This window comes from Nesoenas mayeri, assembly GCF_963082525.1.
Source record: "Nesoenas mayeri genome assembly, chromosome: 9".
Classification (NCBI taxonomy): Eukaryota; Metazoa; Chordata; class Aves; order Columbiformes; family Columbidae; genus Nesoenas; species Nesoenas mayeri.
In genome coordinates this window covers 7443479-7587657 of record NC_137557.1, presented here as the reverse complement: position 1 = coordinate 7587657, position 144179 = coordinate 7443479, and the positions used below count along the sequence as shown (strand labels likewise).

At 44.3% G+C, this 144179-nt stretch overlaps 1 protein-coding gene across 1 annotated transcript; it reads left to right on the top strand.

The window, feature by feature from the left end:
- Window positions 1–34380: 34380 nt before the first annotated feature.
- Window positions 34381–129695, top strand: FGF12 (fibroblast growth factor 12; the record flags this gene model as incomplete). The annotated part of the gene is made up of 5 exons (XM_080349773.1): window positions 34381–34579; window positions 55393–55503; window positions 63419–63522; window positions 122055–122253; window positions 129063–129695. The coding sequence occupies 5 exons, from the start codon at window positions 34381–34383 to the stop codon at window positions 129179–129181; spliced, it is 732 nt and encodes a 243-aa protein (XP_080205899.1). The 3' UTR covers window positions 129182–129695.
- Window positions 129696–144179: the final 14484 nt, after the last annotated feature.

Below are 144179 nucleotides of genomic sequence, written 5' to 3'. Positions count from 1 at the left end.
GTTGCCAGTTGAAAATCCCTGTTCCTTAAAGCAATTCCAACCCTACTGCTTTGTTTGTGAGAATGATCTACTTGTAGCTTACTAAACTTTGTCTTTAGATCAGTCCATTTCTCTCCACACAGCCCTTTCTGCTTCTTTCCAAAAGTAAACTGTTCCTTTTTTACCAAGCTGTTACTAGTTGTAAACATTTTAAGCCAGGCGGTGAAGATATCATCATCAGATGTCATATCTGAAAGCTACATGAGATTGCTTATGTGGTGGTAGCACACAAAACTTTCAATTGTATGAATAGATGTTTGCTTAAAAGGCCTTTAAATAGATTCTTCTCCTTGGAGAAAAAGAGATGTGTAATGTTTAATAATAAAAATAGCATTTCTTCCCATAGCCTGAAATGGCATGGAAGGAGGTAATCATGTTTTGTATGGCAAAGCATTTTTCTAAATGGCATGTTTATGCTTTTCTAGTATTGTGGCTGCGATTGGCTGCTGGGCCTATTTGCATGTGCTAAATTGCAGTCCTGGAGATCTGTGAAAACAACCTAGCAAAGCCAATCTCAGCTGGGAGCATGGAAGCTGCTGCTAATTTTGTGATCAGCCACCCACAGGCCCAGTGTGAGTCATTATCATTGTTTTGTTTTCCAGAATTCAGCACTGAATGCTTCCAGGATTTAAAGTGTGGATTATCTCTGGAATTGTATTTATTCCCTCATAGCTTTGTCTGTTTCAGATAAGAGGAAAGAATAGGAAAAAAAAAAGTTCTAAACCCCATGAAATAATTAATTGTTTGCTTGTTAGTGTTCTCTTCCTGCTTTAATGTGCATTCACAGCCATTTGTTCACTTGAAAACTCACTTGTACATAGCTCAGCAATCACCCTGCTCAGTCCTAATCAGCATCTTTGTGCCACTGAGAGGATGGGTGGGCAACAAACAGTAAGTACAGTGAGATGAAGCGACTTCGCATTGCTTGGCTCTGGTAGAGCTGAGATGGGGAGTTCCTGCTCTCTGTTCTTATATGTGTACTGCTAGTTTCTTGGCAGGTCTTTATAAAAAGTTACTGCTGTGCATAGGACTAGCTGGGCCATCCATTTGCTGTGGGTTAGGAGTCTTCTATCTGAGAAACACACTGGCTTTGTCCTCAGACCTGATACCCAGTTGCTGAGGTCACTGGTCCTCCTGAAGACAGAACAAGAAAACCCCCTGCCCTGTGCTGGAACTGTGACAAATGTAGTTGGTTTGGTCCCAGTTTTGAGCCCTTCCTCCAGGGTGGCTTCTCAAGCAGACTTCTTTGGTGTGCCAGTGACCATGCAAGTGTACCTGCAGGGAACGTGGACAGGAGGTAGAGGAAATGCTGGCTCCTTCAGGGGAAAGGTCCAGGACTGGGAATGTGTGTGTAGGCATAGAGAAGTATGGAGAAGTGTTTTAAGTGCAAAATTTGGACACACAGAAGGTAGAGAAGACATGGCCAGTGTGGAAGGGCTACATGAGCATGGGAGTGGAATAAGGAGCTGAGAGCATTGAGGAAGAGGAAAGGAGAAAGGGGGACTTTTAATGAAACCAGCTTTAAAAATTTAGTGACACGTGCTGTGCTTTCTTTGAGGATAAAAGTACCCAATAAAATGCTCCCTGCTTTATTTTAGTCTAGTGACTTTTCAGGGTTGAGAAGTCTGCCGGGAGGATCCAAGGTTTGCTAGGTGGGAGGGACTGGCCATAGTGGTCTTCTTGGGGTGGAGCTGGACATCCTTAGAGTATTTGGGATGCAAAAACACAAAGGTCTTTGCCACTCTCACAGTAGCAATATTTAAGCGTCTCTATGATATTGGTGTATCTACAGATGCCCCTGGAAAGGTATTGCCAGGTGCTCTGTGCTGCAAATTCCTTCTCAAGTTCTTGATTTAATCTTCTGTTGCAATGTGAAATTAAAACAAAACCAAATAATAGTGATTATACTCCTGGTGGGACTGGGCAGCCAACGTGCTGCCACTGTTTTTCTGAATTCCTGTGACTTACCGTTGCCATTGCTTATCCTCTTCCTTGGTGTTTTGTGGTGTGGTGTTTGTTGTTGTTTTTTGTGGGGTTTTTTGCCTTTGTTTTGGTTTGGGTTTTTGCTGGTTGGTTTTTGTTTGATGTTTTGTTGTTATTTTTGTTTTTGTGGTTGTTTGTTTGTTTGTTTATGTTTTTTTTTGGCTGGTGGAGACATCAGCTTTTTGTTTCATGTGTGGATAGCACTGATACAGCAGGCCCTAGTCTCCCACAGGAGTGTGCAGACCATGGGCATTTATAAACAAAACCAAGTAGCAGCCAGAGCATATTTGAGTGTGTCTGACCCTATGTGGAATCATAGCAGTGAAATTCAAGTGCAGAACCTGACAGTCTGGGGTCACATTACTCTGTCCCAGTGCATGGTGTTCCCCGTGTTCCCAGGTCCTTTGCTTCCCTGCTTCTTGAGATTAGAAACAGAGTATGGGTATTCCAAATGGTGTAATAGTGGGGCTGGAGGGACTCTTAGGTGTTGCTTTTGAAAGGCTGATTTCCCCAGGTATTTTATGTTCTGTGTAAACAAGTATATTCTTTGTAAATATTTGGCTGTTTGATCAGACAAATATGTATATAGATACTCACCTGTGGCTCAACATCTTGCAGCTGTGCTTGGGTGTTCCTCTCCAATAACTGGGATTTACCTTTTATGGAAGAGATAAAGAAATGTATTTGTTTTTTGATCTGTTTTTGCACTAGCTGGAGTTTCCCTGATGAATCCTTTACTGTTCTCACCTTTAACCTGAACTGGCACTTCTGGAGATATAATTCGTATCTCCCAGCCGCTTGCAAGCTGCTCAGCAAGTGAAATGTTCCTTCTCTGCCTCCACCTAGCCTGGTAAATGGCTGACACACATCTTACAACATCTTACTGGAGATCTGTTACTGCCCTGCAGCTCATTCATAGCACCTCAGCAAAGAAGGTGACATGACTTTGTTTTTTAGGGTTGGTTTTGTGGATTTTTTTGAGGTTAGAAAAAGTGAATTAGAAAAATCAAATGTCTTTAAGTGGTATGTCAAGTATGAATAAGGAGCATGGTTAAGTGGGAGTGTGTCCTTTACTGAGGGAAATACTTTTGTGAATGAGTTTTGAACTTGTTTGGCATTCCTGGGCAAAGCAGTGGGTCTTGCCAAGAGCACTCCTGTGAGAGCACCCGCCCTGGCCATCCACAGTCCATGCCCTTCGGGTCTTCTCTAACACACTGACTGGCAAGGTGAGTTCTCCCCTCAGCAAGGGATCCCCCAACCTTACAGAGAGGGTTGGGAAACACAATTTGTAGATGCTGGTCTGCTAAATATAGAAATACTGAAAAAAAGAGCCTTTTCTTTGTTGCTAGTAAAAAAAATGAAACTAAGCCAAAACACATACACACAACCCAAACAAACCAAACAAAAAAAATCCAAACTAAACCCAAACAAATAAATATCCCCAAAACAAACAAACAAACAAAAATGAAAGGGCAAACCAAAAAACAACAATATATCCAGCCAGGCTCACTGCTTTGCAGAGTAGCCAAGGCTGCCTATTGGGGACTGTGCTAGGGGTGCTATACAGGCACACAGTGGCCCCTACACCATGGGGAGAGCTCATCATCCACCTAATATTCACTGAAGAGAAGGGGTTTTAATAAGAAAGCCCTGCTTGGGCAAGACCTGAATCAGACATCAGGCCTGGAAGGGCACAGAAAGAGAAATGCAGAGTCATTGAAGTGTGCTGGAAAGGCAGGTATGGGTCTGACTCCCACCCAGAGCAGGAAGGAAGGGCTGGGGGCACCATCCTTGCTCAGCTTGGAGGTGTCACGTCTGTTTTTCTCCTGTCCCTCTGCTCACTCAGATGAGCTCCAAACCCAGTGCAAGTCTCAACCCCACCAACCTTTCCCCACTACTTCGTTGCTGCCAGGATGCACAAGGGGAGAACAGCACAGTGCTGGGGAGAAGGGCATCGTGTCTCTATTATTTGTAGGAATGTTCATTTGGTTGGTAAAACACTGCTGGGATTAAATTTTAGAGAGGGAAGTTGTGCTTGCTACCGAGTGATCACGTTGCCCTACTAAATGCTAAGGGACAGTCTTCTGTTACAGCACTTTCATAATTTCTCTTTAAGCCTTCAGACAAGGAGACAGGGTGTCTTACTCCCTGTTTCAGCCTCACTTTATCTACAGCACTGTTGTGTTACAGAGCCAGATCTCTACTGGGTTTGATATAGACTGGAGAGCATTATTTGGAAAAAGTAGTAATAAAAAAAGTAGTAATTACTACTGAAAGTAGTAATAAAAACAGACAAATGGAAGCAACATCAATTAACTGAAAAATATGAGAGCAATTAAAGTGGGCCAGAATAAGGTGTCCATCTAGCCCAGTATTCTTTCTCCATCCTCATAAAACAGATTAAAAAAAAAAGTAAGAAAACAGCAATATTATGTGTCCCCCCAAATGCTCTCCCAGATGCTAGCTATTTTCAGATTAGGAAATTTTCTGAGTCAGACGTGGTTCAATGTACTTAAAGATTCTCAATGGATTTCTCTTTTGTGTCAGACTCCCCTTGAGTTCACATACACTTTTAGCATCACAGTGTCCTGTGGAAAGGATTTCCCCAGACCTGTTGCGTGAAGAAGCTTCTCCTTTCCTTCGTTTTGAACTTGGTTCCTGTTAGCATGCGTCAAGACCTCATATAGATCAAAATGGTAAAGAACTGATCCTGTCCTCCTCTCCTGCCACTTTTGCCTTTGGGGACCTCCAGCTTACCTCTCTTAAGCTGTCTCTCTCACAATCTAAAGCCTTTGATCTTTGTTGCCTTTTTCTAAACCATTCCCACTTCTAGTAAGTGCTTGTTGCAATGAGAGGAGCACAACAACATGCACAAACTATAGCTTGAACATCGGAGGGGTAAATGGGAAAAATTAACTGAAGCCTCCTCTTATGCTTCTTTCTAATTTTTTTGCCCTTAAATGATTTTCTGATTCTTGTGCATGGAAGGAAAATACTCTTGGGTTTACTGGTGGCTCAGGTTTGCTCTTCATGTTCATCCCCACAATTTTTCCCCTCTGTGGCTGTCAGCTGCATGCCCAGCTCTCCAACAGAGGCTGAACTAGAGCTGAAGGGGCAACTGGTTGCACTGTCAAACAGCCCATCTCTGCATTACACTTCCATCAAAAAGCTCCAGTAGACATCTCACACAAACCAGTTTGCCAGGGAGGAGAATTGAATCCTAGATAAATCCAAGTTCCAACAATTGACAAAGTTCAGTGTGTTCTCCAGAATGAGAAGTCCCTTTTTGAAGAGCCAGGAGGACCTGAGCCAGACTGGCCTCCATAGCATGCCATGTGCAGTGGCAGTCCCCATCCTCACTTAGAAGTGTCTGCTGACAAAAGCAGTTTTTCCATTCATTTCTTGGGGCTGTAAGCAGACATCTCAGTCCTTAATTTCTTCTCTTGCCTCAAGTACCAAGAAAAAAAGGCAAGATATCTATTTGCTTTGCTTTCATTTATTAATACAATGCACAAGATGGGACCCTACTCCCATCCACAGGGGCTCACAAACAGTGGGGTCTGATCAGCTGGAGACGTGGTCATTCTCTTGTGGAGTGCAGAAAGGAGAGCAGGCTGGTGAATAGGCTATTACAGCCAAATGATGAGTTTCTGTATGTGTCAGTCCCTAAGAGCCTGTGATCTCAGTCAGCCATTTAGCCATGTCAGGAGATGAGGACTGCCATGCTGAAAGCTCTGTGTGTGATGAAGCGTGGGAGATCACCTTGAGGCATGGTTTCATCTTTTGGATGTTTGAACTCCATTCTTCCTGATGAGCTGCTATGGTAGTTTGCTGCCCATGGCCCAGACAAGAGCAGGGGAACTGGTTCCATGCTGATTCGAGGTGGTGGAGCAAGGGATGAAATGCTGCCCATCCTGTGCTGATCTCTGCAGCTGATCTGGGCTTGTCCTGCAGCTAGAGGAGAGGAACTAGAATATATGGAGTACAACTGGGCTGTTTTGTAGTACACATCAGCTGCATGGGGGGATGAGTTGCAGCTTAAACCGCATTAATTGTATTGACAGGATATCCACCGAGTGTAGGGGAATCTGGGGAGAGTTGCTCAGTCTGGCTGTGGGTGTCTGCATGTGTCTCCACCCTGGGTGCCACCACACCTCCTTCTGCCTCATTGCCCTGTCTGTAGCATGGAGGCAACACTACCTTCTTTGCAAGGTTAGCTGTGGGACTAACCCGGGATCTGCCCGGACCACTGAAGAACTGTAGGTTTCAAAGTAGTTTAATATTACTCTGTCTGAACACTGGGACTGGGGGAATGGGTTAGGATTTTAGGTATTTAGCAGAAGACGCACTGTGAGAATTTTAGAGGACAGTTGAGATTCCTCATTTGTGCCTTAAGAGGCATTTGAGACTCCCAGGCATTCAGTCAGCTCCCATTAAAAGCCCATGCATTACAAATTTCTCATGTAAAAGTATTTAAGGTTCAGTGGGAGTGCAACTTGCCAGGGAGAATATGTTGGCTGCTTGTTAAGAGAAACAGATGAAGGTAATTGCTTTCTAAGGGTTAAGTGTGACTGGTAAGCCAAGGCCTGCAGGGTTAGCAAGCGGCCAGCCAGCAGCTGGGACAGCACAGTGGTGGATGTGTGGATAACAAATGTCCTGTCCTTCTATCCCTCCAAAGAGAGCCTTGCTCACTGAAGGTTTCTAAAACGGAAGCAGCAGTGATTTTAAAGTGCTCAGAGTGATGACTTCTACACACTAGATGTTAATGGAGATGTCTCAGGAGGTCGATTTCAGAGAAAACAGGGTTTTCTCTGTTGTTTGAGGCTTGCTTATCCTTTCTGCATCACCTGCAGCAGCGTGCTAACACATAGGCAAAGTGGGCTGTGACCTCAATCAGCTAGTTAAATTAAGCCCATGCTTAAGTGATTTGCTAAAACTGTGCTTATTCAGAGAAGGAAAGCAGACTGTATTTTCACTGCTCAAGCTAGGTGAATTATAACATAAGTGATTTTAATGATGAAAGTGTAAATTACACTTTGAAACAATTATTTAGATTTCCATAAAGAATATTAGTAGCAGTCAAGATGTCAGATGGTAGTCATATTTGTACTTCGATAACAGCCCTTTCAAAGTTACTTTAAACACTGTTGTGCATTTACATTTTTTATCTCTGTGTTTTTGAGAGGAGCTCATTAAACCAAAGTATTTTTATGGCTTGTGTCAATAGAAAATGTTCTTTTAAATATTCAGAAAGAATTGGTTACAGAAGCACAGAAAAGATAGGAAAGAGATTGTTTTCCTTTCATGTTCATTATATTCTTCATCCTTTTGCTTTTTGATGACTAAACTGTTCTGTATTTGCAATTGAAAACTGTTGATTGGAAACTCTTGTGAGAGTAACACAAATGGGGCTTGATTTTGAAAAATGCATTCATGATTGTTTGCCTAATTTGTGTGTGCAATTAGCATGATTGCCACTGGAAATGGGCATCTGAGAACAGACTTTTGGAGATTTCTCTTTTTTTCTGACCTGTTTTCTCTCTTGTCTTCTTAAGGTGCCAGCTTCTATGATATCTAAATATTACCCCAGAAGCTTAATTTGGTAATGTGTTTATTGATCTCCTTTCATCTCTTAATTCTCCACTTTCAGATGTTAAAAGGCTGAGGATGCTTATTCCCTTCTGCTTCCTCTCAAGTCCACTTCACTCAATGTAAGAGAGGTTCTTTCATCTAAGTGGCTGATCTTGTAATTTAGACAGTCATATCCCATTCAGGTCTCGATAGATTCTTAAATGGCCATAGTAATATTTAAGTAGTTTCCAGGCACGCATGAAGGATTATAGCTCTCATCTGTCAAGTCTCTTACTCCCTCCTGAGGAGACTTGTGCATGCAGGGGACGTTTGTTGGCAACATAGTGGAATTTTTTTGTGTGTTTTGTTTTAAACATGATGAATTAAAAAGATAAGATAAATGAGTCTGCAGAGTATTCTCTTCAGAGGGCCTCAGAAACCTGGTTCAGAATAGGGATGTGCAAGGCATGTTCAATCTGACTTAAGGGTGATTATTATAGGGGGATGGTACTGAGGCTGCAGTTCCCCAGTGGCTTCGCTATTGTGTAAGAACAGAGAACAAGCCTGTGCTCCCATTACCTGTAGGCACAGACTCTCATTCCATCCCTAAGTTGATGCTAGTGCTGGGTTTATAAGTTAAAGCAGGAAACTAACTTTTTTTGTTGTTTTTTTAATGATTTGTCTGTGTTTGAAAGCGATGAGGTACTGCACCCCTCCTGGTGACATTTGCATCATGTTCACTGCTCCTGACGTTTTCTCCATCTTGAGATACAACTAAGTCAAATCTAAAGATTAGGTGGCCATCCCATTTTGGGATGTGACTCGGAGCTATAGTTGCAGAGATGGCAGAGCTACAGCAGTGCTGCAGAAGACAAATATCCCCTGGATCATTAATCACAGCATAGAGAGCACACTGGCTGATTGTTTATTGGCTGTGGTCTTTTCATTAAGAGTAAACTCAATTTTCCCAATATCGACAGCTGCCTGATGGAGGGGCCAGACGATGTGGCAGGTACTGAACGGCCAAAAACAAATGCCCAGATACAGCCATATGTCAAGAATGATACCACCAGTGTATTTCCTTCTTTTCCTCTGTGCTCCTTCTCTGTTTTGAGAAGAAACAATTTATAGGGATGAGATGTTAAATATGCCAATCCTGGCCTGTCTGCTAGCTAGGAAATGCTGGGACATCAATGTACTTCAAGTGGGGAACCTGATTCTTGTTTTTTCTTATTACTCCTGGCCTGGGTTGGAACTGATTTAATTATAGAAATGTAGTACCATTGCCAAAAAGTCTCCCAAGCAAAACAAAACTTTTATTTTCTTCCTGCCCAATCCTACTGATCATTTGCAAAGCATAAACACTTCTTGTGCTGTGAAGAAGAACGTGGGAAAGAAACAAGCAGAATGTGTTTTGCCAGGGATCATCAGTTTCTGCTGACCCCAGCAGTGCTTTTATCCCTGCCCTGTCCAACCAAGGGCCCTCTCCATCAGCGTAGCTTGCTTGAGCATCTTCCCTCCTTGTTCTGAGAGCTTCTCCAGCCCCTCCCAAATGTATAATTATAGATATGAAAAAAATAAACTTGTTCTTATTCAGCACCTGATAAAATGGTGACTCAGGCATTTTCATTTTGCATTGGAAATATGCAAGTTCTCGTGCATTCAGAGTGCTTACCAGCATGCCATTTGAATCTTAAAAGGAGCTGTGTCTGCCCACTGGCAAGGCAAAATGGTTAAAAATGCAAAAGGCCACATGGAGGCTTTCATAAGTAACTTCATTTGACCATGTGATGGAGAAAACCAAGGTCACTTACCTGTCTCTGCACTTACCCTTGCAATGCAGTTATCTCAGCAAGACTCTGACATGCACCTAGCAGTGGGCTGCAGAGATTTTAGCTTTATATATTTATCCATTCATGATAGTCTGGATAAATATCCTGCCCTTGATATCAGACAGCCTGCAGTGGGTTTTGCTAGGCAGACCCCTGCTAAGGGAATCTATATTCTGCCAGCTGTACAGGAGAGCAAAGCAACTCGGTGCGTACAGGGAAATGCTGAGACTCTCAGCTCCTTGCTTTACCCACTGGACAGCCCTTGTGCAGTACCATTGCCTTGGCAGGAGGGAGCACAGCCTGAGGCATGGGAGGTCTGAAGAACATCTTCAATCCTAGGTGGTCTTGTGGGCAGTTGCAGTCCTAACACTGCAACTTCATGCTTCAAAGAAAGGTGCCTTATAAAGCAGAAGAGCAGGAAGGAGAAGTCTTGGAGAAGGTAATTCCTGGCTTATCCCCACAGACAGCCGTATCCAGGGTTCTGAAGGATTTACTTAAGGCAAACCTGCATGCAAGTCATGAGGTTTTGCGTAGGACTGCCCATGAGCAGCTTTGTGGCCTTTTGATGCACTGGCAATCAGGTTAAACACACTGGAACAAATAAGAGGATTGAACTGGGCCAGCCTGGTGACTAGTTGCCCTCTGGTCCCTGGGGCTGCAGGTACAGCCCAGGATTTGAGACAAATACTGGAGCAAGGCACCTGATCAGGTTTAGGATGGCCCTTGTCAACAGAGTGATGACAGCCTGTTCCAAATATAAAGATGTTTCTGTGCTGTGTCAGGAGATTGCTGGTATACAGTCTGGAAGCAAGGGACTTGCTGAAAGGTAGAAATCTTTCTAACCAGCTTTAGTTGAGTTACTATTAAGCTCAGGGCAGTCAGCGCTATGAATCCCATTGCATCAGGGCTGGAGGAGTGGCAGCCGGCAAGACAGGCTCTGGAGCACGAGTCCTCTCTTCCCTCTGCCCACATGGCCTGTCCCATGCAAAGACAGTCCCCAGCCTATGACAAGAGTGACAGGGTAAAAAGGGCAGCGACTAAAGCAGCAGTGCCCTATCTCTGCCAGGCTTTGTCAAGCAGGGCTTGGAAGTTCTCCTGGTAAGCGAGGATAGGTACGGCATGCTGTTTGGTTTGGGTCTAGAATTAATTAATTAAATGGTGTTTTATTGTATGTGTTTACAGCAGCCAGAGTTGTAGGATAAGTATTTACATAGAACAGGTGCTGGGTTAATAGGCAGCAGATGTATAAATATATGGTTTTGCCCTTGTTTCTACCTGAAGGTCCCTGAGGATTTTGCTGGAATCATTTATTTCTTATACCCCTTCTAGACATGAGCTTTTTTTTTTCATATTTTCATATAATTCAGGAAGCAAATGCATCCATGAAACAAACCTCAAGTCCATACCTGCTTCTCTTCCATCTTGTGCCCAAACCCAGCACCTTCTGGCAGCTTTTCACAGGAATATACTGAACCAAACCCAAACTGGTGGGTAGTCACTCTTTCTCCAAGCATTTACACTGACATCAAATGCCGATGTAGCTGAGTAAACAGGACCCCTCATGGGAAGGACTGTAACGTCTTTGAACACGAGCCAAAATCCTTTAATCATAAAGAGATAATCCACTAAGTAATTTGAGCCCAGCAGTCTGCAGAGCATGGGGGATGCTTTCTGGCTTTGCTCCCAAAGATTCAAAAGTTCTCTAGAAATGGCTACCTAGTGAAGGAAGTAGAGAGGAGAGCCAGTAGAAAAAAGCCGTTTGAGTTCGGAGATTTGTTTTTTCCCATTATAACATAACTTGCTAAGTGGAGGAAAAAACAAACAAAATTGGCTTTGTTTGTTTGTTTTTGTTTGTTTTTTGGTTTTTTTATGGGCTTGTTTGGGTGGGGTTTTTTTGTTTGTTTTTCTTTTACTCTGTTGGGGAAAAGTTGACATTTCTTGTAGAAAGAAGGATCCATAGGCTATTTCCAGTTTCCATTTCCCCTCTGATGAAATGTGGAAATGTGGGTGCATTTTTACTGACGAAAAAGTCTTTCCCTAAACGTTCAAGGATGTGGAAGCAGCGGTGCTTTACGAATCACACTCTGTCCTGAAATATTTGGTGAGTGTGTACGTATATGTGCATGTGTTCCTGCTGCCTGCAGTGCCTGGGGTGAGCTCTCACCGGCTGTCTCGTAAGCCAAGTAGCATTAGTAGAAATGCCTCCTCAGCTTGGGCAGGGAGGGGAAATGTTTTGGAAGGGCAGGAGCCCAGGGTACCTGTCATGCAGTCCAGGCTAATGGCATTGCAGCTGATCCATTGCTTTGGCTCATGATACGGAGCTGTGATAGATCTGTTGCTTTGGCTCCAGTGATCAACCACAGTTTCCTCCTTGTTTCTGTGACATCCAATGGAGCTCACAGTGCATGACCCAGCAGCAGGTGGGAAATTTCTGGTCCCTCTGCAGACATCTCAGCTGGTCATATGAGCTTGTCCTACACAGCAGTTCAAAGGAGGTTTCTCCCTTTTGCGGGGCCTAGAAGGAAATTTGCAGCAGCCATGCAGGAAAACTACATAGCAGCAGGACTGACATGTCCTTGGAACAGTGTATGGGGGGAGGAGAGGTTTGTCAGTGACCCAGTAGCAGTATGTTTGCCAGACCTACAGGTCTTGGCAAGCATCTCGAGTCCCTTAAACTGCTGATAATGTTAGAAGGAATGAAGACTTGGGATGATACTGTGCTGGGGTAGGGTGTCTCTTGACCCTAAGCATTGCTGCAGTTTCGATAGCAGAGCAGGGCACGCTTGTCAGCAGGGACTTCAGGGCCACCTGGGAGGACTCCCGCTGCTTGGTTACAAGAGTCCTTGCTGTTCCCCTCTGACAGAGCGGTGGAGGCAGCTGTGGTGCTCATACCTCTCCCTGTTGAAGGCTTTTTGTGTTGTGCTGCTTTGGGTGATCCTAAGTCAGTAGTGACAGACCCCTTGGAATTTCTGTCCCTGAGACCAAACCAGCTCCTCATGGCGTGGAGCTGAGACCCCCAGCCTAGGTCTATGTGTCACCTCTGTCCCCTCCTTGGCTAAGTCACATTTGCGAGTAACGTCTCATGATGATGCTGTCTCCTGGCATGTCCATTAGCTGGACTCGTTCCTCTCCCTATCTTTCTTGTAGTAGTAGTAGTTGTCCTTTTTGTGTACGTGTGGTTTTTTTTCCCTTTAGGATGTTTGTACTGAATTTGGGGACATGCAGAGCAGAGATGTGTATAATTTGCTTTAATCTAGCTAGGTCCAGCAGCAATAGCAGTGTCGATGTATTCATCACATAAGCACATACTCAGAGCAGCTAGTGTGCCAGTGTAAGTTATGCTGCAGCTCAAGTATTTATTTTTTTTCTACTATTTTTATTATCTAGGATAAATAGATTATAGTTAGGTGTTCCTACCAATAGCTCAAATACACCTTCAGTTCAGTAACACTCCACCTCTGACCCATCCTTCATTGGAATTTCCAGTAAAATTTATATCCCATAAGAAGCACCGGGATTACTCTTGTCTTGGACCACAGATAGCATTCTTCCAGTTAATGTGATCATACCCAGAACAGAAAAAATGTGAACAATCAGCTGTTTTCAGCCAAGCTCCTGATGTGCCCAGCTTCTACCACTTGAAGGGAATGTCTGATGTTTTCAACTCCTTGACAGAAAGGAGTGGCCAGATTATTTTCTAAAAAAATAGTCTTAACTTTTTGGCTACTGTTTCTTCTGTACTGGATTTCAATTTCTGCTTATTCTTGAAACTAGCATGAGATACATATCCAAATCTGCTATATAGTTTTTCAAACTATCACCTAATTTAGATGCATGTATGTGCCTTTTGTTGTAATGATAACCATCAGCAAACTTGAAAATTAGTGGTATGGACTGGTAGCTACTCCTAAAGGCAGCCACAGCCTCAAAATATCAGCCCATGTTTCTGTCTTTTATTTACTTATTGTTTTTTGTCTGTACTGTAATATTCATAGAGCGCAGCAAAATACAGAACTGAAAAGAGCATTTTTATGTAATTTGTGATACCTGTTAAAAGTGCCTTGCATGCTTCCCTGAATGGATCAGTTGTGCAAAATTCTGAGCTCTTTCTGCCTTTTCTGACACTCTGCAAATATCTGCATTGTAGGGAACCAATGTAAGTAAAATGTGGGGAGCAGAGATGCAGATGGGGAATATCTGCTGCAAATTCCTGTGATGGTCAGGAAAGAGGAGCTCATCAAGCCAGTTTTGAAGAATGGCCTGTCAGAGCCAGCCTGAACTTGAATGTGTCCTGGTACATTTCCATAACGAAGCAAAAAAATCCCTCAGCGAGTCAGGCTGATGGAACGCTGCTGGCGGCTCACCCAGCCCGCACAGGGGCAGCCGCTGCACCTCCCGTCTGCAAACTGGGTCTGATCAGGGTGGGAGCAGCCACGGCTTTAAGACATTCCTTTCCATATGCTGTAGTACTACTTGTGCTCACCAACCTAACCTGCAGCTGTGCATGACACAAAATCCAAGTCCAAAAGGTGCATGCTGGGCAGAACATGGGATCCTTCTTCATCTGCTGCACAAAACATTCTCTGCACTTTTTGCTGCCATATTTTCCAGTTTTTCATCACCTGTAAGTCACTGGTGTTTTCTAAAAGCTGGAAAGAAAAGAAAACCCAAACCAAACAAACCCAAACCAAAACAAACCAAAAAATAAGCCATGAAAAAACCACCCTGCCTTCTCATTGCTGTCAGTGCTGTGGCTGCTGGCACTAGGCAGGCCTCCTGTGGGCATTAAGGCCAATGTCACCCACATCGTCACCCAGCTGGGAAGCAGCTGCTGGCAGGAGGAGCTGCTTTATGCTGGAGCAGGGAAGGGCTGGGGCTTCTCAGTGCACAGATGCTTTCCACGAACATACGCTTAATTAAGAGGCAAACTTGCTGTCTGCTTTGCAGCATGGATATCTAGGCTCCTTTCAGACAGGTATTTGCTTTGCCGGGTCCTTATGCTTTTTTAAAGGGTCAGAAAGCATTGGTGATTGTTTATGCAGCTGTACTTCAAACCCCCCACGTCAGGTGCTGTTAGCATGCAGAGCTGCCAGCTTCATTAAGGTAATTCTGCCCAAGGCCTTTCCTTCCTTCTCCTGGTTTAATGAGGAGCCAAAGCATCCCCTTGATGCCTCCCTGTGGCTGCTGGGCCACACAGCTTCAAGGAGCTGGAGTGGGTTCGCCCTCAGCCCCTGAGGATGGGGAGGGTGCCACTGCCATCACCTGCAAAACCCAGCACTGGGAAAGGGAAGGAGAGCTCCTAAGAGCACATTTTGCTGCTTAAACAAGTAACTTGGCTTCTAAAAATGCAAATGAATTTGTTGCTCCCTTTTGAACACTCACCCCTACTAGAAAGCTGTGCAGGTTTGGAACCCTCATCAGCCTTTTCCTAAGCCTGGGTACCTCGATCAGCGGCCAAATCCCCCACGGAGCTGGCAGCGCTGCGGCAGCCCCAGCAGGGATAAATGGGCCATGCACTGCGGTGCGTTGGTGGCACAGCAGCAGGGACAGATTAACCCTCTTTTGCAGAACCAGTGTAGCGACAGCAGCTGGCAGGTGGCTGAGAGCCCCCTGTTCCTCGGGGGGGGCAGCCTGGAAGTGGGCACATGGCTCAGGGAGCTCCAAACACCCACTCTTAGACAGAAGTCATTTAACGTATCTGCAAAGCCCAGCCTGTTTTCTTTCTCTCCATTGATCTCTCTGCACCTGTCACAGGACTGCCTTTTCCACAGGGAAATGCATTTTCTGTGCCCAGTTTGTGATGCATGTGACATCTTCAGTGAAATTAACATTACTCCTGCAGCATTTTCAGGTTTCTGAGTCCTGAGAGGAGATATTGAATGGGGATTTCAAGCCACAGCCCCAGGATCTCTCACTAGGGAGTTCAGGGAACACCTGCAGAAATGCACATCTGTGTCCTGATCATGGAGCCATGTTCTTTGTGTCCAGCAGGTTTCCAGACCTTTTATTCATTAAAGACATGATCTGGGATGGGGACAATTAATTATTCATTAAGAGTCATTTTGAATTTTCACTGGCTGCAAGAAGGCACCTGTGGGACCACAGGGAGACAAACCTGGCAGTGAGACACAGGCTTGCTCCGTGGCAGCACAGTGGGTCAGAGCCCTCTGAGAGCCTGCCAGAGCGGCAGCTCCTGCCAGGCCAGTGCCCTGCTCCCCAAGGGGCAGGCAGGTGCTGTCAGGGCTGAGGCACTGTCCCAGCTTGCCATGAGCTCACAGAGGCAATGACAACAGAGCATGAACCTTTCAGGGACTCCAGAAGCCTATTTGGGTTGCTGTGCTCTTGCAAAAATCAAAGCTGCCCTGGACCCACATTTTTCCAACTGTGCAGATACACAGAGGAGCCAGGGGCTTATTGTGCTGCAGGACACATTTTTCCCTTCCCTGAGACAGAAACCACCAGCTCAGGTACTGTAAGGTGAGAGAGGGAGAGGGAAGCTCACAGACAGCTTGTATTAAAGGATGTGATAAATGTATCACTGTGGTTTGTTCCTGAATGAGTTTTCAGGCAAGCTGGTTACTATCCGCAGTCCAGCTGCTGAGGGTGATACCGGCCCGCGAGGCTATGTGGAGCTGCAGGCTGCGTGCTGGGGTTGTTACTGGCACCCTGGTGCGGTAGCTCATGGCACTGTGTCTGCCTGCGCTGGACTCAACAGCATGAGAAACGTGAGCAGGGCTTGGCGTGCTCCTGGCAGACACTCTGTAAGTCCAGGGTGACTCCCAAGATTTCAGCATTTGTGCCTCCTTTGCTTTTGTTGGAGCATCAGGTGCCTGATCCGGGGTCCTGCTCAAACAAAAGTGGCTGCACTTACTGCTGTTCACATTGGTATAACAGGCATTGGCTGGGAAGTCTTTGTAATTACTTAGCACCAAGAAAACCGGAAGAATCTTATGAGTCTCATAGTAACCCTAAATACTTCCTCTAGGATAAAGTGAAGAAGGAAGAGCACTATCTATGTTCTTTTCAGGTCATTTTATTCCTAATGGAGTTAAACTCATACGTGTGCTGTACCCAGGGCTGTGCTGCAGGTACACAGGAGGCTGTTCTGGCTGTTACTGCACCTTGTTCAAAACAAAATCTATTGGAAAAATTGCTAAGAGGAGAGCTCAGTGCTGGCCCACTGAGACTTTGCAGCATCCTACATGTACTTATTATTTGCTGTGATCAATGACACTGCAAAGGCTGTGTCCCAAGGTAGGAAAAGCCTAATTGTATAAACAGGCTATACTGGGAAGGAAAATAGTACCCAGGAGAGAAAGCAGTGGTGCGTTAGAAATAATGGGCTCTATCAGTGTGATTTTGTTGGGCAAGGTAACCTCAAAGATTTATTTAAATAGGCCAGAGATGTGAGTGACTGCTACATTCTCACTTTGTAATACGTTTGCTAGTCAGAGAGCAGCTAGCAGTAAGGCCACTGCTTTTCATACCATAGGTTCATTTAAACCATAGCTCTGCAGTACTTGTTCTGTGGTCAGCTAAAGCAATACCCAACACATTTCTATGTATAGGAGTAATGAGTATTCGGACAGAAATAGCTGCATTTGTGGCTTTTTTTTCCCTGTTTATTTCTGCAAATTTTTAAGATCCCCTGAAGCACAAATATTGGATAGATCTGTTTCCCGATAAACCAAACTTAGAAGATTTACCCCTGTGATCTATTCTCGGTTCTTGCTGTGGAGCCAGGATGCGAGATCAAGAGGACTGTGGAAATTTCCTTTTCCCAGGCAAGCAACTAACCAATACAACACAAACCCACCTTATTGCGTTGAAATTGAATATACTGCTTGACATTAATGCTGCAGTGGAAAGCTGTATGCGGCCTCTTTCCTACATTAATTTCCGATTTTATAGGACAAATTACAAATGTTGGGCTTGCATGACTGGCAGAGCAAGAACTGCTCAAGGCAACATAAACAAATAGCTATGAATAACAGAGCGAAGGGGGATTTTAACAACTTGCAGACAAATGAACAAGTAATACAGCTAAGGCCAAACTAGTCAGCTAATGTTTTTCATTGTAATCTGTGCACCAGCATTACCCTGAAGGTTGTAATATCTGGAACTGATGTGGTTAGTACATCAATGTGAGTGGTGTCCTGTATTGCTTGCAGTATCCTGAGGAACTTAACAGATTTTACTGGGCATATATTCAGACAACTAAAGTGCAGAATCTAAACTTGCCAGCTCTTGCCATTTGTATAGGGTGACTGCTAAAATGAACGATAAAGGGGCAAAAAGCTGACTCCCTCTTGTAAATGTTATGTATGGAACAACTACACATCCAGATTTGGGTAGCTGCTTCCTGCTTCTGAGGGAATCCTGGCTTGCAGCGAACAGGACTGGGAAGGAGCATGTAAGGAACTGTTGCATACTCCTTATAGGGTAGAAAAAAAAAAAGCACTGAAACTCATATGATCTCTCTGAGCTGTAGAACAATGCCAAGGTGTTTAATGATACCTGCTCTGGTCAGCTCCTGACTTGCGGGTCTGTGGCTCGCTCAGAAATCTCTGTCTTCCTTTGCTGCGCTGTCCCCTGGCTGCTCTCGCAGGGACATTGCAGGGTGGTGCTCTGCACTGTTAAACAGGTGATTTGTTCCACCCTGTTGCTGGTTGCATTTTCAGCGGCGAGTGAAGGTGACCTTGGTATGTACTCAGTTTTCGGGAGTCTGTAAAGCAGTGCATCTGTGCAGGCGAGTAGGCATTTCCAATGTAAGTTACAGACCTTTGCATTTAGCAGCAGGCAAGTCTAGCTTAGAATTTACACGTGGATTCCCCGGGTGGGGAGCACAAGGGCTGTGGGCTGCAAAGGAGAGAGACAGTTGCTGGGAGAAAAACAGATCTGGGGTTTCAGGAAGTGCCAGAAAATGCTGGAGGGAAAGGATGAGATTTGAAACAGTCCAAAACTCCAATACAAAAACACACTCTGTTTCAAACTTGTTAAAAATACTTTGCATAGAAGAATAGGTGAACGTTCAGTTTGCAGAGAAAAACATTTTCCTTGCTTTCAGTTCTTTCAAGTTTTTTTTCAAACCAGCACTGTGAAATGGCTCAAATCAACCAAATATTCTGGTCCAACCATGTGCAGGTGTCTTTTTTTCAAACATGGAGGTGATGACACAGATCATTTTATTGATGTGTCACCTGAAGGGCAGGGCATCTGTGCATCTCTCACAAAGATGCCAAGAGCTCTAGGGCTAAAGAGCCACTTATTAGATGAGGTGAAAAGCCCTGCTAAGAACAGTGCAAAGCTGAAACGCTTGACCAGGAGCAAGTGGTGGCCCTGCATGGGCAGAAGAGCCATAATATTGCTGCAGAAAACTCTTGCTTTAGGAAAGGGCCTGGGATGGATGGGTTTACCTGGGCAAGGTCTTGGGGTGGTTGCATAGGGGTTGCTGGAGTGCTGCTGAGTGGTGCCAAGGGCGATGTCAGAGCACACACGTGTCGCTGTGAGCACCAGGTGGCAGTGCTGGCGCGGGGACAACGGGTCCCCGGTGTCCCCACACACCCGCAGGATGCTGGGATACAGGAGAATGTCCTGCTCGGAAACAGCCCGGCTTCCCGGGCAAATCCCTCAGCCCGTTCCTTTGAAGGTGTTGAGTATCTCTCTCCCCGTTCAATGATTTAGAGGACATGCGTATTTACAGGTTTTATCTGTGATGTGGTTAAGGTGATTTACTGCACACAGTGAACTGGGGCTGCAAATTCTGCCTGGTGGGAAGCTGGGTGGTGAGACGCCTCGGCTCTGCCCCGCCTGGCCCTGGGGCACTGGAGCGGAGCCCTCGTTTCCCTCCTTCCTCTTGAAAAGAGGATTTAGAGGAGGATTTCCTGGCTGCCAGCAGCCCCATTTCCCTCCAGCTGACCCTGCAGTAAGTCCTGCCCCCTAGTAAAATCTCCTGGGGCAGCTTTGTAGCCTGTGTGAGACCCAGGTCCCTGCTGCAGACCCAGTGGACAGCAAAGGGGTGAGAGAGGTCCCTGGGCGAAGGTGAACACTGTCAAGCTCCCAGCCTGGCTTGTGGGAGAGTTGGTGTACAGAAGTCCCACTTTAAATAATTAAAGGTCTTCCAGACAGCTATAGAAAAACCTTCCTCTGCATTTACACTCTAGGGTTTTTTTGGGGGGTGATGTGGAGTTTTTCCCTTCCCCTCCTCTTTCCCAGCCTTTTCCCACTCTTTTCCCCTCCCCTTTCCCTCCCTTACCCCTTCCTTTTCCCCCTCCCTTTTTCTCCCCCTTTTCTTCCCCCTTCCCTTTTTTATTTCCCCTTTTCCTTTTTTTCCCTTTTTATTATTTTTTTTCTTTGTCTTTTAGTTTTCCCTTATTTTTCCTTTTCCTTTTCCTTTTCCTTTTCCTTTTCCTTTTCCTTTTCCTTTTCCTTTTCCTTTTCTTCCCCCCGTCCCCCCTTTTCCCTTGAGTCGTGGGTACGCAGGCGGCTCCGCGATCCGGGTTGCTTCTCTTCGGCCCGCGGTGTGTGCGCGGCTGCAGAGCAGCAGCAGCGACGGCTGAACGGCCGCTGGGCGGCACTGCCGCTCCGCGACCGCCCGCAAATACCCGATTTGGACTATTCCATCTGGAAAAATAAAATTAAAAGAAAAAAAAATAAATAGGCTTGCTCTAACCAACAGACCATCGCAAACAAAACTGGGGAAGCTTCGGTTTAGATGCAGTGGTGACCAGGATGCCCCCAAACAAGACACGATATTGGATTTAGAGGCAAAATGAGATATTTTCCTAGTTTTAGAAAAAAATATTTTAAAAAGCATGACCTGGAGAGCTTTACATTGTTCTAAATCATTATCCAATTGCACTTCAAGTTTTTCCATGAGAGACAAATTGGGTGGGAGTAACGGGGCCCTGCTGCTTGCCCAGTGGCTGTTGGGGCACAGGGTCAAGTGTGCCCCAGCTTGCTGTGGCACCTCCCTCTTCCTGCTTCTGGGCTGCCAATGTATCGTGGTTCTGTGAGGCTAAAAAATGAAGTCCTGGTGAAGCAAAGTGGTAACCTTGTCATGTATAGCAGTTCCACAGAAATCCTGTGGGCTGTAAATATGCTGAAAGAGCTTGTGAGTGTGGGTTGTGGGGCCAGAGCTCCTCTGCAGCAGTGGTGCCAAGCCCTCTTCTTATGGTCTCGCGGGAAGAGGTGAGGTGTGACAAGGTCTCCACTCGTGGTGGGGAGGAGCTGAGCTGGACACCCTGGGGATGCTGTGGAAGGTGTATCAGTCCATCAGTCCTTTCAGAAACGGAGGCGCCTTTCCTGACAGCTCCATCTGTGTGAGGATGGGCAAAGTGGAGTCTCCTTTGTTGGCACCCCTTGGCTGCATTGCTTGAAAAATACTACTCTGAAATCCATCTGCCCCCCTCCATGGAAGTATCTTTGCAAGCTTTCCTACTGGCAGGGCTCACAAAAGCAGTATCATTGCCCTCATTTTACAGATGGGAGGAACGTGTAGCGGTGGGGACGAGGGTACACACCTGTGGGTCACTCTGCAGGTTGGTGGTGGATGTGGGAGTCAAAGTGAAGCCTGTGAACTTGGTTCTTTGCCCTTGGCATTGAGGATGATCTGCAATGTTTGTGTCTCAAATGCTTCAGTGCTGTGCTTGTGAATCAGACAGAAAGACTGCTTTAAAAACAGGCAGTCTAGTTTTAGAGCTGGCATAATCATAATTTCTACACCACTAGGAGCAGGGGGAGGAGCAGATAAAAATCAGAAAATTAGAATTTATTACAATAAAAGCCAAAGTGCTAGAAGCCAAAACTGTCATTGTAACGCAAGCTCTATTTTGATAGCGTCCTATTACATCGTGTAAGAGGTTAAACACGCGTAAGGATATCTTGGTTGGTAATTATCTGATTTGTGATATGTAGCTAATGTGTATTTGTTGTTCTGCTCTACATTATGCAGTAGCAATTCATTTCTAAACAACATTAACTGGCAATATAGCAGCTCAGTGCAGAAATTACAGGCATAAATGTAAGTTTTACTTAGGCCGAGTAGTAGCTAAATGGAAAAAACAGCAATCCTGGTCAGGGGAGATCTTCCAGGACCAAGAGGTGAGGGTACTTCTCTCCCTAACTCATCCTGCCAACAGAATACCCCCTCACTAGATAATACTGGTTATTCCCAATCTGGCAAGCAGAAAATACACATGCAGACAGATGTGGGTACCAGCTGTCTGGGGGGGCCCCACACGTGGGAGCTGACACCTTCCCTATTCAGGTATGAGTTTACGGAAAATGGCGGTTTTGCAGACTGCACCAATCAGCAGCAAAGATGTGTAGGAGTGGCTTTGAAATTAAATGAGTTTTGGCGCTGAAGTCTGAGTGTTAGTAGCAATATAAACACTTGACTGAATGCCCTCCTGTCATTGCATCCCTAACACCACTTACATAAGACTATTTGTATTTTATAGGATCTTATTTTCTTGAGCTTTATTTAATGATGCCACTAAATAAAAACACTCAATAATTGTTGTTGTTTACTTTAATTCATCAATTAAATGATCAAGGCTATTAGGACAGATATATTTTAAGAAGGAACAATTAGCAAAGGTTAAAGGGACAATGCTCATTAAAAAACTGAGTGTGCATCAAACGTCTCCCCATTCTCAGAGCATTAAAAAGGGATTTTTGTAAAGACTGAAAGTGTTGGTGCTACCAATGGGAGAAAGAGTCTCTTGTCTCATGTTATTACGGGCTATGTCACACCATCTTTTCACAAATATGTGCAAAAATCCTCCTTGGAAAGGAGAGAGCAAGATGAGAGCAGAGATGTGCCCACTGGTCATATTGGAAGTGTCTTACCCCTCTGATCTCTAGAAACCATGTCTAATTTCTAGTCTAAATTTATTCTTGGCCAGTTCCTACCCATTTGCTCTTGTGCCAGCATTGTCCTTCAGCTTATCTGTCCTCTGGCTGCTGTAATTTATGCCCTGTTTACATTTCTTTCTGCCTGGACAATGAAGATCTATGAAACATGTCCATTCTGCTTTAGTTTGTAGCCAGTTTCACTTTCTTAATTGCTCCAGTGCCAGGTTTTCAAGCAACACAAGGGAGCATCCTTTGTTTTAAAAAGAAAAGCTTTCATTCAAGCTGTACAATATTGTGGGCACATTTTCTGTTTGATTGAAGGCCTATGAATGCTCCATTTTTATTTTTTTTTCCCCCACAAAATTGAGAAGCCTGGCCAAATTCAAGCTGACAGAGTCCACATGAAATGGTTAAATAAATAACAACACAGAGAAGACTTTTCAGACCCTACATCGTGGTAGGGGTCAAGAAAGAAAAGTGAGAAGATTGCATTAGTTGCAGGAGCCACCTAAGTGCAAATATAATAAGGCTGGGAGTAACATGTAGCCTTTTCTAGAACGAATGCCTGGTGCCTGCCTCTTTATGTCAACTATTTTTTTGAAGGGGAACTATGCAGGAGTCTGTCTTGCATGTTTAATTGGGTTGAGGGCTGGTGCCCACTGCACAGGGATCTCTTGCACACCCCACATTGAGCATAGAGCCTTGGAGTGCAAGGGGCTGCAGCTGGAGCTGGCAGGGGGGCATACCTGGAGCATCGGTGAGATGGGGAAATCTGGTTCATTTATGTCCATTTTGATAATCGTGACCCATGTTTTTTGGCTCATTACAGTTAAGATTTGCTGATGAATAAGCAAGGACCTGAAAGTTGTTGAAGGTAATGAAGTGTCTATGAAATATGCCCCTTCACAAGGACATGTTTGTGTTGCATATGCTCCTTTTACTGCTACTGTCTTCAAGCTTCTTTACCTGCATCTTTAATGAGGAGGCAGACATTGCCCTAGTTGCTACAGAGCTTCACACTTAATTTCCTAAGTGCCTGAATTTGTCATGAGGAAGTTGCTGCAGACTTAAAAGTGGCTCTACTTCTCAGTCACTTCATTGTCAAATAAGTCTTTTCATATGAGGGCACCTTCTTGCACTCCACATTTTAAAGTATTTGAGGTGGGCTGGAGTGGGTATTAGAGGCACTGGTTTCTAGAAGTATTTGCTATAATTGACTAAAGGAATAATATATTTGCCTCGTAACACTGAGAAGGGAGAATTTATTGTTGTCATTCTTTAACAAACATATCTGCAAAGCCAAGGAAATTGGACACAAAGTTTGTGAGAAGCTTATGAAAACAAGTCAGGGAAGAGAGAGACAGAGCGCACACCCTTGGAGCTGGGTCACAATTGACCTGCCCATGTCACTGATGGGAAGCATAAGCCAACTCTCCTCCAGGCTGGAACTGCCCAGCACTTTTTGCTTCCTTTCCTTTGAGTGGGGAGGTTTTCCAAGAATCTGGGGCCTCTGGGGCTGTTGAAGACAGAGACACCAGCAGGACCCACCTCTGCTGAGGAACAGGGACCTCGGGAGCTAACTGGCTTAAAAAAATAATTTTGTGCATCCCTTTCGCTCGTGCAGAGGATCTGAGACTCTGAGAGTATCAGGATTTCAGCCCCTCTGTTGTCCTGGACCTCTTTCAACTCTGAAGGATGCACTTGGGGCAGGAAATCCCAACATGCAGCTAATGGATAGCTGGTCATCTCTGTGTGGAGTGCTGATGATCTCTGCTGCCGTGTTGCCACCTGTACTCAGCACAAAGCCATGTTCTCCTTAATTACTGACAAAAATATCTCTTCAGAAGCCTCCCAATAATTACTCAAGTACCCACTTAAGTGGCTTTTAATTTAGGCTGCTCACCCCCACACTCGTACATTTTCCAATTGCTGAGCACATCTTGTTTTATGTATAAGCTTCTGCCAAGAGAAAATGCAAATAACTTGCCCCCTGGTTTATAATACCTTGCATGAAGTTCTGTGAGCCCATAGCACCTCAGAAGATCATATTTCTAACAGGCTAGAGCAGGAACATTCAATCTTAATGAAAGATGAAAGCTCTTATTGTGAGTTTCCTTATATCTGACAACATTTGGCAATGCTACAGCACCATTTGTTGAAGTGCTTGGCTGCCTTGCCAGCTCCTCTCATTACTGGGGGCTGCCCCTTGCCTCTGCCCTGGGGTAGCACCACTGGACAGCAGACATCTACCCCAGGGAGTGCCCATGGGCACTGTAAATGCCATGGGGCAGGTGGCAAGGATGAGCCATGGCCATTGTGCTGGATGCTACACAAGGGGAAGCTGACACTGTCACTGGGGCAATGGGGATGGAGCATTCCCAACCTTGCAGCCTTCTTTGTGGGGGTAGAAAGGGAAACTCAGGGGATCTTGTCCAACTGCATTCAAAAAGGAAGGCTTTAGGGTGTGACTTTGATGGGCAAGCAGAGTCTGTTGCTTGTTTCTCCATGCCCGATAGAAGGCATTGCTCACTCTGCTTATTTCTGCTGTTTTACTGGGGTAGTCTCTGGACACCAAGTTCAACCAATGACTTGTTTGTAGCAGGCTCCAACAATCCTTAAATGGAATAAGACCAAAGAGATACTCTTTCCCTGAAGTGGGAAAATAAACATGCTTATGACGGGGGAGGACAAGCAAGCATGTCCAGAGAAAATGAAAGAAATCACACTGTACAGGAATTCCTTGCCTAAGACAGGAGCTGTAGAGAGGATCAAGGAATGCAAGATGCAAGGAATCAGGGTTACCCATGTCCAAAAGCTACTCTTGGAAAGCCCCAGAGGGCCCTAGAAAGTGGTTAGAGCAGCTATGGCAGCTTCTGCTTTAAGCACTTCTGAGTTCAGCAGTCTGAGGGCAGAAAAGGCCAAAACTGTAATTTGTCAGGGAGACACATATGAGTGATACAGGTTTGGGAGAGTATGATGGATGCCTGCAGGAGGAGCAGCCAAACAATTGGTAGCGGTGCTTTTTTCTGTTGAAAAATGCTATTTAATCAAAACTGTGGGAGGGAGAAAGGAAATAGTCATTTCAGAGGAGCCTGTTGCACAGGGATTTAAAAATCCAGTTTCACATGGCTTCTCTGCCTAGTGCAAAAGCAGAGACTTGAGTCTTGGTCTTGAAAGTGGTGTGAGACAACCAGTTCTACCACAGTAGTGTGCTTTCTTGCTCTTCTGGCATTTCATAGTGAGCTCCAAAAGGTCTCATTTTCTTTCCTCATGGAGAAGAAACATAGCTTTGAACCCAAGTTTTTCTGCAAAATGGATTTCTGTTCATAGTAGCTCTAATACTGACTCATACTGAGTGAGTCTCAGTAGTCAGGTGGAAGGGAGTATTTGTGGTTGCACAGTCTGGTCTTCTGCTTCACTCAAGTCAGGACTGCACAGAAAAAGCCCAGTAAGTCCTCAGTGGCAGACATATCAACAGGGCAAGAAGCTTCTGCATAAGTGGGACTTGGACTAGATGTTATGAAGAGCTTTTCTCAGCTGAGGATGCTACAAAGCCATATTCCCAAGGCAGCACTGGGATTTCCACTGCTGCAGGTCCCTAAGCAGTGATCAGACCAACCTTGTCAGTGATGATGAAGGTACTGCTGGCATAGTACAGGGGTGACCTCTCCAGGGTCCTTTGTACCTATACGCTATGATATCAGCTCATCTATTTTTGAAAGCGGTTGTCTCTTAGGGTGAAGTGATAGAGAATCCATCACAACTCTTGCCATATCATTCTCTTGATGAATTACCTTTGCTAGTAACAATAAACATGAGCCTAGCCTTGACTCATAGCCTCTAGATCTCATTCTGACTTTGCTGGATTGAAGGAGCCCCTCCTTTTCAAAATGTTCTTGCTGAGAAGTAAGAGCTTTATCAGTCAGGGCCAAATCTTCTCTGTCATTCTCTTGGATACAGAGGATCGCAACCATTTTTCTTCTGTGGCCAGATTTTCAGCAACAGCAAACTAGCAGTGGCTACAGTATTAACAGACTAAATACAGCTGACTACCAAGAGCATTTCCACAGGGTGGCCCCATGTGAATCACCTGTAGATGTGCTTATTACTGCAACAAAGAGATTGAACTGCTTGAGTTTCTCACTATACCCATATTTGTAGGCCTCAGACCCTCTTGAATCTTCTGATTCCTGCCACTTCTGAAGTATGGCAACCAGACTTTGTGACTTTTGTGATACTGTTGTTTGCTGTACTGGTGGGTACAAATGTGACAGAGCATTTCTGCTTCTGCTCCCTGTTCCTCCATGCACGTACCTCAGGGGGCTGGGCTTAGGCTATCCTAGCTGCGATTCTGTGGAAAAAGCTCCTTTTCAGCTCTATCTCTCTCATGGTTCTTAATTCTCAGAACTCTGCTTTCTGGGGACAAAACCAAAACAAAATAAAGTGGTGCCCAGTCTTGAAGTAATACAGACTGCACAATTTATCCCCAGGGATCTGATCTGGCTGCGTTAAAATGAAACTTGTTTCTGTAATATATGCTCAGTTTCCATGTCAGTTCAGTTTAGTCTCTTCACCAGACCTGCTGCGATCATCAATTACTGCTGCATTAGTCTTTGTATCCTTGGCAAACTTAGATTTGCTTCCAGGCTACTGATATCTTTATTGGTGTCTGGATTGCAGGAGCTGTGAGTGTGCAGGGAGAGAGGACATGGGATTTCATTTCACTGAGGAGATAGAAAAGTTGATTTATTGCTGGGGAAGGAAATAAATTACAATGCAAATAGCAAGAGGTGTGTTTGGAGGCCAGGGGTATGTGGGGGAAGCGGTGTATTCACTCAGATCCTTTTTACTCAGCACTTTAGATCAGCAGGGGATGAGGGAATTTTCAAACTTTGTCCTAGCTGTATGACAGCTGTTATCTCTTATTTACATTTAGTGTTGAGTATGCCCATGCAGTATGTGGGAGAAATAAGCAGGTTTGGTTAAATAAGATGCAATCTGGATGTATGTAACTTCAGAGGCATCCTGAGGGCAGGATTAATGTCCCAGCACTCCTGTTCTGCAGAGCTTGATGGCGGTGGGAGTACCAGGTTTTGTCAGAGTCACTGCATTTCCTGTGAGCTCTCTGAACTGCAAGGAGCCTTTGCAGAGTGACAGAGCAATGGGCTGCCTATTTGAAGCACTGCTCTTCTGACCCAGCAGGATTTGAGATATAACCTGGTTCAGGCTGCAAATGCTGGGCTTCTTATGGATTTAGAGGCTGGATGAAGGGACAAGCAAAGTTTGGGGTCAGGGAATCTACTACATGCAGATACAGAGATTTATGAGTTTGGAGGGAGTTTATTTCTCCTTGACAGCTTCTCTCCCTTCCACCTCTTCTGGCCTTTGCCAGTGTAACACATGTGCATTAGAAAGCTGATATTTTCAGTCTCCAAACCTTGACTTGCTGTGGAGCAGACCTGCTGGAGGAATGCGATAGGGGTTTCGTTATCCCTCCATTCTTTTTATCGTTCTCAATCACATCATCGGGCTGTTTTGCCTCAGCCAAGATCTAATCAGGAAGGATCTGTTTGACTTTCAGCAAAGTCAGCTTGGTGGAAACTTTAAATTGAAAGACTTTTCCTGACATGCTTAAAAACAGTTCTGTTTAGAATCAGTGTCTGGCTGTATGGTTAAAGCATAAGAAGGTTTCACAGCCCAAGCAGCTTTCCTTCCTCCCAGGGAGGGGGAAAAATCATGGGCAGCCCCTTAGACCTTCTGAGCACAGGTCTTTGGAGGCTCTGGGCCCGAAACTGTGCTGTGGGGTCACACTCTCCACCAGACCACATCACCTTCAGGCAGGTGGGATGTAAAGCCAGACACAACCAGTTCAGTGTCTGTGGGAACTGGCTGCATCTCACATTATTGAAAGCATAGGCAAAAATGGGCTTACAGGCAGTCATCAAACAAGATTAAAAGATGGGGATGGCTGACTTCTCCTAGGGAGGGGAAGGTTGTAGGAGTTGTCTTCAAAGTGCCGCTACCCTGAGATCAGAGGGCTAGGTCTCTGCTTCAGACAGAGAAAGGCATGATATGTGTTTAGTCAGTCTCAGGCTCACGGCTGGCGTTGTTTTGTGGTAGCTGTTTCACCTATTTCAGCCTCAAGGTCCTGCTCTGCATTAAAAGCACAAGGGATATGAACTCTTTTCTTGCATGCCATGAATGCAGATGTAAGACCTGGGAAGAGCAGCTCTGAGATGAGCCCATCTTGAACAAGCCCCAGGTCTTGCTCTGGCACGTGGGACAGGCACTGACTTGTCTGCAGTGAGGTCTCTCCTTGTACATGTCAATGATTTCGGATGCCCCTCCACTACTACTCCTTTTCAGGCTTTGTTTTGGGGTCACGAGCTTTGCAGCAAGATGTAGGAAGCAGAATTGACCCCAGATGATGTCCCTTCCTGATGTTTCCAGCAGGTGCTTCCAGAACCCAGGAGATAAAGTCTATTCAGCCATACAGGAGAAGACATGCATCATGACATTTTCATTCCTAGTCAGCTACAGTTGCCTTCAGTGAAGCGAAGCTTTCTTGTGTTCCCCTGCCTCCACCTGGTATAGGCAACAAGTCACTGAGAAGAAATAAAACCTTAAGTAGAAATCCTCCCTTAAAAAGGAAAAAACACTTAAGAACATATAAAATATGAGTGAAATTATATCTTTTTTCTGAGCTCCAGTTTGTTTTGTTGTCTTGGTGCTGCTTGTGGCCCTCTTTTTGCAGCAGTGGTTTCATTCTGCTATCTGTGTACCTGCTTACCTGCCACATGCTTTAAGACACAGACAAGCCTAACTTCTCACCAGGCTAAAGCTGTTTTTAAAGACACCGGGTAGGCTAATAAGTACACCTCATGATGAGCTGCAAATTTTGTTTTAATTGAATCTTTGAAGCAAAAAGTAAAAAAGGGGGGTGAGGGGCCCATTAAATAAATTATTTTAATATAGCAATCAGATGATGCAGGCTCTTCTGTGTATATTAAAATCCTAGTCAGCTCAGAGCTCAGCTGTGCGAGAAAAGCCCAGAAAGCCAGGCAGTTTTCATACTCTGCTGCTGTTTTAGGGCCAGATCTCTCTCCCTGAACAGCATATTTTTAAGTGGCCGAGTTCTTATTAGGCATCCAAACATAGATATAAAACCTTGCATTGTAAACAGAATTACCCTGTACATAAAATGAGCAAAATACTGTGAGGTCTTTTCTTTATCAGGTTACCCAGGCATGTTTTCCTTTTAAAAAAAGTCCACCCACGCAGAGAGACTGGGGAATGCCAAAGCTGCATGAATTTTAATTATGCTAGACATGCAACAAGGGGCTACCTTGTAAAGAATAAAGTTAATAAAACATGGATATGGGCTTAATACTGCTTAATAAGCAGCCTTGGCAATGCACATTTTAGATGTAATTTAGATGGCGTGGAAATTCAGTACAATTCTTAAGAGGTGTCTGCATGCAGACTTTCCAACTCAACGGTGCCTTCCTATTGGAAGAGATTTGTTGCTATGCTGCTGCAAAATGGTGAATTAGGCCATTCATAATTATTGGCCAGAGATGGGCGTCTTTCTTTTTCCCATTCAACCACAGCAATACACATACACATTTTAAAGTGGTATTAAATTTAAATCTGCTCCTTAACTTTCATGTGTTCATTTTCAGTAGCTATGCAGATAAAACAGCATAAAACCTGCATACACTTCTGTCTGTTGTTAGCTCTGTGTGTACAGAATTAGTAAAGCAAGATATGCCTAATGACTGAATCTAGCCCATGGCTTTTGAAGGCTCTATGAAAAATAAACAGGATATTCTGTAAGCAACCCTGCGGGAATTATTGCACTTCACTAAGGAAAGATGCCAATAACCTCCGTTTTGACCTAGATAGATTGTTCTGTTTAGGAAGATAAGGAAATGCAATTCTAGATCTCTTCTCTGTTCAAGCCATGAAAGCCCTGAAAGCCCTGAAATTCAGCCAGGCCTTCATTTTAAACTTCAGCAACTGAGGACGAAAGAGTTGAGAAATATATAAAGTGAACAAAACCTTAGAAATGACAGTGTCTTTTAACATTTATATTGGCCTCCTTCCATAGCGAGTACCTAATGCGTAGGCTTCTTGTATGCTTAGGGTGGGCTGAGGATATTTAATAAGCATTTTGAGTCTGATTCTCCAACAGCCATGGAGAGTCTGACCCTCTGCCTGCTCCCGTGTGCAGGACGGGGCGTTTCTCCACAAACTGTAGGAGGAGCATTCACATCTGTCTCCAGTGTGATCAAAACACTGTCTTGCTTGTTCATTTTATGAATCAGTTATATTCTTCCATCTTCATAGTGTGCACAGTGCAGCTTTCCAGATTGGGACTCAAGTTGAGGAGTGGTTGCCCAGGGGTGAAGAGGCAGTGGAGAAAAACTTGCTGTAATAATTCTATAATATAGAGATTATTCTATTAAATATAGATGGATAAATATGTAAAAAATGTGCCTTAAGGAGAAATGCCATATTTGCCCAGTTTGATCAAACAATTCAGCTTCCATTGGTGGCAACAGAATGCAGCCCCTGGATTCAGCAGGGACTAGCTGGGATGAAACAGCGTAAGCTGTACTAATCTCAAAGAGGAGTAGCTGATGCAGATGAAAATGGGAGGTGTTTTGAGCCCTCTTTACCAAAATGGAAGTGGAAGGAGAGAACTTCCAATGGCAGAGACCACAGCACATGAAAGCTTTTCTGTTTCACTTGGCAGCCCACCGAAGGTAATGTTTCACCTGCAAGACTGACAGTGCAGGAGCACGATGAGGTTGGTCTTCAGTTCTCCAGCTCAAGACAGCTCTAGGCTTGCTTAGTGTTTATAAAAGCCAAGGCTCTTCAGAAAACGATGTGAAATTGGGGCATGATCCAGAATGGTGCAGAGCAGATGCGCATGCCAGTAACATCATGACGGATGAGTTCATGGCGCTGTGCCTGTATTCGGAACCAAAGCCCATGGACTCCTTGGCCATCTATAAATAAAGACAGACCTGCGTGCTAGCAAATGCAACATTATATTCAGTTTCACAAACTCTGCTTTAATTTAATTCCATCATTGCAGAAGCAGAGAGACCTGGGAGAAGCATTTCTTCTTAGAGTTGCAGTAGCTTTTCTTTCAGATGCACAAATCATCAGAAAAAAAATTATACTGTGACCAACCTTATCACTGATTGGGATCACTTTAAAGCGCCAAGCTGCTGCTCCGAGTTTACAGCTACACAAGAAAACAAATTAATTGCATGTCAAAATAACTGAAACTTATCTAATATGAGGGGGAAATAAATCAGCATTCTTTCAACAGAGATTTGAAGACTACAGGCAAAAAAGTATCTTTATATATAGATGGAAAACCTCTTTCTTGGGAAGATACCAGATTTGCTCACATCCTTTGAAGATGAAGCTTTGGATAAATCACTGGCAGTTCAGACCGTGATTCTCTGATTGCAAACAGCTTTCTTTAGGCCATGCCTGTACCTTGTACTGCTACATTCTTTGATGTCAAGTGAAATAATCCGGCAGAGAAAATTAAAATATGAAGCATTTTAGTTACAGGAAAAGGAAGAAAAATCTTTATTGATCAGGACAGTGAAATCTGCTCAAAAAACTTGGCAACAGTTAAAAAGAGATCAACAGTCAAACATTTATATCTCCCAAATGTTTCTGAATATCTTCCTCCCCTTTTCTCTCTTGGAGAACCTGATTCCGCCTCGTATGGCATGCATAGGGATTAAGAGTGAAAATTAAGAGGCAAATGCCAGACTTTAGTTAATCTTTAAGGACTTAGTGGGTGGTTGTTCTAGTTGCCTTTTTTCCCCGATACATTACATCAGTTTAGAGCTGGAGTTCTTGTAATGAAGTAGTTAAAGGGATTATTTTGCTGAAGTTGGTAATTCCCAGGGTGTATCACCAGCTGGTTTAAAGTCCCCTCTTCAGCGAGGGATATGCTTCACCCCTGCACCTTCAGGACTGCATTAGTCTCATCGTGCCACTGGTACTCACCGAAGTGTAGCTGGGGCAGATGTCCTCCCTTCACCCTGACTACTACATGCTCCCCCAAGCATCTTGCTCATCACCTCCTGCATATACGCTTGTTAGCTCTTACTCGAACGTGAAACTGGGGAGCACTGTTCTTATGGAAGCTACAGCAGTTACTTCTCTGGATAACTGGAGATGTATTTCTGCTCCTTAAATTTTGTTTGGTGCAGTTCTGTGGCTGGAGATACGAGGGAGCCGGTCCAGCTCCTGCGGACTGGCCCGAGCAGAGCACCTGGTGGTCTGCCTGGGACCGTTCTAAAGCGGGGCAGTATGCTGGTGCTCGCCACTGCAGCCGGCTTGCACGGTCCCCAGCCGAGGCACCGACCTCCCCGCCCCACGGCAGCGCAGCCCTTAGGGTGCCAGGGGCTGTCCCCCGCGCTCTCCTTGCACGGAGAAGCAGGGAAAGCGATGAAGATGCTCGGCTGCTCAGGCTGGGCACTCGAACACCTGCAGCAATGGCCGGGGAGGTGGCCGGGGTGGCTGCTGCAGGCGGCTCTCTCGGAGGGGACGGGCGGGGCTGCGGCTCCGGGGAAGCCCGGCTCCCCGCGGGGGCGGCGGGCTGGCCTGGGGGCTGCCCGGGCGGAGGGGCAGAGCCGCCGCGGAGCTGCAGTCGCCTCGCTCTGCCTGCGCGATTTTTCTCATCCAAACCTCGATCACGTAGGATTGCGTAGAGGAGGGCGAGCGGGAGCAGCTGCAATTCTCCCGGCGCCCAGCTCCTGGCCGGCACCGACCAACCCACCCGGCCGCCGCGGTGCTGCGAGGCTCCCCGCCGCTTTGGCAGCAACTCCGTGCCGCGTGGGCGTCCGGGGGGGCTTCCCCGGCCACTCCCTCCCCTCTCCCCGCCTCGCTCCCCCCAGCTCCCGGGGCCGGGCCGGAGGATGCGGGCGGGCAGCGGGCGCGGCTTGGCTCCTCCTCGCCCCGCCACCGTTGGGCGGCACCGCGGAGCATCCTGAGCCCCGCACGGAGCAGCAGCAGCGGCAGCTGCACCCCCCGCCCTCCACCTCCTTCTCGCATCGCCCCTCCCGCCACCGTTCCCGCCGCGGCAGCCGGGCTCGGGGCCGCCCCGGTGCCGAGCGCTCCGCGGCCTCCCGCCGGGCCGGACGATGTGGGTTGCTGCTGTCGGGGAGAGCCGCTGCCGGGGCAGAAACGGCGAGCAGGGCTGGGAGAGCTGCGCCAGCCATGGCGCTATGAGCCCGGGCCGCCGAGCTGCGGCGATGTGAGCTCGCACCCGCGACCGGGGCGCTTTTTTTTTTTTTTTTTTTTAAATTTGATTTAATTTAATCGCCTCTTTTTGTTTGTTTGCTGGCCTGGTGCTTTTCCCCGTGGCTGCTTGTTCCTTCCCCTCCTGCCCTCTCTGAGAGCGGAGTGGGGAGGGGGGGAAAAGAGGAGGAGTGCGAACAGAAATGCTGCGCGGCTCGCCCTGAGCCCGGCCGTGGGAGCGGAGCGGAGCCGCGTCCATGTGCGCGCATTGCCGCGCCGCGCCTCGGAGCCACCGGGCTGGGGTCCGGGCTCGCCGCGGGCTGGGGGGTCTCTGACTCATCCCACGGCCCCTCGCCGGAACGCGGCCGGCGGGAGGAAGCGCCGCCGCCTGCGGCCGGGCGGAGCAGAGCGGCACCGCGCCGCAGGGACCCGCGGATCCTCCGCGCCCCCACCCTTTGGACATAGCTGCCGCCGGCGGACCTTTGCAAGCGGGGCAGCCGCCTCTCGGATTTACAAGGCGCGGGGCCGCTGCCAGGCCGGCCGGCGGTCTCGCCGACGGGCGCCCGCGCCGGGATTGGCGCTCACCGGGGACAGACCGATGGGCGGCGGGGTCCAGCGGCCAGCCATGGTTGTTAGCCCGGGTGCCCTGCTCCGCCTGGCCGGCTGAGCCCTCCCCGGCGCTGGGACACGGGGCTGCAGCGCATTAAGCGGGGTGTCCCCGGCCCCGTCCCCGCGGGGCGCGGCGGCGGCTCGGCCTCAGCGCGCCCGGGCGGCGCCCCCCGGAGCGACGCGGAGCGGCGTGGGGGGCCCATGAGCGGCGATGGCAGCGGCTATCGCCAGCTCGTTGATCCGGCAGAAGCGGCAGGCGAGGGAGTCCAACAGCGACCGGGTGTCCGCCTCCAAGCGCCGCTCCAGCCCTAGCAAGGACGGGCGCTCCCTCTGTGAGAGGCACGTCCTGGGCGTCTTCAGCAAAGTGCGCTTCTGCAGCGGCAGGAAAAGGCCGGTGAGGAGGAGACCGGGTGAGTACGGCGGGCCGAGACCGTGGGGACCCGCTCCGCGGGGTGGGGCAGCCCTGGACCCGCCGGGATGGCTGCTCCGGAGGGGCTGGCTGGCCTCGGGGTTCTCCTGGCACCGCCGGCTGGGGACAGGCTTGCTCCACGCTGAACTTTCGCCTGGTTCCCGTCGGATCTTCTCCGGGCTGGTGGGATGGGTGGGCACAGACCAGCTGCCAGCATCCCTCTGCTCCTATCTGAAGCGGGAGCAAAGTGGGTCTTTCGGCAGGAGACACCCGACGACTTAATCTGTGCTAGCTTAACCCAGAATTGTATTTTTCCATCTCCCTGTAGGTTCACTTTTTAAACAGTTTTCTCTTATTTTCTGCATGGTGACAAGGAAATCGATAAACTAAGGCTCAATTAGAATTGTGGCCATTTGATAACTAGATCCATCAAGTGCTACTTCATGAGCACAGGGAATTTTGTTAGCTCAAAAAGCTTTCCAGATGGCAGCTGCACAACTGTTACACCTAACAGTGAGCTTGCAAGAACCTAGAAATGCGTTTCAGGATAGTCTTTTTTCCTTTTTATATCTTTGTGTGCTTATGTGTAATCTTGGTTCCTAGTGGAAACTTAAGTCCTAGTGTACATGTTGCTCAGATTTCCGTGATGAAGTCCCACCACCCACAGTTCCAGTTATGTCAGGTGCTTTGATTTCTCACCCATCCTTGGTAGGTGTGAGAGTTCAGTACCTGGCAAGAGTAGGCCCTCTGTGATTTCTTGGTGGAATTTGTATTTATTTCTATATTTTTTTACTGGTGTAAATCACCACTAAGGTAAGAAAGCCACTGTGAATGTGCTTTTCTCAGATGTCTGTCAGTATCATGGTTAAAAACCAGACACACTCATTCACTCAGTTCTTAGGATTGTGCCATTGATCTGTGTAATCCTTTGTTTCCCATATATATTGATACTTTGTTGATTAGTCTCTTCATGAAGCCCCTTCTCCACATCTGAAGTCTGTCAGTCATGACTCTACAGCAAGGTAGCTGAGGGCTGCTGTTTTGGTCTTTAGGTTGGGGTACATAACCTGTACTTAAGTGAGGAACAGAAAGAAATAGGGGGAAAGCTGCTCACCGTAGGAGACGGCTTACTTTTACTGCTGTCAACAAAGGGGAAGGAATAATTACTCTGGATTGCTGTCAGCACCCCTGATTCACAGGCTGTGGGGCAGGGACTATATGTAGCTAGCAAAATGCTTTAAGACTTGAAATGCATGGGGTTAGGCTGTGAAAAGTAGGCACTTTAACGATCTGTTTTAGAGCAGTTACCAAAAGAGGATGCAAAATACCTGAAATATAGCATGACTTGAAATATTCAAAAAGAAAAAAAAAATACTTCTTTTGTTTGTCTTACGAAGTTTTGATGAGTGATAGCTTGCTGGACCATCCTATACATTAGTTGTCCTGTGAATGCAGACCAAAATATGGCTTTTGTCAAAAAAGTGTGGTCATTGACTCTTGGTAGGATCAAGAGTAGGACCTGGGAGTCTCACTGCTGAAATCTTTTCCCTTTCCTTTTGCCCCTCCATCTGCTATTGAATGAGGTCCCTCAATGACTAAAAGTGCTTGGGAAGTCTGGACCTGTTCCTAGATTTCAAGATGCTCTGTCTCATTAAAGTTTGAGTGACTTTCACAGTAGGGTGTAGTTGGTGAGGCTTTTTGTTTTGGTCCTGCTACAGTACTCCCAGCTTCACAGGTCCAATTCTGCTTCCTTTGGACTCACTAAATACCTGTGAAGAATTGATGAGTTCTAAGAATCCCCTCAACTTGCATGGACTTTCAGGCTGAGGAATGTGATTGATGACTTACAGACCAGAGTGATTTAAGGAAGACTTTTTATGGGCTTAGAAGAAGGATTGATGCTACTCAGTGTTGTAAAAATAGAGCTGTTCAGTCTTTAGAGCTGTCAGTCAATCACTTGTAACCAGTACAGTATTCATTTTATAAAATTAAAGAAGCTGAGGAATTAAGTTGCTTTGAAAAAATTCAAGCGTCCTTTCCTAGGCTGTGGACTGTGTCTGCTTTAGTTCCCTATATCGATATTTTAAATTGTATCCTATTCCTGGACTCAGGTGTGCTGCTCAGAAAGCAGCGTGCTGCTCGGTTTGCCACTATTCACATTGTTTATTCAGGGAGTGTATTGTGCCCAGATAACTTATTCATTGCAGAGTCGCTCTTCTGCATAGGAAATGACATGCAAATGGATTGAAACTGGTTTAAAGAAAAATGCATACATTGTGCAGTGACCCTCAACCCTGGTGATTATGTGTGCTTAATGATCTGCTGGCTCAGTACTTTGCAAGCCAGTGGGAGGAACGTGAGAAACATCCTTTTTCAAAAGGGGTATAGTCCCATTTGGAAACGGTACAGTAGTAGGGGAACATGACCTCGTTTTATGGCTAAGGGGACTAACCGTCAAAATACTTCACATTTACAGAGTGATTTTCTTCTGTAGTATTCAACAAGCTCTATCGAATGGAAAGGATTCTCCTCATTTTACAGATGACCAAGACATGGAGCATCACCTGAAACAGAGATCTAATTCCTGATGCTCGTTCCAGCACAACGCACTTTGGGCCCCTCACTGCCAGTGAGCTTACAAAGAGGCAATGGTGGAGCTGTAACATCTCGCACCATTACAGAAATATAACTCTGATTGTGGTCTATGTTCCCTTCGCTTTTGTAAAAGTAAGCTTACATCAATTAAGTGTTTTTATATGCGACTCAGTGCTGTAACTAAAATATTCAGTAAAGATGTGCGTGAGTGGAGTTACATTTTACACTGGTTGGCACCTTGTGCTTCATTTCAAAGCTTGTGTGAAGCAAGAGCAAAATACTCCTGCTCTTATTTGGGAAGGGAGAATTCACACCCGTTAGAAGTTCAGGCTCACTCATGAGAAGTTGCAGGTTTTGGCAAGCGATGGGGAACCAGATCCACAAAGGGACATCTTGTATAATCAAAGCTATCAGCTCTTAGGGAAAACAGAGCAAACAGACTGCAGAAACATTGCAACAACAGTTGCAATAAGCACCATGTTGTGAAATGGGCACTTGTTCCATCTCCCTTTTCGATGGGCAAAGGCAGCTCTTGCATATGCACGCTCTATGTTCTTTCATATCTCTTGCATGTGTTTGGCTCCACGATATGATTTAACTGTTTAACACAGGCCAAATAAAGATGCTGAGTATTGTGGACCAAGCTGAAAATTTGGACACATGGGCTCAATCCCATTATTGTGAATTAATGCAGGTCATTGACCGCAGTTGTGAAGGTGCCAAGCAAAATATGTGCATGTACAACAGCACCTGTACAATTATATGTATAAAGTGCAGCTGGAAAAGATTAAATTATATATTTTGCTGTGACTATATTAACTTGATAGAGGATTCAAAATAAATTGCTGTATGGCATGGCTTTTGGGTGCAGGTTCAAGACATAGATCATCCATCAGAGAATGATGAATCCAAGAGGGGAATGCAGAAGACTAGACAAAGCAGCTCTCTCTACATGACTTCTCTGCCAACAAATGGTTGAACCAAGTAGTTGTGTCCCCTTTGCAGCTTCTTCATCCCTTCCTTGGCTGTTTCGTAACAGGCTGGATCCAGCATGTTTGTGAAAGCTGCGGCCATTGCTTCACCACCTGTTCTCAGGCAGAGCTCACTCTGGAAAGCTGGGGTGGAGCTGGTTTTCCATCATCCATGGCCATCGAACAGCAAAGCTGGGGAGTTTGGGGCCATGCACAAAGTGAAAAAGGCTGGAGCATCAGGCACGGCATCTGTGAGGGTCGGTGGGGATGTTTTCTGAGTGAAGCTTGCCGAAAGGGTATTGTTACTTGGGGAAATAATATTTGTATTTAGGCAGCTTTGGGTCAGGTGGTGCCAGGCATTGTGTAGCATCATCTCCGTCCTTTCAGGTGTTGTGTCTGTAGATGAGTTTCTAGCTTAGAATGCAGAGCTCAGTCTCAAACAGGCTTTTTACCCCAGGGAAAAGAAAATAATTCTGCCGTTTTGTTTTGTTTTGTTTTTTGTTCCCCTGTCTGATATATATTTTGCGCTCCTCTAGGTAAAGGATGCTTTTCATTAAGGAAGATTTAAAGGCTTCTTCCAAAGTGAAGGAAATGGCTCGCACATAGAAAAAAAGCAGTAACTTAAAACATGTTTTCCTTTTGTGGTATTTCTTGTTTTGAATAATAAATGGAGAATTGGCATTTAAATATACCTATGTTGGTATTTTTACAGCAGTATAAGTAAAATATAAGAGCAACTTTAGTTGAAGGACACAGAAGGACTTTGTTCATTCAGGGATCCATTTAAAACATTTGAAAAGTCTGTCATCTCTGCAAGCTGTTAAATTCCTCGAATTAAATCCTGAAGTCCTTTCTGATTTCTTGCAGGATGAAAATGATGATTGAAACTCATGGAAAAAAACCACCATTTTAGCTCCCCGTTAAATTTGTCATAATCCTTGCCTGCTTTTATGGAGTAGTTCATCTCAGAACAGCTGCAATATCTGCCTAACCTGTGGAATTTGGCCCCTCCATTGCTATTGTGTCCCGATGCTGGCTTCGTTGTTTCAGCATGTAGCTGCTGTTGGCAGCAGGATTCCTGCTGGATCCCAGTGCTTTTCCATAACGTGTGTATGCCTGTCTGGGTGTGCACCCAGCCAAGGGAGGTCCGTCGCATTCTTCTGCCTGTTCCTCTGCAGAATTTGGTGCTGTGCCCCATCTGAGTGGCTTTGGCGAATAAAAATGCCTGGAAATCCTGGCATCACTTTGCCAGCAGAACCTGTTGGAAGTACTAGCTGAGATGAGGGCATGTATGCCAAGTGGCCAGCCAAACCAGCCTAGATAATGTCAAGGGGACGGGGCACAGCCTTGAGGGCATGTGTCCTCCTTGTTTGGGGCAGTCTGTCCTCGGAGAGGTCTGCCGTTGGTGCTGTGAGCTCCTTCTGCATCCGCCAGTGCTAATGAATGCCAAAATAATCAGGAGCGGGGGAAAAGGTTCCCTCCTGCTCATGACAGCTCCACAGATGGGTTTCATTTTGTCAAATTGATCCCCGGGGGTGGTATCGCACACATTCGTGACTTGCAGATGTGGTGACTATCACGGTGTGTGTCTGTGCGCGGTTACTGGGCGGGTTGAGCATATAGCAACCCCGAGCTCTCTGGCTCCAAAATCTGTGGGACGACAGCAGGCTCCTGGCTCACTCCAGAGCACGGAGAACTCAGCAGCCAGCCTGCTTTGCAACACAGCTTGTGGGTGAGCATGTCAGTCAGTAAGTCACTTCATACTGTTCCTGGACTGGTTAATGCCAAGAAAATCAGTGGAAGTCATCCAAGCTCCGAGAGGGATGGATATCTTCTCTCCCCATGGCCTCAGGGGTAGCTGTGCTTGTGGGAGCACTGGAAATCATTAGCCAGCAGAGGAGGTTCACCATTAGAGCAATACAAATGATTGATTCCTCTGTCACCAGCCACATGGAAAAGTCAGGGTGAAAAGAGGTTCATGAGTGATTATTTTCCCTCCCCATAAACCAAAAGATCCATATAAATCAATTTATCATTGACTGATATAACTGGGTTTTTTGGGGGGGAAAAAAGGTGCAATTTAATTTGGAGGATTTTTATATGTGTTTTTTTCTTTAACTTTCAGCTATACTTCTAAATGAAATGTTGCTTTGAAATACTAAACCAAAAGCTTGAGTTCCAAAAATACTGAAACGAAGACAAGATTTTCTTCCTTCCTTCCTTGCTTTGCTGAATTCAGCATGCATTTAGAATAGTTTCAGTAGACCACATACCACATAATTTAACAGATATCTATTACCAAAAAAACTTCGACTGTTTGACTCGATCAGTGTGGAGAGCAGGGCTGCACAGGAGCTGAAGAGGTTGTATGAATCTCACTCCTTTGAGGGACAATCACGATCCTGAGTCTCACTATGTTGAGGAGCAAGTGCAAATTCACTTGGGCTTATCTGCTTTCTTTCCCCTCCCCAAGTGGGCACACCATTAACTGCCAGATAGCACATTGGCCAGGTGGGCATTTATTCTGTTCCTCTGGCATTCGTTTCATTTGATCCATCCCTCTGAAAAGTCATGTGCATATTATTCCTGGGAATTTCCTACTCCTGCACAGTTGAAGCCAAGCTGTGATTTATTATTATTAAAATCAAAGTAGGAATTTTAACAGGCAAAATATGTAAGAGATTGAGGTCCCTTTTGTATTTGCAAGCTCCATGGCTTGGCAGAAAGTGAACAAGAGTACTGAAGAGAGCGGGTCAGGGAAAGCAACTCCAAGGAACTAATATTTAAACATACATACATTTCCATATGTTCTGTGCGCTATTGTAGCATCATTGCCATGGCTGCATTATTATTGTGCCTTGCTGTTGGAAGTCTCTTGTGAAGTGACTTGTACTAAAATCATCTACCCAGTACTCAGGCTGTTTGCACTGCATTCTATCAGGGAAATGGTATCTTTATACTCTGTTCTCTTGTTTAATACATGGATTATCTCTATTCCCTAAATAACACAATCTTCTTCATATTAATACATTATCCTTTCTGAGCATAAAGCAAACTGCTACACCTATTGTTTTACATTTACCCTGTTCTGACAAGTAGCAGAATCCTGAAATAACTTACCCTTTCCGGAGGCTGGTTTTATTTTGCATCCCTATTAAAAGCTGTAATAGAACCATGGACACACTTTGTGCCCCTCACCCAGCGAACACTGCTACCATAGGCTCCTGGAATAAAATACTTTTAAAGGGAAGGTTTATGCTTTGAGGGGAGTCAATGTGGATGCTGAGGTTTTGCAGCACGGTAGCAGGGCTACAGCTTCCTGACAGTACTGGCTCTGAAAATAGCAGCTACAACACATTTTTTAAATGGTAAACCAGAAAGCAGCTTTCAAGAGAGCTGTGGAACACGTCTGTGGTATTTACCATTCAGGCAGACCACGCTGGCTTTTCCAGCCCCCGTGCTGCAGCACAGATAAGTATCTGTGTGCTTATTCCAAGTACTGAACTGGGGCTCTCTGAAATCCTGATGGAGCTGCCACAGCTGCTGAGAAAATTCAGCTGGATATCCCCTGACACCTGTCAGACACCTCTGCTGTCCTCTGTGCATTCCAAGATATCCTGGCTAAAGGTGACAGAGGGACAAAGCCTCAGGCTTGGAGGCAGGGTGGTGGCCTGAGCCCTTCTTGTCCTCAGGGCTGAGCTGCTGGCTGGTTGCTGGTGTGGTGGGGAAGGCTGGCTATGAGCAGTGAGTCTGGGCATTTCTGCTCTCTGCTCTTTTCCCATGGAGTGTGTTGGGCTGCGAGATAAGGGCTATTGCTGGAAACAGTGTCATTGTGGAATGGGGCTTCGCAGCTCTGTTCCTGCATCTGCTCCATGGCTTTGGGTTTGTCCCTTTCCCCCAGTGACTGTGCCGCTGTTCCTGGGGTCCTGCTAAGGAGATGCTGTACGGGGTTGTGCTGCTCCTGGCAGAGCTCTGATTTTGGAGGAGTATTGAGCTCTTGTGCAGACCCCTTTTGCAGACCTTGGCTCAGGTCAAGGGGGAAGGTTAGCAGCTCCTCTCTCTGCTCAGCAGCATGTGCATCTGTTGTACGTGAAGTTGTATGTGGGAGGAAGGGGGGATTTTGTCCCAGGGCCACCTCCTTCAGATTCTGCTTTGCATCAGTGCTCCCTTCTCCTTCAGTGTTACTGTGCACAAGGATGAACTCTATTTTGAATGGTCCTTGGCACCATCATGTTCCCAAAGAGCTGGGGACCTGTGGCATTTCTCTGGCCAGAAGATGGGCAGCTGTGGTGAAAGGGGAGCGGTGATGCTGTGCCTGCCTGCGCTCCCCATCTTTCTTTCTGGGGCCTTTTCAGTGTGATATTTCACATTTGGAGTGCTTGACTCCATTCATGGATGTCAGAAAAGGGGAGATATGAAATGGCTGATTGCTTCCAATGGCAGGGGCTGGATTTGAGGATGAAGATCCAGGGCTAGATACAGCAGCTACAATGACCGAGAGCACAGAGATGCTCCCGCATCCCATTGCAGCACCTATGGAGTGCACTGTGCAGAGCTCTCTCCCCGTGGCTCTCCTGTCTCGCCTTCCCTCCAGCAGCGTGCTCTGTTCAGGGGATGTATTATATCCAGTGGACAGCTGCATGCTGTGAACTGGCAAAATATCCACAGAGAGGCAATCTAATTCTCTTACTTGTTCTACTTTCCCAGCTGAAAGCTGATTGCGATCATGCTGAAGATTAGAAAAGCCTGAAATGTTCCTTTCTTGAAATATTTAAGCATTTTGAATCAAAACAAAGGAAGAAAAGAGCCAGGTCTTGAGGTTAATAGAACATGCTCACTTAATTGATATTTATCTAGAACAGCATAGTTTGCAGTCCCCTCCCTTTGCTGGCTGCACAGTTTCTTTGCTTAGCAGTTGCCACCCATATTGCCTTAACTGCCAAATAAATATATTCCTTCATTCCCCAAAGCAAAACTGTTTGCAAAAGGTCAAGCATTATGGGACTGCTGCAAGTTAAGCCAGTACACATCTTCCAGAAAATTAAAAAGCAGTACAAATTAGCAAAATAACAGGGTGGTTTTGGCTTCCAGAGGCCAGCTCGGAGTTGGGAAGCACCTGCTATTCCTGAGGGTGCTCCTTGGGGACCTGGGAGCTGTGGGGCTGCAGGAGATGGAGGGATCACATGCTGGCCACCTGCTCCGGAGCTGGTCCTTTCCCTGGCACAGCTCCTGTAACCATATCAGGTCTGAGCTGCTGGCTGCCTGCACCCACCGCCTCCAGTATCGATCTGCAGCCCTTCGTGCAGGCATCCTCTGGTGACCGACATCATGCTCTTGTGGGGATTTTCTGTGACGGTGGCTAAAAGGGCTGTCAGAGTGTGTGGAGTAACTACCAGTGCTCTACTGGCTTTTTATAATTTGTTTTTATGCTCTTCAGTATAGGATCTGCCTGCTGCCTAACACACAGTATCGTTATTTAAAAATTTATAAACATTTGGTTTCGCTTTTATTTTATTTCCTTCTGTGCCACTCCTACCTTCTCCACTTCCCTGAATGTTTCTTCTACTGTTTTGCTTTCTGTTTCTTCAAAAACACAGCTTTTATTTCCATTAAATAAATGTCAGGTTTTAGAGCTAGAGCCTAATAGCAGCTCCTGAATGATTAGGAACCACGAGGTGAGGTTTGAGAGCTCCTTCACCCTGAACCCCCAGGCAGTGAGTGGCTCCTGGGCAGCTGCGGGAGCTGGAGCTGCATTTGGAGACCTATTGGAAAGGCAGATTTTCTGGTTTTGCTCCATCTGCTCTGTGTCATCCTGAGCACACGCATCCCTGGGGAGGGAGCTCGCTGTTTACAGCTCTGAGAGAGCAACGGAGCGGCCAGTGAACCTTCCTGTCTCCCTGGAGTTCTGAGGGTCACCCAGCATCAGGAACAAGGTGTTTGTAGTGAGATATGAAACATGAAACACCATCCTGGTTTAAAACAGAGCTTAGCTGGAATGAGGAAAATGATGAATTTCTCACACTGTGTTTTCATTAGGTTCAAGGAAACTTCTGGGTCAGATGGGAAATTAAAATCTGCAGGTTAAAAAAAAAAATAAGGTGTATTTTCACAAATCAAAAGGAAAGAACTTTGAGTCACATGGTGGGTTTTGGCCCTTTTTAGCATGATCTTGGTATTTGAACTGTAATGTTGTTTCAAACCTGAGTGGCACATGCTACACATTTTCTTTATGCATTTAGGTGTTGCATAAGATTTGTTGAAATTCAGTAACATCATAATTTTGGGTCAAAAAATGCTTGTAAACTTCTACAGGCAGGCTGAAGCTACATTGGTGCAAAAAGCAAAAAGTTCTTACAATACAGGCTTGACTGACTCAAGCTTTAATTTTTCCACATCACAGGCTGATTATCTGTTAAATAAAGTTCCACACCTCTCATCCCTTTGGAAAAATGCTGAGGGAGTGCATGAGAAAGCCCAAAAGGGGACATTATTGCATTATTGCCTGATGTTATTGAATGCTTGCAGAGTGACACTGAGACCCAAATTTTACCTGGTGATTTCCTAGGGCTCTTCTATGGGCTGTTGTTGGTAGCACCAGGTAACCTGCCCAAGACCGATAGCATCTTAAGTGATTAATTTCTGCTCAGTGCTTGTTGATAAGATGTTCTCTCCATTTTCTATTTTAATTAATTTATTTTCCCAGGCATGTGGAACAGGGTGCAAGAACGATATAGCTGTTTCCATGGAGTGTTTTGTTTATGTGATGGGCTTCTCAGTGTTTCTGTGGTATTTCAGGTGTGTTGGATTGGTGGGGGGAAGCAGAGAGATGTAGCATCTGAGAACAGCACAAATCACAGGGCTGTGGCAGGCGTGAACAGCACAGGCATCGTCTGCTCTGCCTGTGCGAGGACTGTTAGTGATCTGGTGCCTTGTGTGGGGCACCTTCAAGGTGAGGGGAGCTGGGGACGGTGTCGTGGAGCCTTTCAACAAACCTGGGGTGCAGAGGTGTGGAAATGTCACCGAGTTGTAGTCTCCTAGACTAACTGCTAAGGTTGACTAGTCCAACCACATCCCTGCACTGACACCAGACGTACTGACACCAGACATACATTCCGCAGACAGGCTTTTCTTTAATCTGTTTTTTACACCCTCCCATGGAGCAATTCTAAGTAGAAGGAATTTCCCAGTATCTAACCTAAATCTTTGTAGAAAAATGGGAAGAAATCTGATTAATTCACAGTGAAAAAGTTTTATGTTGCACACTGGAGTCATCAAAACGTAACACAACCTTCCTAACCATACAAGCAGCAAAGGGCTGCCACAAGGTTGCCCAGGATTTCTGACCCATCAGACAACCCCTGGGGTTGCAGCTGGGTGACATGTGGCCCTATAGGAAACCCTCTCCTCCTCCATCTGTTTGTAGGGTGAGAGGTGCTGCAGGTGTGGGGAGAGGGCAGGGCTCCTTTTCCATTTCTCCCTCCTGCCAGCTCCAGGCAGAAAAGCCCCACAAGCAGCATCTCTGGGCATCATTCTCCAAGCCTGCCTTCCCACTGCCCTTGGGGACAGCAGAGCTGGGTCACTTTCTTTGCCAGTGTGAGCTCTGGGCTCAATCATCCCTGAACCCAAATGCTCTGCAGGACAGGGATAACCATTTGCTAAATCTTCCTGTAGCACTCAAACTGGCATGGAGAAAATGTGGATTTTACTCCTGATGTTTCCCCTTTGTGGATGCCCACTTGGGAGCTGGTGCGGCCCATGGGAGCCAGGGAGAAGCTGCCATGAACCGCGTGGTTGGTTCATGTGGTCACGTTTGCACCCAAGTGAAATGCGCTCTGTGATTGTGGGCTCACACATAATATTTATGCTATCCTCTGTTTCGCTCTGGGTGAATATGCTGTAATCTTGGCTAATTACACAATATGTCAGGAATAATTGCAGGGTGTTCCTCAAAATAAATAATATATTTTGCATGCTCTGCTATCCATACTTATGAGTATGCTTTAACCTTCAGTAGCCAAGGCATTGACTGTGCTAGAAAATGACAGCTTAGGAGCTGTAGCTATGACGTCTTTCCCATTAAACTTCTCACTTTTTTAATTCCCTTACCTGAAAAAGCTCACCCTGCATAAATTCTGGAACAGCCCTATATCTCTCCTTCATGATTTTCATTTCTGTCAGGCTTTAGTTCTGTCCTCATTGGAGCTCAAGTCAATACAGGTATAGAAGACTGCTCTTTAAAGTGAAATGTTTTGAAATTTTGGCTGTGGGTAAAACACAGTGGATCAACAGAGCAACACAAACCATGTCCTGGAGGAGGCAAAGACAAACCCAGGAGTGTGGCTGTATGAATAATTGATTTTTTAGCTCTCTGGTCAAATAAAAGAAGTTTCTGGGGAGGAGGGGATTCAGATCCAATGCAATATTTCATTCTACTCAAAATTAAACTTTGGCCTTCATGTTCAACTCTTTTAACATCTCTTTTTTTCATTAGATTTCCAAACAAAACATTGTCTCAAAAGAAAAAATCAACACTTGTGCTCTTTTCAGATCTCCTTTTTTTTTTTTTCCCTGTTAATGAGATGAAGTTTTTGTATAGCTTCCCCTGCTCATACTCCGCAGGGTGACTTCTCCAAGTCCTAACATCCATAGGCTCCTAGGAAGAGGATGGTCTGTGAGACACATGTAGCAGTGGTCTCAAGTTCTGTCTCATATTTTCATTGCTTTGTATGACTCCTGTCTCTACTCTTTACCTCAGACTTTTATTAATATCTGTGTACAGCTGATTCACTGGATACGGGAGGGCCTGCATAAATGCCAGTGCCATGCAACCCCATCCTTTTCACCTACTCTACAACTGAGAAATAAGACTTCCCTGGAGGGACTCCTCTTTGTAAGAGCAAAGCAGTTGTAGTGCAGAGCTTCACATGTCTGTTTCTTGGTGGAGGGTGCAGGCAGCTGTGCTCAGTGTTGGAGGGCTAATTACTATTCCTCCTTACAGGCATCAGCACAGGAAAGGAAATAACTTCTCTGGATGCTCTTTTTGCCTACAAAGTGCCATTCTGCTCTAGTGACTCACTGACAGTGACAGGAGGCAATTGCTTTGATGGGTGCTGTCATCAGCTTGAGCCTGTCATCGCTCTGAGTTAGGGAAATGTCATTTTCGGAAGCTTCTCCTTCAAATGCAGAGGCCATCCCTGTCAGCACAGCCTGTTATTTCATGTAATGCATCCTGGAAACACCAGTTGTCTCTCTGTAGTTAGTAGCCCTGGGTGGAAATTTGCACTTGAGATGAGTAAATACACGAGTGTGCTATGCAGCCCTATTGTCTGAGAGTCATTTTCTTCTCAAAATAAATTCCCTGTAATTGGAGGGTGACACTAACCCTGTAATCATGTTGAACTGGAGCTGGGCATGGCCTTTATTCTGCATCATCGGTAAAGGAGCTGGGATCAACTGTTTGGTACACACAGAGTCACAGACCTTGGGAATAAATCTTAGCATCATCAGTCTGTTTACATCTCTCCATCCTACTCACAGGCTGGGTGATGTGCCCGTGTGTTAGGCTGAATGGTTGTATCTAAACTGGAGTGGTTTGTGGCAGCTTTGCAAGGCAAGGCTGGATGCTGAGCTTTGCTAGTGGGCCCCTCCTAATGCTTGGGCAGCTGCCCTTGCCCACCGTGATGCGGCCTCTGTGCAGGCAGCCTGAGGAAGCATCCAAATGCCAGTGCCCCCTAAGCTGCTCACCTCTCTCGGCTCTGCAGTCCATTTGCCCTGTCCCTGCCTCTTCCTGGAGATGCTACAGCCTGCATTGCCCAGTCTGTCCAGGCCACCTGCTTGTAGGCTTCCTCAAGGCAGAGCATGTCCTTCTGCTCCAATTTTGCTGAGTTTTGCTACAGAAGCTGTGGCAAACATTTTGTGGGGCTGGGAAATGTCCTCCTTGCCTCCGCCTGTGTGCTTTTCTGCACTCACTGACTCCTGTAGGAGCAGAGAATGCTCAGCACTTTGCGGCAGGATTTCCTGCGTCCGCACCTGAGCGATGCAGCTGGAGCATCCTCCAGGATCCCCTTGTGTGGCTCAGGAGGCTTTGACCCACTCCGTGCATGAGTCACTGCAAGTGCAGTCACAGACACCCGTGCACAGCGTTTGCTAAAGCCTCACGCTCCACCGTGTCACAGCTTGGAAGAGTTGGGCGCAGCGTTCAGCCAGGGGAAACACACCCTTGACCTTCAAGGGCAGCAGCTCCTGGTGCAGCTGCAAATACTCTTATTCCTGAGCTTCCCAGTTTGGGTGGGTTCAGTGAATCGTTGTAGTGAGTTGAGCTATTAAACTTATGCTGACAGTAATGCATTTAATTGGAGACAGCCACCTCATTGTAACTCCGAACACCCTGGGGAATTTAGCAGTTCCTGGCTGGGAAAAATCCCCAACAATTTTCTCCCTCAGCTTTTCATCTTTTCTTTTTCCCTGAGTTCTGTGGCAGTGCCTGTCACCATAGTAATCTGCATGGAGCTCACTGATGCATTTTCGTGCCAAGTTAATAGACGCCTTCATTAATACTGTACTTCCAGAGGAGGGATTTCATTGCCCTTCTCTGTCTGCATGTGTTTGGTGTATTTGGCTTACCGAGTATTCTGGAACCCATCATTTTCAGGGGAGGAACTGTGGTTTCTGCAGTGGTACTTTAAACGCGGAGTTAATCTAAGTAAATTAGGAGCAGTTTACGCTCTGACTTGAATGCTGGTTTTGGTGCGTTAAGGATTTGAGTGCTGGTTGGGTGAGTCATAAATCAGCCTCCCATTATGACAGCTGCAGCCTGAATGGGGGAAAATAAGAATAATGAAATGTGTAAATTCCAGGCTAAAATGTTTAATTGCAATAAACAAATGTTTAAAGAACATTTATGCGAAATATGCTCCTGAGAGGTATTCCAGGTCCCATATTTGCAGTCACATCCTCAGCAAAACTGTTGCACAGACACAGAAGAGAGTCAGCAGTGTGCCCAGCCATGGCTCAGATCAGGGCTGGAGACTCTTCCCTTACCAGACCAATGTTATTAGCAGGAACCAGAAGGGCTGTTTGGGGATCCTGCCTCTGGCATCTCTGACAGCCTTGCTGTGCTAAGCCCAGGCTGAGGTGTTGTCAGACTGTGTCCTGCTGCAGAAAGAGAGAGCAAACTAACGAGCGAGTCTGCTGTCAAAATCACGCAGCAGGTACCTTCTACCTTGTTGCAGGTTGCTGAATATAAAATGGCTGCTTGCTGTCTAAGCTAGCAGAGTCCTCTGTTTTTTGACAGTCTGTTGTGCAGAGAACAATAACCCCAAGAGCTTCAGAGTTTATGCTATAACCAACACAGAGCACCTCTGGCACCCAGCACAGTAACTTCTGGAATGGATTTAAAAGCAGTTCTGCACCAACAACCTCAAGTGAAGGCTTGCCTGCTGACCAGAGCATTGCTATGAGAATCCTTGGAGCCAGTGGCTCTAATCCCTGAAAGGTCACTAAGCTCTTCATCTTTTCAAGATATCATTGAAAACCCTATCTGAGATCCCTGCCATTAACTTGGAGAGTTCAGATTAAGGTGACTTCTGTTAGTAGGGTCTTGTTGAGTCCTGTTAGATTTCCCAGCTCAAGGCAAAGCAGGGTCTGGCTTGCTGCCGACTCAGGTCATTGTATTGCTGTAATAAGTGGTGTTCTGTGAATTGCAAGAAATGAGGCCACGGCAGACTACCTTCCACAATAGAGTCTCAGCCTGAAATCAGTGTTGTGCCTTATTCCTTGGTCCTCCAGAGCCCAAGGTTTGGATTGAATTGAGCTACCCTACAGTGCTTGATAGAGCGTAGGGTTCTGTGCCCAGGGGTTTAGGCTGCTGCACGTGGCCACATTGTGTTTGTGCTGCTGCTGTGCTGATGGGAATAAATGAGAGTTAGTGCCCTCAATGAGGCTTTGCTAAATGCAGCATTGGTGCATAACTTCAGGGATCCTCTCCACCTTAAGGGGAGTTATTCTGCTTGTATGTTCTCCATTTTCCAGTTAATGAGGTGAGTTCCATATTCACCTTAAATAGCAGAACTAAAATAAAAGATCACTAAAGAGCCATCAGTACTTCTGATAGGAAGCGTTTTTGCCAGAGCTCTTGCTCTTTTCCCCATAGCACGCAGCAAATACCTTCAGCAAGGCCTCTGATTTGAGGGTGAGGGATGTGACTCTGTAGAGCAGCTGATTTGTATCTGATCCCCTGGCCTTCTGTGAGCATATCCCTAGAGATCAAGCAAAGTGTGTGTGAGCACCCTGCAACTATCATGTCCTTGGCAAGCCCCAGGAGAGAGAAAATCACTGTATAGCTGTACAATAAGGCAGGACACACAGCAGCTGATGCTGAACTGAGATGACTTTAAGATTCAGCAACAGAACAGCTGAAATGAATAATGACAGCATCACATTACGATTTAAGCAGAGACAAGGAGATTAGCAATCAGATCATGATTTAGTTGGCCTCAGCTGTGTCAAAGGGCTCAGAAACTTAAAAGCAGGGCAGGCAGAGCAGCTGATTTTGTCCTGTTGAAGGGAGAGCAAGCAGGATGTCCTTCAGGGGATGTGCAGTGAGTTGGTTGCTGGATGACTGTTCTGAGAAGGGTTATCATCTGAGAACTATGTCTTCACCCTAGGAAGAGCCTGTAGTCTGGCAGATGCTGCAGATCAGGAACAGAGCTGTGGCTTAGCTTTTACTCCCTGTTACTCTTATTGGTCTGCTCTCCACTGGGGATGCTTCCTGGGCATGATCTTTTCCTGCATCTCCTGGGAGCGCCACATATGAAGGATTTCAGCTTGTTGCATCTGCATACAGAGAGAGAGTCCACTGAGCTTTCTGCAACAGCCCTGAGCCCTGGACAGCTGTGTGTGAGCAACCAGAACAGGATCTTTAACGTAAGCATCCTAAAGTATAACAGCCTTGCTTATAAAATAAGGGTAGAATTATCCTTTTGTATATTGTATGGGGATCCTAATAGCATGGGGTCTGTGCTGGGAATGCATACTGTGTGGAAATCTCTTGTGCTTAGCTGGTACTTTGGGATCAAGGCAGTTATAACTTCTTTCTTAAATCCATTCTGAAGTGTTTGACTTTAGGGAGACGGTAAATTGGTGCTGAAATCTTGTCCATATTAGTGGAGTTCCATTTTTTTTCAGGGAAATCTGCTCCTCCAGCAAAATAGAGTGTATGGAGGAGCCTGAGTGGGAGGAATAGGTTTATCCCAGGTGTGTTGTGCAGTATTGCTCTTTTAAGAGCAACAAGATTTAAGTTCCCCTTGCTATGCACAGATGAGGTTAGAAAGTAGGATTGAGTTTGATTCCTGGTAAATTTTGTGAATTATAGAAAGAAAGTGCTCATGGCAGGGCTTATGCTTACCTGTGCTGCATTTTTGTCTTCTGTTTTAAATGGTTTGCCTCTTTCTCTTATTGATTATAGCCTGGAACAGTATCATTGAGGGAACTTTAAACAAAAGTATCAAGGTTGTAGGGTTCTATTTTATTTATTTTTTTTTTCCTCAGTGCTCCAATAAGCACTGTGACTATTGCCTGTTGGGAGTATTGCCTGCTGGGAATGGTTGTTTTTTTAATTGCAAAACTAGGAAAAGTTCTCAGTCTGTCTTTCTGCCTTCTGTTCAGACTTATAAGCATCTTCCACCATCCTTAATTGACAAGCTGACCTGCTGGTTTTGAGATTTTTCTACAAACTGAGGTTTTCAGCACGATTGCTGCAGCATAATGGATAGCAATGCTGGAAGATGGATAAAATTTCTCTGGAGGTGGAAAGTAGTGTTGTTAAAATATATGATATGACATGTCCCTTAAAAGTTGTGTGTTAAATTTTGCCTCTGGGCTAGCAGGAAAAATCCTGTCCTGTGATTATACAGTTCCATCTTCAGGTAATAACTTTATAGTGAGCTTGGGGAGGAAAAGATGGGTAGATCTTTGTTCTCTGTTAGAAACTGCCTTCACCTAAAATTTTGTCTGTAGGCCTCCCAGCCACACCACTTGCTGTAGAAATGACAAATCTCAATGTCCTGCTTTGTGCCCAGACATGAGACAGGAGGTTCCCTGGTGGGAAGCAGCTACTCTGCTGGCTGTTGTCACCAGCGTAGCTGCTTCTGTTCAAGCTGATTCCTTTGCAATCAGTAGAGAGATGCAGGTGGTTTCAGGACCCTATGGACCTGGCCTGGCTTGTCTGTTGATTTTTGGGGTGCAAAGGGAGCCCAGTTCAGGTGTAGAGACACCTGTACTATGTGAGACAAATCACCTACTGCCCAAGAAACTCCCCAAGCCTCCTGGGCTGTGCCCTGTGCTAGAGGAGAGAACTCAGTGTTGGCTGTGCATGTCTCTGACCAGCTTTTGTATTCAGTTCAGGTAGGTACCTAAAGGTGCAGCTGCTCACCAGTGCTTCTTAGAGAGAGACCCAAGAAAATGTGGAAACCAGGGAAAGAGAGATCTGTATGTTTCCAAAGTGCTTTCTGACTCTTTGATGTCTGGAAAAGGCATTTGTTTGCTGATGCTGTTTCTAATTGAGTCTGCGGAGCAGGGATGCTCCTGCAGCAGAGGATCTGTGCAGTAAGGAGAGACAGGAATACTGCTGCTGTCAGGCTGTGTTAGGGCCAGGAGGAATGTGGTGGTTTTGTGTGTGGCTGAGAGCTCTCCATTCCCTTTGAGTTTGGGCATGAGCCTCAAACTTCATTAAGATGAGGTCAAGTCAAAAAAAAAAAAGTACATGTAAGATAAGATTTCTCCTCCAGCCTGACCCTAGGCAGGCATTGACTCGGAAAAGCCTGGGATTATAAGGAGGGCAGTTGTTAAAGCTCGAATCAGACTTGGCCATGTGTCTATGTCAGATCAGTTACAAAAAGTGACCCTGGGGCTTTATCTTGTTTTACTCTGGTGACAGTGAGCCTTCTGGTGCAATGGCGTTTGCATCTATAGCAAAGATGTGGTGGGACCTTCAGGGGATTTTGGCTGCTGTTCTGATAAACTCTAAAAATGCTCACCATTAGGAGCTTCATATCAGATTTGTACTATACTTGATAGCCTATGTAGTGAAAGTGGGAGAAGTTTTCATGTTAATCCAAAATGATTTGCATGATTGAAGTGTAGTCTGCACCCCAAAGGAAATGGGCTTTCTATTCTGTAGCAGCTAAATCATCTTTCCAAGAAAGGGGAAAAGGTCAGAATTATTTTGTATCTGCCCTCTTCTTATTCCTGAGAGGCTTTAAGACAAGATCTCCCCCCTTCCCCAGTACACAGCATCAGGCTGCAGGAACATCTTCTAAATCTCTACTGCTCTTCCATTTTATGTGAAGTACTTAAACATTAGAATTTAAGTAGAGAGTAAAAATGAGGCTAAGACTCTTTTAGGGACTCAGTCATAGGTCTCCTATCAGATAGTGCCTTAAGTATTGTGCTGTTAGATAAGAGAGGAAGGGTACTGGCTTGAGGAGGGTGGTGCAGTCATCTGTGCCTGAGAATACAGCTTTTCATTTACTCCAGTTTTGATGTGCTTGTTAGAAAACAAGTTAAGATCCTACATTCAACAAAATAGATATTTAATTTTGCTAAGAAAGCAAAATACTTGGCTCAGTCTAAGTCTCAATTTGATATATATCGGCTTGACCAATGCTAGCTCTTAGTAGATTGCCAGTACAATTGTACGTATTTACCAGAAGGTCCCAGCACTGAGTCTTGCTGGGAGAAAGCCTGCCTGCAGTCTACAGCACTGTTGTTGCTATGAATTGCTTTTTTAAGGCAACATAGAAACCAGCTGATACTGATTTATTCAGTGGCTTTTGTGGCTACATAATAGTACCTGACTCTCCTCCAGCCAGCGGAGGGGTTGCTGAAGCTGAAACTCTTGCACCTGCATCCAGGACCCCTTTTTGCTGTAGAGGGTTTTGCCTGTGTGGATGCTCGGGATGGGAGCTGTGCAGGGTGGTGCAGAAGCATTAGAGATGGGATTCCTGATGGAAACACTTAACACGCAACGTGACCAGAGTTACATAAGGACTATGGCTTATTAAACAGCCTCACTAGAGGCATGGAAGACAGGAGGCTGACGAGGTTTTGGTATGCTGTGTGGGATTTTTTTCCTGTCTATTGAGCCAGCAATAACTAGGTCTGTCTTATTTACTTTTGGTGGGTGGTCACATAAAACTACAAACTCCTGTCACACAAGGAGGGTTTCTGCCATTCAGGTAGGGTGTCTGCTCATGTGCAGCCAGCTAGCTTGCCTTCCAGAAGCAGTGCCTGTGACAGACTGTAAGACTCACATGATTAAAAGTGAATTTATTTTTGACCACTTAATTTGTGTTTGATCAGTTGGACGTCAGGGAGACAGGCAGTAATGCTGCAGACCTCGGTCATGTGAGCTCAAATTGTTTCTGCATTTTTTTTTTTGTGATTTACTTTTCTTCTTCAGCACAGGTACAAATGTTGCAGAGGCAATAGGTAACCCCTGGGCTGGCTCATGATGTACATGGTCTGGGAAGGGACCCTGGTAGAAGCAAAGAGTGAGTCTCGTGTACCAAAGTATGTGATGTGTTTTAGCAGGAAGGAACATGCAGGATTTTGAAACAGATGTTTTAAGGTGCTCGTAAATGCTTCAGATGTCATTTTTGGAGGTGTCTTGCATCTGTTCATTTCAGGATTTTGTTCCCCAAGTCCCACATGGTTGGGCTAATGCAGCCTGATTCAGCACTCAGTTACTTTGGTTTTACACCACTATAATACTATTGATTTAACTAGAATTTCATTGGCATAAAACTGGAACTGCACAATAGTGAATCAACCATACAAAAAGCAAACTAGTTGGCTTCACAGGCAGCATAAGAAACAATAAGCAAATTCTTTGCAACACTGCTGGCAAATAGTCTTCTGAACAAGTGGCATCTTTAGAATACATAAGGTGTCTAAAGACTTTCATTTGGTAGGTAACTTTCAGCAAAACGATGTTCCATAAAACTGTTACTTTCTGCTGTACCAGCTATGGATTGCATTTTGCCTGCTCACCTGGTCTCCATTTTATTTGCCTGTGTCTATGTTTATATGAATATTTTACAACCACACTTGAAAGGAATCTCAGAAAGCTGTCTTATCTGCCAAGCACTTCTACGTTTACTTAGAACTTAATGGGGGCCAAGCAAATTGTCTCTTGCTACTTGCTGCATATTCGGTATATCTAATAATAATTATTATTATTTTTTTACAGAACCCCAGCTGAAAGGAATTGTGACAAGGTTATTCAGCCAGCAGGAATACTTCCTGCAGATGCACCCAGATGGTACAATTGATGGGACCAAGGATGAAAACAGTGACTACAGTAAGAAAAAATAGCCTGTTTTGCAGCCTAGTTACAGTCAAATACATCACCTAGTGGATCTCACTTATGCAGCTTTATTTTTGAAAAGGTCAAATTAGGAAGAAGCCAGCTGTTTTCTGCACATTTTTCCTATCTATCCTTCCCCTTTAAATCTTGCCTGTATTTCATGTTTCCTCTCCGATCTTCTTCCCTCCCGCCCCGATTCTGTAACTGCCATCTGGGTGGGGTGGAGAATAAAACCCATGATTTGAATTGCTGCCAGAAGAGAAAGGGGATTATATTTATACACATACCACATGGGTAAAGGATACAGGGAATTCTCTCTCCAAGGAGAAGGGGAGGAAATAATTTTCACTGTTTTATCCTGAAAAATTAAGCCAACATCGGGAATTTCCAGGCTGGAGAAAAACAACTGTTCACTAAAGTCCAGTGCTTTGAGGCTCGTGTCAAGGTTGAAGGTATCAAATCAAAGGATTTGGGTTCATGTTGTTCAACAAAGGATAGTGAAGTGCAGCAAGCCATATAGGTTTAAAATTGATGCTCATGTGCAGGGGCCATATTGGTTTAAACAAATGTGAAGCAGTAGCCAATATTTCTCTTGCAAAATAAGTTGTTTTGTCAATACCAAAGCTCCTCAAAAGGTTAAAGGTGTAGAATATTTTCTACACCACTCTTCATTTCATAATCAGATTGATGTTTCTGAGAGGGCAGTAATAAGCTCAGATACTTGGCGCCACAAACTGCATCAACAGAGTAAGACTTAAGTCTCAATTTGGGTCATTCTGAGTTGGTTTGAAGCTCCCTGTGCTGCTGCTGAAGGGACATAATATCTAGCCTGTCCTGCATGAAAGGTGTCTTTCTAGTCCTTACTAGAGATGAACACAAGTTAATCTGTGTGGTAGGGCTGATTCAAACAAACTTCATGTAATTTGTGAAAGGTGGAACCTGCTTAATTTGGGGACAAATTATGTTCTAACTCAAAGAAGCGCTAAGCTGGATTGAAGGCATCGTTCTTTCAGGAAGGCAGGGGCTGGGCTGCGGGTGAGAGGTCTCTGCAGTGATGCAGCACACATCGCAGGGCATGGGTGTTGTCCTGTGAAGGTGTGCTTGGACAAGGGTGCAAGGTGGCTGCAGACCCACATCCATGGTGCTTGCCCCATCCCCAAGAAGTTGCCAGGGTGCTTTGGTGGGACTGTTGCACTGCAGCCAGCTCAGGGCTGGGGTCTGTGTGCAGAGCAGCTTGTGAAAAAGTAGCTTTGAGAAGATGGCGACTAAAGTTACAGGATTCTGGCAAAGGCCTTGTGAAATGACCCAAAAGGCTTAATTCATCAGAAACTTGGCCTGTAGCAGATGTGTCAGGCTTTAGTCCCCTTTTTTTCATATGCTGGTGTTGAACAAATGAAGTACCACAAATTGTAATGACACAACTTTTAATCTACATGGGAGCAGGAGAACCTGTGGCCCTCCACACACACACTTTTACTTCATGAGAGACTGAGCAGATATCTTCCTAAAAGGAGAGTCTGGCATTGTAATTTTTCTCAGGCAGACACCAATATATGTGATTAGTTCAATGGGCTTTAGTGAGTGAGTAATGACCCAGTGTTAGGTCGTATTAGCTGTTTTTTCTTAAAGAAAGAAGACATAGGGTGTTCTCAATCTGCAGAAAATCCCATTGGAGCCCTATTTGTCAATGACATGGGAAGAACGACTAGAGATGACAGGGATTCATTACCCTCATCTATCAGTGAGAACTGAACAACAAAGTAATGGGCTTAAATGGAAGCAGAGACGAATTTAGGTAGACAGCAGAGGAGAATAAAATGTAAGAACAGTTCTGCAGTATTTCAGGCTGGTGGGGGATGAGAGAAGCTGCATCTGGTGGGCCCCAGTTGCCCGAACATCTCTTATTTATGTATCCTGGTAGAAATGTTAGAGGTGAGTTTGGCAAGGTGCTGAGTACTTGTGAGCCACTTCTACCCAGTCATCTCCATTGGAAATAGATGGGCTGAAGGACACTTCTAGAGCGTAAATTTATCTGATGAGATGGCAGCCTTGCCTTGGCAGCTTGGTGGGACAGGAGGCATCTAGGTTAAGTGTGCCAAGCCACTTGCTCAAATTCATGGGCTGTGTTGAAAATTTTAGTGAAGTTTTTGAGTGAAGATTGAGGCCAAAGGATTCCCCATCCTGTGATCTCACAGATATCAAAAGGGGGGAAAAAATCCAACCTGATATTTGGCTTCTGAAAATGAATTTAAGAATGTGCTTTCTTACCACACACTCTTTTGTAAATCTTCAGTTTGAGCCAACATTTTATATTATATGAAGCTTCCAGTTACAGCTTCAAATCAAAATCATATCTTTCACTTTGGAAATGCCAAATTAAAGCACACTATCTTTCTTCTTTTTCTATTCCTCCAAGCATCTCAATTTCTGACTAGAGAAAACTCAAAACTCACTTGTCTAAGTGAACAGCTTATAGATTTACTTCGCTGATATTTTCTGTTTTAAAATATGGCTCCAGAAGATTCCCGGCCAGCCACTGTGCTCTATCTCTGTGCAAGGGCAAAACCGATCAAAGACTAGATGAGCAGTATTTCCCTGTCCCTGGAGAGGGGTTGGTTAACTCTTGTCCACTGACAGAGAAGAACAATCTTGATGGCCACAGCAGCATACTTCGCACCCTGGATGATCATCTATTCTCCATGCAGAAGTCATCATAGCATAGTTAAAATATGTGTTGAGCACCATGTTCCATACATTGCTCTGCATTCTATAGCCACACACTGATTATTCAAATTACCATTATGAAAGGAAACTTAATTTTTGTGTAATACATTAGGTTGGTTTACTCTGGCAAAATAAATGTTTAAAGTGAGACACGACATGTCCCTCAGATATGTCTGATGCAATTAAAAGTTCTAATAAAAATCCAGTTATTTATGTAAGAGGAACTGCTAATATTTAAGCAATTTTAAAATTAATTATCTGGTGCCCATTTTATGTATGTTCTTGAGAGGCTGGTGGCATTTATTTTCCACCTCCTCTCACTTAAAGAAAAAAACCCAGAAGCCAAGTTCTAATGGCATTTGAATGGGCATCCAGCCAGCTTCCCGCTAAACAGCGCTTGGGACATCTGTTCCTTATACCATGCAGCTAAAGGCATGCCATCTTAATGTAAGCAAGAAGACAGATTCTCTGCCTACTTGCACTGGTATATTTGAATAATTTTATTTTAATCAGAGTGCAGTTTCATGGTGTATGATGCTCTTGCTTGTGTTCTTAATGTTATATATGATCCTGAATTTAAGGCAATATTTTTTCTTTCCAGCTCTGTTGATCTCCAATGGTCTTTCACGACTGACTGCTGCTTTCAGTGCTTGCACCATTATTGCTCTTTCCTGGGCTGAACAGGGTAGCTCCTGTTCTTTGTGAGAGCAAATGCACTTGTTAATTTGCCAACATAATCCTCCTGAATGTCTGAAAAGCCTCAGCAAGTGGACAGTATCTAAAGGACAGGTCAGCTATGCTGACCAGGTGGAAACAGCCCTGCATATTTAGGATGTTGTTTGGGGCTTTCCACCCAGAAACACAGAAAGGTTAAGATTGGGGAAACCTCTGGAAGTCTTTAGTCCAACATTCCTACCCAGAGCTGGGTTATCTTCAGCTGCACAAAAGCCTTGTCTAGTTATTTCAAATGTCTCCAGGAATGAGCTATTTCATGGTTTCATAACCTCTCTGGTTCCAGTGCTGCATTATTCTCATTGTAGAGAATTTTATTTATACCCAGTCATAATTTATTTCTGAGGCTTTTGTCTAATGCCTCTTGTCTTCATGGTGTTCCTCCAAGAAAAGTCTGTCTCTGTCAGTGTTATCTTTCCCTTCCTTGAGCGAAGCAAACCCGTTTCCCTCTGTTTCTTCTCATATGTTGCACCACAGCCTCTTTATCACCTTAGCAGCCTTCCTCACTCCCCTCAGGATGTTAAACCTCCCCATCTCATGGTGCACCAAGGTTGCTGTTGTGTGTTGCATCCTCTGTTAGTTCTTGTTTGCATGCAGCACAAATCATAGAATCACTGTGGTGTGAATAGACCCTTAAGATTGTCCTGCTCCAGAACAAATCACCTGGTATAAATTAATTTAGCTCCTATCTTTTACTGCTATTTAAATCAGCTGAGTATTGGTCCACATCTTGTATATGGTATGTCTTGCCTTACTGTTCCATTTCTGTAAAGAAGTTAGCCCAGACCCACAACCAAGTATTTTTCAGATTTTAAAAATGTGTTATGCAGCTGATAAACTGACATCACAGCAAACAACATACATGTGGCCAAAGGGTTTAGCACTGGAGCTTGCTAAAAGGAGTATCATCAGCAAACAGGGTCAGGTGTAAATCTACTGATGGCTGAAAATAATAAGGCATAATGAAGGAAAATGGGCAGAAATATTCGTTTTTTTTTCTTTTTTGCCCATTAAATAGAACAGCATGTAGTTGCAGGTGGCATATCAAATCTACTATTTGCAGTAGAGCGTTTCAGAAATGTCTTAAATTTTCTCTCTTTTTCACATCAGCACACCTTGTGGCCAGTCATGTTCTACCACCTCTTCCCTATCTCTAAATCTGCCGTTTCATGTAAACCAGATTTTTTTTTTCCTGACAAAAAGTGAGATCTTGCTTTCAAGGTTGATTGAGGGTTTCCCCTGCACATTTTTACATTCTTACAGTAAAGCTTAAAAGCTTTGAAATCTGTTCCAAAACAAGATGAAATATTCATTTGAAAGCATGATAACAAAAAACCTCAGCTTCTTCAAAGATATTTCTAGATTTGAGTGCAGAAACAAGTCTGATTTTTATAAAGTATTGATTGACTCAAACCACTTTTTTAACAGAGGAAGACATTTGCTTCCTAAAACTTCTTTGGCTCTCAGTTACCTATGGCAGATGCATATCCTCCTGCTTCCCTGCCCGCTTACCCACCTCCTCTGCAGGATATTGCAGGAGATGCTCTGCATTGCCCAACAGCTGTGATTGTTGCTACCATGGTCTGGAGCAGGGTCCCAGGGAGCTTGAGACATGAGTGTCATCTTGCTTCTGTAACACAAAGCACAGCAGGATTGTTCCTTAGCTCCCTTAGCTGTCTAGGTGGAAAGAGAGAGATTTGGAGACTTGTGGGTGCTTCTGAGTGGAACTTCTCACCCACTAATTCTGGTATTATCACCACGCTGCCTAATGAATGCTTTGAATGGTCTGTCACAAGTTTTTTATGCAAGACAAATTGGCTGTAAGGAATGAATGATGATGCCCATTTTGTTTCATTATTAGCAGTAATATGTTCCATTTTTCAGTAGGGAGAAAAAGTGGGGAAGGGGAATTGCTTATAAATAGATTTGCTAATTGCAGAGGATTTTAGACCTTCATGGTAGTGAGACAGTGATGGAAATATAAGCTTGCCTTGGTTAGTGAGTTTTTCAACAGTAGCACTGTGCTATAATGCAGCTGTTTGTGGCTGAGTAGCTACACTGGGTTGTGTTTGTCTCATCTGGGGGCAGTATCAGAGTAGCACCATCCTTAACTTCAGGTGCTCACAGACGAATACCCAGGCTGGACTTCATTTGCCATATACACCTGTTAATGTCCTCCTACAAAAATCACATAAATATAGGTGCTAGCTTTGAGACTTCAGCGTATGCTTTGAGATTTTACTGAATATGATGCTTAAAGGCAATAAAAGGGGCTGGCCCTATGTTTCTTTTCAGGAGACTTGAGGTGCCTCCTTTTTAGGTGGGTCACTGAGGGCAGTCATCCAGTCTTCCTTGGGAATTCTGAGAGAGAAGAGCCTTCATTGGAAAATACATTTCATGAATCTTTTTTTTAGAGGCAGCCCTGAAACCAGCTTAGCCAGGGTACATGTTAGCTATCTTGAGCACAGTGGCTTTCTATCTCCTTTGTTCAAGTTTTACTTCTAAAAAGGTATCCACCTCTGACCTTTAAGCAAATCCAGAATGATTTTAGGTCAAACAACCAGTTTCCCTTTACGTTTTGTACACCCCTTGAGCTTTGTTTTTTCTCTTAAAATTGTACAACTCCTGTGACTTTGGAACAAGCACACTGCCTGCAAGGAAAGAATCAAGCTGCAGTTTCAGTTCTTCCTCCTCCTTTCTCTCCATGTTTGCTATGATTTTTTCTTCTTTGTCCTTCCCTCTGCAATAATTCACATACTGTACATCAGGGTTGTTCTTGGGAAACATCTCATGGTTGAGTTAAACCCATGTATTACCTGGCATGTGCATATCTAACCAGTCTCCTCAGAGCAGGGGGTTGATGCTGAGCCAGACTTCACTCTCTTATTGTAACAGGATTAACACTAGCCTGACCTGAGGAGCTATAGCATTTTGAATAGGCCATTTCAGTAAAAGCTGCTTTATGCTTCAGGGCTAATGTTGAGTTAGCAGTGGTTCATCTCCCAGGGAAAGAACTGGGAGATGGCACAGTGAGGACTGTTTTACCTACAACTGTTATGCAAAGACCCCTTTGTGCTGTGCTTGTTCCAGTGTGATGTGTCAGGCATAAAACTTTGTAAATGATCTACGAAATGCATCAGCTAGAGGATGATGGCCTTAATAGTCAGCTGGAAAACAGGAATGCTTCACTGCATGCTTTCTCACTCAGCCTTTTCTCTGCACTCTTCCCATTAACAGTTTTCCCCTGGGCTAATTTGAACACCCCCAAGCTCTTGAGAAGTTTGAAGCAGGCATTTTGCAAGAGAGTGTGTTTAAAAAGCCATGAGAAATGCTTCATGAATGTGGAAAGGGCAGTCTGACCTCATGACTAGGGAACCAGAAAACATTATTCTTGTTTCAGGGCACCTGTGTGAGAAGAGACCTTGAATGAAGCATTTCCATGGTGTCTGTGCCTCTGCTGCTTCCCAACCCATGTCACTCTTTCCATATCCTGAGCTACCTGGGACAAGGTCTAGTTAGCTTTTTGTAAGCTGAAGCACAAAGGGTCCTGCAACATCTGGATACCCTTGTCCTGCAAATCTCAGTGAGAACAAAACCATGCTAATGCCTAAGCGTTCAGTCTATCAGCAGTGACAGTCCTCTCCTCTTTGAGCACATTCTGTTAGAAATGTAACAGAAGCCTGACTGTACATTAATGTATATGCTCATGGGAAAAGTCTTTCAATGAGATACAGAGTCTACTTGGAATTGGGCAATAAAGTAATTAATTGGAAGTGGTTGCAATGCTTTAATCAAAAAGATTGCAGTATAATTGAGTATTGAAAGGTCTTGTCCTCTTCTGTCTTGTCTAGTGCTGCCACTGAATGACGAGCAGTGCTCCGGTCCTGGAGTGGAGCCGTGTCTCTTCCCAAGTTTCTTCATTCCTTTAGCAGCAGGGATCGCAGGGATAGACACATAGTCAAGTTAATTTGCATCCTGCTGGCCATGGTCACTGTCTGTACGCTCTTACAGCATATGGCAAATGCAAGAAAGTGTGACTAGGCTAAAATCTGTTTCAGAGCGAGATAAACTAAGTTGTGTTGTTGTGTTTGCCAGGGGCAAAGCTGGGTACATGTGCAGTTACCACAGCTCAGCTGGCCCACAGGAGGCCAATGAGATGCACTAGCTTGAGTGCACGTATGAGCCCTTGGCACTGCAAAGGCAGTGATCAAACAGACTGATGGGTGTGTTAAAGCTTCTGGGAGGCAGCCAAATTCTGTACTTTTTAAATTTTGCTTTCAACATTGGCCCCACAGCTGAAGACCTTTCCTGTAGATGGAAGCAGGAGTTTTGATTCTAGTTTACTATCTTTTGCAAGAGTCAGGAATGGGGTAGACTGGCCCTGGGGCAAAAAGCAGCAGTGACCACACAGGGTGATGTCTCTGTAACCTTTGCTTTTCTCTTCCTTCCGCAGCCCTTTTCAATCTAATTCCTGTGGGTCTTCGTGTGGTGGCAATCCAAGGGGTGAAGGCAGGTCTGTACGTTGCCATGAACGCTGAGGGATATCTCTACAGCTCAGTAAGTACTTTGCACTGGGATCCTGGAGTGGTTTGGTTTTGTAGGTGGGAGGGAGGAGACTGCGTTGGGACTTGCTGCTTTTTCTGAAAATAGTCACGGATCACCAAACCTTTAAAAGCAGGAATGAGGGAAGCTGCTGCAAAGACATGCAATATTCACTTTAAAGTCTCTCCGTGGAGATTCATGGCAATATTTCCTGACCTGTGAAGATACACTTTGTGTTCCTTTGAGTAGTTACTTAATGTAGGTCACGTTGTAGAACAGGTTGTGTGGTTGGCTGGTTATATTCTGGTTTCATATTTGAGAAATGGCGTGAACTGAACAGAATTGCTTCTGAATTGTGCCTGGATAACTGATCATGAGTGATGCCCCAATGGGTCATACTCTGCTTCTGACTGCAGTGTAAATCCACAGCAATACACTGACTTCATTAAAGCAGTTCTGGATTGTTCTGTTGGCAGAGTGCTCCAGTGGAGAAGAATTTCCCTGTATTTGTGTGGTCTTTTTAATGCACATGAAAGATAAGTGAGGCATTTTTTACTGACTAATTTCCCTATAACTTTCTTAGATGGCATGAAAGGGCATGAGGTTATTCATAAGATTCTCATTTGAAGTAAGTAATTGATTTTCACAGTGAATAATTGATTCAGTGATTTATTAAATATGGCAGCCCTTCGCCAGAATTTTTTATGCTTCAAATAACTTTGCTCTAGTTCTACATAGTAAAAAGTGATAGTTAATAATACACTTCTCGTTTCTGTGGTTATGATATCTTTAAAGTGTCTGGATGAGATTCTAATCTCATCTGCTGTTGTGTAAATTTACAGTGCAGTGATTCTCCTCTTGTCTAGGCATTTACTTTGCTTTAAAAGTGTACGCGAGATTGGAGATAGGACCACTGAAAGGACAACAGAGTTGCTCCTATGCAATGTTTCTAAACTCTTACCATCCATCTTCATTCCTGATCAGTTTTAAAGAGCTCATAGTTGGGATTTTCCCCTTTTCCTCAGGAGTTAATGAAGTTCTGTCTCCACAGCAAGTGAATGTGTTAGTATGCCTGGCAAGATAGATCTCAAAACTGGCTGCCTGTCAAGAAGAGACAGAGATCAATCTGAATCTCTGCGGATGCCAGACACTTCCTGTTCTTTCATAGCCCAGTAAACATAAATGACTGCTTCTAAATAAATTACATCGGTTTACTAACAATGAAAACCACCTCTTTTTGTAAAGCTATTGGAGTCCTAAAGGTAATATCAGGTGTGGTGTGGTACTGCATTATTGTGTGTGCTTCCCTCTAGGTGTATAGTTGGGGGATCAGGACTGATGTTTTGACCTGTGTTTGTGCAGCGCTGGGCATAAAGGGGTCCTGGCCCACAGCTGAGGCTCCTTGTACCACCAGTGCCCTGTAAATGAGGACTGCAGGAAAGCAGTGTGTGCCAGAGCCACATCCAGCCTTGGGTGGTCTGTTTGGAGCAACGAGGGTCAGAATTTTCTGAACAAATAGTGCAAGGGAGGGAAAGGTCTGAGGCTCAGGAAAAAGAAATTGGGAGTTGGAAATGTGATGTTTGACAGTTGAGAGAAAATGCAGGGGAAAAGAATTTCTTGTTAGCAGGAGTGAGATGATGTGAAGGGTGGGAGGGACATAACAAGAGATGGTGGGCAGCAGGAGGATGAAGTGTCCAGGAAACACATCTGCTAGTCCTGTGAAGGTTCCTGAAAGGCACCAGATCACACATCTATTAAAATGAGGGTGGTTTAATTGGGCCTGCTTACTCCCAGCAAGTGAGCCTGTCTTAAATAGGGAAGGTTAATCAGGGAAGGCTAAGGATGCACTGTGATGGCCAGTGGTTAATGAAGTGGACCTCATTACATGCCGTGGCTTGATGGCATTCAGCTCTGGCTGAACTAATTAAAGTTCAACTGTTAATTTTGTTAATGTGATCCAAGATTTCTGCTTGCAGTAAATAGATGCTACTGGGCCACCTTTACTCGAGGGAGATGGAACTCGCTGGACCCTATTTTCTTATGTTGTCTGGTGGCTCTGTCTGTCTTACAGCAGTAGATCAATGAATACACTGTGCTTTGGAGCAAACCCCAAGGCAAGAGAAAGAAAAATTGTGGATAAAGCCCATTAGGAGCAGGGAGTGTTGCTCAAGCCACTCATAACATCAAAGACAAGGGATGAGACTAGTGTCCTATAAGAGAACTGGATATGGCTGAGAAGAGCTCAATCTACTCAGTCTCTTTTGGGTGCTTCAGCTTTTCTTGTGGTGCCAGGGTCCCACTCCAAGCCAACATTTGGCCTGGCTGTGTCAGTCTCAGAAGACTGTGCTGGTGAATTGCTTTGGCAGGACTTGATGATCTGTTCCTCTCTGGGTGAGCAGGACCTGCAGCTTTGCTGCCTGGACCTGATTACTGCTCGCACCAAAGGACACGTTGTCCCTGTTCCTTTGCTTAGCAGACCCTAAATTATGGCTTTGCTCTGTCTCAGGCCAGTTTCCTTCACTGTTGTGCCTGTGCCTTTTTTTGTCACTAGCCTTTTCTGAGGGATTTCTGAAAAATGGGTCAATGGTCTCCATAGATACTGTTCACTCCTACAGATCCATTGATAAACTAACGTTTTCTGCTGCTTGGCTGCCTCTGCTGCTGTCTGTCCCAGGCTTAGCCCTGCTAGGACTTCTTAGAGCACCCTCAAGCCCAGGAGTACTTTCAGATAAAATGCAATTGTCCAAGGAAATGGTGGTGTTTTTTTGTAGCTTTTGATTTTTTTTTTTCTTCCCATCTTGATCCCCGATTGTGGCTGTAACTGAACGTATCATCACTGTGGGTTTGTTTTGTTTCTCTTTGGTGTGGGGGTGTTTTTTTTGGTGGTTTAATCTGTGTGCGTCAGCTGGGGCCTTGGCTGACATCCTATGCCCTGGATAAAACGAGAGGCTATTATCAGCCTGGTCTCAGAGATGGTTTGTGCCAGTTCATTCTGAGTTTGGTCCAATGGGCTCTTGAATGAATTGGTTTAGAATAACCAGCCTTTGGAAAAGTCTTCCTAGTGCCAATTAGCACAAAAGCAGGGTTGAGTGGGGTCCTCTAAAGCTTGAACTTGGTGAGAAAGCTCTTTGCAGAAACACTCCAGACCCTCCTATGTGTTCAAGCCACATTGATACCTTTGGCAATGAGTTTCCTTAATCTCTTTTGTTCAGTTAGGGACAGTGTGGGGTTGGGTTGCTGGGCTGAAGCCAACCGTAGATCCCTAGCCAACTTCAGAGACCTAAATGCATTAGATGCCAAAGCCTCTTTGCTTGGGAAGCAGCTGTTTATGACTTTCATGCGTTGTTTACTTATACTTGATACCTGGTGTTTTTTTGTTGTGTGGGGGTTGTTTGATGGGTTGGTTTGTTTGCTTTTGGTGTGTGTTTTGTTTTTCCCCAGACTATGTTATTGTTACTTATGAGGTCTGCTGGGAAATCAGGTGCTTAGTAGGCAAGAAAAGTGGGTCTTGGTCTGAGACAACAGGCTTTGCAGACAATAGGATGCAAATACTGTCTTCATAGCAAACTTGCAGAGTCATTGGTGTGCTCCCATTTGAGATTTCTTGTAACGTAGAGAAGCTGTAAGTTCCCTGATGGTCCATGAAGGTTTTTAACAGCACCTGTTCTGGGGAGTGACATGAGTCTCCTGAGGATCCACTGTTAGCATTTTAATACCAAAGTAAAAATATACAGAATAATGAAGGGCAGTGGGTATTACTTGTGCTGTCTTAGCTCTTGGGAAGCTGAGACCAAAGGCTGGCAGTTACAGAGGAGAGGGGAACACAGAATAAAGAGGTATATCCTGCTTCAGTGAGTTTACAGCCTAATTGTAACAGGAGAAGACACAGAACATGCTCACCTGTCTCTGCCTGGAGTTAATAGCTCCACCACTGAATTGATTCCTACTCCTATATAACCTTTCTGTGGGAAGTTTTGCTCCTTGGCATCCAGCTTTCTCATTTTCACCCTGTTGCAACAGCTCACAGGAGCATGGGGAAGGGAGCGCCTGCGAAGTGTTTTGTCTGAGTGACAAACCTGGCTCTCCTGGAGCAGATGCTCATGATGGGCCTGTAGACCCTCCACAGGCCCACCCAATCACTCCAAGTATGCTGAAATTGCAGCTCTCAATACGATGACATGTATAATTCAGCAGCATCACAGCTGGGATTGGTTTTGCCCCAAGTGCATAACACTTCTCTTCTAAAATGTACTGCTCTCAGATATTCCTTGTTGTTTAACTCGGAGTTCTAATTATTTTTGAAATGGCAAATTGTGATACATAATTTATTGGAAAGACTGAGAAAACCCTAGCAGAGATGCAGAATACAGAAGAAATAAATGGGTTGCTTACAAGAGCTCAGTATGATTTTACAGTATAAACCTGTGAGTTTGAAATGCTGAAATTAGAGCTTGAATCACTTCAAAGATTTCTGCTAATAAGGGAATGAGTATGCACAATAAAATTCTAAACAGCATTGAAAAAGCCCGAGTCACATTAAGAGCTCAGTGTGTCTTTGCATTTTCTTTTTCTCTGCTTTTTTTTCTGCTCTATCATTTTGCATAATAAACATGTCTTGCATAATAATAAACAAGCATCTGGGGAAGTATGTATATTAACTGTATTTTTTTTAATCTGCTTGCAATGCCATAACTACTTTGCTACAACTCCTCTAGGGCTGCCGCACTCTTATTTACATCATTTCAAGGTCAGGGGCTTCAATAATGCTGCATTCTCTCCCCTAACAGGCTTGGGCTGTTAAACCTACTCCTGCCAATGCCATTTCTTTGATTCCTGTTTGACCTCCAGTGGTGCTGGTTGATTGGGTCAGAAGTACAGATAGACCAGATCCTGGACATCTTCCTTTTGTGAACTTTGCAAGCACGCTTGCTGGGAGATTCCCTAGTTACATGCCTCATTAGGGAGCCAGGTCAGTGGAGAGAGAGAAATGTTTCCAAAGGCAAAGCACAGCAGGAACCCAATGTAATGTGCTTTTAATTTCCCATCAGAGTATCTATTCTTCTTCACTGGCTGTTTAAAGGGGTTCGCTGAATTAAGGCGTGAACTGGGAGATGTAAAACTCCTCCTGTCCACTGGCTTAATCATAAATATGGAGAGAACAAAATGAATGCTCAGGGAAGCAGCTGTGCTTAGGAGAGCCAGCCCCTGGGAGCAGATTCCTGTCTTGCATCCAGCGTTCCTAAAATATAGCTCCGGGCAGGCACCGTGGCATTGCCACCCATGTAGCATAGAAACTTGTAAACACAGCCATCAATAGCAAAGTGGTCCCTTTTCTCTTGGTGAGGTGCTGCTGCCGATGTTGCTCTGCTTGGCTCTTGGGAGCTCTTCAGTGGTCCAACTTTCCTTTCACCCCAGCAGAGCAAGCTCACCCATCCTGTGTGTGACTGGTGCAAGTTGGCCAGGACCACTGCTGGCCCACTCTGGCTCAGGGGTTATTCAGGATGTTGCAAGAGCTAGAAATAGGTATGACCTCACTTGGCAGGACTGCTGGAATGTTTGTCAGATGGGGGGAGCTAGGACAGTGCAATACTGTGGCTTTTTTTGGGCAGGTCTTCCCAGCTGGCATCCTGCTGAGGGACCTGTATTCCTTGAACTTCCCTAGCACAGCACCACAGCAAGATTCCCATGGGGAGGGTGCTGATCTGCACTTTGTATCAATGAGTTAGGTCAGACTTAGTGGCCTCCCCTACAGCTTTTGCTTAATGAAAAAAGGGACCTTCTTCCCTGATGGTGAACTGCAGATTGCATCATTTTTTGTACAGAGGTGGCTTCTCTTCTGTGGAATAGCCTGACAGGCCCTGAAACTTTCAAACTATGTTAGACTAATTGTCCCTCTCTGAAATCAATAAATCCCTTGCACACGCTTAAGTTTTGTGGTTTGATATCTCAGCCATCACAAAGGCAGTAAAGAGACTGAGTGTGTCCTACCACTTCTGACATACCAATGGCATCTGAGGTGCAGAGAAACAGTTCTTTGGGGGGCCTGGTAGCCTTTCATGCAGCTCTTTTGTATAAGTTAGCAAAATCCCAGAAAACTGGAAGTATCTAATATTCCCAATGTGCTTTCTAATCCTCCAAATACAAACCTAGGCACCAGCCCCATGCTAAAAGCTTTCTGAAATGTGAATGCCCTCTTGACATAAATAAGATGTGGCATGAAGATGGTAAGTCTTCCTATCTCCTCACCACTTTTCTCCTGAGAAGACTGAAGGATTGACTTCTCTTTATAAGAAGCTTCCTTGGTCAGCTCCTCTGAAGGCTGCACATTAAATGCATTATTGATAGCAGTACTTGGGAGTCGCATGCACATATGCACACATTACAGACTCCCAGATGCTGTCTGGAGTGCTGCAGAGGCATTAACTGCAGCTGGACAGAGATTGTTTCCTTCACTCTAAAGCCTCTGAGGTAGAAATCAGCATGAATCCCCTGCATAGCCTTTTCTTTTCCACCATTAAGTCACCGTAAGCATGAAATAGAAGAAAGGAAAATAGAAACTCAGGGATTTTTGAACAAGGCTGTTAGGTGAGGAGGCACTGAGAAAGATAATATCCAAGTTTCTAGGCATTTGCAAAGTGAGATGAGGAGCAAGATTCTGGCATTCCCACAAGCGCAGTGGCGATGCTGGACTGTCGCTTCTGCCAGCAGGAATCTCTGCAAAGCAAGCAGGGGTCAAGAGCGGCAGTTCTTGGTCTTGCTGTTGCTATGTTCGAAGCCTGTACACTTGTGCCAGACATTAGGTGCCTTTTAAAGTGACTATTTCCCTCTCCTGGTGGGTTGAGGAATTACCACATTGTCCCATGTTGCTCTAAGTTAATGTGAACTGGAAAGAGGTTCCCCCTGTCCTCCTGACACTGGATAACTGCTGTTGGTAGAGCTGGGGCAGCCAATGGGTTTTGTGTTTTGGACTCAGTGCTGAGGTGAACCACTGCCATTTGTAACTATTTGCTGTTCCCAGTGTAAGGTAGAACACTGCAGAGGGCTTTGCTTTGCAGTAGGGCAGAGCAGACTGTCTGGAGGAAGAACCTCTATCAGGGATCCAGCCAGCTCAGGAGAAAGGTGTTGTACAAGTGTGCAAACAGCCAGCTCCAGTTGGGATCCATAATGTTGGTTGTTGCCTTACTAGTTTTTAGAGGAAAAAGGCTAACAGTTGTTCTTCTGGCTTGTCCATAGCAAATTCCATCTTCTTGCACCTGTTACTGCTGCTGTGGGTGTTTCAGCTAGGCAAAACTCTTCCTTTTCCTCCTTGTCTCTCCTGACACACTCTGGGAGCTGTAGCTGGACAGCACTAGCTGTGCTCTCTTGAGTGATACTCTATTTATTTATTATCTCCTACCTGCAGAGAAGTTCATCACGGTCTTGTTTACAGTGGATGTCTATGGATGTCCTGTAGACACCCGGTATGATAGGAAAGTGTCTAAAATGCTACTGCTGTTCAATGCTTCTCAACTTGTAGGCATGTCTTGGAACTGACATAACCTTTTACTGGCTTTGCGTGGAAAAAAGCCCAGAGACCTTATGTAGGGACTTCCCTTCTTCATTTTCCCAGTTCTTGATTGAAAAGCTGTGCCCTGCCCTAGACAGCAGATTGGAGACATTGAAGCCAAAAGCAGATATTGTATCTCCTGCAGGAGAAAGCTGAGGATCTCTGCAGGAGTCACATCTAAGAGTTTTTGTTTAGGGAGGAAAAAAAATATAAAGCACCTCTAAGAGCAAACTGCAGCTTGGCCAGCCATGTCATGGTCCTGTTGCACTTGAGGCTGTTTTCAGTTTAAACCTTGTCACCTGGTTTATGATTCACATTTACTGTATGTGGCAGAATTTCCATGTAGATGCTGGGGAATCCCATTATAATCTGTTGTGAGCAGGAAGGGAATGGAGCAAAGGGAAGGAGGCTAGAAGTACTTGAGGTGAAATCAGAAGCTGAGTAGTCTGGTGATATCTGCCAGTGCTGGATGAGGAGGAGCTCATGGTGAACACCAGCTTTTGATGGAAGACCAGCTCAGAGAGGTGCTGTATCCCTTCAGTCTCTGATGGGAGCACTACACAAATATTGTCAGCATAATGCAGGACCCAGCCTGTGGCTCTCACGTCTGATGGATATAGGGTTGCTACAATGCAATTCTTTTGCCTAAAGCTACATGCCATGCTTGGTCTTCAGGGATGTGGTGATTTGAGGGTGTCTGGGTCATCTGGATCATTGGTGGTGGAAGGAGTTCACTTAGCTGCGGCTTAAGATGCGAATGGTGTGGAACTCAGAGAAGAATCTGTTACCACTTACCTGTGTGTTGCTCGTAGGCTCTCTACTCATGCTGGGAGGCTTCATCACATAGTTAAGGAAACTGAGCATAGAGGAGTGATGTGACATGCCCAAGGTCATGCATGGAGAGTGGATTAAGCTTTCTGTTCTTCCGGATCCTAATTCATAATCACAAACTTTCTTTTGTATTGCTGTGATTATTCAGGGAACTGGCGCATCAGCAGCAGTACAACTTGCTTGTGTAGTATCTTGTGTCTGAGCAAATCCATTTGCTTTGAAATCTGTGCACTGTGTAGGCAGAGCTTGCATCTCCCTCTCTTTCTTCCTGTTTCACTGCTTTTCTGGCTCCTCAGCATTTATGTCCCTAGCAATCTTCATTGAGGATAATGGGAGCAGGCAAAAGAACCACAGGAGAGTCATACCCTGCCAGCCATCTTCCCTTGCACATCTTAATACCATATGTCAAGTGCAGTTGCTCAGGGCTCCACAGATATCTCTTTTTCAGCCACCCAAGGAGCTGAGGCTGTTTACAGTGTTGGCTTCACAAGATGGCAGGTGGAGAATTGGAAACAGCTTCTGAGAAGCTCAGGCTTGCAGCAGTGCTCTGGAAAGAAGCACTTGTAACGTGCTGATGCCCCCAGGAGCTGAACAGCCAGGTCTTACGAGAAAACCGTTTGCAGTAACAAAGTCAGGCATGGATTTTCAGACAGTTTTAAGTGCGGCTTTCAGAGGTGTTGGGCACCTAATATATCCACTGCTTTTGCTGAGGTGAATGTAAGGGTGGACCTCGTGGGTCCATTTAACTCAGTGTCCAGCTCCAGTAGGTGCCACTCATAATGCAGCTAGGAGAAATCAGTAACTGAGACAGTAGCTTAACGAGTTATCTTACCACTGAGCAAATGTCTCCTTAAGCTGTGCACAAATAATACCTGGCTTTTCGGAACTAGGTTGGGTACCGGAAACCATCTGGGTGGATTGCTGAACAGTCTGTCCAGCATTCACGGTGCTTCAGTAGCGCTTTTGAGCCCTAATATGATGCTGTGCACTGTGTCATGCTCTCTCCAGGGCATCTTGTGCTGCCAAGGCATGGCCAAGGACTCAATGAGAGCTGTGGGCCAAACTCTGCGCTGGTGGTTTTGCTTGGAGGTGGACTGAGTGTGACTCAACAGAAAATGTTGAATATTTTTTTAGTGATGGAAGCATGGCTGTAAAGCAACACATAGCAAGTCAACAGTGGGAGGAACAGTATGCTTTCTGTGGTATTGAGGGATTTTTCAGGTTGCAGCAAACCAATCAATGGTCATATAGTCAGAAAACTGAAGTGTGTGTGTTTACCGTAGCATATCTGAGACTGTAGTCTGCTCAGTCATGTGAGTGATGTCCAGTGGATGCTCATACTGCTACATATATAGGAAAAAAATTCCTTTCTGAGTCATCGGAATATAAATTCTCAATTAAGTTTCTTTGTTAATAGTGTTTTAGGATTTCAGTGAATAAATGGTAATCTCTTAGAAACCGTGCTTGTTTTGTAAATTGGAAATAGTCTTTCTGCTCAAGTCGTAACAAGAATGGATTTTCTACTAGAAATCTCAAAGTGACTTCCAGAAAAATGAGAGAATTATCCACTTTCTTACACAAGAAAACTGAGGTGTAAAAAAAAAAGAAGAGATGCTCGATGGCCACATTTGTCTTTGGTTTGTAGGTCCTTAGGTGCAGAAGTAGGCAAAGCACCAAGATTCTCATAGTCTGTTTTTTGCATGACACTGGCTTATTTCAAGTGTTTTTTCAAATTCTTGTGCACTTTAATGAACATGTTGGCCACTGGATTTCGAGTGTGAACGTCTCAAACATTTTACTCTGCAGCAACCTCTATTTTTCTAAGGAGCTCTGATAGATGATTTATTATTAAAGTATTTTAATTACTGTTTCTTGCATCTCTGGGAGTTTCTTGCAAAGGAGTTCTTTGTGCAGGTTTATTATTCAAATTTGGAAGGATGGAAGGAAATAAATTTCCTCCTTCAAAACTACCTTTTTTCACCTACTCTATTCACTTATCACTCTCTGCCTTGCCAGGATTATTCTAATCAGATATAACATATAAAAAAAATGAAACAAACAAAAAAACCCACAAAAAAAAAAAGAACCCACAAAAATAATTATCTTATTGCAAGTATTTGGGAGCCTTAAGTAAATTAAGACATTGATCAAGTTCTGCTCACTGTTGCAGCTGTGAATACAATGTACCTGGTGTGGCTGGGGAAAGAATTGTGTCTAATGCGTGTCTTTTATCTTTGGAGAGAGGCCAGAAGGGAGGATTGAAACTGGTCTCATCCCTAGGAGCTGTGTGGTTAAACCTGTGTTTCTGAGTGGCAGCTGAGATGTAGACCTGCAAGGTGTGTGGACATAGCCCAAATGGGGCAAATGGCAGAGAAAGAGATGCTTGTGTGGCTGCAGGTTGCACTGTAGGAAGCTGCTCTAGCAACCACACCTGCCAGGCTGGTGCTTCACCACCACCTCTTTCACTGAGCTGTTTCAAAGGGGAACCAAATGTTCGAATTGCTCGAGTGGTTTTGCAAACCTGTCCTCAGCCTAATGCACCAAAATAACAGCCTGCAGTGAGGCCAGCACAGCTTGTCTGCATACAGCTTATTTCTGATTTGGCAGCTGTTTGAGAACCTTATTTGCTATACATGTCAAGATTGATAGCACTCCTATGGGGGCTATGACCTTGACCATCCTTTCATTCTTCCTCAGTGAGCTCATTACAAGCTCTTAAATCGTCATGAGGGTTTTGCCATGAGGTACAATGAAAGTCTCTTTCAATAAATGCTGTCACAAGGAGGCAGATTCACCTTTCAGTGTGAGCTCTGGGCTTGCAAACATGGTGGAGGAAGGCCACTCTGATGCTGATTCTGGCTCCTTGTATTACAATCTAAGTGTTTCTATTGAGTTTGACAGAAAATAATTTTGTGTCCTGTGGGATATTCTTGATAGTGGCTGAAAAGATGAATGTGGATGTATGTTTATATTCAGCTGGGAAAAAGACAATACACAGGCTCCTGACAGCAGTGGTTATTTCACAGGTCCCAAGCACATGAAACCTGGCTTTAGTAATAATACAGGCCTGCAGTCAAAATGTGAAAAAAAAAATGTTAAATGTCCTTCTTTGCAGATGGAAGGCAATTCTTGTATTTAGGGTGCTAGCAGGGTAATTCATAGGGTTCAGCTCCCCACTCTGCCACAAATACCTTGCCGTGATTGCAGGGTTCAGTTCAGTTGCCTAAACCTAGACCTTTGTCTCCCTTGGCAATGTGCCAGCATATCCTGCCTGGCCTCCAGAATACCACGGATCTCCCTTAGGTCCTATGTCCCACCTGCCAGCTGTGTACATGTCTTGCATGCCCCAGGACATCTTCGATGGCACTAGAAAATTAAGTTTAGGTAACTAGATCAAGGCCTTAATTTCTCTGCCTCAGCTGCTCATCTATATGGTAGAGATAAGATTTCCTTTCTACTCCCACAGAGACAATGTAGAGATAAGTGCACTGGTGATTGACAGGCACTTGGATGCTATGTTGAGGGCACTGCATAAGAGTTTGAATAGATAAGAGAATGACTACATGACAGCATGAGGTTTTTTTGCTTTGGTTTTACCTCAAAAGATTTTCTCCTTTATAAGTTCTTTTCCTATCAGGTTGTTAGTGCTGTGAAAGGGAGATGAGCTCACATGAGCCTCTCACACATGAATCCTTCCCAGGCTGACATTGCTCCAGGTCTAACTGTGTTTCTCTCTGAGTCCAGTCATCCTGGCCCTGTTTTACCTATTTGCCCCACATTACTCAACCAAAGAAGTGTATGTATGCCTGAGCAGCATTTGGAGGCAGCTTCCATTTGGGATAACTTTATCATTCATTTGAAAAAAACAGAAAAAGCAAAAGGAGGCTCTTGGTTTTCAAGTCTGCCAAGTTGGAATGGTGTGGGGAGGAAGGGAAATTACTGTTTGACTTCAAAATTGAATAAATTGACCTGGCACCACCTGAGAGAATAAACTCAGAACTAGGTATCTTATTTTTCAGCTAAATTGCTATTCTGGCACCTAGTTACTTCATTGCCAGTGGTGCTGTAAATACGTACAGCTCCCTGTGGTTTTAGTGGAATTTCAAAGTAATCACCACCCCTGCAGTTCTTTCCCCTTTTATTTACAGACTTCAAAAGCTCAGTTTTATGCTCATCATTTAGGACTCTGTTTCCTGACATCCATTTGGAGACTGTCTGAAAGAAATTTCCTATAGCCAAGAGTTTTTTTTTCCAAAGTTTCCACTGTGGGAACCCAATAGTGGAAGTCTCTGGGACATAAGATACCAAACTATCATAGGCACTTTAGATAGTCACAGCTATAGATTCCATTGAAATCTAGGGCAGGGGTGTTAGGTCATCTGTTTCCTCAGGTCTCCCCTGGAAAAATCAAACACTTATTCTCTGCAGCAGAGGACTCCCCTGCACAATGGGAGGGGTGGGTGCATTGAGGGCAGTAAGAGGAGGTTATGAAGACCTTCATGTTCTGCAGCACAAGCTGTAGCCACACAACTGTCAGAGAAGAAACTGAGCAACCACATATATTTTTTCAAAGCACCTGTGAGAGAGTCTGCAGCATGCACGTTTTTAGGTCATTCTGTCCTTTTGTTTATCTTCACTTTCACAGTATCCCCTTTTTCCATCCCTGTAGTCATCAATCATATGCTCAAATACTTTGCTATAATCTGCTCTCAGTAGTGGCACTTTAAAGCGTAAAATTCTTTGTGGTTAACAGTTTCTCAATTTCCGTGGACAATGTAGTAATGTAATTATCAACAATGTACTTTCCCTCCCACAACACTCAAACCTCTAGTCATTGGAACATCCAGAAAGTGAGTAAAAGCCAATAGAGGCCTTCTGAGTACGTTTCTAAGTCACTGACATTGTGTGGATTCTCAGTTCACTTTCATCCTTTGGGTTTTTACTGAAAACAGTTTTAAGAGTAGGCTATAGTGGTCATTGCCACAGTTCCTCCTATGCTAGCATTTAGAGTCAGGAGCCCTTCATATCCACACAGTTTTTGCTGGATATTTCTCTGACTGATTCAGTGTTCTTATGCAGTAACTAAGTCATCAAGGACACAAGCACATCCTGAATTCAAGAGGAAAACTCTTGTGTCACCAGTTACTCTTCTGTTCAAGTATTTAGCTGACCTGAAGAACTATTTTCCTCCAGAAGATCCTGGGGGACTAGCTTTTGATCTAGACCTCAGGGCACCTCATGTGCCCTGTAAAACTTGGCAGCATCCATCTGGTGAAAATATCCCTCACTGCATCTTTCTCACTCATCTCTCTGTAGGAGCCATCTGTCTCTCCAATCTTCCCAAGCACTAACGGATGGCTGTCCTGAAGAGTTTGACCATCCAAATAGAGTCCTCTAACGATGAAGCCAACGATGCAGTGATTGCTAGTGCATGGCAAGCACTGTGTGGCCTTCCTGCAGCTGCTTGCTTGCTTTCTTTCACCACTCAGAACTGCAGTGTAATTTTTAAAATGGACGTCCCAGTTGCCCCTTATCTTGTGACTATAATGCAAATATTGACCACTTTTCATTTGAGAAATTTATGGAGGAAGGAAGGAGGAATGCCTCAGTGGAACTACATTGCCAGCTATACAAAGCTAAATCCACATTCACTCGGACAAAGATGAATTTACATATTCAGAATGGGTAATTGCATAGCAATTCTTGCAAAGCAAGAGCACAGTGTGCATGCTAGGTATGGAAATTATAATATTCTGAGACTGTTTTAACAGTAATGCTGAGGGGACAAACCAGATTTACATATTTGAAAAAGTGGGCTTACGTATGAGTCATGTTCATTTAGATAAATCAGCTAATGCATTAGCTTAATACATGGTGGAGACAATGGTCTGACTCCTCAAATATGTCTATTCAGAGAAAAATAAAGGTTAAGAAACAATTATTTCAGTAAATAGGGGGATTATCCACAAATCCAATAAAAATCTACAGTTTTTATTTCCCCTGTTACAGTATTTTCTGTCTTGAAAGCATTTGAAATGATGCTATTTCCTGATTAGATACCTCTTTAGAATTCCCTATCAGCCATTTTCCTATTTTATTTTTGAGCCTTTTCTGGTTTCTAGGTAATAAAAGCCATTGAATAGTTCTTTAGTGTGTGACTGTGGAGTCAGCAGAAAGTAACTGCCCATACTGCAAAGGAGAACTTATTTAACCTGGTCTTTAGATTACAGTGAATAAATGAGGAGGAGAGATGTGTTCCTGGATGTTTTCAGCCTTCAACAATTCAATAACTGTGCCCTTTTCAGCCTCAACTGACTGAAATATACACTCCTTATGAGGTTCTGTTATTTAATTTTTTCATGTTTGAGGGTTTTTTTAGGTCTTCATTGCCTGGAACAACAGCATCTCAGTAGCTTGTCAGTCCATCCTTTTTCTACTTAGGACATCCCATCACCTTTGGTGTTGGAATACCTGCAGATTTATTTGAGAAAGTAGTTGCAAGATGGAAAGTGATTGAACCAATCAGCTTGTCTTTCTGTGGAAAGCAAACTGTGAAGCCTCTTTCAAACCTGCTTGAATCATGCTTACTTGGAGCAATATTTTAATGAAACAACTGAGCCAGGACTAGAGGGTTTTCATCTGTCCTTTAAGGAGGATGGTGTGTGCTGAGTGACTGTCTGTGCTCTTGCAGCAGTTTGGAAGGTGCCTGGAAAGTTTCATGTGATGTGACAGAGCAGAGCAAGTAGGAGACTAATTAGATACAGGCACACAGTGGTGAAGCAAAACAGGTCCTAGAGTCAGTGAAAGTGTTTTATAGGTTTGTGTGCAGAAAAGAGAAAGAAAAGAAGGAGCAAAGTTCAAGCCTAGAGGTGAGACCTTGAAAACACAGCCACACTGAGAGCTTCAGAGGAAGGTGAGCGTCATTCTCTGGGTGTCCCCGCCAACATTTCCCAGGAGAACATGAGCAAGTTTAAAACAGAGAAAGATAATTTTTTTCACATAATACATGATAGCATGTTAAAGACAAGGACACCACAGATTGCTGGAGATTCAGGACTGTAAGCTGTGTTCCTACACTAGTACATCCACTACCAATCCCTGCCAGCAACAAAACACTCATGTAGATGGACTTCTGGCAGAAGGGAATATGTGTTCAAGAGAGTCTAGGAGCAAAGGAATAGGAAAGGATGCTCTGAATGAACCTTTACCTGCCTGTAACTTCCAAGTAGCCCTCAAAAACAGCAATGGGGTATCAGCAAGCTGTCTCTGACAATAGGGCAGATGACTAAGCCCATTTGAAAGCAGGAGTTAGAGGAAGCTCATGCAACTCCACCAGCGGCACATGGGATGTCCATAGAAGACCTGAGCATTTCCTTAGAATCATGACTGGAGAGATTACATCTTTTTTTGATTTCTGACTTTCCCAGTAAGCTTTAGAGGTCTTTGCAGACGGCCCTGGGGATGAGTTGTAAAATTCAGCTGAAGTGGCATCCTAGCTATGGAAGCTAACAAAGGACCACAGAGTAGAATAAAGCTATGGAATGTCTTTAGATGGCTTTAAAGTGCAAATGCAAATGTGTTACCAAGATTAGACCTAGTGAAACAAATGGAGCAGCAGGGCAACCTGCTGCAATAAGCTAGTGCATAAATATCCCAGCAGAAAGGTTCAGAGCCATCTGCAAAGACCACTAAAACTTACCGGGGAAGCCAGAAATCAAAGGGAGAGGTAATAATCAGTCTTCAATGTCTCAGAAGCATACGGGCCTCTTTTTGCATTATGCTACATGAATGCCTTTTGTGTTGCAGTATCAGCCTTTAGGTGATAAAAAAAAAAGAGGGAGGCACAGCAGTTTTAATAGAGAGCTCAGATACAGACTGAAGCTATTAAATTGCTGAAAGTCCTGTGTTTTTTTTAAGGAACAATCTGGTTACCATTAAAAAAGCAACAATAAAAAAAAAAAAATCGCTCCCTCCCAAAAATTTGCATGTTTGCATTTGTGTTAATAGTTTCCTTTTTCTGCCCCATAAAATGCCTATTTTTCCACGAGGTTAAAACAGTGACAGGAAGGTAACTTAAACAGGAATGGTAGAGAAGACTTGGGTAAGAGAAAGTATAAGAAGTGGTGGGGGAGATTTGTTACATGATGCAAAACCTATCACCTGTGTGTCCAGATTCCTCTCTGTCCAACTCAATACCACACCAATAAATCTCCACCTCTTGACTAGTGTTCACGTCCGGGCCATGTCATTAGTTGCTAGTGACAATTACTATTAGTCATTATTGACAGTATAGAAATTCAGTCTTGAACAGACCGGCTGGGATGGGAGAGAAACCAGTCCAGAGAGAAAAGTTTGCTGCCAGCAATGTGTGGTCTAGGAGCTGTTACAGCTGACTGTTGCCCAACACTTTCCATGCTGCATTTCCATGTCTTGGATGATACTCGCTGTTCTTGTGTTACCAAGTTTTAATGAATATTGTGTTGGTATGTGTGTCGCTTCCCTTAGTGTGCGCCAGCCCTCCTCTCAGACACTCCAGAAGCTTTGAGATGATCCTGCAATCATCGGTAATAAAAATGTTGCCACTTAATTTGCACTCTCATTTCAGAAGGAGAAGATAACGTTCCCAATGATGTGCCTTTAAAGGGAGCTCATTTGTTGCTGGTACTCAGCGAGAATCCAGGGAGATTATCTTGTTCGGTTTGGAAACTGCAGTGTTAATTAAAAGGTCTCCAGAAACCATCTGTGAGATTTTATTACAATTTGGGATTTGTTCCCACTGATTCCTTTAGTGGGGGGAGAGCAGGGGTTACATGCTGATGGTTTGTAATTGCTTCCACATTTGTGTATTGATCACTGTGGGCACATTCACAGCAGACGTTATTAAGGTCAGTAGTGCTGTCTCACTGTTCTCGCGCTGCGGCATCGTCCCCCAGTCACCCAAGTTCTCCCTGTAAGGATCTTTTCCTGCATTATGTATCTGACATTTCTGTGACCGTGAGTTTATTCAGCAAAATTCCTCCAGACATGCTGTCATGGATTGTTCCAAGCCACAATCCAACAGGACAGAAGGTGCCTGAGTTACTTCAGCAGTGAAATTATACAGCAGAAGACATATTAGAAGCGGATCTTTAGTCCAATAAATCCTCCTTCGTGAGTCAGACATTGGAAGGAATTCAGAGAAGGGTGACAGAAACAGTTACAGGGCTGAGAGTTGGGTGGAGTGCATTAAGAAAGGGAATGGTAACAGCATTTGATAAAGGAGAAGATAGAGTGTGTGTTGTGCTAAGAATTGGGATGTTTTCAGGAAACCAGCAATGAACATCAACCATTGCAAGAATTACAGAGGAAGTTCCAATCTGGTGTTGGCAGTTCACTAATTCAGTAACTTTAGCTCTGCAAAATGGAGGTTTCCAGGTGTGTAGTGAATATAGATACAGGTATGTGATTTAAATCCCTGTCTTTACACTGCTAGGGATGTGTCTTTGACTTGGCCCATAACCAAGGGTGGGAAGGGCAGGTTTTACTAGTACCTTCCCTTTTGATACCTATATGCAAGGGAGACTTGTATTCCAATGGAAGAAAAATCCCTCTCATTTGCAAAGGATAACAAGTAATTTGGGAGTTGAAGAAAGCTTTTCTTTTCCAATCAGTGTCTGTTAATTAACTGTCCATCTCGCAAATGAACTATTAGTAGAAGGTGCTTAAGTAAAATGCCCTGAAGCTGCCACTTTGCTTCTTTACCATCTTCTCTGGAAAAAAGATGTTGGGATATGCTGTGAAGCCCGGGCACAGAACTGAGGAGAGCCTGCAGCAATCCTCTAGCAAGAAGGACACTGGCAGCATTTCCATCCGAGCTCTGTTAGATCTCTTGGCCGCTTTTCATTTCAAGTGATGACAGTATTCCTTTAACTCACCTCTTTTACCTGTTGGGTTTTCCTGGAAGCACCTTCTTCGATTTGCACTGCATATGTTGTAGGCTGCTGGATTTTGGTCTGTTACTCATGTATGTGTAGCATAGATGCCTCTAATCTTATAAACTTCTAGTTAAATGAGCTTCTAGACTTCTGGCTCTGAGCTGATGCCGATGTTTTCCCAGCTGGTTAGGGGAACAGCACATGTCATCATCCTGACTTTTGACTGTTGGGTTCCAGCATAGCCAGGAGGGAAACATAGCTCTTTTCCTTTTGCTCTATTTGTGGCTGAAGGTCATGAGTATTTATTATATTTGTACCCGCCCTGGGTGCTGGGTGCGTGGCCTCCATTTATGACTTTGCATTAGGATATTTTACTCTTCTCCTCAGTTGCTGTCTGCTACTTATCTCCTGTGCCACTTATTTTCCTGCAAAAACATCATGGTGACTAAGGCAGTGGGGACTACTCTGTGAGCATGCCCGGCTTCCCTTTGGGGATCAGAGCTTCTCTGTTTAGAGCCCGTAGGAAACCTGAAAAAGACAGCAGGGATTTGTCCCAGCTTGTCAGCTACCCATCAGAACAGATGCGAGCAGCATGTCTCAGTCTGATGCCTCGGCACCTCCTTCCTTCATCTCCCTGGGAAAGCAGAAAGGACAACCCCGGCTCTATTTTCACCAGGAGAAAGTGAGAATTACTCACTACAGCGCTGCGCAAGTCAGTCTGCATTTATACTGGCGTGACTCAAGTGGGCTCACCATAACATTGCGGGAGAAGGGAAGTCTGAATCACTTTGCTTCCAGCATAGGGGTGGCTGTGCCATTGGGCAGGTGTCCTTGCCCTGAGCCTCAGAGCACATTCCATCAGCAGCGGGAGCAGACAGGGATTTCTGGCACATGGCACGGGGTGGGCACCTCTCCCTCTGCTCCCAGCAGGGCTGTTTTTTTCCAACCCTTAGCAGCCAAAGGCACCCGTAATACTACTGCATACAGAACTTTGCTAGGGCACAATGGCTTGCAAAATTTAATTATTTTAATTGGAATTATCAGGGGAAAATAATTCCTTCTTATGGTACAAATAAGCAGGATATAGACTGTCAGAGTTTTTTCAAATGAGCTCTGCTGAAGGTAGAGGTGCAGAGATACGTAGTCAGCCTGCTTTACTGAGATTTGTCTGTAATTTTGTGATTAAATTATACTAGGTTAAACTCAATCACACACAAAAAAACCCCCTGTTTCATTGTATTAAGGCATACTTGAGACTCAAAAATCTCATTTGTATTATTGGTGAGATAAAACCTCTCAGAAATTATGTCATTTTGAGAGATTTTCATTCTCCGAATAGATGTTGGAGAACAAATACTGCCACTAATGCTGAGCCCAGATATACCAGGACGTGATAATTCATAGATTTCTTTTCCAAATAGTTATTACATTAAGAAAAAGCAATGCAGATTTGCAAAGTGTTGAGATTACTGTAGAAGACTTAGACATAGAAAGCGACCTTCAGCTGGGAGATCATGAGTTGTTTCAATTTAAATTAAATGGAAAGCTAAACATTCAACTGTAAATAAGATTTATTATTTCATGAAAGTGAAGGAAACTAGTTACGGAGGCAAACTAAACTGTAGAGCTCATGGCTTGAATGCCAGAGTGGCTTGGATTTTTTTTTTCCCTATGAGAGAGGAAAAAACATGTAGAATTAATATAGAAGACGAAGAATCTGATAGGGAAAGACACTTAGTCTAACAGATTTAAAACAAACAAAGAAAGCACAAACAAGTGAAGTTTGGGTGAGGGAAGCGCCTGGTGTAGCTGGATCTGGGAAATGCTGTCACTGCAGTGGGCAACAGGAATATTACATAAGAAGAACAGGGTAATTATGGGGCACTGGAGTTATAGAAGCATCAGTTACACAAAAAGTTGTCATATTAAGTGGATATTAGAGAATTTGGCCTAATAATAAGAATTTGCACTCTGAGTTATTAAATTTACTGGAAACAATGGCTTAAACCTTGGCTGTATTATTTATATCAGGCAACTGAGAACCATTAGTGAAGTGCAACTTCGAAAATGCTAAATGACTGTGCAAGTCGTAATAGGCACAGATTAGCCATAGAGAGCTAAGGGCATACGGGAATGCTAAAGAAATCATTGTGGAGACCCAGTCTAACTTGTGCATGCATTTCTGATTAATTTTATTTAAAAAGATGGAGTAGAGCAAGTTCAGAGAAGGTCTTTTCGTATAATCTGCATTCAACTGATTTGTTTAGTCCCCAGCAAAATGGAAGATGAAAATGCATTATAATTACTGTATAAATTAACACCAGGGGGTAGATACCAGCAATGTTTATGCTGAAGGCCAAAGCTGGCACAAGAACAAATGGTCACTGCCTGGCGGTGTATCCAACCCAATAACTCATTTAAAAGTGAAACTTGATGGACTTATGAAAGGGATGATGAGATATTGCCAGGAACTGACATTGTGAACCAGGAGGATACTTTCTCTCTAGTAATTTTCCTCTGTCTTGGAACAGCCATTTTTTTATAGCTAGAAGTCCAATTATGGTGAGATTGTTTTTTTAAATGGAAGTAATTTATAAACGACATTGAGGAGCAAATTATAGATGTCGAAAGCCCTATAAGTATTCCCTTGGAAAATTGCAAAAGTACTTATAAATGCACCTTTGTAGGATGCTGCTTGTGAATTGGAACACACAAACAGAAGGAAATTATAAAACATGGGTCACAGTGCTGCCAGAGGACATTGCAATGTAAGACTCTGTAAATGGCTGAAGTTGTTTTCCTGTTGTTAAACATATGTATGACTGAGGGACTTTTCCCAGCTGTGCCCTGGTTGTCTCCAGTGTGGAGGGACAAACCTGGGTGCCCAGAAAGTGCCCATTGTGCCCATGGCACAGCCTTTTGCCGAGAGCGGTGGCCAGTGGTCTCGGTCCACCAGCCGTGTCTGCAGCTATGGGAAAGGGCTTGTAAATCCTTCCTAAGTGTGGGAGAGCATTCTTCTTGTTAGGCGAAAGGCAGAGGAGTCCCATGGCCTGCCAGGCTGCTCTCTGGTACCTGAACCAAACCCATTTGTTAAAGCTGCTCAGCAAGAATCCTGGGGAACGTCATATATATGCCAGACCTTTTATTCGTGTAGTGTCAGGGACTTAAAAGGGTAGATGATCTCAGCTGGGAGCTGTGCTGGTGATTCCACCTGAGCGCTATTTTAGAAAACCACTTACTTTTTCCATAGCTAAATGAAACTAATCACCTCCTCATCTCTTTGCATCATCTGTGGTTCCCTTGCTCTTTGCTGAGAGACAAAGATGTTTATGATGTCTTCATCTCACTTGTGGCTCAGTGATTAATATTCCACAAGTTACCGAGCTTATGGAAACCAGTGATTTCCTGTTCTACTTAAGGTACTTAAGTCAGCCTGGCTTGTTTTTCTGCTCTTGTTCATATCCACCTGGTGAGTTAATTGTGTATGAAAGCAGCCAGTGAAGACAGAAAATGCAGAAAACATGACATCAAGCTCAGCCAGGAGCATTCTGAAGTTCAAACCTACATGTGTTAGATAACAAAGTATGTAAGAGGCTGGATGGCAAAGTTTGCTGTGTCGGAGGGAGCTCTTTCTGGTGATGTTCCCTTGGTACGGTCCTGAATTATGCACAGGAGTGGTGCTGGTTTGACTGTGGGGTGGGGGGGTAAACCGTGCATGGATTGCGCTCTTCCTCCCCAGATGCCTGCATAAGGGCTGGGTGTCTTTCTTGAGGATGAATAGATATAAATATTTTTTTTTTTGTTTAATTTTCCCCTTATTTCTCAGTATTTATTGACAGTTCTGTGAACAGATGGGAATTCAGGCTTTGTTACAATACTTGATTAAAACAAAAATGCTGGAGGAGAAGCAGGTGGCAATGTTCACTTCTTGTTGGGTAACTCTTCAGGGTAAGGTAAACCCTCGTCTACCGAGAGCATTGAGCCTTGCATCTCCAAGCAGGTCTTGTGAAACAGCAGCAATTGGGAGTGCTGGAACAGTACTTTGGTTGCACACTACCACTTTGTGTAAATAAATATCCGGTGGATCAGGGTTTTGAACAAAGGCCTCAGGGCTTGAGGAGGAGTGGTGTAACCACCAGGAAGCATGGTGTACTGAGGCTGGGCTGTTCTGGTGTCTCCTGGAGAAAGTGTTCCAGTTCTTAGAAACATGGGTGGTTAGACTAAGAGAGTCAGTGATCTTCCCTTCCAACCTAGCCCTGCTTTTTTCCTGGTCCAATTTCTTTCTTCCGAGCAGTCTCGTTACTAATTCTTCTTCCATTTTTTCCTCTGAAATTAGATAATCTCAGTAGCTCCCTTTATTGATCCCTGCCCAGTCAGTCCCAGTTTACCTCTTGCATTCCTCATTTTCCCACATTTCCCTTAATCTCTCTTTCTCGTTTGCTGGTCCAGCTTTCTCTCATTTGTATTCAAATTGGCCAACTCCTCCATTTTGTCAGAACCCAGCAGAGAAGATAGATGAAAAGAAATCTCTCTGCTGTCAGTTCAGAGCAGTCCTGGCACAGCCTGTAACCATCCAGAGTTGAAATTGCCAGGAATTTGTTCACTGGAATGCATTCCGTTTGGACAGAATCAGTAGGAAATAACAGCTCTTGAACTATAGCACATCTCCCCTGTACTCATGTGTGAACTGCTCATTTTCACAGATCATCAGCTTAACTAAAGCTTGGGTGAATATACTTCACTCTGAATGATGAGGATGAGGAATGTTTCTGCAAGAAAACTTCACCAGAATTAACATATTTTTTTTCTTACTTTTCTTTTTTCCTGGAAATGTATGAGCTGTCATGACTGAAAGTTTCCAGGTGAATTCATCTTGCAACAGTTGAAATTATCAGTCAAATGGTTAAACCTTGGCAAAGTTATATGCATCTGAAAACAGGAGGTTATCATGGGATTTGTCAGACAACCTTAATAATAGTTTCACCTACAACAGCAAAATTCGGTAATGCAATGTAATTCTGAGGCATCAGCACTGCACAGATGAATACCATTAGATAAATGGCACCTAAGAGAGTGCAGAACACCAGTACCCTGGCACTTAAGGCTGTGGCTCTACTTCTACATTTGTAAGGGTTATGAGCGTAATAACAAAGTGGAAAACAGCTTGTTACTCCTAAAATGCGAGTGTAGCAAAACCCATGCTGTGCGTCATCCCCAGCACTGTGTCCCACCTTAGATTCTTCGCCTGTCCCATATTTCTGCCTCGTGGTTCAGGTTTGAGGGAGATTTGTGGCAGTGCCAAACTGATGGATTGCCATCTCATTTTCTGAAGTGCCCTTCCTGAGAGCATAGGCTGTGCCAGCAAATCTAACCAAGAAAATCCAAGATAGCGACTCCGGGTCATTTGTCAATTCAGTTTGAGGCTTGCAAGGTAGAATTTCTAACTTGTCCCAGTGTTAGTACCAGGAGTACAAGATACCCATTCTGGGCAGGTTTCCTCCTTGTGTATCTCTCTCATCTGCTCAAGTGTAATGAACAGATTAAACCTGAAGCCTGTGTGTCAGTTTAGCCTGTCTTTGCTGAGTAGATGTAAGAGAAAAAGTCTGGGACAGATGGAGTGTACACCATGTAGTTGTGCTCGCCCTCTCTTGCTCAGTTTCCTGACAGTTTATTTTGTTGCCCTCGGTCTGTCTTGTTACAGATGACATTGACTTAATACAAGTTCAGTTTCTGTATTCCAACAGGGTGCATCTGAAAATGTGAAAGTAGGAAAGTGAGGGTGACTAGTAAAGAAAAAGGACTTCATGAGTTTTCACCAGCTGGGGAGCTGCCCAGGGCCGTAGTGAGGATGTTTGAGATGCTTCTCCAGATTTGTCAAGTCCAGTTTCTGTTTCTGAGCTGAATTAAGAAAGACATGCTATATGGACTACTCAGTGCCATGTAGCAAGATACTATGAAGGTGCCTTGAGCTTTAAGACATTCTCTAACTTCTAGAGATCAGGATGAGACCCAATATAGGGTACTACCCTTTCCAATTGCTGTCAGAGACCTTGGACCTGGCCAGCTGCCATATTTTCCAAAATGTTCTGCAAGGAGGACATTCCGTGAGTCATCCTGGTCATGGTGATGAACCAAGCCCAGCCTGCACAACAGTGTCAGAAACACTTTACTGTGACATTAGCTTGTGACTTTCTTCTTGCTGCAGGAAACTAGCGTTGCAGTGGATTAATGTAAGTGGGAAATGCGGGATTGTTTCCACTCAATCTCCTCATTAAATGAGCTGAATTGTGCAATTTGATTCAGGGAGTTCAGCCCAGGCCCTCCTTCAGCTGGTCACTTCTTTAAATGCTGCCTAGACAACCAGACAGCTTCTGCATATGTCTGATAGTTTGGGCAGGCAGTTGTCATGGTTATGGGTGCTGCATAAGAACCAAAATAGATGTATAGAAAGATGGTGATAGAAGTTAGTGCAGATCCTGTCTTTTTTGTACATGAGCTGGCAGGATATAACACAGAGGAACCACCTGTGTCCTGGGTCCCTCCTGCTCCCTCAAAGACAGGACTTGCCATGTGGTTAGCCCTGACAGCTGCTGACAGGAAAAGAAGCCGAGCTGTCTGAAAAAGGAGGAGTTATCTAAGTGAAAATTTTGGGGGAGAAAATAGAAAAGTTGTTAATTTGTTAGAAAAAAACACATTTCTTGAGTTTTAGGTTTCAGGGAATGAAAAATATCAGTGTCTGATAGTGCCAAACTTTCTCTTTCCTTCATTTATTTCTCTTCTCCCTCTTGGAGGGAAATATCAAGACATAATACTGCCTTCTTCCTCTCAAACTGTTTGCCAGATGCTATTTGTTTTTAGCAATATCTTTTTTTTTTTTGCTGTTTCTCATAATCACAAAACACTTCCTTGGGCTTTTCTATACAAATGCATCAAAACTCAAAGGCATGGGGAGTTCCACTGAAGATGCGGTGAGCTGCTTTTCAGTGGATGGCTGCTTTGGGTGGCCGCCTGAGCGCAGAGGGGAAGCCGAGCAGCTCCTGTGCAGCTGCATCACTTTGTAAATCAGGAGTAAACCATTGAAAGCCATGAATCTCAGTCACAAGCCCCTGAGAACTACTGGGCAGAGTGGTTTGTCTTTCCAGCAGGTAGGGAGGGAAGCAGATGAGAGCTTGCATTGGGTCCATCCTCTTCTCCTCCAGGTTTGCACTTGCACCTGGTGGGCAAGGGAAGTCAGAAGATGAAAAGTAAAGACGTTGGAGAAGGTGGTGGAGAGCTTTAGTTGTGGTGTAGGGTTTTGGACAGAGCCTTGACTGGACTCTGCACCCAGGTTGTTGCAGGATCCCAAACAGCAAGAATTTTGGTTGAATTCAGGCTGCCGACATCAGGTCCTGCTGTATCGTGCCCTGCTCCAGTACTTTTCCTCTGTCCTCTTTCTGCTACAAAGTCTAAAACTGCCTGGGCATTTGCTTGTAACACCACAGGATAAAGGCTAAAAGCAGAGACGTTATTCTGAATGCTTTTAAACCCAGTTCTCCCTTTTGAAAGCTTCTTATAGTAGAGGTTTAACTTGGTTTAGGGACAGAGCCTGAATGTGATGTTAATTAACATGACAGGATAATCAAGTCACTTTGATTTCTCCCCTGGCAAACCTCTCTGCAGTCTATTAAAATGAAATATGATGCTACTGCCATTTCCCTCAGCTGTAGTCAAGGAGATATTTGTTTTAATTCAGCAAAAGATTGCCCCACAGGCTCTGATTTTTACTATCCGTATTGACGTTTGTAATTTATTGCCCTTTTACAATACATGCTAGAAGGATGTTGTGTTTACCAGGCTGGCTTTTGAGAACCTCATCTCTGAATCGGTCTGTATAGGATACACTGAGTAGTTCTGTGTCTGTCAGTAATGTACTGTGTCATACAATATTAACACAGGCTCCATTCGTTTTTCAAGCAGCCTTGGGTTTAGTAAGGGACACAAATAGAATACAGCATATTCACAGAATATGGTCATATTATCCTGGGTCTGATTAAAACAGAGGGGCCCTCTTGTCCAAGCTTGTATAAATGTTCAACAGGTTTCTGAGTAGTTGACACTTTACCTTCAAATATAAATGACCTTAGGAGGTGTGAGGAACCGGACCATGGATGATAGTACGTGATACCATCATGTTTCATCCAGCAGCAATGCGTTTCATTAAAAGGTGTATAATTTATGAGGCATGTTGGGACGAAAGATGCTGCAAAAGTGCAAAACCCTGTCTTTAACTCCCGGTTTAAGCAAGCCTGTGAGAACTGGAACTATCTGAAGGTTACAAGCACTGATGCCATATGAAGCCGCGCTCACCGCCATCCACAGGTCAGAGCAGGTGATACAGGCAGCTACTTCTACTCTTTCAGCTAATACATTTTCTAGATGGCAAATCTGACTTTCATAGACCTAGACTTTTTCAAAGGGAGAATGACAAATTGATGAGATGTTATAATTTTTCAATTAGATGAACTGAAACAAAAAATTCATTTTGGCATTGATATGTCATAACATTATGATTTGCTTGATCTTTTTAATTTTTTTTTGGTCTGGTTAATACATCGATATCTTGTCCTGCTTTGAACCAAGAACACTCCAGACATTCCCAGAAAAATAAACTTTTCTTAGCGAGGTTGGTGGTTCACTCCCACTGTCGTGTATGTGATTATACAGCCTGTGATGTGAGGTCCTGCAGCCTCATGCTGTGTATATTCTGGTAGTTGCATATCTCACCATTTTGTTTCTTTTGGAGAGCAAAATTTGGCCTCACCGCATCCTTGGAACCAAAGTATTATTGCAACTAAATCTTGTGGAGCATTTTATATTTCTTAAGGCGAAAGAGTAAAATGAAAGAAAGGTAAAAGCAAGGTTGCTGGATGGAAAAAGAGCTGCTAGGTTAATTCAAATCAGATTCCTTTGGGACATGGCTGAGGATTTATAGGTCTCGTTGTATCTCAGTTTGTTTGAGATACTTCAGTGAAGCATTGAGGAGATGCATAAAACCCCTTCATCTTTCCTATCCGTCTCCTCTTTCCTCTTGCCCATCTCAAAGGGTTGGCTTATTAGAAAAATACAATAAAAGACTAACTGCAAAGAATGGGGGATTTTAATGACTTCATTTACATATAGAAAATTAGTCTAAAATCAATATTAGGCTGTCAGAAAGGAGAATTAGCTGGTTGTTTTTTTCTGGATTTTCATGTCAAGGAAATGTAAGTTTAAGCAATGCAGTTTGGAATTCTCTTTGGGATTCCTTTCCTCTTCCTTCCCTAGCAGTTCATCCTCATTCATTCCAAGACTTTTATTTCACATGAAAATTCCAGTATGAAGGGAACTTTTAATGTTTTCTTTGTACTTGTGGAAAAAATCTGGCCAGGTTTATCTGCAGATCTGGTTGTCAGGTGGTGTCAGGAAGGGATAATGCTTGTGTAATGAGAGCCTGAAGTCAAGGCTAAGGAGGAAGCACTAAAAAAATATGCTGATTGTTCTGGAGGAACAAGGTTGTCTTCCCTAGATGTGGTCATTGCTGGTGCCTAGAAAGGCAGATAGACACATCTTGAAGACTAGCCTCAATAAAACCGTTGCAATTTAGACGATATGTGGAAAAAATCTTGCCAAGTACACCAAACAGACTTACTAAGCACTCACAGTGTCTGTCGTGCTGTCTCTGCTCTGCACTGGAACTGGCTCCAGTCTGAGATTTTGGAGGATGTAAAGGCCATTTGTAGCATTGCCATTCCATCACAGTGTTATTGAGGTAGTCTAAACTGAGAGAGATGTTCTGTTTCTGCAGAGCTGTTGCTATACAGAGCTTGTGTAGCCTTCATTCGTAGAATGTGAACATGGACACGGGTGCTGAACCCCCAGATTTTAACAGCCCTTTGGCCTGGTTGTGCAGTGCCTGTTTTTCCAGGTTCCTCTTGCAGCCACCAGTGAAGTTCTGTTGGTTTGCTATGGACAATGCTGACTTGGATTCATTGTGCATTTCAAGCGTATTTTCCAGTCGTGATACATTATGGGTTAGTTTTAAATTGTCCAAGCTTAAAGCCATAAAGAAAATAAAAAGTATCTTAAACCCGAAGATATTTATTTAGTTGTGACTCAAGAAGAATAGTTTTTCATCCTACGTTAAGATTTCTCCTGATACATATAATAATGAACCTGAGCAAAACAAAACAGTATCTCTTTTCATGTGTGCTAAGGCTGATTCATCACTGACATGAACGTTGTTCCTGTTCCTGCCAAGGGAGGAGATAACTCAGTCTTTGATCTTCAGAGTAACTAGGGATTGAAGAGCCATCAGAAATCCATAATCTCTCTTTTTTTCAGCCTTATCTGCATTGAGAGAATGTTCCTGCAGATTTTTTTATACCAAACTGCCTGTTAAACTTGATTGAAGGTTTTGATTTCTCTCCCCCTTCTTCTAGAGATCTCCCTACTCTGTGGTGGATCTACATGTATCCACACACAAGTGTTGATGTTCCATGTCAGGCTGAAAATAGACATATATAAAGTGTTAAAGAATGATAACTGCAAATCTAAAAAGAATCAGCTGTCTTCCCTTGTGATTTCGTGACCTGGCCTAAAAGTCGTATCTATAGTTGACGCAGGCTATGGTTTACCCACCAATCACCATAGTGGTTTAGCTGGGCAGAAATGAGTAAGACATCTAGAAACAGGAGTGTGGCTTATCTCAAAATTGGGAATACAGACATAAGGCACTTCAGTATCACCTCTGATGAGGCATCACAGTGTCCTAGGAACAAGTGGTAGGGAAAGGTATACACTGTGTTCCTCATGTCTGCTCAATTACAAATAACTATGTCATTGACTTTTATTAGATACAGATTCACAGAATATGCACCCTGAGTCCCACAAAATGCTTCTCTAAAAAGATCAGACTTAAAGGACATAATAGGAAATAAGAAAGGCTGCAACAACAGTGTCAATTTTATGACTACAGAGGATAGAAATGAAACATCATGTTTGAACTTTGCATATACAAACGATATTTTTATGTAAATGCAAACCAAAGCTCAGAACATTTTGACCTAATATTATTTAGTGGCTCTTGTTCTCTCCCAAACAGGATGTTCCAAACATAGACATGTCCTTTATCTAGAAGAATATATCCATCAGAGAATCCACTTGCCTGCCTCTTCTGTTCATAAAATATGTAATTCCTTGGTCATCATTCACACACGTACTAGATTTCTTTGTCTGTAGTTGATGAAGGAGGTTCCATTCAAGCTGAATTTGAGAAGAGAAACAAGGACAGGCATATGCGGAGGAATAAAACTGAGGTCATACAGTGAGCCATAAACCACGCGAATGTCCAGAATTTTCTAGCAATACAGCTAAACTCCACCAAAATTATGCTAATAGTTAATTAAACCATTACCAGCCTCCTCTTGTTATAATAGCTATTAATTAATACTAAAATAGCTGAATGTTCCCACACACTGCAAACAACTTTATGAATTGTGAATTAATTAACCCTCAGCCTGTCCTGTATGGCTAGAGATAAGTTATTGCTTCATCTATTCTATATAACACATGTTCTGAGTCCTGGTCCTCTGCACTATCAGTGGACAGGACACCATTCACTACCTGCTGCTGACAGGTTTATGAATAGAACACAAAAGCATATGTAAAACTGGTATGTTTTGTACTGAGAAAGCCTATTAAGAGGCAGCTGTTTGCTAGATGGAAAAAAGAATAAGGAAATGTGAACCAGAATATCTTCTTAACTAACAGTCTATGTTGGAGAGGAGCTGCATGACACATGGGGACAATCCTTTGGGACTAACTGATGTCCAGTGGTTACTCTTGTGGTTGGGACTGTTTTCGTCAGGTTAAGTCTTTGCCTAGAGCATCTCTGCTATCGGGAATCTCCTTTGTGTGGTTTCTTCCTGCCTGTCATCGAGCGTCTTTCCAGACTTCAATGAGCAAAGTGATAAGGGGCAGCTGGAATATTTTTCTGTTCTGCAGAGGTCTCAGTGCCACACAAGCATGAGAGCTTGGGAACAGTTTGAGGAGAGCAGATGAGGTTGAGATGTCCATAGAAGCACCCAAACCCGGGGAGGGCATGGAGGCGCAGGCCTGCACCTCAGACCTCCCACTGGAACTCTGTGCAAGGCACAGATATTTTGATTTTGATGAAGCACTTTTCAATGAAACAAGTTTCTTTTAAACTTTGGGGTTCTTTTAGGCATTGCTGTGCTTTGCTTATTTGTCATTCATTAGCTCCACTGGACAAAAGCCTGAGGAAATGAGATGTGTATGTACACTGGAGATCACAAAGTTGGTCATACAACCCCCGTTTTCAGACAGGCAGGGCTGCCATAGCCGTGGTGGGGCTGAGGATGGGAGGGTGCACAGGTGTGGAGTGTGCACTTTGGGGACTTGCTATGTGCCACCTCCCTTCTTGTCCAGTTAATTCACCCCTGCTGTCTCTAAGCTGCTGAGCACATCCAAAGAACTGCCCCTTGGCCTGTCCTCACCAGCAGATGAAACACTGAAGAGATCGGGAGGATCCTCCTTGAAAAGCCCCAGAGCAGTTGCGGGGGGGACACAGAGGAGAGGGTTTCAGGCACTGGGCCGGAACAAACTGCCCTGCCAGCTCATGTGGGTTTTCTCCCAGGAGGATTTGGAAAGATTTTCCATAGGTGACAACCAGCTACCTATGCAGGCTGCAGTTCTCAGACCGTTTCTATCAGCTCTCAGATGGGAGAGGTCACAGCCAGTTCATTTGATGTTTGAATCAAATGAGACTACGTTCAATAAAGCAAATCCAGGGAGCATCGCAGGCCCCTTTCCGCTGCTGCTGCTGCCTGTGGGTTTGTTGTCAAGGTTGTTTAACAACCTTGACAAATGTTCTTAATAAGTGACAGGCTGCCTTGGCAGGGTTTCCATGCACATCAAACGTGCTGCTGGAGGTTAATCCAGCCGTCCCAGTCCTTCTTGGGAGGGACGGGAGAAACTCCTCAGGCAGAACCTCGTGTTTTGTGGGATCGCAGCCACCCTGCAGTGGGGGTGTCCACATGAGGCTGTGGAAATCACGGTCCTGTGGGCACAAGTGGCAGGTTTGGTGGGGTGGTAACATTTATTTGCTTTTTTTATTATTATTATTATGTCGCAGTTGAGACATGTCAGGCCAGACTTGCCAGTGTCATTTTCTGTCCTTGGTCAGCGTGTGACATTTTTTATGATGGCCCTTTATAGGCCACATTATCTTCCCTTCTATTACTTAAAAATCTATTATCTTTTTATGCATGAGTTCAATCTCCCTTTCTGCAATGAAGTGCTTTCTGGTAGGACACAGAGGTTCAGAAATGCTGTGGCTGTGGATTTGGCTTCCCCAGGAGTTGAACTGATGCAAGGACTTTTTATTTAAGCCAACCTTTAAATTTTAAGGCTACAGAGGAAATTTTCCTTGAGGCAAGTTATGCTGTTACTGCCATGGTGGGAGCACTTGCACATTCTCTGAAGCAGCTTGTGTTGCTCAGAGAGGGGATGTTTTATTGGACACCCCTCAGGTCATATCTGGTGTGGCAACTCCTACATATAGTAAGAGAACTTGCATGCAAAAAATAAAATCTGTGGCTGGAGTTGTCTGTGTCCAATAAAGATATTAACTGGGAATCACTGACGGGGAATAAAAATGAAGAAATACAGTCTGAAGGAGTATTTGATGGTTTTGACAGTTTGTGCCCTTTTAGAGATGAAAAAGATTTTCTAGTCTGTCAGGATCAATACTGAACTGAGCTCTGCACCACTAGTTGCACTGTTGTTCATTAGCACAGCACCCAGAGGCAGTGATTTGAAATTGCCACATCACTAGATTCTTGCAAATATTATTTCCTTCCTCCCCTACCCTTGGTTCAGTAACCAGTATCCTCTCAGTCTCAGCAGAGCCCAAGTATTGGTTGCAGATAATGGTAAAAACCATCAAAAATCCAAGGGCACACTTTCCCTCTGTTCTGCCCTAACAGTTGGTGTCTGGCATTAAACATTGTTGTTCCAAATGAGGACTGAGACTGTTGGAAGACGAGAAAGAGGATCCCCGCTCTTCCTCTCTGCTGCAGGGCCCTTAGATTGTAGATCTGTGGTCTTATATTTAGTAATGTAATTTACCTACTATTTAAGTCTGCAAGACTTATGCCAAACAGGGGCATTTTAGTATGCATTTGCTTGTGCAAATGCACATTTTCATGCATTTACAACTGAAATTTGTAGAGGTTGAAGTTAAGTTGAATCATTTCATTGGATTTACAGCCCTCATGACTAGTAGATAACTGTCACTGTGTGGGTGCCTATGTACACATATGTGCATCCATATATGTTTTCCTGGCTTGCATAGGGACTGTCCACTCATATGCCACTGATAGTTTCCATTTCAAACTCAAGCAAGGATTTAGCAGCAGTGGCAGAGTGAGGATTCCTATTACTGAGAATTAAATTACTTTTCAGAATAAGCTGTGATGAAATGGTCCCCAGCACCCTGCGAAGCAGTGGCATGCATAATTAAAAGCCAAACTGCTCATGTCAAGTAAATGAACAGAGCATGTCTTAGCTTCCTCCTTTGCCTTTTTACTTTTTGTTATTGTATGTCAACCCTTGCACTGGAGTTTGCAAAACTCAGTCATTTGTGGTGACTCTCACATCATTAGTATGGCAAACACAGCAAGAATCAGCTTTCTTGTGATAATAAATAAAACAAAGCACAGCAACTGCTATACTAGGTCAACTGTGTATTCCCATCTCATCCTGTAGCTTACCCATTCAGAGAAGATGAAAAATTCTCCAGCAGATAGGATTGAGGTAATCTGCCAACCCTACCCCATTTATGTGCCGTCAGGTAATATAATTCTCCATTGTGCTCCCTGGCCCAGTTCCCCCAGTTAATCAGACTGAATGGATGGGCTTGTTCCCAAGCTCTTTTTTGGAGTGAACCACCTGTTTCCCCCAGGGCTGTGGGGTAGCGATAGTTCCCCAGGAGGCAGTGTGGAGGAGAGAACAGGCCAGGCTTGGTTTCTTCCATTCCTTGTACAGTCCTCCACAATTATCTCGGCAGGTCTTTTAATCTCTTACACCCCCACAAGCTACAAACCAGGGCAATCAGTGCTTGATCTGGTGCTCTAAAACCATCATCACCACTGGGCTTCAGCATGACTCTCTCATTATTTCAAGGACTTTGACTTGAAGAAACATGCAGCAAGTAGCAATGGTTTGACAGAGCCATAGGAGCACCTTGTACAGCCCAGCCTGTGGGCCAGGGGCTGTGGGGACACAGGAGTGTGTCTTTGCAGGGGGTTGCCACAGCAGTTTAGACATGAACCCATCTCTCTAGGTCTAGGGAGACTGGGTCCGTGTAGCATCCTGCCTGTTGCTTGGGCTTGAATGCTCACCTGGATTCCTCTGGCATAGCTTTCGAGAACATGGCATTTCTGTACTGTCTCCAGTCCTTCTCCTCTCCATGTATGTCTTCAGCCCTGGACAAAGGTGAAATTTGAGCCCAGGAGAGAGAAAAATGCAAATAGAGAAATCTCAGGTCCTGGGTGGGGAAGAATGCAAACTGATGAGCGATCCAGCGTATCCCCTGAAATTGCTCAGAATCTCAGAGAAATTTCTCTTATGCTGAAAATCAATAAAAGCCAATTAACTAGAGGTTAGAAAGGGTCCTTGCTGATAAGCCAAACAGACACTTGGCTTCCTCCTTTCACCTGCCAGGCTCATTAACAAAATCTGAACCAGTTCCAGGGACTTGCTGCTTCTCCTCGGGGCTTGCCCAGCTCTGGTAGCCCACCTCTGTCAAAAGGAGCACTTTGGGCAAATCGCTGAGCTAGGCAGCTTTCAAACCTGCTCTCCAAGGAACTGAACATAGGTTAGAAGAGAAGAGAGAATGCAAGGACACAGAGGGGCTGTTCCAAGGGGAAATAGTTATTAAGCAGCTGGAGAATACAGCAAAGAAAGCTCTGTATAAAGAATTAGCTGCATGAAAGTCCGTCCGCTTTTTATAGACTTACCTTGATTTTTTCACACTCCAGTGCCATTATTAAGTGACTGAACCCATATTTCTGAACAGAAAAGATTTATGTATCTAAAAAGCATGTAAGTTTGAAAAAAAACAAGCCTTACTCTTCTCTTAGTCCCATTGCATCTGCACAGTGACTGCAGTTGGGATGCAGGGTGATGAGCTCTGCTTGTTTCTTCCGGGACTGTGATCTTGCATTAGTATAAAGGACTTGAGATGCTATAGCAGATCATTCTAAACCAATGCAGTTGCTGCCTTTGGCAAAGGAGCTTACAGACCTAACAGCTGAAAGGGAAGGAATGGGGATGCAATATACTACGGCAGGGGTGTCAGACTCATTTTCACATTTATACAGTCCTAAAATTGCATTCGGCCCTTTGAAGGCAACCACGACTCTGATATGGCCTCCGGTGAAAATGGGTTTGATACCCTTTTGAGAACTCTCCACAAGGAACTCCTATCTGGGCAAAAGAGGGTTGGATTAAATTAACGTAAGGTGGGTGCAAAAATCTCCCTCAGTGCATAGCAGTGTGTTGAGGTTAAATGGGGAACAAACTCTGAGGAGTTTTGAGAAGTTTGGCTTGAGTCTGGTTCAAGCCAGTGTTTTCATTAATGGTGCATGTGGTAGGAGACCATACTCCTAGAAGAACGTGTGGATTGTGCCAGATTGTGATTCACTTTGGAGGATGTGGTCAGAATTCAAGTATCACCTTGATATATTGGAGAAGTAGACCAAAGTCAATAGAGCAGAATTTAGTAAAGATGAGTTTCTCATTAATTAGGCTCCAGAAAGAAAACTTAAATGTACAGATAGGGAACGAAAAACGTTGAAGGCAGCAACGCTGCAGGAAAGAAACAGGAACTTACGGCAGACCACAAATCGAACATGAGTCAAGACTGCACAGGAAGATTATTAAAAAGGCACCTTTCATACTGGCTCTGAATGGATGCCATTGGGAAGGGGTTGTTATTCTGCTACTCAGGTGGAGGACTGGAGCCAGGTCTGGGCACTGAGCTTAAGAAAATTACTGGGGAAAAAAGACAAGGAGGAAAAAATGAGATCCAGAGGAAAACAGTAAGGTTTAAAGGGGAAAATATAAAATATTGGGAGGATGGAGTGCATTTTTTTTCTTAGAAAAGAGAAGGTTAAGTATAGCACAGAGGCGTGAAGGATGACAGACAGACATGAGAGCAGCATTTACTGTCACAGAAATTGTTCTTAGGGTGGCTGTGACCATTTGTTCTGTATCAGTGTTGTGGGAATAGCAAAATACAACAGCTTTAACTCTCAGCAACAAAGGAAGGAAGAACTTCACTAGCTAGGGGAGCACTGGACCCTAAGTAGTTAGGGGATATTGTGCATGTTTAAGACCATGTTAGGCAAATATCTCTATTTGCTCCTGCTTCAGAGCAGATAGATTTGAGGTCTCTAGAGATATATCCTGGCCCTGAAGTCAGCGATTTATATGACAGCAGTATTTTCACATTAAAATGATGCTTGACTGCTGGAGTGTCTTCTAAGCAAAGACATTCAAAATCATATTCTGTCCTCATCTGTACATCTGCAGTCACTGAATTATTTTCTGTATATGCATAGGAGGCTGTAGGCACAGGCACATCACTGACCTGGGATGATGGACTGTAGACAGTCAGTGTGTTTTAACCGTATTCAATTCCTCTTCTTCCACTTTTTGAGACCTGTTCAATTACCAATGGCATTACAAGTCATTGAGCACTGCTAATAACCCGTTAATCACAGAAGCACATTTCCCCTTGAAAGAGTTCAAACAGTGAGAGTGAGCACAGCCAAGTTTAATGTCTCCGCTGCAGAGATGATGCTCTGACTGCAGGGCCATCAGGGCCAGGTGAAAAAGAGCTGCAAATGCTTAGTGCCCCTGCGAGATGGCTCTTCTGTAGCCTGCCTGGTTGCTCAGATGAGACTGAAGTTTTTTTGTGTGGTTTTGAATCAGAATAATGATGATCCGGATTTGCACACAGCTGTTTACTGTATATTTTTTGTTGCATCAGAATTCAAGCCTTGTCCCACATCCTGTTATTATTAGAGTCCTGTGTATATAACGTATCATAGCCACTTATAAGTGTTTAATAGCACTAGCATTTACATTACTTATAGATCTTTATGCATCTTCTGCTTCCTACATTACAACACGGATTTCCAGTAGTATTTGAATGTGGAAAGATGCTTATGGAAGCTTTGTGGGATTTACAAATGTGCTTAAATGACTTAGGTGCCTAATTCCCTTTGACACTCAGTGGGAGCTAGGTGCCAAAGCTGTTTCTTAACCTTAGTAAATAAATGAACTTCATGTCAAAGCTGCTAAATATCTGCCTTGGGACATGGGCATCCAAGCATGTACTGTACTCCAGTACAGTCTCTCTATGACAGTAATTAAAGTAGGAAAGACTGATGCTTTTAGCTCTAAAAATCCAGGGCCAGATTTCCACTTGTGACCATCCACTGTGATATTACTTATACAGATCTGAAGCCATTCAACCTGGACCTTATTACTGAACTGATGACAAAATTGAAGGAACTGCTCAGAATCAATTAATTTTAATGCCAAGGGCCTCTGACCCTCAAACCTGAATCCACATCTGGCACAGAAAATGGCATAGATTGGTTGCAAGCCAAACCTAGAAAGGCATAAGCTGCACTGCAAAGTAGCTGTGGAGCAAAGGAAAGGAAAATATTATGTAAAAAAATGAGGTGATTAATATTCATGCAGGTGCTAAGGAGTGACATTTTGATTCCCTAACACCTGTATTAGCATTTTGCTTTTTGTCAGCAAACCTGAATTGATTTTTGGCTCAGTTTTGCCCTTTGAGGTAAATTCGTGGTAATAAAGTTGTACTTTCACAGATTACTGAGTGTGCAGGCGTGTGTTAGAAAAAGGTGACTGTTTCGATGTAAAATGAGAGTCTGTATAAAAAGTAATGTACCAAGAAACCTTTTAGTAATAGACATTTCTGTTAGCCACTGGTTTGTATTTTCATTGCAGCTGGATAGCCTGGGGCCAGGAATATGCAGCATAAAGAAAAGTCCGTCTTCCCAGATTCTGATGGAAACTCGAACAGGTAGAGGGATGTGGAAAGCAGCTGGAAGGACAAGAGGGATGCTCGGACAGGCAGCGCTGTGCCCTGTTGTAGCTTCATCCTACATGAAAATCCAACTGCGAGGGCTGTGCCTGGAGTGGGGCTGTCACAGCACAGAGTTCCCTGGAGTAATTACCTGGGAGCCACAGTTGTGAGAGGTTATTTGCCCTGCTCTTGAGGTTATTTGTCTCAGTATAAAGAGCTGCACAGTGAAAATATCACTGTTGGCAAAAGATCTCAGAAGAATGAGTATCTTACAGTGCAGTTGAGCATTCACTGCCTGCTGATCACTTGCGGGACCTTTACGCTCTGATTAGAAGCTGAGTGTGACACTTTTTGTTTTCAGAAACTCCCAATTTAAATTAATCAAGCACAGGAGCTCACTCTGGCTGGCAGAACACTCAGGAAATCAGCTGGGAGCTGGGGTGTTATCTCCAGCTCTCATCATGTTTCACTCTTATTGCCATTGCTTGGTGACTCTTGATTTGAAAAATATTGGCTTAGCAGAACTGGGCTTGTCACCTGTCCAAATAGCCAGTCTCTGATATTCCAAACGCCTAAAGGATTTTCACTAGGCGTGACTGAAGGGTTCATCAATAATATAGAAACAGCATTTAAAATACAGAGGAAAGTTTTGTCAATGGATCTTCAAGGTCAAGGAAGATCAGAAAAGTTTTACCCATCCATGGGTAGTGTATTTGTCGTCTTTGAAGGCATATAAAATCACGCCTAATATTATACCTGTATTGACAGAACAGCAGAGAAATCCTGCTATCAGCCACAGCCAATCGCAACTTGTGCCTTCTCTGGCAGAAGTAGAGGCCTTCCAAGAATTATCGCCAGTGTTTTCACCTAACAGCAAAATGGTGCAGCTTTTCATAGGCAGCATCAGACCATAGTTGATGTTCAGAATCTGTTGAGGTTGTTGATGATTCCTTCTAAGACAAAGGCAATAAGTCGGAGTACTGAGGGTTAGTTTAATGCATGTCAGTGTGTTTTCCAGTCCCCACACTGTTAAGGAAATAATCAGACTTTGGGAAATGTTGCCCTAAATACTCCCTTATTTACAGGAGGGATGACTCTGACATCATAAATTCCCTGGAGAGTCTGGTCCCTGGTTTCTATCCATGAGTATATGAATTTGGACAAAATCAAACCTGAAAAGCACAAACCGTGTAACCTGCTGGCACCAAACTTGCTGTCTGTGCAGAGAGCCTCTATTAAAAATGTGCCTTTCTCCTGGACCTGTCAGGTCCCCTGCTTTGTCACGGAGCTGCCCTAGTGTGACAGGACATGGAGGCTGTGACTCTGCCAGCCACACACTTTCCTCTGTCACCTTTTCCATCCATATGTGTTATTTTGTGTTATTTTTTGAGTTTGGTTTTTTTTTGTGGCATACAGCTGTTTTATCGGTTTAATAAAGAGAAGACAGATGGGAAGCAAGGGCCTGAATGCATGTGCAGAACACAGAATTAGGAATTCTGGGTTAGGGTTAGGAATTTGCTTTCTCTTGTTTTCCCTCACCAGTGACAATGTTTCCTCTGCTGAGGCCAAGATCTAGTCTCAGCATGGTTGTCCTGGGAAGAGTGTTGTTTGGATAAGGTGGTAATCGACGAGAAAGAGTTATTGAAATTCTCTCTAGTGACCTGCTCTTAAATAGAGGGATGAACAGAAGAGAGGAGATGCCTCTGTCAGCTTGCAGGGTCCAGGCATGTTTTGCATATCTGTTGTAGTATTTTTAGGCTGAAAACATGATGAACCCAGTAGCTGGGGGCAAGGAGGGTGATTATATGAAAGCCATTTCCTACTAAGAGAAAATAATGCTTTTGCTACTCTGTGTGTGCAGGGTGCTGTGGGGTAGTGGATTTAAGTCCACGTTGCCAAACAAGTGGGATTATCTTTTGGGGGAAGCAGGGCTTGAGGTTGCTTTTACTTTCAATATCTGATTATCTTTTCCATGTGAGCATGGGGCTGCTCACAGTGCCGTCCCAGCTCTGGGATTGCCATCAGTGCGTGCTGCAGAGAAGAGCAGCCAGGCCATGTTGTGTGGTCTCTGCTGTCCCATTCTTTCCTTTTCTCCTAAGGGTGCTGACAGCCCCTTGCACAGGGATCACTCTGTGCAAACCTCCTCAGTCCTGGCAATACACTCAGGGTCTGAATTTCCGAGTACAGTTCTTCCTGACCATCCATCACTGTACGTTGCCTCTAGCTCTTTCTTTCCTTGGAAACAGCTTTTTTGTGGAAATTAACCTGTTTGGCCAAAGATTCTTGCTGTCGCCATTAGGATTATTTTCAAGAGTGAGTTGACAGCAACAGCAATAAACTGTCATGTGTTTGGGCAGGAGCCACATCTCTGCACCACTTACCAGCTGTTGCAAGGGTTGCGTGTTGTGTGGAGGAGTTGGGGGACTAGACCCAGGGTCTCCTGGCTGCAGAAGTGTGGCAGCAGGACAGAAAACTCCTTTTACACACCAGAATTTCCCCCAGGTCAATGCAGAGAGGTTTGGCTGTTGCTGGGGTTTCATCTAGAGTGGGAGAAATCCCACGCAAGCAGCTGCAGCGCATGTGTAGGCAGGACAATATGTACGAGTCAGCCTGATGTGTCTGAAATGCAGTGTGTTGAACACATCCAGCCCTTTTATGCAGCGACTGTACAGTATTGATGCACGAGGACATGCTGAATATGTGTGTCTGCTGGGTATGTTTATATTTCCCGCAGGGGAGTGGCAGGAACAGATAAGCCTGAGCACAGTGTGGCAAGCTCTCCCATGTCCCACATGGCCGTAGGAATGGTGTGGCTGCGGGGCTGCCCTGCTCACCTGTGGCGGGGTCAGGTCTGAGAAATATTTTCCAGTTGAGTCTCAGGGTGGTTTGAGAAGTTCAGAGGATGAATATCTGCTGCTGCAGAGGCTCTTTCCTAAATTCCTGCCCTAAGCACTAAGGGGAGGTGATGAAGGATGCTTATGTACCATGGACTGCATGTGTGAGAGCAAGGGAGGGACAGGAAACCCCAGTGCTGTTCCATGGTGGGCATGAGATGCCCTCTTAGCCCAGGCTGGACCAGTTCACAGCTCCTAACTCCAATGTTATCCTGTGTGATTAGACTGCCAGCCAAGGGGCTTCTCTTCCTCACTGCTCTGTGCAGGATCACAGCAGAGGGAGGGTAACAGATGTGCTAAAATCAGTGGCATGAAACTTATTTTGCATGTTCAACAGTCTGAGATTTGACGACTGCTGGGGCTGAGGCTCTCTGTGTTGGGATGAGATGTTAATGATGACCTTGGTCCTGTTGCTTTTCACTCCATCATGCCCATGAAGTTTCTCATGGGGAAACAGTATGTCCCTTTCTCATTATGCTTAAAAAGCCCTTTTCCTGTCTCACATTTCTGTTTGATGGAAGTGACCAAAGAGAAGTTGCTTCTTAGAGTCAATTGAAGTTGAACCAGAGGGGGTTTGTGTCTAAACGTTTCTAGAGTATGGCATAGGATGTGTGCCCTGTGCCTAAAGGACTCATCAGAGCAGCTGAATAGGTGATCTCATTTGTTTAAGACTGTGGCTCAGGAACAGAAATTTGCTGTGGTTAAGTAAAGTGCCAGGGAATAAAGAAGAAGGAATCAGAAGTGGGTAAAAGGTAATGTAAGTTATGAATTGAAGGAAGGGGAAGAAATTAGTATGATGTGGCATTGTCCATATTTTGAGACTGAAGAGACAAGTTGTTTGGGGATTTTAGAACAAACTGTTATCCCAAAAAGCATGGGAGAGAGCAAATCCCTTTCCCAGTCCAAACAGCCCAAAGAAGAAATGCCCTGCCAGGTCATCCCCGAAAGGACTGTTGTCAGATATGATGAAGATGAAATCACTGTGCTTCCCTGCTGTCCCCAGCACATTTCTCCTGAAAGTGCAGTCAGTGCAGCTGTTCTGCATGACCTGTGAATGCCGACACATCTCCCAGGTGCCCTGTCCCTGAGTGCACACCTTTAGCTTTATAATGGCTTTGGGAGCTGTGGGATTGCCTGCCACGCCTCAGGCATCCCCAGCTGCTCTGTGGTCATCAGATTTTCATAAATTGTCTAGTTTCAGCAATTCCCCTTATAAACACTGCTGCGTGTCTGATCGCAAATTTTCCTAACCCCACAATATTTTCATCACTGTCTGCACAGATTCGTCCTTTGTCCCAGCAGCTAATACAGGGGGAATTTGCTTTATGAATGATTCATGCTGAGATGACCCTCATCCTATTCAGTTCAAAATGAACAGCAAGAAATGGCACAATTAGAACTGGGACAAGAAGAGGCCCCTGAAGTGCTGTGGCCATCCGGCATTGTGCGTCCTCGCTTTCTCTGGTTTGTGTCTTCAAATGGAGGCGAGAGATGTTGCAGCACCTCATCTTAGGGCCTTTTGAGGAGCCACAGCTTAGAGGGATTGTGGTGGTGAAGCTATATCCAGCTCTGTTTTGGCTTTTGATCATCCGGAGATGCATGTGTCGAAGAGCAGCAGCAAGAATGACAGTGTGCTTCATTCTTTTGCCTACAGGGACAATAGCCCACTGCTTGAAGCACATGGTGTTCAGGAGCTTGCCACATTGATTAAGGGAAGGCATATCAGGTTTTGACAAGTTACACTGGAGGCTGAGCATTTTCAGCGGTAGAGTACATGCTAGCACATATACTGCATACATAAAAAGCTATTTATCTTTGCAAAGGGAGAAGCTGCTGCTGACAATAGGGAATTCATTTCCATGGACCTTTTGGGGCTTTTTGATATGCGTGTGCTCGGCATTGCTGCTGAACGACTTTATGTTTCCCAAACATTGATGCTGCTACTGCTAGAGTCACAAAAAAGAGACAGGCTACAGCAATGTTGTGCTCTTGGGCTCAAAAGGTGATGTAGAGTGGACCTTTCCTGCAGACTGGATCCTGCTCTGTCTGTCACACCATCATCTTCCCTTACTGGCCTGAATGGGGCAGAGAAAAACTTTTACACTGAAAGCATTGGGCTGGGATTCAGAAAATCTGACAGAGCCTTTCCAAGGATCTTATGCACCTGACCTCATTCCTCTGTGTCCTTTACCTCCTCACTGTAGGACCCTTGTGTGAGCGAGGCAGCTGAAAACACTCAGTTGCTCTGCTGATAGGCACCATTTGGTTCCCGAAAGGGAGAAACCTCCACCCTTACTTGTGGCATTATGGGTCTGAACCTACTTCTGTCCCACTGAGCTGCACATGTGTGTGTGAGTCTAGCACAATACAGCCAAGTATCATGATGGTCAAAACTCTGTTTGACGATTTATTTTTTCCCTAAAAATATCACATTCTCTTTTGCCATTTCCTTCTACCCACCACAAAATCTAATGCAACACAGGTGAATTCTCAGTGCGCTGAGACCTGACAGGGGCACATCCTCCTGCGATCTAGGCTGCAAAGTGCAATCCTAGAACTGCTCTTGTAGGCTGAGCCCCATCAGAGAAACTCCCATCATGTTTTCCTGAAGCCTCTCCTGCCTCAGACCCTTCTCGCCTTTTCCTGGGGAGCTACATTGGCTCCTGCACCCTGCTCTGAACACACAACCCCCACCACACTTGTGCATTCCCACAGGGAACCAAATATTTTCCCTGAGCACCAGGTCATTGTCACCAGATCCAGCAGGCAGAGGCTCCCGGCTGCTGGGAGCAAGTTGGAGCTTTCACCACAAGCTTGCCCTGGTTTTACACCTTCCTCTCAGCGCTGCTACTGGCCACTGCCATACTGCTGGTCTGGCTCCGTAAAGGTCTTCTTAAGTCAGTTTTAATAAGTGTGTTTGAAGCAGAGATGACTTACTGGAGGAGCTGGTTATTCTCAGGAATGCTGCCCCGTCACACAGCATGCCTGTCGTGAGCTTATGTCTGGCATCAGGATGAAACCCACAGAGCTGGCTGTGAGGCTGCGGCTCAGAGAAGGTTGCCAGCTGTCTGCGAAAAGCAGCTGATGGATCAGAGTTGCCAGCAGACATTGTCCCCTGCATCATGGCCAATAATTGGTACATGGGGCTGCGCTGTCCTTTTATAATAATCACTTCTTTTATCGCCCTCTTCAAAGGTGGCTTTGCATACAAGACCAAGAGCAAAACCATAGCTCATTACTTGATTGCATAATTACATTCTGCTACAGTGTAATTTGGTTACGGAGGTAATTAAATGGATCAAGGTCAGCAGTAGGGCTCAGGACACAAGCAGGGGGAAGAAAAGACTGAGGGCTTTTTAGTGCAGAATACCAACTTGTTGGCATCTTTTGCAGCTCAGGTTGTTTTTGTGTGGCCCTGCTGCTTGTCCCTCTGGCCTCACAGGCAATATGGTCATTTTCACATGGTCATAAGGTGGCCAGCAGTAGCAGCACCATGGTCGGCTGGCTGGGGGGAGCAGGCGGTTGGTTCGTTTGGAGAGCCCACTTGCCTTCCTTGCAGAGCCTTTCCACAGGGGCCCCTCAAGACCCCTGAACCTGATGCCTGTGTCACTGGGGGCTTTGGGCAAGATTTTGGCTGGAAAGCAGGTTTGTAGTTCTTGGAGCAGTTTGCTTCTGAAAGAGCTTTGTCGTATGAGTTGTGGGGGGAAGAAATCAGGGAGTTATAAGTGGGGCTTTGCTGAGAACTGGTGTTGTGCCATTGCAAGGACTGAATCAAATAATTGAAGGAGCCTCTTCCACACTGCTCCTTCTCACTCCTGCTGTGTTGCAGCATGGGCTGTGCTGCACCATGGCAGCTGCTTCCTGGATATGGACATTACTGGGTGCACGGACGTTTTTTTCCCAGTTCACAGAACTGGAGAAAGAAGGAACAAAAGGCTTTAGTATATCTCAAGACTTGTGAAAACAAATGTATGTTCCTCAGAATAGTAACTGAAAGTAACTCATACAACAAAGTTTATGAGAGTTGAGGCCTTCAGAGCAACCTAGTCTTTTTACAGACTTCCAGAACCTGATATGAATAAATAATTTAATGGCTATTAATGTGAATGCTGTGGATTTTGAATCTCAGTTCCTACCATATTAAACCCTACAGCCAGCTCTGCCCTTAAGGAACATTCTTTCTTCAAGGGCTTTGTATCCATGCAAATGTTATCTTCGCCCTCTGAAGAGGCTAGAACTGAAAAATGGCTTTTGAAAATGCGTAGCACCAGGATTATCACGCCCCTTTTTTATCAAGTTTGCGCTAACAAAAAAAAAAAAAGAACAAAACCCAAGACTTTTCAATATCAAAGTTAAATTTAGAAAGCAGACTTTTTAAAGCATCCTTGCCAGTTGAAAGCTTATTTTTTCTTATGACCAGCTTAAAAAGCAAAATCTCTCAGCTCTCATTATTTTTCTTTTGTGCCTCACATGCCTCATATGTTTTTTACTGCCCTCTTCTAAGTGAAATGATCCCCATGGTGCTCTTACTTTCTGTGTTACTCCAAGTGCACAGGCTTATTGCGTGTATTTCTCTGTGTATTAGCAATATGCTGATATGCTTTGGATAGGTCAGTAGAGATGCAGTGGTGTAAAACTATGAAGTAAAGCGCAATGATTTTGTAAGCATTCTCCCACTTGCCTGATTGAATTTCTGCTTCACATGTTTTCACCCTCCAAATGTTTTTGTGTTGTGAAATATGCTGACAGTTGTTCATGGCTAAACTGTTCGTTGCCCTGTATGACAGATTTTGACAGAGTGGGACACTGTTTTTGTTACTGACCCCAATACCATAGACTACGGGGACAGAAGTGATTGTTCAGGTCCATTAGCATGAAAACATCATCAGATAACAGAGTTTTGCTGAATCATTCTACTTGCATGAAGTCCAAGCCTTTGGTTCAGTTAAATCAGACACTTTGGGACAGGTTATCTTCATGTCTTTTCTTCCAAGCACTAGAAGTTACATTCTCACAGGTCTTGTAATCTTCTCTTTAGTTTCACTTGTTGAAAGTGATCATAGCCATTTATTTTGAAACATTAATGAATCAGTGTTTATTCCTTGAACAGAATGTGTAGCCCAGCTTTAGTGATTCTTAGAGGATCCAGTTCTGCTCTTGTTGCTGCAGTAATGATTCAGGACTTAGCATTGATGAAAACATAGGAAAACTATGAAATATTGTGGATAATGAGAAAGGACTGTTATGCCTATAAGCAACTGGTTTCTCTTCTGTGGGACTTTTTGTTTTGTTTTGTTTTGGGTTTGTTTTTGTTTTTTCCCCCCTGTTCTGGATAAGCACAGAAGAAAGCAGTAAAGGCACATTCCATCTTCAAAAATAGTCAGGACAGCCCTGATGTTTCCATCCCCCTCCTAATGTGTTTGTTAGAACAAGTGAACGTGACTTCTTTAAAATTTAGCATGCTTAGTAAACTCTTTTCAGACCTCTGAATGATCCAGCTGTGACACGTAGTCAATGCCAGGCTTTCTGAAAGCAAGTACAGAGATTCAAATAGGTGGGCTTGACAGCTGACCTTTTCTGTTGTTATCAATAATGTGGCTGTTTCTCCTCGTGGATGTTAGTGGTTAAGTGCTTTTCAGAAAGCTTCTCGTTCCTATACCCACTGTGGCTGTGAGACATTTCAGATCATAAAGGAACAATGTGAAGTCTTATGAGAAGCGCCTGAGGGAACCGGGGCTGTTTAACCTGGAGAAGAGGAGGCTGAGGGGAGACCTTATCGCTCCCTACAATGTGCTTCACAACCCTTTCCAAGGAGGATGCTGGTCTCTTCTCCCAAGTAGCAAGTTGCAGGATGGAAGGGAATGGCCTCGAGTTGTGCCAGAGAAGGTTCAGATTGGATATTGGGAAAAATTTCTTCGCAGAAAGGGTTGTGAAGCATTGGAACAGGCTGCCCAGGGAAGTGGTTGAGTTACCATCCCCGGAGGTGTTTAAAAGACATATAGATGAGGCTCTTAGAGACATGGTTTAATGTTAGAGTTAGCTTATAGTTGGACTTAATGATCTTAAGGGTCTCTTCCAACCAAAATGATTCCATGATTCTATTCTACGATTCTATGAAGTGCAAACTCCACATGGCAGGTTACAGCATGCTGCTCAGATCCCTGTTTTCCAGTGTGTGTCTAGATCAGAGTGCACACAGGGGCGCTGGCGCATTTTACGGATCACCATTGTGCAATTGGTTGCTGACATTTCACTTCCATCACAGACCTACTTTATTATACCCCGTTGCAGCAAGCCAACTATCCCAGCAGTCTCTGGGATTCGTGTTTTAGTTCAGATCAGGAGTGCACTTTTGGAGCAAGTCCTCTAGCCACGCTCACATACACCTCTTTGGTTTGTACCACAGACTGGTCTTAGGCTGTGCAAACTGGATTCCTTTTGGTTGAAGCTAAAGTGAAGGGTGCTCTCCAGGAATGTCCCTTAAGTGCCAGATGTTCAGGCAGTGCGACTAGGTGGCAGCTAAAAAAGACTGAAAGACTGAACCCATCCTGAAATGTGTATAGTGCGAGTGTCCAGCCCTTGCCACCAACAGTTTCACTCTATGCATTTGGTCCTATGTTGTAGACACAGCCTCTGTGAAAAAAAAATCAAACGTATACAGGTCTGATTGTGAATCCTGGATCTCACTAAGACAGCATGCTGCAGTAAGTAGCTACAAATAGGAAATAGCAATTTTTAACTCTGGATTGCTTTGTTGATGTATTTTGGGTCATATAATTTAAAGACAGTTGCACAGTCTTCTGTATACTAGTAACACAATAAAATGGTCTCCTGCTTTACTGTGCATTGCGCCAAATAGAGTTAGTCTATTAAATTACTCTCTCTAGAGTGACTATATTATCTTAGATTGGAAGTTGCAGTCATTAGTTGGCTTCTGAACAGGATCAGATGCCAAAATTCATCTGAGTTCTCTAGCAAAGTGTGCAACAGAGTGAAAAAATTCACTATAACCACTACTGCAGAATCCCTGATGACACACTTCCATCTGTCTGATTCCTGGGAAGCAAAGCATCAGCTCTGGTGGATCACTTGGCTGCATATGCTGGAACAGTCAGATCTAAGTTGTGGCATAGTTTGGGTCCATTCAAAATATTTGTGCATTGTCCATGGGTTATTTGACATCAAAAGGAAACTAACGGGAAAAGACTAAGTCATGTTGTAAACCCATATATATGGTGGAAATCTATTCAAAGTATAAAAAAAGCCAAGTCTTCTCTGTAAAGTTGTTTTGGGCTGTGAGATTTGTCAGCTCTTCCAGGCTATGCAGAAATAGCATGGTCAATATGTGGATGGGACTTAAATCACAGCAAACTGATTTCCTGAACTCTCAGAAAATAAATGAACAAAGGGCTGTCTGCACTTCATGCAAAACACTTTCTTTCTTTCTTCTCTTTTTCTCTCCCAAAAATGTTCTGAGGAGCTGGAGGTTCATTCATTCCTCAGGCTGAATATCTCTTTGTTGTGTACAACCAAGGACAGGCTCCTCATCCACAATGAGCAATTTAAAGAATATTAGATGATACACCAGCCCAAAGTGTCTGACTCAAGGACACAGAACCTGGAGGAGTCAGGACCAGCAGAGGAGCCTGCTCTCAGGAATTAAAATCCAGTCCCTCAGTTACGTGACAAGTGCTCAACAAGCTCTCTTCACTGGCAGCAGATGATGCTCAGGACCAACAGAAATGTGCCTGCAGCCCCTCTTCACAATCTTCCTTTAGGGCACATACCCACCTTCACTAGTAGCTGGGATGATGAACAGAGGGATTTGAAGTGCTGGGCACGTGGTTTGTTTAGCTGTGGTAAAGCAGCCCCCAGCAGAGATGGGAGAGACACTTCAGGGTCACCCTGGCAGATTTTAGGGAAGCGCCACTGAGCTTTTTTGCTGGCTTCATGAGCAGAAATGATGTTGTGACCCAGGCTTTGATGTACAGATCTCAGTGGGTTCTGTTTGGCTCTCCTGGTGGGCAGCAGAGCTGGCCTCCACCCAAGAATATGCCATGAACCTTTCCTTTTCTCTGTGTAGGCGCTGCAGCAGCTGGTACAAGGGGGAGGGAAAAGCCACATAAATTGTCACACTTCATAACATTTTGTCTTGTTGTAAGATCTTGCCTATCCAAGACCAGCTCACCCCAGCCTTGGTGAATGCTTTAGACCACAGGACTCACTGTTAATTGGCCAGTTGTAGCCAGCGTGTCAGTAAGCTGTCAAAATATTAATAATCTGGCACCACTCATTTTCAGGGTGGAAGTTTTAGCAGCAAAGAAATTGAATTTCCAGCCCTGGCTATGACAGCTCTGAAATTGGTTTAATGCAGGAGAGATCTTTCCAGCGTTAGGGAAGATAAGGGAGAGTGTCGGAGATAGTGCGTTTCCACTGAGTCTTGCGGTCTCAATGTAAGAGTCGAAGCGAAGAGGCTATCTCAGCACATCAGCAGCTTATGGTTGTAATAGGCCTGGTGAGCTCCCCAGCATGTCCTCTTATCTTCTGCCCATGTGATGTGTTACTTCAAAAACTGAACTACACTGAAAATTGGGCTCAGGCCGTTTTCTTTTTTCAGACCTGCTCTCCATGTGTAGCTCGGTACTGCTGGGCATGAACAAGCACGGTTTTGTCTGTCTGCTAAAACACCAGCCACCGGAGGGTCTGCGAGACAAGGACTGGGACTCGTTTGCAGTCCCCTTCTCCCTGACTTTGTTATAGCCGCATTATTTAACTTGCATGAGAAAGAGAGGGCTTTTGCCTAAATAACTGAACTAGAACCTGGGGGAAATAAGTTTCTCTTGCTATTTCTGACCCCTCTTGTTTTACAGAACAGCCAACAAGCCAGTTGGTCTTTCAGTGCTCAGGTTCTCGGCACAGAAATGTAGAAGTAAGAGGTCTCCCCTGTACTCCTGTCATGCTGAGGGCATTTTTATTAAATGTCAAAAGCATTTATACTCTGGTTTGAGCTTTTGAGGGTAATTTTAATATAAATAATAGCATGATAAACCTAATATTCACTACTGATTTTCCACTAAGAGCTTGCTTTCGACTTTCAGAAGAAAATAGTGTCATGTTTATAAATGCATAATCATTATTTTAGTTTATACATTGTTGTTTTTATTATCAACAGTAATAAAAATAGCAATATCACGAAAGTCACCAAAGGCCACAAACCAATTTGTTGTGCCCTGTGCTCAAACTGATGCCAAGCAACTCTCTCTGGCCCCATACAGAGATCACAGGTTCAAAGCATCCCATCTGGCTGTGTTTCTAGGGTTTTTTAGATTATTATTCTTCTTCACAGTTATTTCAGGCTTTAGCAGATGATGCAGTATGATGCTAATTTCGGAAATTTATTTTTCTTATATGCAACTAATGTATTTTCACCTTGTCCCATCTTGCCTCATGATCATTATCTCCAAATGTATTTCAGGATACTGTTTTGGAGTAAGCAAAGTCGATAACATTGTTACCAATTTCAGACACTTTTTCAGAAAAACAGCCTATAGAGAAGACAATGGATGAGTTGAGGTTCCGAGGTTAGAAATGATCCTGGGGTTTTACCAGATCCCCAGGCTGCCAGGAATGCAGTACCAGAGACAATGCTGTCAGGAAATCCCCTTCGTAGGAAGCAGTTTCTTTCTTAGAGAATAATGCTGAACTGGATGGGCCAGGTGCCATGTGAATGAGTTATTCTGCCATCACTACTGGAGTCCATAACAGCTCCAAATTTTAAAAGGTTTTAAAATTCCAGCTTGAAATAAGATCCAAAATTAAAGAACAAATCAATCAATTAAAATCCAAATATACCTTATATTTTAAAAAGAAGGGATGAAAGTTTATTCTGTTCAACCATGAATTTGAAGTTGAGCACAAGTCTTCTGAGGAGTGGTTGAGGCTCTTCAGCCTTGAGGAAAGGAGGCTGAGGGGAGACTTTATTGCTGTCTACAGCTACCTGAAAGAAGGTTGTAGCATGGAGGGTGTTGGTCTCTTCTCCCAAGTAGTAACTGATAGGATGAGAGGAAATGGTCTTAAGTTGCACCAGGGGAAGTTTAGGTTGGATATTAGGAGAAAATTCTTCACTAAAAGGGTTGTCAGGTGTTGGAACAGGCTGGAGTCACCATCCCTGGAGGTGTTTAGAAGGTGTTTAGACAAGGTTCTTAAGGACATGGTTTAGTGCTAGAGTTAGGTTAGGTTATGATTGGACTCGATGATCCTGAGGGTCTCTTCCAACTGAAATGATTCTAGGATTAAGAAAAACTGAAGGAAAAGACAATGCATATCACTTGCTCTGTGTGCCACATCGGTGAGTTGCTCGATGTGCAGCATTCCGCAGATAACACTGTACCCAAATCTTACTTCCAGAGCCGGTTCTTTCACTCAGCCTACCCAGGGTCTCCAGGGAGGTATGGAAGTGAGCAGCCCAGGTCAGAGTCATCCTGAGTTACATTCTTGTCAACACTCATCAAGTTGAAAGGTGTGTTCCTATCAGGTTTGCATAAGCAGCTTGCTAAAGGCCAATGCAGTGGATTTGGTCATTTTTATCTTTATGAAGTACTTGGTAGAAATGTGCCTGCACAGTGGACAGGCCAAGAGCTGAAAGCAGAACACAATACCGAGGTATGGTGGGACGGGCAGGTCTGAATCTGGATCCCCAAAACTCATGGGGTTCATCTGCTTTGTAGCCAAATGGGAGACAGTAGCTTGTGCTGATCTATACAAGCTTGTTTTGATCTAAGTAACCGCTTGACCAGGGCAGACTGGAGCTCAGCTCAGGTTATGTCAGTACTCTGTTGTTTGTCTGGGCAGATGTCCTTGCTGCTTCAGGGTTACCTTGGGCATGTCCACACTGCAATCACACCTTTGTCTCCAGCATTCACAAACTTCCTCTGTGGTCACATGGATGATTTAATCAGTCCTTGAACACAGAAAGGTGCTTTAGGACAGTTTGTGTCCACATATAGAGATCTGGAGCTTAATTACAGAGGCTTGGCCAGTACTTAATTTTTTTTTACTTGTCCAGGAATATTGAGTCAGCCTTCAAGACTTAGCAGAGCTGCACTCCACCTCTTGCTTGGTTATTTTAAAATGAAGCCAACTGAACAAATATGTACCTTGAGCACAGAGAGTTCCTACAAAAGTGAGGGTAGATAGCCCTCTACTTATGTTTTTCAGACACAGTAAGTTAGATTGCTTGCTAATGCTGCTTCTCAGCTCCCAGAGCTGGGGAACAGACCTGCATGGATGGTAATTTATTTGAAAATGTGCTCCCTCCAACCCACAGATGGTCCAGGCAGACTCAGAATACTTGCAGATAGCATATTGTCTCATCAAGTGAATCTCTGCTCTGCAGCAGGGCTGTACACTCCCATGTAGCAGCTTGTTATTTTAAAACGTATCTGCTCTCTCCTACTTCTAAAAGGCCACCAAGAAGACTTGTCACCAATCTCTTATGGAGCTAGAAGGGGGAGGAAAAGTAGAGTGTGAACAGTAGAATATCACCTGCCATCTGGACAAAGATGTGATGAGATGTAAAGTTTGGATGCACATTTGTGGTTCTTGATCACTTGCCAAAGAGGGAGCTCAGCTCCAATTATTCTAAAGCATTTCCAGACAAATGCAACCCTAGGTCATGGGAGAAGCTGCATGGAAGCAGGAGGACACTGAACTCGATCAGGCTGTACATAAGGCATCATTGCCCATGTGAGTGCTGCTGTGGTCTGCATAGAGCAGGTCCTGGGAACAGGACCTGTGTGGTTCAAGACCTGTCCTGGGAATAAGAGTGTGCCTGGATCCAGTGCTATGGTGTGAGGTTTGTGGTCCCAAATTCTTAGAGATTTGAAGACAATGTTTAGTCACTGAACTTCTACAGGTTTAAATGGGAGTTGGGTATTTGCATTTCATTTGGGAGCCCAGATGTCTTTGAGAATCTGGTGTCTTTGTTTATCCACACAGGTCTATGTGTGTTGCTACCAATGCTGAACTTCTCAGTGCTGTTGGCATCAGAGGCGTGTTGATTAAACTCTGCTCTGGCTGAGGTCAGTGAGGAATATAGAATGGGCTTTACTGGGTAAAGAGCACCATAAAGCAGATGCTCTGCTGCGGTACCATCCTTTCCTCTGGGATGGAGCAGCACTTACACACAGTGAACAGGATCCAGCCATTCTCTGGTCTGCCTCCACATCCACAATGAAATGCCACTGCTGATAGCTGTGATGATATTTATGATTCCTAGTTAATACGTTTTAAATGACTTGATGAGCTCTAAGAATTAACGCTAACATCAGTAAGTATCCCAAGCCAGATTCTCTGGGAGGGAAGCCTTGCTGTGCCATAGACTTGGGTGCAGTTTAGTGCTTTTATCCCATCTGAAGATCTGAATCAGTAATTGTGCAGAACATAAAAGAGAAACCCGTAAGTGCTGTAAACAAAGGAAAACTATTACTCTGGGAGTGTGTTAGTTAGATATTTCAGTACTCATCATTAACATCCCTTTCCTAAACCATGTCACAAACTGCTTGCATAATGGGCTTTTTCTTTTATCACTGCTAGTTTCAGTGACTAAATTTATTAAGTCGTTGGGTTTAAGTGTGGATATGTATATTTGCCATTTTCCTTTGGGTTATAATAAAAGGAGATCTTGAGGGAAAAAGAAAAAAAAAAAGATTTTATTTATCTGGCAATTTTGAGAATGTTTGTAGGGAAATGGGAAGCAGTACAAACAAGTGGCCCAGTCCAGAGGGATGCTGAGTGAGCAGCTGGATTTGTGTACAACAACTAGTGGCAGCTTTCCCTCTGGCTTCCTTCCTGTCCCTGAACATTGCCCCTGGAAACCTGTCACCATCCTGCTGTGGTCTTTAATGTTTCTTTAACATTTCTTTACTGTTTGGACAGCGCCAAATATAATTTGGGTGCGTCATTTTCATTATCCCCATAATGGCACACATCATTTGCAATCACCTGATTGATTTTTCAAATGGATACCTTAAGTAAAATTTGAAATTAAAGCAAGAAATGTTCTTACACACTGTTTGAAAGTGCAATATTTTCCTATTATAAGCTTAACCAAAACCAGCTTTCTGTTAATATCCTCTCACGATTCATCCTCACGGGATTTGTAATGTTTCTTTCCTTTGGCATCTGAGCATAGTCCAACAAATACATAGAAATACATGAAGCAGAATTTTTGAATAACACTTAGGTTCTAATTTGGAGGACTAGAATATTTTCTATTAAAAAAAAAAAGGCTGAAGAAACCGAATTGTGAGTATAGTAGCTTCTGTGCTGGTCAGAGCTTGGACTTAATGAACAAGGGACCAAATTGTGATCAGTACCAAGGAGTACCGTGCTGTTTCTCACAGAGGACCCTTTCTTTTCATCTCCCAGCTGAGGATGCTGAGGGACTTGGTGGCAGTGATGGCCCCAGCCTGGCACAGGCAAGGGCTGACAATGGTCTCTCATGTTTGGAGCAGCACCAGGGCTGCCCGTGTCCTGGCAGCGCTGTGCCTGACACCACCAGATGGGCATTTTTCGAAGGAATTGAGATACCCAAGCATGTTGGTGCATTCCCTGAACAGCCTGCAGCCTCCCACCCACAGGTCTGGCAGCAATGCTTCTCCACCAACGTCTGTGGAGCTTCTCCAGCTTTACAGAAGTGCAGAGAGTCCAGTCGCGCTTATTATGTTCAAGGTCAAGAAACTGGGTTAGATTAACCTAAGCAAGGCAGGTGAAAGCTGAAGTAGATTAGGAAAAAAATCTGTCTTCTCACAAATCACCCCCAGCCTGTGCAGCAAGGGGGTGCAGATGGGGCCAGGCATTCCCATCACCTTCCCGAAAGGCCAGAGTGGCCCAAGTGATGCAGAGACTGGCTTGTGGCTGGATGTCCTGTCCACATTTCCATCTACAGATGGCAGGAGGCACTAGTGGGATTGAGGATAAATTAAATACCTCGGTTTTTGAACCAGAAAAAGCTTTTGTGGCAATCCATGGTACCTTATACCCTCCCTGAGCATGTCTGACACACTGAATCCCCCCAAGTGGTAGCTGTATCATCCACTTTGCTCCCTACTTTGATTCCAAGCCTCATTGAATGTGGTCTCTCTAATTTTCTGTGTAATAGCAACTTTTTTTTTTCCTCCTAGACTGTGCAGTTTCTGTTAGAACTAGAGTTAGCGTAAACTACACTCATGTTTGTTTTTCAAAGCAAATCTAATTACTCTTCTTACTGGAAATGCGTTTTGTTGAAGGGATTGGATTGAGATACAGAAAACAAGTTGCAGGCAGATGTTAAACATTTTCTATGTAAATTACTAACATTTGTTTTACAAATATTTCATGCAGGTTTTTAGTTTAACAATTAAAAGAAGACCTGCTTTTTCAAACTGCTTTCAGTAACATCTATAGACATTTAACAAAATACCTCAGGCTCTAAATCTCCAAATAGTAAACTAGTAAATGTATTTATTTACTTTGTATGCAAAAAAATAATTTAGCTAAATACATGTATTTCAGATGAAGATAAAACCAGACAAATTTCCTTTTTTCTTTCTCCAAATCACAAGCATAGTTTTTAATGAGGAGAACTGGTAGGTTTTCTGAGTGAGCTGAGCTCATGATGGTGCTGACAGGGGACCGGGAGCATTGTGAAGTTTGAACAGAAAATAGAATCATGATTTATTTGTTTAAAGACTGAAAAAAGACCAGTGATTAAAAGATGAAGCCATCTGTCCTCTTACTGTCTTGTATCTGGTCATGCTATTGCTATCAAGGAGAGGGCTGGGAAAATAATTGAGAGAGGTTTGTTATAAACCTATTTCAAAAGGTCCTTGCACCAAGGGGGCACTCTTGACCATTCCATTACCTATGGAGGAGGTTGTCCTTGTGTCCTGTCAGAAGCATGTGAGGGACGCAACCTGAGGATCCCTTTGCTGTTTATAACCCACTCTGTATCTGTGGGATGAAGAGAAGGTGTTGGACTCCAGGTCCGGCCATCAAGCATATTTCATCAACACTGAATTAATCTTAAAAACCAACCAACCAAAACAAAACAAAACAAGCTTGCATGTCCCAGAGGTCTGGCCAATAGATCACTGATTTTCCAAAAATACCTTCAGTTATCTCAGATTTCAGTCTGTGCAGCAGTGGCCACTAAGAACTGCTTTATTAGTGTGAAACCTGTTAAGCTCACCTGCACTTTCCTCTTTCTTCCAAGCTCTTCTCACCCCAGGACATTTGAAACAGCAGTTCCCACCTAATTTGGCATAATTACCACCATTAATTTTGACAGTAAATCTTGTAGCGAGGTTCTGTCATAAATATCTCAGTAGCCTTTTGTTATTGGTAGCTCCAAAGCCATCAGCAAGAGGCACGTGTTGAAATTAAGTGACAGGATGTAGCTGAAGGCTTGACATTGACCACCAAGAAGGTATCAATGACAAAAATGGTACATGTTAAATAGATTTAGATGATACTCCAAATATCCCCAGGATGTGCTTGGGAAGGTAGCCTGTGTCCTGCTTGTCTGTCCCATCTCCTTTCTGGTCAACTGGTTTTACCTTCTCCATCTGCTTGATCATTGTGTCACATCTGCACGTGGTAGTGTCCACACCAAAGGTTACTGGTGCTCAGACCTGTGAGGACCCCACAGCATGTCAGTTTGGTGGCAGGATGAATTGTGTCCTACAGTGTGTTTGTCCCTGCATGGCACAGTGGGACATCAGCTGTTGCTGATGAGGTGATGTAGGTAAGAAGAAGGATAACGAGTAAAAATGGCATTATTTAACTAGAACTTAACTGTCAAATCTGTGGGTTTTCTAAACTGCCAGAGAGACAGAGCTGCGATGTTTCTTGGTGGTATTGCCATGGTTAATGTCCTGAAGTGCTATTTCAACTGAATTGGGGGGGATGAGGACTCAAACAGCGAACTTACAAAAAAAACTGGACAGTTTTGTTTGCTTGTAGGGGAGCTGAAATGTTTAAAAGAAATCACTATTTTTTTCTTTATTTTTCTTAAGTCTTTATTAGGTTACTGTCATTACATTAGGTTGATGTCTTTAAATGCATTTGTTTTAAAAGAATGTAGTAATTTTGATGCTTTATTGGTACAAGTGTGTATACGACACAGCATATGCTTTTCTGAACTACTGCATGTCATAAAATTTTATACTGTGGTAATTTAAAAATAGATACCCATCTGGAAACTCAACTTTCAATAACTTTTTAATCAAAATCTTGATTATTTTTCTTTCTGAAACAACATTTTAAAAATGCATTGGCTTTTTTGTTTCTTCTTCTTGAAAATGAATACTAGTCTTGTTAAAACAGATATGGGAAATCCAGGTGTCTCATACACAGTAAATTTCATGTTCTGGTCAAGTTGATAGCTATCTTTCACAACCTACCAACTTTTCAGTCCCCCTAAAGGGAATTTTCTTGATAACTTTTTATTGATGGAGTAACAAAGGCATGAGAAAGGGGACAGAGTTGTCCATTTTGGTTTTAGAGCTGCTCTCCACTGTGGAGTTTGTGTGAGCTGCGTCTTCCAAGGCCAGACAAAGCCTGGAGATAGAGAGTAGATTTAAGGAGCGCTTAAACACTGATCTTCTGGGAAGCTACTTCAAACACTGTTTTTTAGTGCTCTAAGTCATCTAGATCTCTTTTAACTTGTTTCACTCTCTTCTTAAAATATTTATTTCATCAGGATGGAAGACTCCTTCCAATAGAGCAAAATGACCCACTGGGCTGACAGTGGTTTTATCTGTGTGGTGCTAATGATTGATGCAAACTTCACATGTGCAGCACAGCTCTGTGCTTTCTGCTATGCTTTATCTTCCGTGGCTTCAAGCCTGCTTGGCTGCATAGGTCTGTTGCACGCAGGATTTATTGTCAGACCAGCAACACTTTATATAACCCCAAAGTGCTTGGGAACACATACCTGAGTGCTGCTGAATGTTCAAAATGTTCACCCTTAAAATTAGGTCTGCAGTAAATATGTGGCATTACTCCAGATGCTTTGCTCAGATGTTGGTCATGGGTTTTCTATTAGCAAGGTTGGAGAAGCTCCCAAAGACTTCTGAGTGGCAAGGGCTTAGGAGAGAGCATCGCTTACCTATAGCAGCACCTGCCCTCACCCACAAGGCTCTGAGATACCTCGTCTGGGTTCTGCAAGAAGGGATTTCATTGCTAAAACAGTTTTTCTTCTGAAAATGCTTTTTTTTTTTTTTCCTTTTTTGTTTGCAAAGATGTCACAGTTTTAAGGAACACAGTAGGAGAATTTGTTCAGCCAGGATGAATCTTCTGCTCAAAATCAAAGTCTGAGGAAAACAAAACAACAAACAAGACAAAACAAAATCACAGCCTCACCAACAGCCACATCTGACTCGGGAAGGTTTGGGAACCCACTGCCACACAGTCCCCTGGCTAGACAGCTATTTTAAATGAGGTTTAATATTTCCCTGTTGTTAGTATCTTGAGGAGTTACAGGGACATGACAAGTTTTGTTCCATAGCTGAGTGTAGTTTCCTTCTTGAGACTTTCGGCAAAGCCAGCGCAAGCAGCAAAGACACAGCCACCCCCAAGCCCATGTGTCCTCTGTTCCTGGGCAGGTGTGGGACCAGTTCTTGGTATCTGAAGAAATACTCGTGTCAGAAATCTTTAAAATTACTTCTTTGTCTTTGCTTAAAGTTTTCCAGGCTTTGTGTCAGCATTTCCTCCCATCACTTTTGAAAATAAGGAAATTGTTTACTTGCTTTTGTTTGCACATTCATTGCCCATGACAGAGAAGGCAAGAGTGCCAGGAAGGCACTGGGAGCATCAGATGAGCAGCAAGGCTGTCTCTACTCCTCAGCTCTCTTTTTATTTTACTTAGTATTTCAGTCTAAACCACGGAGAATGCCTGATTTCCCTGCATATTTTTCATGCCTGTTCACTACAGGCTTTTTTGGAAACCACAGGTCCGCCAGGGAAGGAGAATCTTCCCTTTCAGTGGGGAGTTTTCTGGGTGTGTGTTATTGCTAGGAGCTGGTATTGCTGATGCCTGTTGTTTTCCGTTGTTAAACTATCTGCAATGCGTGACCATCGTGTATCACTCAGTGATGCCTAATTTAGGAGATCAGTGATTAATTCCTTCCATTGCTCTTTCTTCTCTCTCACTGCAGGATGTTTTCACACCAGAGTGCAAATTTAAGGAATCCGTCTTTGAAAACTACTACGTTATTTATTCTTCCACGCTGTACCGGCAGCAGGAATCTGGACGAGCGTGGTTCCTGGGACTCAATAAAGAAGGTCAAATTATGAAGGGAAACCGAGTGAAAAAAACCAAACCCTCATCACATTTTGTACCCAAGCCCATTGAAGGTATGGAATCTGCGCGCTCCCTCCATCCATGGGGAATGAGGAGTTTGCAACTGCAGTTTTGAGCCTCCTGGGTGGGGGTGTTGGGCTGCAAGACCAGAAAGCAAGGACTATATTTGTAACATTTCAGAAAGTCGCAGGGCTGCACTCTTAACCTAGTATTCGACAGGTACTAACTTCATTCCGGAAACAGGGAGACCTCTTTTTTTCTGTTGCTTAGAAATTGCACTACCTTTCGATCCCCAAATCAGGTTACACCTTTCTGACCCCATCTCAGACTTGCCAGTGGCCACCTCAGAGACAATGCAGCCTGGGGCTGGCCCTGTTTGCACAGCTCCATGCCCCCTCTCACTACCCCCATGTTGGCTGTGGGGTCAGCGCTGGAAACGTGGAGAGAAAGGACTAAATGGATGCTTTCAGGACTCATGCGTGGCGGAGGCTACAGCTAAGTCCATGCATTAGTAGCTGTTTTAACAGCTTCCCAGCTAAGGTGCAGGGGCAGATGAGCATGTGTGTGTATTTGAGTGAAAGGCCAGTTCAGAAATGCAGGCTGAAATCTGTTGGACCACTGAAGCAGAGCACGATGAGAAAAATTCAGTTCAGCATTCCCAGAGTATCTGTGGCCTTTGCACTGGAGATGGAGATATTGCTAGAGCAGAGAATGGCCTGTAGCCTCTTGTCCTGTGCTTGTTTTCAACAGCTTTTCTGCAGCTGGGAACCTTTTCTTGTTTATCTGAGGCATTAGTGGAATTGGTGCCCTAAGTCCTCACTGAGTTTTGCTGAGAAACAAATGTTGCTTCAGGCTTAGGGTCGATCACCAGCTTCTCTTCTGTCTCCTCTTCTGTCTTGACTGGGAGGAGAGTCTTTTGCAAGTACTTGCTTTCACAGCTGGGTTTCCAGCTCCTTCTGGTATTTCTTTGCTGCCTGGCTGAGTGTTGGCACTGATCAGCACATTCTTTTGAATTGAGGTTTCTTTTTGATGTAGCACGCGTGGCATCTGCTGAATGGCTCAATAGTTGTCTTCTGCATTAAACTAGGCCATTCCTGTGGCTCTCCTCATGGAAAGCTTTGCCTTAATAGAGGTGTCTGACCCACAGCAGAGTTCTCATTGCAGCAAATGCCGCTCGGGCTTTCATTTTGTAAAACCCAGCCCAGCCTGAGAGCTTCCCTTCCCTTTCCTGCAGTTGCATCCTCCCACACTTGCTTCAATCACAGCTGTCACATAACCTTCTGAGCGAGTGAGCGCTTTGGAAGTTGGCAGCCAAATTAAGGGCTCCTCCACCCCTTCCCTCCTCCACATGCTTTGCAGTCAGCCTCTGTGAGCAGTGCTGCATCAAAGGGCTGGCAGTCTCCCAAGCCGAGGCACGTGTCAGCTTCCCAAAGCATTCAGCTGTCTGGGACTGTGACTCCAGACAGAGGACTCTGTTCCCAAGCCTAAGATTCATTGTAGGTAGCAGAGGCTTGTTGGGAGGGTTGGAGTAAAATGTGCTCAGCTCCATGTGACTTCTTTTCTGTGCTGTACCTGTCAAAGTCTCTACAAGCAGAGCTTGCGATAAGACATGTTACAGAAAGGAGGAAATTCCTTCTCTATTTTAGCAGCTTCTTTCTCTTTGTCGTGACTCTAAGGAAGTATTCAGAGCACTTCCCTGCTGTATTTGCATGTCCCTTTTGCTAATGCTGCGGCATGTCCCAGAGTGTGGGGTTTGCTGTTTATTCAGGCCAATACGTTGCAGCTTCCATTTGCAGTAACTCACCCAGGTTTCCAGCAGCATTAGCCCTGCCACATGATGGCTGACACAGTGATATATGCCAGGAGGAATCTGGTCCCCTGGGAAGGAGAGGTGTTACTTGCATTGCTAGGAATCACTTCACCCACCACTTCAATGGCAATTATCTCTGAGATTAAACTTTCCAGTTGTTTGCTGTGTGCAGAAAAATTATGCGGCAGCTTAGTGAAGAGAGAATTCACAGGGAAAGGCAACACCAGAAAGTCCAGGTTCCTCCCAGAGCTCTTTTGACTCCTGTTGCTTCATACTGCTTTCTGAATTGAGAAGTCCTCTATTTGAAGTTGCAAATGGCCAGTAAATTAATCCATAAATATGAAATATCCTCCCAGATAATTCCTAAGGACTACATGTGCGTATGTGTGCATATATCTACAGTGGTATCTGTATGAATGTTTGTTATCTATGGCTTTTAGCAGCTACAGCTTTATGCTGTGCTAATCCCACTGACTGTTTTCACTTCTGTAGATTGCCAGGGTGCTTGAGGTGTTCTGTGCAAAAGGCAGTAGATAACAAGTGGAAAAATTTTCAGATCTGGTTAGGAGGAAGGGTGTTTTAGTTTAGTGTAGGTAGGATTTGTTTGTTTTTTGGAAATAGCATTAAGCTTAATCAATATAAAACCACAGAAAACTTACTAAGTAATAACAGGGGAAACGTTAAGTTCCTCTCCCATCTGTGCGCAGGCAAAGCCAAGGCAAACAGCCTGGCAGGCAGCAGCTAATGTACTGTGTCGCACCATTTTTAGTTAAAAATACATATACGCAACATATTTCTTTTGATATTATTATTTCTGATCACTGATCATTCAAGCGAAATGAGCCCTTGAAGTGCAGACATACAGATTGAACCAGGCTGCACAAGAAATTAGCTGAGTATAATGATTGTCACTTGCCCACCAAATAATCTTTTGAAGCAGTTTCAGTCTCTTTAAGTGTCTGTAGTGATTCATGATGGACAAACAAGTAACAGCAGCTGAATCTTTCCCAGTGTGTTTTCCAAGGGATGCAACATCCCAGTTTTGTTAAAGCAGAGCCCTGAGATGTTGCAAAGGAGCACAAGACACTGTTGAGTAGGAAGATGTGGCAGGCCTAGTACGAATGCTGTAAAGGTATCACCTGAAGCCACAAAACATTCTAAAAAGTGCTCTTAAAAAAAAAGACAAACCCCACACTCTTTGTCTTTGTTAACACAGCTCTTCTTTTGGGTGGGCAGGCTTTGGTATGTTTTCAATCCCACACTAACTCACTTGTTCATCTATCAAACAACTCCTAATCATCTTATTAGATGTCAAATGCAATGTATTTTAACCATGCTTTTGCTTGGCTTTTTGTCATTTTGTGCTGCATTTCTTACCTTAACCAACAGTGATTCCATCTGACAGCATCCTGCAGATTTAGCTGCCAGATAGATGTGAGGTCAGATGTCTCTGAAATGCATCATCTGGGACTGGGTTTAGAACACAGTAATTAGAGGCGGAAAACGAGGGTGCATAATCACTTGCTCCCTCCTGCCCCTAGCTGCTGCTCAGACAATTCTTTCCACCGAAGCATTAGCGAATGCAGCTGCTACTGCAGATACCCTGAGCTGTGGCATCCATCAAGGAAAAGAGCCTGTCTCGGGGCTGCCTGCCAGCAGATGTGTGCCCAGCCCGAACTCTGGTCCAGGCTGCCATCAGGACATGCCGTCATCCTGCCGGGATAATGACCTGCCCACCTGCTAAACAGCAACTTTTAGGAAAAATTTGATTCCTCTTAACTCATTTGAGTCTGTGGCAGGGAAAGCCAGGAGTGAAGCTGGATGGATGGAGTATATGTAAGGTGAGAAATACTGGGGTCAGGACACAAAAAGGGTGTGTTCTTCCCAAATTCAGGCAGTCCCTGATGCCCAGGGAAACCACAGAGGGTGATTTTGGTTTCACCGTGTGGGTGGTGTGCCAAGAAGCAGAAATGAGGCTGAGATCCTGTGCCAGTACGTAGGTGAAGGATGGAGCTGTTCTTGGGTGACAGGCAGCACCTCCCATGCCTTCACCTTCAGGAAGGGTGCTCCCCACTGCCCCCTTCCCCCTGCTTGTACCTCCAGTCTCCTTCCTGCCTAATTTGTGAGTTATTTCTTTGTGCAGAATTGTTTCCTTGAGTGTGCGAATGGCAGGCACTGCTGGTTAATGGGGAAACAGGGAATCAAAAGCTGCAAGAAGCAGACATTGGCACAGCCCCGCTGCTGCTCACCCCCTTCCATTTATGCCTGTGGCTCTTCAGCAGATCAAGCTAATGGCACTTTCCAATTAAAGCATGAATATGGATGTGTTGATTAGAATCTGGGACATAGGAGCTGATTATCTGATTGAAGCTCCAAAGCATTAGCTTGGTTTCCAGACGTTAAGGGCTGTATTTGGCTTGGTGTGTGGGTGTGGGTGGGTGGGAGAAGCAAGGCAAAGCAGGAGGGGACGCTTGTTCTAGCCAAATTGCTCATCCTTCCAAAGCTGCCTTGTGCTGTGTGCACCAGCAGACCTCCCAAGCGTCTGGGTGTGCCAGCTGTCACATTGCTGCAACTTTACCTTGCTGCAGGACAGGGACAGTGTGTCACAAATGCACACACAGGAACCCTAAACAGACCTGTCAGTGAGTGTTGGTCCTGAACCACAAAGATTTAGTTTAAAGCCAGGAAGACCTGGGCAGTCACAACAGTCCATTTGCAGACACTCCCTCTCCAGCCCATGACTAACATCTCTGTGCATGAGTCATACTCAAGCTTCCTCAGTACAAGGAGTAACAAACTGGAGTCCAGGAGCTTGTGTTGTACAACACATCACACTGTCCTTAAAGTCCCACGCATGCGCGGCTGTGTGCACACAAACCCTGTGTGTCTCTGTGTACACACCAGTCCTATGCAGGTAAGTTTTCAGCCACTTCTGAGCGATGGCTGAAGCTTAGCACATGCACACAAGCCTTTTGTGCAGGGGGATATGCAGGCACTACCTTGTGCTTGATGCCATATAAATATTTCATACACTGGTACTGTAAGTGTATCTAAATCCTGAAAATGCACTTGTCCTATGCTGCTACAGATTTTCTGGCATGGTACAGAAGCTTTGATAGTGCTGTCTGAAAAGCACAATGTGAGCAGCCTCCAGTCATGCCCCATATTAGTACTTGTAGACTGGAAGATAAACTTACAATTCCTGCCCTACTTGCTAGGTACAGGGTTTTCTTAATTTTTAGCAGCAAATGTTGTTTATTTCTGTAGCCTGATTTATATTCATTACTCTGTGGGCCTTGTTAGCAGCTCAGTATTTTTGTCCAAAGGCCATGATGTATGGCAGGGAGCTGAAGAGAGGCAACGTGCTGTGGTGCTGCTGTGGGCTTTGCTCAGGCTTAACCCTTATGGTTAAGCATCTGGCCCAGCCCAACAGAGTCCTGGAGATGAATGCAAGTAAGATGAAGTTAGTACTTGCAGCTGCCTGAGGGAAGAGCTAATGGAGATCACTTCAGCTCCAGCTTGGGACCAGGGAGCTCAGGGTGAAGACAATACTGCACTTGAGGCAGAACTTCTTGGCATGTGGGACGTTGGGATGGTGCCAGCACAAATACCCACCCCTGCTGGGCAAATGTAATGTCAGCAAATAAGGTCGGTCACAGGAGTGATGTACATCCTCATTGTCCTCAAAAGGCTCTGCAACTCAGGCTAAGAAGTCACAAGAACGCAGGTTTTCCTCAGCTGTTAACTTTTTCAAGAGTTTGCTAGGTATTTCACAGTAACAGGCAAATTCACCATCACCAGGCTATTGAGTGACACTCAAGGTATGAAGGGCAGCTCAGTGGCTGACAGAGGACCCGAGGTCCCTTTTCCTTCTTTTGCAACCCTGCTACACACTTCACTTGCAGTATTCAGACAGCGCCGGTAGTCTGGGCAGCTGACAGGCAATCCTGGCATTGCTCATCCTGGTCCAGACCCAAGGGATAAGTCATTCTTTTTTTTTTTTTACATTTTCATAAAAAAAAAAATGGCTCCAGTAGCAATAACATTTTGCAAAACAGTACCTACCTTGCAGCCACACTGGGAGGCCCAGCTAGTCTGTGTTTGTTTAAACTGCTTGGAAAGGCTTGCCTGAAAAATGCTCTAAGGGAAAAGTAATGTTTTTCCACTGCTCATATATTCAATGTAATATCCCTCCTATTAATACACAGTTGACTGCACTTTATCTCTGTCCTGTATTGTTGCACACTGCTATAACTGTTTATCTAGCTAGGAGTAAAATGCAGAGCAATAATGTCATTTGTAGCCTGGCTCTAATTGCCAGGATTTATTTGCAAATCAGTAGAGGTTATAAATATAAGTGCTCTTTTTGTACATGGGGTATTTTTTTCATTTCTTCAGATAATATTTGAAATTTTGTTCTTCTTGATTACCTGGAACCAAAACCTGATGTGCTCTATCCCTGTGTTTGAGCTCTGTGTCATTGCTTGTGACAGCTTTGCAAAATGAAGCAGTACACAATCGTTTCTTTCTATCCTAATTTTTGCAAAGATCCAGGCGTGACATTTAGCAGTCTGGACCTACCTCAAGTTCTCGACTCCAATATGCCTGCCCTTGAGATGTCTCACTATTTCAATCACATATGCACCCCACCACGTTTGCGATGAGCTCATCAGAGCTGATCCCTTTGGTGCGAGATGGTGAGTTGATAAATGCTTTATGTTGCACAGAACAGGGGGATATGCTGTGCCTTGGGTAGACATTTCTTTCTCGAGCTGTCTAGGCTCCAGCAAGTACGTTTTTGTAGGAGGCACATTGCTCAGTCAGGGTCTGGATAGAAGGTGCCCTTCATTCACCCCATTCTCAGGTGTGGCCAGGTAACCACACAGAGCTCCTGGCTTGCTGTCTATGAACTCATCCCTGTTGTCTGCGCACAGCCTTGGCTGTCTCTCATGATTTACAGGGGTAAAAATAACAAGTGCTGAGAACAGACCACTAATGGCCACTAATGTCTGTGACTTCAGGGCTGTTAACGGGTGTCTTTTCTCTTTGCAGTGTGCATGTACAGAGAGCCATCGCTGCATGAAATTGGAGAAAAACAAGGACGCTCAAGAAAAAGTTCAGGGACACCAACCATGAATGGAGGCAAAGTTGTTAACCAAGACTCGACATAGCTGACAAATACCCTCCCTCCTTCCAACTCCTCCCCTCCCACCCACCACCCACCCCACCTGGCAAAACCACACTGAGACGACAACAACTGAGCAAGGCAGGACCTACTGGTAGTGGCTAGGAGTCCGAACTCCAGAATCTTTCTTTGTGTAGGACGAAGAAATTGAATCCCAGATCCTGCCTGTTGCAACGTTTTAAAAAACAAAAACAACAACAACAAAAAAAGTGAAGAAAAAAAAATGTTTTAAATCAGGACGCCATTAACATTTTCAAAAGCAAACTGTTTGCTCTGATCAAAGAGGGAAAAAAATTCATCTCTGCATAATAATAATAATAATAAGTACTAATAAATATAATAATAATAACAATAAAGATGTTACCTTTAAAAATAAAACAAAGCTTTTGGAAAATTGAACTTAGCATATGATGTGCGAGACACACAGGGGAAACACAGCCTGGGACTGTGCTTGCCATCTTATACTTTCACCTCACATTCACACCACTGTTTTTTCCATCCCTGCTTCCCTGGGGATGGATGGGATTTTTTACAAAGCAGGAAAGGTAGGGGTGGATTATGTCTCTGTTTGGTCTGCTATCAATAAAATATGGCCTGTCTGAATTAGGAGTCTGGCAGTTATAGGCAACAAGCTAGCTACTCTGTATTCAGCTTTTGCCATCTCCATTCAAACACTGTGTAGTTATTTGTTGCTAGTGTCAGTGTGTGAGCATGTTTGACCCAAGTCGGGCATTTTATGCCTTTTTATCACAATTATTTATATTTATAGGCTTATTTTACTGTATTAGTTGCTGGGGAATTTTGGAAATGGATTTTCAGGTCTCGCAGGATGAAGTAATCATATTTATTAGGGGGGGAGTTAGAAGATAAAGGGAAGGAGAGATGGCTGCTTGCTTTAAAATACAGAACAGAGCAAGAAACACTGCTAAAATTCTTGCTGTCAGATGGAAATGACAAAGCATGTGGTATGTGAGGGGGTGGCAGGGATTTCAGTCATGGAAAGAGGGGTGTGGGGAGGAAGCAGGTGGGGTGTGCAGGGGAGCAGGCAGCTACAGGGAATGTGGGTGGTTGTGCATGTCCAGCTGTGCCAGGGCAAGGAGGTGCTGCTGGTTCCTTCTAGCAGCTGGGCTCTCCCTAAGTGTTATGGCTCCCCACACTTTTCATTTTACACATATTCAAAGCCAATATCAAACAACTCCAAAGCCTTGCCACTGCCAAAGCTGTTATGGGCTGAGAACCCCTGAGGTGCTGCAGAAACCTGGGAATGGCTTTGGGGGTCTGTGTCTTGCGTGTGCCGCGGCTGCAGGTGCTGGAGAAACACTTTGGAGGTAACAAATTCACGGACCGGGAAAGCTAAGGAAGAGGGCAATGGGGTGTGGGATGCTCAGCCATGAGCCCACCTGCACCAACTAGGGCATTTGGGATTTGCAGTCTCTCCCTGTCCAGCTCTTCCTTTACTTATAGCCCAGGGCTCAGTGATGAGCCATGCACCCTTGCTGTGATAGAATCATTTTGGTTGGAAAGGATCGAGTCCAACTGTTACCACTGCCCAGTCTGCCTTTAAACTATGTCCCTAAAACCTCATCTGTGTGTCTTTTAAACACCCGCAGGAATGGTGGCTCAACAGGGAGATAAGGGCAGATGCCCCTTCTCTGCCCATACACATTAACTTCAGTTTTTCACCTCTTCAGGCAACCCGGGCCTATAGGCGGGACCAGCAAACCATAGAGGTGATATGGTTGCTGTTAGAAAAAAAAGGCACTGTGAGGTGAAAAGCAAAATGAATAAGCCAATGTGCAAGGGCATGGAGAGGGGTGAGTGGGACAGAAATGCTCATTACACAAGGGGAAACAACCTAAAGCCTTGCTGCTACAAACCCACATGGGAGAGTCATTCATAAATTATAGGCATACACAAAATATCAAATAGTACCTTAAATCTTAAGGCTTCGTTGCTGTTGTGGCAAAGCTGTTGTGGCTGCAGGAGGTGAGGAGTGCCTGGGCTGGCTGTGCTGCTCCCTGCTGAACCCGGCAGTGCCAGCCCCACGGCACATGCTGGCACTGATGTGTGGCAGGGATTGGTGAGCGGCTCCATACAGGCACAGAGGGAGCGGGGAAAGCTAAGGAGAGAGCCAGATTTCAAGGTTATGGAAAACTCCCAGGATCAGCATGAAGAACTGAATTTCAAGTATAGCCTTTTGTGTTTTGAGAAGCTGAAACCTTGGAATAAAGAGACTCTTAACCATGGCTCTGCCACCTAAGTGCTGCACTTAACAGGCTGTCCCTCCATGCTATAGGGACACAGAGGCCACCAACACCTGTGTGCCAACAGCACAGACCAACGAGGTTTATCTGGGGCTCCCAGTCATGCTGGGAGTCAAGAGACTCCTGCATTCCTCCGATCCCCTAGTCCCACAACAGTAGGGCAAGATCACTAATTCATATTCAGATCAGGAACATTCCCCACACTCCATCTGATAGAATCCATCACCTACATTTCAGCTCCCTCACAAACTAGAGAGCACCCCAAATTAAGGGGTGCAGGAGGGCTGCTTACATACCGGAGAGATGACATTCAAAGAAGTAGAGCTTCAAGACCAACACGTTGAGCTAGCAGGTCTCTGAGCTAACCAAACCACCAACATACCAGCACGACAAGCACACCATACTGTGCCAGCAAGTTACGCCACAAGAAATCAGCACTGGAATGTGACAATGTGCTATAAAGCGAAGCTGACACTCAACAAAGCAATTCATGAAAGTTGTCTGTCAACAGCATTTTTTTGTTTGTGCTCAGGATCTGGCTGACAGAGCTCCACACAATCCTTCAAGCTGTCACGGGCCTCACTTCACACCTTCACATCTTAAGCTGCACTGATCGTGCACCATGAGCGGCACTGTACCAGAAAGATGTCATTGCCACACTCTGAGCAAAGCTGAAACAAGTGGTGTTGTAAGCTCCTCAGGCTGATTAGAGCCAGCAGGAAACAAAGTGTGCCATCCTTCCTGGTTTCATGCCAGCAAAGCTGCGGCATACACGCATGGTAAAAATAAAAAACATGGCTTTTTGAAGACTACAATTCCTTAAAAAAAAAAAAAAATAATAAAATTCTGAATTATCATTAGTTACAGCAAATAAAACGTTTGCTAATGGACATACACTAAAATACATGACATTTAATATGGGGAGGATGTTGGCCCCAGAGCACGTCCAATGCTAGACCTCTAACTGTGTCATAGCTTAGCTCTGGCCCTTGATGACAAGGATTTGTGTGCCACTTTGCATCAAGAGGGGAGGGGGAAAAAAAAAACAGACAAGAAAATAAAAAAGTATGTGTCTTTAGGACTAGATTCCTCTCCCAAAACTGCAACAAAATCTTTAGTCGCTGCTATGAGATGACCCACTGCAAGCACCTATGAGTAAAATAAATATAACACCACTGCGCTTCCTCAGTGAGGAAGAGAGGTTTCCATGGCATTCAACTCTTCCCTCTCCCACCACTAGTGCTTTAGCCTTCAGGGTAACTGAAAGCTGTTTTCATGGAGTAGAAGGCAGCAAGGCTTACATCCTCCACACCAGCACAGAGCAGACTGCTCTGCTTTGAGTGGTAAGCAACAATCCTGCCATCAACCAATTTCCCCATGTTCTGCCTAGGCACCTTGATCAAATACCAGAAAAAACACAACCCCATAGCCAGGCTGATACGTTTTTAGCATCACATTTAAGTATATCAACATCTCAAACCTTCGCAGCCACTAAGTTAAAGCTGAGTAACTACCATTTCAGGAGAGAGAGCATTCCTTTTTGTGATACTTGCGTAACTGCTGCATGCAGAGAGTTGGACATCTTCCCAGCCTGCTTCCCTCTTGGACTTCAGGCACCTTCTCCTTGGCAAAGGAGGTCTCAGTCAGCATGGCTCCAGGACTCATTTCACCAGTTCAAACACTACAGGTTGTTGTTACGGTGCAAGGAGCTCACACAGGCTCCAGAGCATTCCCACCTCAGGCAACTGGAGGATCAGTGCAGAAAGATTTGACCTTTTGCGGACTTCTGGAAAAGACAAGAACTCTGGTCAAACAGCTGGCTGGTAAAAGAAAAGCAGCGGTGTGTTTTATTCAAACCACACTCTGGTGCAGGGATTGGGATAATTCATCTTTGGGAAATACCATTAATATTTATTGAGCAACACAAATGGATCCGGGCTCACTCGCTCGCTCTCTCTCAAAAAAGAAAAAAAAAAAAGGCGTTATCAATTATTACAAAAAAAAAGTGTCTGGGTATGGGATCTGAGGAGAAGCAGAGGATAACCCTCCCAAGAGTCTATTAAGAATGGGTTATATATTGTTCCATTTTCCATGCTCATTACAATCACTGCCCCAATAATAGCTGCATGCTGTGCCTTTTTCTATTCTAGTACAATTTTCCCCATAGGAACTAAGTATATCAGCTTAAATACTGAGCAGAGCTGGTAGAAGAAGGCAATATGCTTCTGCCGTGCTAACCTTGCGTGTAATCTGCATCTTAGGTAGCTGGTTACTATCCTTCTTTCCCGTTGCTTGATAAAAAAATGAAGGGGCAGCACAGGGAAGGAGGAAGACATTGGTCAGACAGTCAAATTAAATGACATTGTGAAGGTCCAAGTATGTCAGACTTAATGTCTTTCGGAAATTAAGGCTGTGGTGAATTTCAGTTCCTTGAGCTCTGAGCAAAATTGCGAGAAGAAAAGCAATCAATGGCTCCATCTTGGCATCAGTCCTTCAACTAGGACTTTGGTGACGGTTAAGTGTCTATATCCAGCTCCTGACTTAGGTCCTGCATGCAGCGATGCTTTTCTTTCTCAAGGGTCAAAGTTTCCCTGGGAGGTTGTCCTTGCTGAGTCCTTGGGGCATCCTAGTCCAAACAAAGCAGAGCAGTTTCTATTTGGGCAGCAGTGGGATCCCAAGCCAAGTACCCTGCTGGGGCTTTCAGCTGATGGCCCAACCCAGAGGGGGTCCTCACAGAGTCATCCCCAAAACATCACATATCTCCTCAAGACATGCTAGAAAAGACAAGAAAACAAGGTTCAACGTCCTGGACAATTCTGTTTCCAAAGACCTGATGTGTGCAGACCCCATAGCAAGAATCCAAAATCTGAGGCACAGAGGTGTCAGCCCTCCTGTTTTGCTGTCCCTTGTCTGTGCTCAGGATGCTCCAACCACCAGCAGCCAGCCCTGCTGCAGGGATGTCATAAGGATCGCAGCATTTTGGCCTATAAAATGGTCTGATCAAATGATAACGGGACCCTGCAGAGGCAAAGAGATTCCAATCTGACTGTGCCTTGGAGGAGTGACTTAGTACTGTGACTCCGACACTGCATCTTATTATTTTCCAACTTATTGCACAAGCTGGCAAATGAAATAGTTCCACTCAATTCACCATTAAACAAAGAGGCAAGCCAGTACATAGAGCACAAGTTTTGCTTGACATTAACTCAATTTGAAGATCAAAAAGAGGTGTGTTTTACTTCACACTATCTTCATTTTTAATTTTCACTATTTTCTATGCTTCCTGCTATGAGACAGAACAGAAAGCACAACTAATAGGGAGAAACACACTGGAAAAACATTGACTTCTAGTGTGGAAACAGGAACCATTATCTAATGAAAAGATGGATGCTCTGGTGATTCCCAGCTCAGTCATACCTCTACAAAAATTCCTCTAGGCTCTAGATGCATAGTTTTCATGTGAGTATGTAATGAGCTTTCACAAGGTCACGTTTAGAACACTGCAATGCTAGCTCTTCACCAGCAAGTTCAAGCGATTCTCCCAGCAGGGTCAAAGGGCTGCAAGGTAGGACATAAATCTGAATTCAAATTGTGCAGTCAGGGTGTGTAATCAAATCTTCCCAGGGAAAGCTCACCACGCGGACTCAGAGACCTAAATTTGCCATGGTCTAGTTCACATTCACCATTTTTTGATTCCCCTTTCATATTTTTCACTATAAAACCAAACCAAACTTCTAAATCCTGTGCCTGCCTTTCTTTTCCCGAATCTCCAAATACAAAAACTGGACTATTTCTGAATCTTATTCCATCTATAGGATTGACTGGGCCTTTTATAAAGCATTTTAAACAAGAAAATGTTAAGTATCGGCTGTATCTCATTGCCAAGGAGCACAATAACTGTAGACATGCTCAAACTTTGGAGTCCACATCCATGTAGAAATTTAACTTCAACTGTTGCAGCTAGAGCCTATCTATTATTAATTCAGTAAAACCATTTTCCTGTTAAGAAATATGTTCCTTGGGAGAAGCTTCTGCAAACACATCAGCAGGTGGTGGCTTCAGAGAGACTAAATTGATGCAGTCCTGAGAGTGAAAGCTGGGGGTACTTCAAATACAATCTCATCAATGAAGTGAAATATTTCCAAAGGCAGTATGAGCTGGTTCCAGGTGAAGGCTTTACTTTTTCTTTGTAAAGCAATTGCCTGTTCTTACAGATCACCAGAAATAGATGTTAAGGCCTGGTAGGCTGTACTAAAACAACTGGAATAAAACCGACCAAACAAAAACCAACCAACCAACCAAGCCCCACCAGCTTCATACTGCTACCCACCTGGACTTTGCTTTGTTTTGGAAACTTTAAAGAGTTGAGAATTGAACTCACCCTCAGGGCAACTCCAGTGAAATCAATATGCAACCCTGGGAATTAATCTGGCCCAAGCCTCATTTTCTCTTTAACTGCAGGAGCCAAGGTCATTTTCCCATCTGGATTTTGCAGATGCTTCTGCACATACTGATGAGTTATACCTTTTATCAAACCATGACCATCATTTTCAGGGCTAGAAAATTATTACACAGTGTCAGGGAATCACAGGAAATAACAGAGATTCTTGGTGGTAAAATCCAGACCTTATATTTGCTATGTGCCACTTCTCCTGTCCCCCGAAGCCATATGCAATATCTTTCCACAGAGCAGGGGACTTTGTCTCCAAAATATCTCCCTTAATGCCAGATGATACCACTCATCCTCTATCTTAACTTAAGGGAAGCTCCTCTTTTCTGCATCTGTAGGATTTTATCTAATGGTGTGACCAGCATTTTTTTGCTGGTTGAAGGACTGAGAAGGACAAACCACAAGCGTAACTTTTCTTTTTGAGGGAGACTCTGTCTATCTATCGATGCCTATAGCCTTGTTCTCCTCTTATCTCCTCAGTAATACCCCTTGTAACAGTACACGTGATGTCTGGATGGACCTGACTCTGCAGACACCTCTGATAACAGCAGATGTGCCCAAAAATGAGGCTGCAGACATCCTCTCCTTAGTAAGTTGGTCTACGACAGACACACCAGCCAAAGATCCACCTGATACATCCAGCAGTACCTAGCACCATTAGGGCAAAGAAGACATGCCATTCAAACACAGCAGTGATTTTAAGTCTGTATATTGGAGAGAAAGGGTCTTCAAAAACAGTTCCTGCCTGGAAGCAGACTGTACAAGGCTATCTTGTGTAGCCTTTTTACCCTAGGCTTAGGATGAACATGTCACCCCCTAAGTCTATAGACTGGGGTGCTAAAACACACAGATGTCAGCTACAAAGCAATAACACTGGGAAATTTGTGGTTTGTGATATTTTAATATCCTGAGCAGGGGATTATTTGTTGTTTAGTGTGCTTTAAAATGTTCTCCTTCTGTACAATTGATAGCTTTACTGCTCCTGGACAGAATAACAAACAGCTGTGCTGTTAAAATAAAAGAGATCCTTTGGATCATCTCAGGGCAGCATCTTGACAGTCTTAGAAACATGGTGACTTGTGGAAAGGGTGACTGGTTGTGGGGCAGATTTGCCAGCTGGTACCAGTACCTGCAGCTGCTTAGAGTTCATGAAAGAAGACCTCATCACAGATTATTAAAAACAGAAAGGACCATTGTAAATCATAGTCTTAACTCTTGTGTAACAGGGACTAGTGACTTAGGACCAGAAATCATAGATGAGCTTGGCCAGAGGTACCCAGCTGGGTGATGGAAATGCTGCTCTGGTTTGCTGGTATTTCACAAACCAATGCTGTATTTCCATGATGCAGCAGAGAGTTCATCCAGCATCTGGAGACCAGGTAATCAAATTTGATACGTATTTATTTCTTGATTGTTTATTCAATAAGGATCATCTCAAAAAACCCACTGGAGGCAGTGAGATACTCCTATTGACTGCAGCAGTCTGAATCAGACCTGAAGCGTTCAGAGTTTTAATTTGCACAACTGTAATTTGGTACTGATGCTTCCAAAGGTCTGTATCAAGCTATGAGCTCCCTTTGGAGTAATGTGTTCATCACACATCTACACTTGCCTGAGGGTAACTTCTTATAACCTTTCTCAGAACAGCTATGAACCAGGATCACCTACTAACCTCCTTCCATGCAAAAACGTTTTTTTTGGCCCAGGCTGACAAGGATGGCAGAAAAGATAGAACTGCAGCTCAAGAGAGCTGGGAACAGTTGAGGCAGAGTTGTATAAAGGTCTCCAAATAACTTTGTGTGAAGTTTCAGCTAATGTTGCCTGGTCCCTCTTCTCTGTTTCCCCTTCAAGATAGGACAGTGCAGGCACTCCTTCCTCCCTTTCTCCTGCACTCCCATTTCCCTCTGCCAATACCTGGACATTGTCTTTTGCTGCAGCTGCTGGTGTCCCTGCAGTGCACAACAGAGCAGAGAAACAGCTCATATTGGTGAATTCTGGGGTAAAATCTTTCTGGGTGCAGCTCCACACAAACCAAATAAAGACGTGAACCCTGAAGCTGGCAACCCTTGCTATGTGTAAAAGCACCAAAGGGAATGATCTCTCAATGTATGGACATGTCAGATGTCAGGAGCCAGGACTGGTTATAGTCTATGTTGACCACTTTATAATGAAGATCTTTTGCCCAGTCTATAGAAGACTGAAAATCTAGGTAGTATTTTTTTTGGTGTAACAGCATTCTTCCAGTGAGAAGAAATACACTATCTGATTTGTATTCCTCTGACTCAAAATCATTCATTTTAAATGACTGTTTGTTCTGCTAATTTAGAATCTGAGCAGACATGGAAACAATTTATTTTTGTTTGTGAAAGGAGCTGAGCTTGACTTTACTAAGCACATATATGCTTTGTTGCTTTGGGATGCAATGCAACTCCCCTACTAGAATAAGATTTCTTCAGTGGCAGGAGCTCCACAGTAAGCTCCATGATGATACCATCATCACCTGTCCCTCACCTTCCCTGGGCTTCTGAGCAGATCCAGTGACAGCTGGGTTGGTATGGCTTGCCTCCGAAGAACAGCTCTACACACCCTTTACAGAAGATGTGAGGGTGGGATTTGGCCCTACAGCTCACCCACAGCACCTGGGAGCACCCAATGAGGCGACAGGCTGTGACTAAAAGCATATGGCCGTGGTCCCCTCACTGCCACAACACATGGAGCAGTGCAGTATCATGTGCCCTAAATTCATTGACCAGATGCAGTGGCCCAGGAGCAGAGATTGCCTTGTCCTCTCCCTCCCTGACAGTCACACTCCTTGTGGGCCCCGTCAGCTACTGAGACATAATATTTTTACCTCACCCCTCCTCAAACTGAAGCATCAGTTGGTGTCCAGCCAGAGGCTTCCTGCTGCAGGCTGCTCCTCATGGGTTCAAGGTCTGTGATGAAGCTGGAGGCTCTTTGCAGCATTTCTCCCACCTTCCACCTTCCTGATTAACCTGCCTGAGGAAGGTAGATTGAACATCAGATCTGTTGCACCTCACTTTGTCTCGTCTACAAGAGTAATTGTCTAACACCCATTGTACTTAACATTGTTGAGATGGCCAAAGTGACTTTCACACCCATCCCTACATGATACAACGCAGACTGATGTTCACACAGGAGCCCAGTCTGACTTGGACCTTCTGTCTGAACTCCTCTTGAACTCTCCCACTTGTCTCCAAATTCCAATGTGAGCCCTCCTCTCCACTGCAATGGAAAAGTCATTGCACATCTCACAGCCTCACTGGAAATTTAAAGTCTCACTGCTGGAAACATGGAAACCCTTTCAAAAAGCCTACTCATGTCAATACAGATAAAATAGGATTTTGACATCTCTAACTATGTTACTATCCCAGTAAATAAATGATCAGCATTCACTTTTAATTACTTTTATTATACTTGTGCCTGCCTCACAGCAAATTTCTCGACAGAGAGTTCTGATTGTCTGTTAAGTCTATTTTCCCTAATGTCTAAGAAAAACCCATTTTTTTGAAAAATGGTCCTTATTATTTGAAGCAGAAAAGTAATTCGTATTGAACAAAAGCTGGATAATATTGTCTTGCATGATATGCTGAGCAATGACTTGGACTACAGCAATGTTACATGAAGTGAGGATTTGTTTAAATAGCTTTCATTCTGGTTTGCCACTAAACCTCAGTAATAGTACATTAAATACGTGTATTTCAGTACCCCAGCGCAGACATTTTGTTCTGTAACTCAGAATGTTTCATCTTACCGCTCTGAGGGTTCTTGCCAGTTGGCAGCTTTGCACGCATGCTAAATTGCTAAATTTTTAGCATTTACCCACTTATCTAGTTCGACACAGCGTGCTTGCATGAGGCAGAGGGATTTGGGCTTGGGAATAGGGGCACTGCACTTTCAGGGTTGTAGACACTTAAATTGGCACTCTGTAGTCAGACAGCACAACAGCAGGACCCTTGTAATTAAACTGATAAAAAGCAAAATATGTTAGAAGCTGGATAAATTGAAACCATAGCCACCTAACAGCAGAACGATTTGCAAGAGAGACTGCACTGTCAGGAAGAGTCACAGGCAAAGCCTGTCTGATTTACTGCAGACAGCTCATGCCCTTTGAAAGCAAATAGCGAATTCACTCCATATCTTTGCAGCAGCCACCCACGGGTTTGAAGTTAGGTTTGGTTGAAAACCAGCAAAGACTTTGTCCCCATATCTTGGATTCAGCTAAACTGATGTGGCAAGTAGCTGGTGCCAAATTGGGGCAGGGGCTGTCCCTCGTGCTCACGCCACCTGTTATCTGAGCCCAGCTCAGAGCTAGTCCAAAGAACTGAACCTAAAGAAAATGACTTGGTGGTTTAGCCCTTCAAGAAACTCACCCCAGGGGCAGCCAAGAGCCAGTGCTGGCACAAGGGACAGGGTGGGAGCACATTGCTGACAATGACAGCTGGCAGCAGGTCCACCGCTGCGGAGAGCAGGTAGCCCTTCGTCATCTTATCCATACTGTCAAGCCATGTCCTCAGCATCTGCTGTCCCCACTGCAGACAGAACAGTCAGATCAGGAGACTGTGGAAGATTTCTAGCCACCGTCAGATTGATGAGAGACTCACAGTCCTAGGTTGGCTTTTGCTCTGAATCAGAGACTTTCTATGTTGACTGTTATCAGAAATGAGAATTAACAACAACCCATGAACAGAAGCATGTTAAAGCTATGCAGCTACTATGAATACACTTAGGCAGGGTTATCGTGCCACAGATGGCTGCCCTGACTATTTCTAGCACTGTTGCTAACTAACTGTATCAGGGACAGCCAGGATCACAGCAGACCCTGAGTTCTCCCAGCCACGTGTCCACAGGTAGTCTGCATGACAGCAGCCTGCTGACAGCCTGCCTGGTCTTCATGACAGCAAATAAACTGCCTAAACTTCCTAGCAGCATTGTGTCAAAGCTGCCAGCTGTGCTCAGCTCTGTTCTGGATGCATCAGGGAGCCTGTTCCAACCACGTCTGTCCTGCCAGCTTGGTGTCAGAGCAGGGAGCAAGTCTGGTTTGGAGAGTGGCCCTGCGTGAAAGCAGCACAGACTCAGCTGTCTTCCCAGGGAAGAAAACTGGCTTCTAGAGCACCTTGCATAAATAAATACATATTTTAATTAAAAAGTGAGGGAGGCTTATGGACAAAATTTCACATTTTGTAGTATTTCAGAGAGGTCTATTCTGCTTTGGACTGAAACTACAGCCCACTTCGCACAATTTCCATGGCTTTCAGGGCAGCTATGATTTCATTCTCTAAATTACACTGCTAAAAGCACTAGCTTATGAAAAGGGAACAACTTCTAAGAAATGGGCTGGAGTCAGGACCTTCTTTATCACTGTTTTCCCAGGGCTTTTAGTGCCAGTGGCAGGTGACTAGCTAGTAGTGAAAAGCATCCACAGTAGCAGCAGAGTCCCAAGGGCTGCTTGAGGCAAAATCTCTGACCCATCTCCTAGGATAGCCCTGTCTGGGGTGCACAGTAACATCTCAGTAAGACTGCCCGTAAGAAGCTTAACAGGAAAGGAGTTGAACTGCACCATTTCTACTGAGCTCTTTACCTTTGTGATAATCCAGAATAGTGAGTTTCAAAGGATTAGTTATCCTCTATGCAAAACAGTCTTACAATTTCTCCCCATAGTAAATAACAGCATATTAACAACGTCAAAGCAAATAGCACCATCGCAAGCATCTGAGCTGTTCTAGGGAAAAAAAAAAAGCAGCATTGCTAACAGATCTGCTGTTCTGAATCTGCCCAACCTACAAGGATTTGAATACCGGAATAAACACCACTTAGTTCTGGGGTTCTGCTTGCACCAGCAGCCCCAAGTCTGCCCGTGCTCATTCTCCACTCCCCTCGCCCCTGGGAGAGTGACTGGGTCTAGTACCCACTGCTGCCTTGGCTCTGTCCCCAGACTTCCCTCTGCTTCATGATGCTGTGCAGCTCAGATTCTTTCCCTGAGCCTCAGTCTTCCCATCTGTAACAGAATACTGAACCATTAGGTTCTCTTTGAAATCTTCAGGAAAGCAATGCAACAGTGAAGAAAGGGAAGGAATTGGACTATCCAAACTGCTGCTCTATAAACAATGGCCTGAGCTCAAGACACAATGTGAATTGGGCTCCAGCTACCTCCAGCTCCGGTTTTGGAAGCAAATGCCCTCATTGCTGAAAATGTGCAAATCTAAATCTCCTTCTTCCTGCACTCCTGGCTGTTTTTTGATGGTGCCTGTGAAAATTACCATTTTGTCATTTGAAAACAAAAGTGCTTAGCTGGCAAGAAAGACTCCATAAAGAAGGCAATAGAAGCTGCCACATCTGTACTTTCTGAACACCATCTGTCTCCCAAGTTTAGTCTGAAAGAAAGCAAATCCCTTTCAGTTCTCTTGCTATATATCAGTAAAATGCTTAGCAGTGACACTTGGAGAATGAATGAACACATTTCAATTAGACAAAAGCATCATAAACCACCAGCTCAGTAAATAAAAACCTGGAGGTTAACATTTGTAGAGATTAAGCAAGCTGTTAAGTAAAGTTTACCATGGCATGTTAGAGTTTTTGTAATACATAGTTATATATACATCGCATCCAAAACAGGCTCCTTAATTTACTTTTCAGACTGTTCCTTTTTGTTTTTAGCATATATGACTGCCTTACAAGAGTTACCTGAGATCCAGAAACTGCTAAGGAGCTGTAGACACCTGCAGAAACAAGTGTATCAGTTTTGATAGAGAAAGGAAGAATGGCAGAGCAATGAAGAGGGAAAGCAGAATCACAGAATGGTTTGGGTTAGAAAAGTTCTTTAAAGATCTAACAGGAAAATCTTATCTTTTGCTTAAGGGGCTGGTGACAAATGCTGGAAACAGAAGGCAACTGCTGCAAGTGTGCTAGTTACCATTCAGAAAGATGTCATTGTCAGGTCAGATGGAACTGAATGCTGGGATAACACCTTGCTGAGAGCCCTGAAGTATAACCACCACCATTGATTTCCAAGACTCTGCAACTACTATGGTTATGAGGTTGTAACTTGCTGCTTTCCCCTCTGTAAATCTCAAAATAGCCTCACAGATACTTGGTCCTGGAAGGAAGGAGTGACAACTGTACCCTCTGCAAGCCTGAGCTAAGAGGAGGATCCACTGTTTCTTGGCTGGTTTTGCAGACAGCCTTTGCATCAGTGTAAACCTGGGCAGGCTTCAGCTTTTTCTGGTCTCAGATAAATGTTTTTGATTAAGATAAACCAGTGCAAATACTTAAGAAAGGCTGGTCCTGCAGCATGCTCCTGGGTTAACAGGTCCCTGTGCGCACAGGCAGATCTCACAGTGCATTTCAGAGGAGCAGCATCCTCTGCCTCCTCCAAGAAGCGGCTGCTCGGAGCTGCCACACTGTGACCCCCTGATGACTTTATGAACAAGGATTGGAAATGAATTTATTCAAAGCCGTTCGTGAATCTTCAGCATGAAAGTCACCAGCACATTCACATTGCAGCGAATTGGGCCTCAAAACCAGCAAAGAACATTGGTTCCATCTTATACATGGGGAAACGAGTCTCCGACAAAGACAATCTGTGACAATGTACCTTCCACTGCCCTCCAGTCACAACTGGGCCAGATTCGCCTGGTGCAAGTACTCCAAAGAGCTGTTGAAATCTGCTGGCTGCCAAAATGTCCCTGTATTACAACACCCTTGCTCCTGTGCTGCTTCCTTTTTGAGTCTTCCCCCTGCTTCAGCATCATGTCCCCCCTCCCATAAAACTGAGAGATTATCTCAATTATTCCAGTTGTTGTGCTGCACCACACTGAACACAATCAAAGCTAACAAAGCACGCTTCCCTGGCTCCATTGTTATCTGCACTGAAAGCTGGAGATCCTAAATGATCAGTGCTTAAGTTGATGTCATATTCGAGGGAGTTCGGCAGGAGATGACAGGGGGAAGAAAAAAGAAATAAGGCTGTGGATTTTGCACAGCTGGGTTTTTTGTTATCATTAAAAAACTCCAGAGAAGTTTTGATAGAATGGGATAGGATGAAGCTGTGATTCTGAGGGTGTATCAGTCTTGATATCTTTTTGGAATGCAGCCTTCTTAGACAAATACCCACAGAAATACCTTTGATTATGAATGTAGATTTACCTGGGACTGTTGTCATACAAGGTCCTGGGTAGCCCTGCAAATTCATTCACTTATGCTGACACAGGCAAGATGCAGCCTTCCACTTTAAACATCATGATTAACACAGT